The sequence below is a fragment of the Sander lucioperca genome, chromosome 1 (genome assembly GCF_008315115.2).
Source record: "Sander lucioperca isolate FBNREF2018 chromosome 1, SLUC_FBN_1.2, whole genome shotgun sequence".
Lineage (NCBI taxonomy): Eukaryota > Metazoa > Chordata > Actinopteri > Perciformes > Percidae > Sander > Sander lucioperca.
This window is the reverse complement of record NC_050173.1, coordinates 32,524,644-32,627,435: the sequence shown is the minus strand read 5'-3', so window position 1 is coordinate 32,627,435 and position 102,792 is coordinate 32,524,644. Positions and strand designations below refer to the sequence as shown.

Genomic DNA, 102,792 nt, shown 5'->3' with positions numbered 1-102,792 from the left:
AACATGCACTGTTTGTGGTGAGGTAAACATAGTGTGTAGGAAAATATTAAGAGGACCAACTGATCCAAACAAGTCAGAAGGCATGCATAAACATCACATTTTCCTAATAAATATATAAACAAAAAGTTTCATAATTTAAGTCAAATGTAAACATGAAAGTTGTTTTTTTTAAATGTTTAGGTTACCTATAATACCTTTTATTTGTTGCAAACAATAACTAATATGCTGCATGAGTATAAGGAGCTGCTTATCAAAATTAAATTTTGGTTAAAAGAGGTCTCCAACGATTTAGCACTTATAACACCGTCTGACTCACGATGGACAGTTAAAAAAAGGAGGATCAAAATCGATACAGCAGAACCAGAGATATTACACAGCCATCCATACATTCATCTTCCTTGTCCAAATCTGGTGCACACATTACCCACAATGCAAATAGACTGCCAACAGTTCGGTCAGAAAATTGGATGTGTTATGCCCTATGGCAGGGATCTTCAACAGGGGGTCTGTGACTCCTAGGGGGTCCTCAGAGTCAATGCAGGGGGGCCTCCAAATTATTGTTATGCTTTTTAAGTTTTTTTCAAAAATTAAAAAGTCCTAAAATGAATCCAACATATTATTATCAAATATGAATCCCCACTGATGATAGGTTTACTGGCCTATAGGTAAGGATGTCACTAAGGCCATCCCCAGATACAGTATAAGGATTCACAGCGCTACATGTATGTTTAACATTAAAACATGATATATAAAATCATGTTAAAAATGAACTGGCTATTTTAATATCTTAGTATTCTATGCAAAAAAGATATGTATAAAAGGTTTTAAGCGGCCCACATGATATTGTAGGCCCAGTTTAATATGCAACTTCATTTTCTACAATATATGTAGTATGGGGTCCCTGCTCCGTCGTTCTTTCAGTTAAGGGGTCCTCGGCTTGAAAAATGTTGAAGACCCCTGCCATATGGTTATGCCGGTGTCGTGCTAAGCTAGTTAAGGTAGCATCATCACAGAGTTGGTTGGCACAATGTTGACATGCTATAATTACAAAAAATGAAGCAAGAAATAGAAACAGTTTGGTTGAACATTTAATTCAAACAAGAACCAGAAAACATTAACATTTAATAGAATATCTGCCCCTTTTTAAAACCAAACAACATTTAAGCAATTTATCAGTAGGAATGTCTATTTACTTTTGCCACTGACCATTCAAGATAATAATAATTAATAATTAATTAGCCTCTTAAAATACCCAGACTAAATATACAGTAACAGTTACAAGTTAATGAACACGAAAACTATCGTTGGCACAACCAACCCCACTCACATTTGACCCAACTTTGTGATGGAATTAGCTAGCTGCCATCACTCATCCCAGACTTTCAAATATTATATCAAAATATAGCTGATTCCAATGTCTATTAACTAGAACACATTTTCCTTTTAAATGTTTTGTTTATTTAAACATGAAATGTTACCCTCACCAAAAAAGTCAGTGACTTTCAGATGTTTTCAACATAGTAACATTAGATAAGTGCAAGTCAAGAAAGCAAAGATTTACATTTTTGTTTGTGTCTGAAGGACCAGAAAATAGCTGTGTGCCAACCAACCCCGGTCTCCCCTACACACGCACACACAACACTACGTTGATAAACACCAGAAAAGTGTGTTGTTGTACTCATCTGTCTGAACTTTCTTGTGCACCACGAAGTCCTCCTCAGTCTGCTCTAGGTTCAACTTCTGTGCTCGTTTATTCTCAGTGCATTATATAACCAGTCCACTGAGCCTCTCTGGTCCCACTACGCTTCTCAAAGTGTTCAAACATTTTAAGATGAAGGAGGCTCTGCAGGGATTAACAGGCACAAACAGCAGAAAGTCCTCACACACCCTCACTGCTGGAGGATCCACCATGAGCATTTTAGCATTTAGCATGTGTAGGAGCCATTTATATCCACTTTTTTGGTTAGATTAATTTAGTTAATACTTATTTTAGCCACTTGGGGGAGTATTGCATTGGGTGTGGTATGTCACTGTGAATTAGGTATATCTACAGTTGTGGCAATCAGTGAGGGAAAGGTGTGGATGGCGGGGAACACACGGTTCTTACCGCAGCCGAGCGAGTACCCACTCCACCGACAATAAGCCACAGCACTTTAGTAATCACCACTGGGTGAAGTACTATTTTATGTGAAATACCCTTTTTCTACCTTTATAATAAACGGGAACACCACCCAAAGAGAACTAATGTCTGGACCTAAGATCTTTTTGCTACGCGTTGAGAACACCATGCCATTCATACCAAGGCTCACAGGATAGCTTCAACAGCATGTTAGCTACACCCAGCATGCACCTGTTCATCAACATCATGGGTGTGTTTAATTTGGGTCTCTTAGCTGCTTGCTGGGTTGAGCATTAAATTAGTGATTAAGTAAGGTAGATTCTTTTTACCTACTGTATGCCAAGGAATAGGCCTAATGCCAACTTTAACCCATGACGGAATTATTTATCATACTGCATCTTTTCCCCCAGGTCAGCTGCTTTTGGCCCTAGCGACTTAGGACAGTAGGAGTGTATATTTTTTAAAGGGGAACTATGCAGTTTTTTTTTAGCTTAATTTACCTTAACTGAACAGCTTCGGAGTCAATGGAGTGGTTATATGACTTTTTTCGTCTCGCTCCCCCCTAGCACCTGTGAGCTGAAAAACCACCTTTGCAACTTTGGGCCGGTGAGTCGCCAGCCTCAGCGTCAGGAAGTGTCCCGTGATATCAGGTCTCGCACTGCAACGAATTGCTTCACGGCACTGCACACATACGCCCATTCAGGAACCGGCTAACAAGGTAGCGATGGAGTTTTTCACACTATCGTCATGGCTGAGCTGGCAAAAAAGAAGCAGAAAGCTAGGAAAGCATTATTGGAGGAACAGAGAAAGAGGAAACAGCAGACTGACCAAGCAAGGAGTCAGACACAAGTAAACATAAGAGCTGCCAAATATCAATTCTGAAGCTGTAGGGGTAGCTCTATAGAGAAACCTGCGAGCAAAAAGTGAGAAATGGCCAAAACTGCATAGCGCCCCTTTAATTGAAAATACCAGTAGATATGAGACTGAATACAAAGGTGTAAGCTTCTCCTCACAACGCGTACATCCTATGGCGCCATTTTGATGCTAACAAGCACTCACCCCCCGTTAGCATCCCATTGACTGCCATTCATTTTCACGTCACTTTGACAGCGAATTACTTTACATCTGAAGCGTTTAAAGACTTTATTTGTCCATTGTTTATTTCTAAAGAAACACGACAATGTATAAAAGGCTCCATTACCTTGTATCTCACGTTATGGCTCCGTAGCAGACATTTTTATAAAAATAGGCTAACGATTGTGTCATAACCACAGGACTTACTGTCGCATAGTAGAGGAATTACCGTACAGTACAGGAGAAGCTCGCAGGCAGTTTCGACTTACATTAGCTGTTTAAGTTTAATTACTAATGTTAACTAGCATTTTAGTTAGCAGTAATTAGCCTGTGTCCATGTTATCTCCTTACATATACCTACCTGCTCTCCGTCTCTGCAATATTTGGAATGACTAAGATTTCTCTTGGCACAGCTACCAGAAGACTTACAACTTTCAGACACGTTGCTCACGTCACATCTACGTCGTCTCTCTCAGTTGGAGGCTGCGCAGTAACGCTCAGCGCTCACCGGAAAAGTGCTTCTAATAGCCTTCACTGGTCTCCGTCCAGAGCAACGGGATCTGTTGGTCCATTCTGTATACAGTCTATGGCTGAATATCAGCAGAAATGTAGGTGTGTCCTGTTGTTATCACAAAGCCTGTGTTACACAATGCAGCAGGCTCCGCACCAATATGGAAACTGCCCTGTTGGACGACTTTCTCTTGTCCAACAGCACGGCACTTTTTACAAAGCATTGTGTGACTTTTGTGTGTGTGTGTGTGTGTGTGTGTGTGTGTGTGTGTGTGTGTGTGTGTGTGTGTGTTTTGTAGCTGACTAGGCAAAGCTTTCCAAACCCCATTCAGCACAATAGTGCTTACTCACTTTACTTATAAAAAACACATTTTCCCAAAAATACAATTAACAAAAGTTTGACATCAAGCATGACATGCTATTTGGTGTCCAGCTAGCAACCAAAATACAGAGCTTCAGAAAAGCAGGGATTGATTAATGACAAATCAGAAAGGATTCATCTCACATTTGTATTCATGTTATTATTTTATTTATGTTTTGTTCATTAACATTTTCATTTTGGGGATTTTTCAGTAGTAAGTAACAACAACAACATCTTTGAAATCAAAATGTTCCTTTTTATTGAAAACTTGGCCAGGATTCTGTACAGCAGAGAGGGTGTGCAATGCACAGGGGCAAGAAGTCGGGGGGCAGGGGGCTCTAGGGACTCAGTTTCCCATGGTGCATCATACCCTGAGCCGAGAATCAAGTGTGTAAAACAGCAAGAGGTGTTGTGTTCCCTCTTTGGTGTCTCAGAGGACTGTGGAGGGGAATGAAGTGAGGGATTAAAAAAGGGAGAAAAGGGGGGAAAGCAAAGCTCAGCCCATAGGGGAGAAAGAGAAAAGAAGAGACAGGGAGGAATGGAGTGTGGTCCAGCTGGACCTTCCACTGAGGTGTTGTCTCCAATCAGGGACAGATCTAGATCCTCACTCTTCCCCTCACTGTGTTAGATCAAAGACCATTTAAGGTACTGAGGTAAGGCCTCAGACATCTCTCCCCCTTTCCCTCTTCCTCCGCCCCTCTCCCTCACTTCCACTCTTTCTCTTTCTCTCCTTCCCTGAGCCTCACTTGCTGGCCATGGTGTAGCAGCCCTGCTGGTGCCACTGCATGTCGCGGATACGCCTCACGGACTGGAACTGAGGATGGCGGGCGCCATACTCGTTGAAGTGCCTGAAGTCGCCCTTCTCCAGCAGGTACTGGCTGCCACGGTATCCAGGGAACTGGTATCCCACCCAGCTGGAGAAAAAAAGAGGACACATGTCAGTATAGGATGGATTTTAAGTGGATCTCATTTCAGTTCTGTCTTTGAGCTCTATCAGTGACACCTGCAGCCACTGTGTACTCACGTTCCACAGCTGACAATGATGCTGCCCACTCTGTCGGTGAAGCCGTAGGAGAACAGGCTGGGAACGTCATCATCCATGATCTCCATCTTGCGGCCCTTGAACTCTCCCACCTCATACAGGCAGATCTTGTGCTTCTCAGGGTCCTGGAAGAGAGAAAAACAGGGAGATACACTAGTTCAGGGAGCAGTTGAAAGCAAAAGAGAAAAGGAAAACTTGAGAGTATCAAACCAAGCGTGTTTTTGTTTTCTTTTCTTTCTTTTTTTACCATTCTGACGGGCCTGAAGGACAGCAGGTAGTCGTTCCTCTGGCAGTTGCTCCAGGAGTCCCAACGAGGATACTCTCCCTTCTCCAGGATGTACATCTCACCGCAGTAGTTCATCTGCTCATAGCCCACAAAGCTGCAACGGAGACAATATTATGAAGTATCCATGCAAAGACAAGTGTTTTAAATATATATATATGTATAAATATATATATATATTTTAAACTTACGGTCCACACTCAACGCGCAGGGAGCGCACACGGTCCATGCCCATCTCACACACATTCATGCACTCGTTGCTGATCTCGATCATGCGACCCTGGAAGTTCTCCTGGTCGAACACGTACATCTAGAGGGGACAGATGCAACAGATGAGTCAGTACAACAACAGCAAGGGTCTGTGATATGATAAACTGAAAATACAGTATCTCAATGTGAGAGCCACCCACCTTGTAGGCCATCATTCCCATCTCAGACTTCTTGCTCTGAGCAGCCTTTCCGTCGGTCTGAGAAGAAGTCTTGGACTTATCTCCACTGGACATGATTGCTGGGTGGAAAGAGAGAGAAAAAACACTGAGAGAGGATACATTTATATGACAAATCTAACCTGTTTTCACTAGTGTAAAAGTATTGACATTTTAAAAGGTATACAGAATAATCTGTATATTTTGGACTAATCTATGCCTCCTCCTCTGGATTTGTATCTCCACAGGTTTACAGTATGTGCGTGTACCTTACCTGTATGTGTGTGCGATGCCTACGACAAGCCTCACTCAAAGTGTGTGCGGCTCGGAGTGCGCCCCTCCCTTTTATACTCTGGCGCCCATGGGAGAGGGATTATGGAGACAGAAACAAACCTGCTGAGGTCAGAGACGCGAGACAAAAGAAACCCCACATCATCAGAGAGGGACGGACAGAGGGGATGGGCGGAGGCAGAGGAGGAGAACAGACTGAGGACCAGTTACTAACAGAACTAATGAAATACAAGTTGATGTTCCTGACATCAACTTTTAGAGGGTAAATAATGTGTCCTAAATCATAGTAATTTAGTTTCATGTTTCATATTCTTCATTCTCCTGTCAACATACCAATCCACTTATTCAAATTATAAACCAGTACTATAAACCATACTTGGACAGGCTTGATTGCATTCGTGGCTACATGAGTGTGTGGCTTTAAAACTGCATGCACATAAACTGACTAAAGTTAAATGTAATTGAATAGAAATGTTCCAGGCTACAAGATAATGTCAGTGAGTGAAATGCATGTGTGATACATACATCTGAATGAAATTCTTCACTTGAAGGTCTGAGGCTCCCAAACCTTTCATCTGGAAGACCCCCACATATAGGCATAAAACCACAGACCCACGTTTAGGACTGGATTTCTTCAACCAAACATGATCTGAGGTGATTTATTTTGGTATGTTTGATGTAGTTTGTGGGATGTGAATGCAGGGAAACTTTCATCAGGAACTGTTGCATTCAGTGCACAAAAGTGTAATGGGAGTTCCACACATCTGTGTGTACACAGGTGTGTATACCTGCACCCTTGAAGGACCGCACGCAAGATCGTTTGGTGACATGCCATTGTGTGAACAGCCCTAAAATGAAACTTATCGCTCTCTGGCCTTTCTATACATAAATATAGAGCCACCCAGTTATCTCCTTCTGTCCCCCGCGGTGCCTCTCTGCTCCGCCGTTAATCCCCACATTCTCCTCCCCGACCCCGGCCCTTTGTGCCTGGGTACGCGCTGGACTGCTGACCGGGATCCGAACATACCGGAGCGCTTTTGTTTCAGAGTACCAGCAGCACTATGGGATCTGCTGAGCTGGCCCCGCTGGAGCAGGACAACAGCATCCAGCAGCCACGCAGCCAATCAGGGGACGCGCCTCGCTGCTGGCGCTACCGCTGTTCCAAATGGGCGGTGTGCATGGGCCGAATCAGAACCGTGGACGCGCACCAGCAGGCGCGCTCCCCGACCGTTGGTATAAAACTGTAGCGCCAGGTTCTCTCAAAGCTCTACGCGAGGCAGGCCGTAGGCTCGTACCACTATCGAACTCTTCCAATAAAGTGCCAATCTAGGTAAGGATGCATCTCTGCTCTCAACACAGCTCAGGATCAGACAGACAGGTGCACTCCAGCTGCTTCACACAGACACCGAAAACCAAAAGCACTTTCTGAAAAACCTGTACAACACATGTAATTGTTATCAGAATTGTATTTCTGATTTTTTTAAAGCCTAAAAAAAAAGAAGTAAATTAACATTCTTTTGGCCTCCAGATGTTTGAGTTCAGATGAGTTGTAGCTGCCTCTCGGCCAAATGATTTTTGTGGTGTTCCTGTAAGTGGAAATTGAACACCATCATGTTTTACACTAAGAAAAACATGCCAAATAGTGTTTCTAAAGGACATTTCTTCTCCGACACTGTTCCCCCCATATCTTCTTGCTTATTACTCTACCTTAATTCACTTTTTTCTCTGTTCTCATTTGAACCTCAGGAGTAAAGATGTACAGAACTACAAGGTCCCCAATGATGCAGCCGCTGGTCAACTCAGGAATGGGCATGGCTCCTTTCTTCAAGGTAAACACTCTTGAGCACAGATTCAGTGATTCTGCATGATACTGAGAAGTAAAGGAGGATGAACCAAACAACCTTATTGCCAACTAATACTTAGCATCCCCTACTCCTCTCCTTCAGGTGACTGTGTTCGAGCAGGAGCATTTCCAAGGCAAGTGCCTGGAGTTCACCTCTGAGTGCTGCAACATTCAGGATTGCGGACTGGACAACATCCGCTCCATCAGGGTGGAGAGCGGAGCGTAAGTCTCTCAAACTTTTACTCTGGTAAAAACAAGACAACAATGAGACTCGGTATTCTGATTGTACAAAACGGTAATGAAATACACTGATAGGATGAATCAAGGAGAACTATTATCCCCTTTTGTTTCCCCCAATACATCCACCCCAAACAAGCTGAGTCATGTGGGAAGCTTTAAACAATGAGACAATTGAGTTGCTACCTATGCAAAGAGAGCTGCGTGGTTTTGTACTGTAGCTCGTAAGCCTGGTAGAAAAAGAGATGTGTTAATTCTCCACAATCCATTTTGGAAACATTATTTCTTGCGCTCACCATTTTTTGTCTTCAAAATAGCAAAGACGCACACTGTTAGGTTACAGAAACAAACGTCTTCAGATGGACATACAGTAAAGGGATGTTAACAGCTCTTTCTCTCTCTCTGAAAAGCTGGGTGGGTTTTGAGCACCATGACTTCCAGGGACAGCAGTTCATCCTGGAGAGAGGAGAGTACCCCCACTGGGACGCTTACAGTGGTTCCCTCTCCTACCATGTGGAGCGCCTCATGTCTCTGCGCCCCATCTACTGCGCTGTGAGTGCATCCTGTCTCTTAGTCTTCAGGTGACAATCAACAATTACCTCAGGAGTCCAAAATCCAACGGTTTCTTTTATCTCCTGCAGTCCCACCAGAGCAGCCGCATGATGATCTTTGAGAGGGAGAACTTCATGGGCCGCAGTGTGGAGATCTGTGACGACTACCCCTCTCTGCAGGCCATGGGCTGGATGATGCCTGAAGTTGGCTCCATGCACGTGCAGTGCGGCGCGTAAGTTATAGTGAATCGGATTGTGTGAACAGCACTGATAAGATGCATTTTATCAGGACACACTTTTACAAATGCTGCTCCACTTTCCAGGTGATTTACACTGAAACATCCATTTCAAATCCATCTTAGTTTCTGTTCTATGTCAAACTATCACTTGACAAATAAACATGTACATTAATCAGAATCAGAAATACTTTAATAATCCCAGGGGGAAATTATTTTTGTTACCACTCCAGGTATACAAACAACATATACAAACAAACATATATTATCCAGACTTTTAACATATATATTAAAAACAAATATACAGTAATAATATATAAAATATGAAATGTACAGTGTAAATGTGCAATAAAAAAGAGAAATGATTGTCTATGTTGAGATGATTATAGTGCAATAAAAGAGAAGTGAATTGTCTATGTTTGAGATGAGGGACTATAGTTTGTCACTATAGTCCCTCATTAGCTTGTATTATACGCAACAGACATTCCAACTGAAAGCTCCAAGCGTGTACTAAATTCCCACGTTTGTCACAGCAGCTCTTAAAATAGTCCCACTAACTCTCGTTTCCTTCTCCCACAGCTTTGTGTGCTACCAGCACCCTGGCTACAGGGGCCAGCAGTACATCATGGAGTGTGAGAGACACAGTGGAGACTACCAGCACTGGAGGAACTGGGGCTCCCACTGCCAGACCCCCCAGATCCAGTCCATCAGGCGCATCCAGCACTGAGAGAACAACAGGCTGAGACTGAGACAGCAGCTCCCCTCGACCCCACTTCCTTCACCCTAAACCCCCTCCTCTTTCTTTCCTTCTCTCTTCAATCCTTTCCTTCCTCTTGACTTGAGCCGCAACACCACTACTGATTTACAGCCGCAGCCAGAGTGTGATAAAAGACAATATCGCACTGTTAAAGCACAGGGAAACAGACACAAACACATTGCTGACATAACTGACACTCACACAGTGTCTTTTTATTTGGTTTGGAGGTCCCTACACACTCACACACACACCTGCGCTGTACTCCTCACCTGAGCTGGGCGATGACTAGAGCAATTCCTCAGTGAGCTGGATCCAAACAGAGGGGAGATGAAGCTACAACATGGCGTCATGACCAGGTCTCCTCAGTGCAGCTCAGATGTGTTCTGTTGTTGTGTAGGAGGTTGATAACTAATAAACTAATTTTCACTTCATCTAATATTGTTTTATTATATAAAATATGCAGGGTTTAAAAGGTGCCTGTAAACTAAGTTTTTCTCTTCACAGAGAACAGGGGTTGTGGTTGCAATGGGTTTTCATTGTGAAAGTATTCAAAATGGGGGGAAAAGTATCAACATGTCTATAGACACTACTCAATATGTTGCAGGAGTAGATGCATAAGTTTCTATTGATGTCCTGATACTGAAACTAAGTCAAACAAGATTTACATCCGCCTTTCAACTCAGGGGTTAAGTGCTACTTGCAGTCACATGATTATCGGCATTTAAAAGGTTACCTGCCAATCTAAGGTGCTAAATTAGGCAGACAGCATAATGTAAAGGAAGGTGAGGACTAATGGGAAAAGGACAGAATAGGAGGAACATCTGATATTCATCTGAAAGACATGCAGTTTGTTACTGACATGGTTTAGTATGGTGGCTGAGAGAGCTGAACGCAACAACATGCAAACGGACAAAGCACAACAAAATGAAGAAAATATCTTCACCACTCTGACAAAACAAAAATGTTGCAAATAAATAAAATTGAGAAGCATGTTAACATAAAGAAATGTGCTACACAGACAACACAAACACGTCTAATCCAACGCAGCAGACATTTCCTGGGGACACTAAAACTGAAGCCAAATATGAGCTAACAATGCGTATTTTAGTTGGAACACTAGTTGACTGTGTGATTCTAGGATTATTGGACATTTTGACTTAAATACATGTTGTGTTGATATTTTAAATTCTTTGTACATTTTAAAATGAAATCTACACCCTGAAGATGAGCCTCATTTCCAGAGATGTGCATTTGGAGTCACAGAATAGAGATGCTGCAGGAACTAGAGACAAGTTTTTTATTCTAGAAATCTGAGTCCGAGATTCAAAAGTGCCACAGGGAACATTATCAAACATAACCTGAGAGTAAAACAAGGAAGACACAAGTTTTCCTGGAACATTTAAAACAAACTGTGGCAGAACAGAGGCTGACATTATCAATCATATTTACAACTAATACAGTCATAGTCATATTCACAACTAATAAAACACTCTTAATTCCTTTGACGGTACATCAACCTGATTTTCTTTGCAGCGAACCTCTTTCTAAACTGCTTGGTTAGTCTTGTTTTCAACACTTGACAGTTAAAACAAACTTTGCTGAACATATCTGCTTAACAATCACAAAGTATTGAACATAGCAGTAACAACTCTGTAACTCTACATAGTCAATGGCTAAATATCTTTAAAGTGCAAAAAGAATGAACGATTCCAGTCACCTTTAACAGTTTGACAATGGTTAAATCTGTATACTCAACTTAAGAGCTGAAACTGAATAGCTGCATATAAACTGTTACTGATTAAAGTGTGTTTATGCATCATGATGCACATTCAAGATTTAAAAAACAAAAACGTTCCTTTCGTTCAATCCAAACAAATAGCTAACATGTTGCTCACAGCTCTTCTTTTCCTAAACATTGGTAGAATAGGAAAACAAAAATCCTTCACGTGATTGTCAGTGTGTTTGCACATGGAGGTGGACGCAATAAGAACAGAAGACATTTATGATGAAACCACATTTCGTCTTGATCTCTATCTCTCTCCCCGCCATGCAACTCACCAAATGAAACAAATTCAGGAATGTCTTCTGGGAAATGTTGGAAATAACACAAACTAAAGAAGACAGGTAGAAAAGAAAACTGCACGTCACAGAAGCTAATGTAAGAGCACCTCAGTCTGATATTTTCTGTTAACAAGCTCACCTGTACTCATAGTAGACAAGACCGCCGATGAAGCGTAGTCTGTCTTTTCACCAACAACATCAACATCCTCATCCTCATCTACTTCCTCTTCTGAAGACTCTGTCCAGCTGATGATCACCGGATCAGGAGCGGGACTGGCACCGCCAATCACATCAATGTCCTCGTCGTCGTCCTCTTCCCAGCTGCCCGTCGACCCCAGACTGAGCTCTTTGGCTGAATGTGAGGAGGGTGAAACAGAAGGCCTCACTTTGACAAAAGGCGACAGAGTCGGTCCATCCACATCGATGATCTCATCATCGCTGCTCTGCATCTCTTCATCCATCAAACTTCCCACAGTCTCCCTGAGTTTGATTTCTCTCTGCACTGGTTCTTCCTCCCGTTCTCTTTGTAAGCAATCCCCCACGCTGGAAATGTCCCGTAGCTCTCTGATTGCTGGTTCAGAAACAAAGTCTGAAGATTCAGAGCTTGGTGGGCATGTTTCAGAGGTCAGCTGGGCCATTCGCTCAAAGCAAACCCTCTTGGCCACAGTGACTACATCACTTGTCTCCCTCTCTGACTCTGCTCCCCTCTTCTCTCCCCTGCTTGTAGGTGCCTCTGCCTCTTTCTGTGGCTGGACAGTCAATTCTTCTTCATGTCTCTCTTGGTTTCTCTCTAGTTGTTCATCAACGCAACAGGGCTCCACAGGCTGTGGCTGAATTGGCGGTGCTGAACTCTCACCATTCGAAAAACTGAGAATTTGTCCATTTTTCTTTGGCCTGCCTCGCCTTGGTCTTGGTAGGCCTGCTGAGGGTGGCTCCTCAAGAAAGGGCAGGCTGTCCTTTAAAACACATTAACTTCATAATTAATTATACAAAAACAAGACCAGCAATAGCATACAGCAATGCTAGCAGCTCCGCAAGGCTGTACTTATGCACAGTGGTGCTTTAAAGCTAAACGCTAATGTCATTATACTAACATGCTGATTTTTCAGGAGGTATAATGCTTAACATGTTCCCCATCTTAGTCTGTCGAGTTAGCATGCTAACATTTGTTAATTAGCACAAAACACAAAATGCAGTTGCTGGGAATGTCTTAAATATTATAGGTATATGGTCATAAACCAGAGTATTGGACGAAGTTTTGACCTGATGATTGCACTACAGAAAAAGATAAAGGATCTCGACAGTTAGCAGTTAGCAGGCTTCTTGGCCTGGGAGCCGTCTCATCCTGAGATGTCTGTACAAAGTTTGTGCCAATCTATTTTGAGAAATATCTATTTCTCAGAATAAGTGAACACTTTGGCTTGCTGGATGTGTTAGAGGAAAAGTAAGGGTTAGTGTGAATGTCTGTACAAAATTTCTCATGGGAATCCATTCTATAGTTGTTGGCATATTTCAGTCACTGCCATCTTGAGAACCTCGCTGCCAGTGTGGCTTAAAACATGGTGCCTCTTTCTTCAAAGAAAAGATGTTTGGAATACACATTTGCCTAAGGCCTTAGAAGGAAAGGTCAATGCTCACCATGATATGTGCTTCTCTAAACCTACTCCTGATTGGGTACATCTTTGTGCTCCATGAGAATGGCTGAACCATTTTAGACAAGCGGTCACGTGGGTATTTCCGGGATGATGCACCGGTCTTTGTTTTTGCCGGTTTCTGAAAAATATATACGGACAGACAAACCATTTGATACATTTTCTTTCTCATTCTGTGGCTGTCACAATCCAATTACACTCTTCGATTAATATCAGTTATCCGACTTTGACTCGAATGATCGTGACAGCCGACATCAGCAGAAGCATTATTTGAGAGTAGTTAGGAAAGTTTGTCACCTGGACTTCCGGACAGCTGGGTTTCTGCAGGGTAACTTGGGCTGGCAGCGGGCCACTCCTCTCCAGTTTCACCACAGGCATCTGCATTAGCTGCTTGTCTCCTCGGTCATGAATGCTTTTGGTCTTTGCGTCACTTGATGACACTGGTTTCCTCACCCTTTTCCGTCGTTCAGCTGGCGCGCTGACTTTCCCCGGTGATCCCTCGGTATGTTTGGGGGGAGCGGCACTGCAAGCAGAAGCCTTGCGTGGCTGTGAACATCTCCGCAGTGTTTCAGATTCATCGCTCTGTTGCAGTTCAGTTATTTGAGAGTGTCTGGCTGGATGCAGTGTGTGTGTATTCTGTAGATGAGGGGTGTGAGGGGTCTTGGATTTTCTGTGTTTGCGAAGGACAGTGTGAGGCTGGCTAGCCTCTGTGCAGCTTTGACCACACATCTCCACCTCGTCCCTGGCAGTAAAGCTGTCAACGTGCTGCTCAAAGGACTGGAGGAAGTGGTCCAGCATCTTGTTCAGCTCTCCCTCTCCCTGCTGCTGCAAAACGGGCATCTCACTGACTGCAGAGCTGGAGCTGCCAGCTCCTCTTGCTACAGCAACAACATGTGTGGACCCGTGAAAACCTGTATTTGCCTCCAGGAGGCCAGTGGCACAGCCTTGTTGTTTGTTTTGGGCCAAAGTATTGCCACAGGAGCCATAGGCATAACGGCTGCCTCTGGTTGGAAGAGGAGGCTGAGAACGTGGAGCACCGTCGTGGTTGTTTGGTAAAATGTCGAGGCCCATCATCACTTCCTCCAGCAGACGATCAAAGTGTTCGGGATGATCCTCATGAGGTGGAGGAGGGAGGGAGGTGCTGTGGAGGAGGGATGAAGAGGCTGCGGACTGCAGGCCAGGTGACGGAGAAGGCTGTAGGGCGGGGCTGAATGCAGATAAGGTTGGAGCGTTGGAGCATGTAAAGTGAGGGGAAGAAAAGGAAACTGATGTTGTTGGTTTGGCTCTCGCCCTCCGAACCCTGCCAACAGGAAGACCATCCTGTAACCGGGGAGAAAAAGTATCTTAATTACAATACAAAGTGCAGATGTACAAGGAAATAAAAATGTGTCATAGTGCTAAACTGACTTCTGACTGAATCTGAGTCAGTTCACAAATCACTGAGTAGAGTTGCGATCCTCTTTAAACTAAATGATTGGTCAGAACACTGCTGGTACATCTTAATTAACCAATCAGAGCTGGACCCAATATATTTTCTAACCAATAGGTCGGTTGCAGAGGCCACTTTGTAGACATTATATCATATTACTACAAGCTAAAACCGCTGCGTTATGTCTCACCTGGTTAAACTGCTGCGTTGTACTCCTCCTCCCACGCTGCGTGTTACCTCCTCCCTCACTGTACGGCGGCACATCTCCACTCTGGCTGAACTCCCACACTTTGCCGTGCCCTCTTCTCCCCTTGGCTGGCTTCAGAAGCTCTCTGGTCTTCAGGTACAACTTCCTGCCTGCAGCTCCTCCACCCTGACCAGTCATGGAGGCCCTCAACCCCCACCTCTGCAGAAACAACTTCTGCAGCCTGCTCACCCCCACCTCCTGCACATCCACTGTCTGAGTTAACCCTCCTCTTCCCCTCCCTGCTGTTCTTGCTCGTGGTCTCCTGGCTCTTCTTTCACCCGTCCCGGCTCTCCTGGCACCTCCCACCCCTGCTCCCCGCCTACTCCTTGCTCGCCCCCTGCAGGAGCCCTCCTCCTTGTCCGGTTTCAGGAAGTAGCTGATGTATCCTGGGATGTTGCCTTGAAACTGCTCTAACTGCTCATCCTCCCATTCTTCCGCTGCTGCAACATTTCTGGAAGCTCCCCACCAGCTCTGAGAGGCAGCACCACACGAGGTCGCTTGGCTGGTAAAAGGAAGGAGGGGTGGGGGGACAAAGGCATGCGGCACCGCCACAACAGGAACAGATGTGTGTTCAGCTGCTGTGGATTCTTGCATAGAGTCTACGAAAGCAGATAGGGGTTGGTGTGTTTGGTTTTCATCTGGTGGGTAGACGAGGGATATGGGAATGCAGGGAATTTCAGGGGGAACAAGATGGGAGTCCGTCATTCCAAAACTCTGGAGAGCAGCCATATCAATGGTCTCAAAGGAGGCTGCTGGGTGAGAAGGGGGCCCCGTGTTTACGTGCTGCTCCTCTGTCTGAGTCCATGTTTCTTTTTCACCATCTGACAGTGTCTCTTTCCACAGGAAGGTGCTCCCATCATTCACTTCTCTCCTCCACCTGCTCAGTCTCCCGTCATTCTCTTCAGGCATCAGGGGCTCCGTCTGCACTCCTACCTCCGTATGGCAGCCTTCTCCTTCCTCTTTTCTGCTCTTACGATCTCTTTTTGTGACCTCCACAAGCCCGTGGATGCCCAGCTTGGCTGCAGCAGAAATAGCCTCTTGCTTTTCATTCTCCCCCTCTCCTGCCATCTCCCCACAGTACAGCAGTCTGACCATGTGGAGCAAGGTGCAGGCGCCGAGAGCCCGAAACTCCAAGAGACGGCTCTGTCCTGCAGGGGGCGGGGGCGCGGAGGAAAGAGCGGAGGAGATGTGGGGGCTGATAGCTGAGAGAATGCAACTGTGTGCTGGTACTGATATGCCTGGAGGAGAGCAAAGATGTCAGTAATGATAATAGCCCCCACAACTACATGAAACTAGAATAAAGGATAAAGGATGTTTGTTTAATGTGTGTGTAATTTAGCTGTTATTATTTTAGTATTTATACCTTCTGTCTTGAGCAGAGTGTCACAGAACTGGCTGCACTGTTGCTGTTTCTGCAGCTCAGCGATGAGGAGGGCTTCAAACCCCGGTTTTTGGTAGCACCACATCTCCCCATTCACTTCAGAGGAGGAGAAGAGAGAAGAGTGAGGGAGAATTAATAAAGATAATGACAGGTTGCATTTGGTGCAAATATATCTTTTTACACAACTCTGACTGCAAACAATACAACACAGTTGTTTTGCACATGCAGCCCATAAGTACATGGTCAAAAATCTTTTATTAACATTGGCATGAGCAACACATTTTGCTTAGTGCTTCATCAGGCTCATGAAGAGGTACAACAAACCAAGGGCTTCAATAAGAGATTTAATACGATTTCCTACACTAATTTATTCTGGTACCCACAAGTGAGAAAAAGGCTCGACTTCGAACCGATAGTAATCAATACATAGTCCATATATATAATATTTATTTATTTTAAAATTCACTTAGCTTATTTCTGACTCTTGCTCTGTTGTATTGATCAGATTTATTATGACTCAATCTATTCTTTGATAAGCCAGGCTAATATGAGTAGGATCTTGTCTGTGTTTTGCAAATTTTCTTCTTTCGGTTAATGCTGAATTTGTAGAAAAACACTGCAGTATCAGCCCCAATTATTGAAGAGATCTACTTGAACATGGTGTACTCTTATTAGAGTAGAGTATTGGATGTATTAAACTTATATCATACATTGAAGTTGTGTACTTGTATCATTTGTATACAGATTACTTGAGTAAGTACTGTAGCTATATTTTGATAGGCATTGTTTTCTGGCTTTAATACGTATTTTGAAAGAGAACTGTGTAATTAGTTGTATTACATTTTGCACATTTAATCCAACATTGAGTACTTCTTAACGGATATTAACAGCCTTAAATGTCGGTTTATTTCTGAACCCCATTGTTAGAGGAGCATTTTGTTCTTTACAAATGCTATTAAAACTTTCTTTTCTTCGATGATAGTAACGTTAGATTTATAGTTATCTGTAATGGGTTAAATCAAGAACTGGTGCTTTAACGTTAGAAGTGAATTCTAATCTGCACACCTGCAGGTTAGCATCACTGCTGACAGCTAGCAGCCAGCTAGCTGTGCACAACTCAACCAGATTGTAAAGTAGTCATAACAGACCACCTGTTAGTTAACATGGCATGCACATTACACTATTGGTTTTAACTACACTTCTGAGGACAACCTGAGCAGTTTAAACTAAAGTTACTTTCTCCAGGCTGGCTGTAACTGTGTGAACGCGGGCAGCTATCGGACACCTTCACTCACCGTCTCAATGCTCCTTATAAATCCGTTCCCACGTCGAATAAATAACATTAGTTCGTTTTAAAAAATATATATATATATATATCAATGTGAGATTGAGAGACAGTATATCGTTTTGTTTTTCAGTTGTTTTTTCTGTCCGTTTTGGGGAGGTCATCCACGGGTCAGCGTGGCCATCAAACAGCAACGGTGCTCTGTCGTGTGTCGCTACGCCACCAGGGGGCGGGAGTGTCACCACACAGCCGACACAGGTACAGCAACGGACAGTCAAAGAGTACATACACAACATTAAACACAAGATAGTTCACTTCTGCTACTTCCCTTTTCGCTTAAAAAAGATTAGCCTCTAGATTTGTGGCGTTTAACAGTCTATGGTTCAGACCATAGGTGGAGAGTAGCTAAATACATTTACTCAAGTACTGTACTTACAATTTTGAGGTACTTGTACTATTACTTGAGTATTTACATTTTATGCTACTTTATACTTCTACTGCACTGCAATTCAGAGGCAAATGTTGTACTTTTTACTCCACTACATTTATTTGTAAATTTTAGTTACTATGGCTAAGTTCAGACAGCAGGCAAAAGTGGCCCAAATCAGTTTTTTTGGGGGGTCAAGTGACCAGGTCAGACTTCTTCAGAAGTAGTGTGAACACTCAAATCTTGCCCAGATCTGATTTTTTCAAATCAGATTTAGACCAATCCCATATGTGATCCTGAATCAGACCCAGGTCTGATTTTTTTCAATGTGGCCGCAGTGTGAACAACCAAGGCGGATTTGATGCAACTTTTACGCCAATCTACATCGACATTTGTCACAATTATGCGCTGGCGGGAGTTAGCCCTAGACACAGACAGTAAAATTAAAAACGTGACTAGGCCTACAAAATGGAGAACAGTGATGGAGCAGGTCAATGGAGGGAGAGTGAGCTGTTAGACCTAATTAATGTATGGGAAGATACTTCAATCAAAACTAGAAGGATCATACCGTAACCGCTCCGTTTTTGAAAAGACACACAGGCCTCTGTAGTGAATTTGCAGCCATAACCCCGCAAAAGGTCAAAATAGCCAATTTGGCTCTCTTTCTCTTCATTTTTCTCCTCCTCAGCACCTGCTCATTAATGTTATGGCTGCCATTACACAAACATTTTGAAATAAAAGCGAAAATGCTTACTTCCTTCATAACCTCCCTAACTTTAGTGCAACAGCGTGCTGCGGCTGATGTCATTGTTATTGTTCTTTTGCGCAAGCGGGTTCGAAACCGCAAACAGTTCACACTGGAATCTGATATAGGCCACATTTTAAAAGGTAACATGAACAGCAAAACAAAAAAATCGGATGAGCAAAAAAATCTGAATTAAGCATTAAGACTTGCAGTGTGAACATAGCCTGCATGTTACTTTGCATATTTAGATTATTTATACAAAATTTTAATCAACTAATAAATTGTGATATATTGTAAAATTACATGTATATATAAAATTAGCAGCAACATTAAAGTGATGTTCACATACATTGGGCAATTGGGAGTACTTTTGTTTTTAGTACTTTAATATATTTTGATGCTAATACTTGTGTAATGTAATTTTACCCAAGTAAGATTTTGAATGCATGACTTTTACTGCTGTAACAAGCAGAGCATTTATACACTGTAGTACTGCTACTTTTACTTAAGTAAAATATCTGAATACTTCTTCCACCACTACCTAGCTAAAACTACCATCATGAATGTGGTTTGATTTTTGTTAGCGAGGTGTCGATTCAACTTTATGGTCATTTTTACGACTTTAGTTTGTTCTGCTGTTGAATTGTAGTGCAGTGAACTTTGAGATGTTTCTTTAAAATATTAGAAAATGCACCTCTTAATATACCAGCACCACAAACTAGAGCCTCTTTGCTGCTACAGCCTTACTTGGTCTTGTGTGACTTATGGTGGCTATTAGCTAATGTTAGCAAAGTTTTAGTATGTATTTCTGTGTAGCTGGTTTGATGACTTCTCTATTTGTGCTACTGTTACACTACACTTTAATAGTCACCATTAACCCACAGTGGTCATTTGTGGCCACAGTAGCTGCTGTTCAACAAAAGTTATATGCAGTAATCTTGCTTTGATAAACTATCTTTAATCAAAATGGGGGTTAGCATTCACTTAAATAGTTACTAAGAAAAAGAAATGTTGCAAATTTTTCTGTAGAAGACAGCAATACATTTCGGAAAAATGTTAAAGGTTTTTTTTTTTCTGTGGCTGAAGACACGCCATACTGTGACACAAGAAAACATTACCCTGTGTTAGTTGTTACCACCCAACTCTGCCACAGTAAGATCTTCTCGGGGGTAAAAAATTTTAATGACCGACCTTGGATATCCTGTTCCTGTGTAACATGAATAAACAAATTAACAAGGTGTTATTTTTATCCACCCGTTGTCTTGTACACATTCTGAATGTCTACTGCCTGCATCCCTGTTTGATCATTGGTGTAAACATATGATGCTACAGTGTTACAGGCATCTTAACGAGTTTTACGATATGTTACGTGCCTGTCAACTTGTTAGACATGACAAATGATTTCTGGTACATCAGATGAATTCTGTCTTTAGCTTATAGTAGTTTATAGGGGACACAATCCTCCAGTCCTAGCTCTGTGCAAAATAACCTCTGAAGTTCAGCTGAAGCTAATATGAGTCTTCAGCACACTGAATTACTCAAATCAAGTTGGTAACTTACAAAGTTAGTCTTTTCAGTATTCCCCTATCTGTTTGCTTGCCAAGCCATGGTGGAGAGATAGTCACAAAAGTGTGAATTTTGAACTATAAAGACAGTAACTTTGGAAGATTCCCATTCCATTTGTCCACCACAGAATGCTGAAGCATCATATTAGCTTCAGGAAAATAGTGTTTGCTCAAGCCTTGGTCAAGTGTTTTGCTCAAGCCTTGGTGCTTTACTGTACATATCAGGCAGACACTTTCTAAATAAAACATTTAAAAAGTTACTACTGAGACAAACTACGTTAATAATGTGCGGCACTGTGGAATTGAAAAGGTTGTTATAGAATCATGGCCCAATCACAAAGAGAAAAAGACTGGAGCAAACCGTTAGTTTTCGATGATTTGAGAAGCACAGCTGCACATTGCTGGAAGATGTTTTCACCCAGTCTTACATGCTATTTTCCAACCCGTAACATAAGTAGTCCTTGGGTAAAAAGGACAAGTAGGTTAAAGCTGTGGCAGGCACTTTATTTTTCGTGTTGTTGGGCAAAAGTTGCATAATAATCCTTCAGCATATTGTACTTCAAGTGGTCTGAGAGAAAACTAGACTTCTGCACCTTGGCTCCGTTTTCAGGCTAGAAAAAACTCGGGAGACTTTGGTCGATCACAGGTCATTTCAGAGAGAGAAAGCGTTCCAGTTGGCTGTTCTGGGCATGCATTGCCTGTGCGACAAATTGGGGAGAGGGAGAGCTGCAGGAAGAGGTTTCACTCTACTTCAAATTCTGCCGTTTTTGTTTTGCCTTCTACCCAGTGCAGCTTTAACATATACAGCATTCCACATACAGCCAATAATAAATTACTCATAAACATAATCAACGTATCAGTCTGTGTGCTTTAAATAGCACTAAGAGCTGGTGAAATCCCTAGTGAGCGCCATATCCACAGCGAAAAGAAACATTTCCTCCAGTTTTTGTAATCAAACACTTCACATTGTCCCGTTGTCTCTGTGCAGTTCAAAGAGGACTTGCTCGAAGGATGAGGAGGGGACCGGACTAAAAAATTTGGTAGGTGTTGGAGAGTCCTGTTGGCCCGGAGTGGGCCGGGGCCAGCGCTCGTTGAACTTGACAAAGAAGTATGGATCCTTGAAGGGCCCCCCGAAGATGAAGGCCTGCATCAGGTAGACGAGGGCCACGACCAGGAAGCTGATGAGGAAAAAGGGGATAAAGGGCCTGAGGTGGTCCCAGGCCACCCAGACCCCGTAGCCCAGGCAGCTCTGCTTCTTGGTGTGGGAGGTGTGACGGGAGGAATCCGGGAGCTGTGTGCAATTGGGGGACTCGTCATCTGAGTTTGAAGAGGACGGACTAGGGACACCGAGGGAATCCATGAGTTACAATTTAAGACTGAGCAGCTCGTCACTCTTAAACTGATCAGCAAGTACTCACTTTCCTCCACAAATCAGCTTCAGGGATCATGTGGAAGGAAGCAGTAGGCCTCACATTATCTCCCTGTGGTGTGGTTTCCCACAGACCAGGTGCTGTCCCGAAAGTGGACTCTGGCTCGCTGTGACGAATCCGGTGCTAAATTCCTTCCAACAATCATTCCTCTCTGAACATGTGTTATATTCCTTTGGTCTTATCCTCCCGGCAGTTTCTCCCGCATCTTGTGAGTTGGAGTTAAATGTTGCTGCTTCTATTTGAGCTTGAGAGAGAAATTGAGAGGAAATGAAGAACAGCGGGGGAGCCCTAAATAGATATGACACCAAATGACAGGACACAGGGAGGGAGGGAGAATCTGCTGCGTTAGGTGGTCTCAAATTTAAGGAAGGGTGTGTGCATGTGTGCGTCTTACAAGCATTTCACACATTCAGTGACTAACTAAGACATATGCACGCACTTGTCACTCATATGGGTGTAGCAGCTAGAGGACAAAACCATTAATGTTTCTCTGCAGGTTTTTACAGCTCTAATATGACAGCTCTAATATGACAGTGTGGCAGGTGCAGCTATAGGATTTTTATTAACCTACAGACACTTTACACTTCACATCTTAGCAGGGCTGTAGCCAAGGTTTTAGATGCAGTATACTGGGGCCATGAGTCCCCAATGTACCCCCACCTCTCGGCTGTTTTATTATTTGGATTTTTCATATATATATATATATATATATATATATATATTCCTAGATGAAGGTCTAAATGCTGTTTAATGCCTATATCTACACTCCAAGGAATAACAAGGAGAAACTTGATAAGGAAACGTTATACTTTATAGGGCTGAGTAGCAAACCTTAAAGGATAGGATTGCGTTTTTTGGTCTTAAAACAATACTCACATGTACGTCTCGGGAGGTATTTGTCGCTGCAATTGTTCCTTGTCTCCATACTAGATGTAAAGAAATTCCTTCCCTATGTGATTCCAATATAAGTGAACAGGTCCTATGATCCCTCTGCCGCAGCTTAGCATGGGAACATCGTCTGGGGAAATAAAAAGGGTGAATTCTGTACTAAAGCACTGTAAATATCTTTATATATATTCTGAATACCAACCAAAATCTGTGCATTGCATAAAGTATTGAAAAAGTTGAGTAATTAAAGTATTGAATGTTTGATCAAACTAGCGCAGTGCCCATTGAAAATGTGTGAAAATGTGTGTTTGGAACGGACCGATTGCTTGGCCTGTGGTATTGCTGCTTGTAGAATTAATCAAAACCAAATTGTACCCCAAAATGACTTACAGAAGGACCCCAAACCACTTCATATGCAATTCCCCTGTATATCCTACTACTAACTTACTGATTTACCTGACAGAGAACGTTGCAGATTGAGAATGTAATCACATAATATCACAATGAAAATGTGGAGTAACCAGACATTAGCCTCATGGACTCATGGCCGTGCGCTACCCACCCGGCCCGTTATGAGAGCTAATCAGCACATATCTGCGTTAATCAACCACCAGAACCGGACTGCCTGTGTGTGTGTGTGTGTGTGTGTGTGCGCACAGAGAGAGAGTGACAGACAGAGTGAGAGAGAGAGAGAGAGAGAGAGAGAGAGCGAGAGAGAGAGAGAGAGATGGTGTTGTCTCGTGTCGTATGATTGTTAACGAATTTAACACTCAGCAGAGGTGTTAATTTAGGGTGACCAGATTTCTCTGAACTAAAACCAGGACACTTTGCGCGTGACTGTAGTGCTTGTGCACGCACACGCTCTTTAACGTGAACATGTGCCAGCCCAGGTCAGACATAGACACAGACAGATTAGACACAATTTTGCCAACAGCACACGTAGGCCTACTGCTCACAACATAATGGGGTATCTCAGTTAATATTCATGAATTTTCTTGGTATGTAGCCTACATATCTAAGAAATAATATTAAAAGACATTGAGTGAGTTTCGTGTGGGACCAACTTTATTTTTCAGAATTAAAGCATTCTTTTGGAAAATGCACCCACTGAACTTGTGAAAAACTTTGTGAAAAGGTATTTTTCACTGCATGGCACTAAACGAATTATTTGGAACTGCTGCCACAGGCTTGAACTGAAGTTATGGTAACACTTTACAGTAAGGGTACATGAATTATGAATTCATGCATGAATTAATTCATGATTTGTGCATTACTTCATTCCTTTATATCTTATGAATCATCAGGAATTGACATGAGTTCATAGCGTCTCATTCATGACATCATGCATGAATAACACATCAATTAAAGCATTAGGTAAGATGGGTACATCATTATGCACAAGTTGTGTTCAAATCAGAATTTGCGCAGTGATGACCACACTTTTTTGCAGAAAAATAAATAATCATGATCATGCTTAATAATTAATAATGATGTGCCTAATGCTTTAGTTTTGTTGTTCATGTATGAGGTCACGAATTACGTACTATGAACACGTCAATTCCTGATGATTCATGGGATATTAAGGAATGCAGTAACACATAAATCATTAATTACATAATGCATAATAATACATAGGCCTACATCAATTAATTCATGGGTACATGAATTATCATGAATTCATCATGATAATTCATGTACCCTTACTGTAAAGTGTTACCAGTGTTATTCTAACCATCAACACACACACACACACACACACACACACACACACACACACACACACACACACACACACACACACACACACACACAAATGTAATCTCATTTGGTAGAGCAGATAGCTTCCCTGTTGGAAACATTAATTCAGTATACAGTCTTTGTTAGAGGAGTGAATTTGCTCAAGAATCAATTTGTTAGCTGAAAGCCTACTGTGAAATTGCGCACAGGTGTCAGCAAAATTGGCCCGTGTGACGAATAGCGTCTTTAAGGTGGGAATGGTCATACGGTTCCCCTCGTCAGTCCATAAACACATGGCAAACTGACAAACCTATATTTTGAACGGAATCGCCCTGCTTTTGAAATGCACAAACATTTCCACCCAGCGCTCGTCCACTGACTTTCCAGCGGACCAGAAGGGACAGGTTAAAACGAGACCGATAAGAAGAGGCATTGCGACAATGTTTACAAATATACATTGTAACACAACTGGGACAATTTCATAGTGGTTGGTGTAAACCGGGACATTTTAACGTCCCAACAGGCTTTTGTCGGGACTCTGGTCACCCTATGTTAATTTCCATACAGGTTTAGTGGCTTGACAGTTAACGGTGAAGTAGGGGATTTGATTCGCGGGGGTATTTTGGCGACGGTAATGTTATTAGTTAGCAGTATAGGCTACTTAATTAACCCGGGGTGAGTCTGATGAAAAGTGCTGTGTCTGCCCAGTTGAGCGCTGAGATTTTCTTGCATTGCACAGCACTGTGAAGGAACAGTCGCGATGTTCCTTTCAGCTATACGCTTGTGCTCCAGGAAAGTGAAGAAAAGTTAGTTTGGTATATCCAGCAAGTAGCTAACGTTGGAAGCAGGAAAAGAGTCAAAAGCGGTAAAATGTGTCTAAGTCAAAGACTTTGACACATTTTTGTGGGTCTGAGGTGTAGGTTACATTTTAGCTGCTAAAGCTCGGCTGCTTTCTTCGACCCTCTCTGTGTCTGGTCCTGCGCTGTGCAGTGCGAGAGGGGGAGTGGCCAGGAGATAGAGTGGCAAAAGTGCTACTTTTACCGATATATATTTAACAATATCTTTTGCATTTCTAATCCAAACAACGTCAAACTTGGCACCGCACTTACTCGTGCCCGTAGCAAGACTCCTGTCAAGTTTGAAATCCATCGGACTAACGGTTCGAGAGATATGCGCATAACACACACACACACACACACACACACACACACACACACACACACACACACACACACACACACACACACACACACACACACACACACACAGACAGACAGACAAACAGGCAGACAGACAGACAGACAGACGTTCCTGCAATTTATAGATAGATCAACTGAAAAACTAACTTTTCTAAAAAGAAAACATTTGTTCATTGAAGGAAGGTATTTGAGTATTTGAAAGGCATCAATATTGATTTCCAACCCTAACTCATTATTTATCAAATGATATATGTTTCAACTTATTTGTTATTCAAGTGAGATTTGAAAAACAATGTTCTTGATTGACATCCAAATTACAGGTTAAAAATAGGCTAATATAGGTAGAAATGTAAATAGAGATATGAAACCTCATTGCAAGGCAAAAGCCATATTTTCTCACGATTTATTGACATTTTAGACTAAATAATCAATTACTCAGGAAAATCAGCAGAATAATTAATAAAATGTAGTTTAGTCTTCCAGATCAGCCTATAAAATACCTTCCATGTACACGGGTATAATTGCAGAATATATCCCTGGATGCCGAGAAGGCTTTCGACAGGGTGGAATGGCCATATCTATATGATGTACTCCCAAGATTTGGTTTGGGAGAAAATGTCATTAAATGGGTGAAATTACTATACAGTGACCCAAGTGCGGTAGTGCTGACTAACTCTATAGCATCAAAGCCCTTTAGTCTGACCAGGGGAACACATCAAGGATGTCCACTGTCACCCCTCTTATTTGTGTTATCCATAGAGCCGTTGGCACTAACAATCAGATCCCACCCCCTGATTAAAGGAGTCACAATAGGAAGCTATGAACACCGCATTAGCCTCTTTGCGGACGACATCATACTCTTTTTAAAGCACCTGGCCCAATCAGTGCCTATACTTCTCAGTATAGTGGAGTCCTTTGGGAGAATCTCAGGCTATAAGGTGAATAGTAGCAAGTCTAATATACTGTTTCTGAATGACACAGAAAGAAATAATCCAATAGCGGGAACTGAGTTTCAAAACTCTCCCAATGGTTTCAAATATCTGGGAATAAAAGTCAACCCTAGCATAAATGACCTAGTATCAGAGAACTATAATCCAGTCTTAACATCTATAACAGGCTCCCTTAAAAGATGGACTGATCTCCCTATATCATCAATAGGTCGGGTCAATATCATTAAAATGAATGTATTGCCAAAACTCTTATATCTTTTTCAGTCCATTCCCTTAAACCCTCCGCTGACGTTATTTTCTAGATTGAAAGAACTAATAACTAACTTTATTTGGAGTGGTAAACGCGCTAGACTTAGACTCTCCTTACTATATATGCTTTACGATAGAGGTGGACTCCAAGTTCCAAACTTTCTCTGGTATTATTGGGCGGCCCAGACTAGAGCTGCCATGTACTGGTTCTTAGATGATTTTATCACCCCCTGGGTCAGAATAGAGACTGCCACTACATCTTCGTTACCTTTAAATTTGTATTTACACTCTGACACGCTAAAAAAACTGATAAAAGACACCCATAATCCTTTTGTTAAGAATACCATTAAAGTCTGGTACAAAATACAAACATATCTAAATTTAGAGTCTGATAAATCAGGATTTACCCCAATATGGGGTAATCGCAGATTCCAGGCAGAAATGACTCTGGTTTTAGATCCTGGGCAGATCGAGGGATTAGCAAAACTATGGATATGTACAACGACAGTGATGAAATGTATAGCTTTGAGGATTTGCAAAGAATCTACAATATCCCTAGGAATCACTTTTTCAAATATTTGCAACTCAGGAGTTTTATTTTAAAAGAACATAATCAGTCCCCTTGTAGACCCCCTCTGTCTATCCTTGAAAAGGCCATAATGGACAACCTCCATGGTTGGGGCCAGGTGTCCCTCCTATATAAATTGTTTGTGGATAATTCTGAAGAATCCTCAAATAACAAAAGGCTGGAGTGGCTGGCGATCTGAGCAGGGAAATCTCTGAAGCGGACTGGAAGACAGTTTGCCAATCAGCTCAGACGCAGACCATTAACACCAGGTTTAAACTGATACAATTTAAATGGATTATGCGCACTTACATAACTCCTTCCCTTCTGCATCGTTTTAATAAGAATAACCCAGACCTATGTGTTAAGTGTGGCCTAGAAGAGGGTACTCTATTCCATTGTCTGTGGAACTGCCCAAAAGTTAGAGAATTCTGGGAAAAGGTTATACAGACTTTGGCTGACATTACCCTTGTGACGCTACCTCTATGCCCTAAGATTTTCATCCATGGTCTTTTTCCAATTGAAACAAGACTATTTTTTTTATGAGCACTTGATAATCAGTGTATGTTCACTACAGGCTAAACACTGTATTGCTACTTCATGGAAGTGGTAAGAATTATGGTTTAAGAACCTCTCCAACTGCTTAGCCATGGAAAAACTAACATACGCCTACAAGGGCAAAATTCAGATCTTCTACAAACTATGGGGACAATTTACTAAATACCTTGAGAATCTCCAATCCAGAGGTCTACCGAGTAACTGATTCATGCTACTGTATTGATTAAAGTAAAAAGCTTTTTTTTCTTTCTTTCCTCCTCTCTCTTAAGCAAGGTTTTATGTGTGTGTACATGTACATGAATGTAGAACCTGTTATCCTGATAAGAGCTATGTGCATGGTTGGTTGTATATGTGTTGTTATGGTGTAAACTTTGAAAAAACACCAATAAAATAGAATAAAAAAAAAAAAGAATAATTGCAGAATATAAACTCCCCCATGTTGCTAAAACACCCAGGATATAGCCATGACCCTCAGGGTCCAAATGATTAGCTACGGCCCTGCATTTTACACACTAATCTAAATAGTTCTGTGAGTGTGAAAATGTTTTGTTCTTTATCATTTACATTTAATAATTTAACACTCAGTGAAATTGTGTGACTTCGGATGCAACACAGGCAGACACATACTCATTATAAAACCTATAAAGACCCATATCAAACTTTCACACTGTGACATGCACTTACAGCCCTCGTGATCCAGCAGCTGCTTCTCAATCTGTGTGGGATGAATTTCACATGTGTTGCATACTGGAAACACCGAGACACTTTCACGTCCATGTACAACCCTCGTGTGTTCCTTCGACATGCCACGCACGCACGCACGCACGCGCACGGCAGCTATCCTTGTCAGCACGTGTAACCGGAGACAAGTTTGGAAATGAATGAGTTTGTAACGAGTTTAAAGAAGGTTGCGACACAAATTACTTAACAGATAACGAGCCTTTGTAATTAGAGCCTCCAAAAATGGACGTCATTGATGTTAGAGAGTGAATATCTGAACTAGTGGCAAGTTTGTGCGTTTGACGTTTGCCTTAACAAGAGCGAGAGGATGAAATTACCCAGCCGGACAGGCTGCCTCACTTTAATTAGACGCGTTTATCTACCTGATACAGCAGTCCTTCCTCACCTCACCACACAGCCACATCAATCACAAGTTGCCAAAGTTGTCTAAGAAAAGATCTTTATTTATAAAAACAACAGTTTTAACAGTTACATACTTTACTGAAAAAAGCAACTTCTCAGAGCCAAGGCAGGTATGAATGGTACATCATAATTTTACATGGATAGGCAACATTACAAATATACTGTGTGGAGAGTAAAAAAAAAACTAAACAAAGATGATTGGTCTCTTTTGCCTTGAAAACAACTCGGAAGTAAAACTGGGACTAAAAAGTTGAACAAATTGCATAATGCTCTCACCCACCGCTCCCATACATACAAACCCCAAATAAAATTTAAACAAACCTGACACAAAATGGAAAAAAAAAATAAAAAATAAAAAAAAAAAAAAGGTAAAAACAAATGGATCATAGACCAAAATGTGCTTTTATCCACTTCCCAAATTAAATTATACGTCAGTATCTCTCCCCAATTTGTCTGTTAAAAATCGAGTGTCCTCTGAGTAAAGAATTCTCCCATATTTAAGTGTTTTTTGTAAAACGGCACAACAAGAATGTCAGTATGAATGATTATATTGCAAAAAAAAACACAGCAAGTAGTGATTTAAAAAAAAAAGATTTAAATAGGAGATAATTATTCCAAAAGACCCTCCTGAAGTGTTTGTTACTTTCTAAATAAAGAATAAACCGTTAAGTAGGTTTTGTCTATAGTGTAAATGTTTTACAGTTGGGCCAGGAATGGTTTCTGAAACAGAATGTCAATGTTTTAGTGGTTTAGTAGTGTACGATGGTCCCAGCTTCACATTTCAGTGCCAATTTTGTGTGTTTGAAAAATGAAGATGTCAAACACAAAAAGAGGCTTTGTTAGAGGAGTAAACGCACACCAAAAAAACCGACATCATGAGCGGATGAAATATTCATCTTATGGGTCTGGTCTGTGCACACACGCACACAAAAACACTCACTCCAAGGTCCATATTCATTTTACTTACACACACACACACACACACACACACACACACACACACACAGTTATTGTATGACAAATATACACACACCTGCCCTTTTCTTGTCTACACCTGTGCTCTTCCCAACCGAGAGAAAATAACTCTAGACAGGAAAATAACTCCTATATAAACAACATTCTCAATCTACAGGGCGGCAGTCAGTCTGTCAGCCCAAACCTCCCAACAATCCCAGGAAAGGGATGATTTAAATTAATGAGCCAAAACTAATGCAGTCATCCCATTTCCTTTTTATATACAGTATATACCCTACATAGAAGTCTACGTAAAAATTCATCATCAGGATGCAGGTGTTGGCATGACAATTTACCGAAACGTTGACAATAGCGAGGAAACAACAACACCGGAATTAAAAATGATTGTCAACAGGTGATTGCCTTTACAGGAGAATTATAATTTAAAAAACTGAATTTATTTCTGTTGCTACAATTGAATGAATTCGTAAAAAGTAGGTGTGTATGTTCTGTACGTGTGTGCGTTGCATGAAACGTTCTGCCTGCAACACGGCCACTTTCTTTGGATGCCAACCCTCATCTTCAAATCCCATCTGTGTGGCGATAGAGAGAAAAAGAGCGGAGAAGGGGGGAGGTTGGGGGGGTGAGAGGGAGAGAGTCTGTGCATCTGGATCTTCTCTCCTCAGTAGCAGTGGTAGGGCAGGGACGGCCCAGTCTGGGTGATGCACACTATCAGTTTTTCTAGAGGAACAGAGAAAAATACTTTGATTAAAACCAGAGGCAAAATGTGAACACAGAAAATAAAATGCGGGTAATTTACACAATAAAACGTGGAGGCAACACAAAGACTCACTAACTGGTATAGGTATGGCACACTGCACAGTAGTGCTGTCACAATAACCAGATGTTCAATCTAAAATTAAATATAGTTTGAATCCAGTATTGAATTTTACTGTAACCTTTGAAACAATAGCTCAGAAAGCTTATAAACACTGATGGTATAAACGTTATATATGTGTTACTTTATAACATTAGATTTCCCTGAAACACCGCAGTAAATCACACTGACGCGTTATTATGGAACCCACGCAACTTCGAGGCAAGGCCCGCCCTTCAATAGCATTCACACACTACTATTGGCCAGGCGTCCCTGCTTACGCAAGGTAATGTAACCCGATTTGTTCAGGTCATATCCCCTGACCAATCGGCTATCCTACCAATTACTGGTAAGACTACTATCACAGCCTTGCTTGATGAAAACTGTGCAGCACATTGAATTTAAAACGGTTATCCTGTTGCACGTTGAATTAAAATGTGCATTAATATGTCAAAAAAAATTACAGGTCAGCCAGACAACATGTGTACGAGATAACTTCAATACAGAACAAGGAGATGCGACTTTGTTACAATTTTAGAAAAGTCACAAGTAATCACTAATGGATTATTATTTCAGAGTAACTTCTCCAAATTCATTCTTCCAAAAAGTTTATTTTATAGCTTAATACCAAAAGTGATATGAAGTTACTCAATAGCAGGCAATAAAAAAAAAAAAAATCTAATTCATTAAATGGGTTTTTATTCTGGGTCATATGTTGTTGTAATACCCTGCAGAGCCACAGGAGTGCACTGAAACACAATCCTACACCAATGGAAACCGGTGACAAAAGATGGAGCAGCAGCTGAGTACTTGGATCCTGGACACGTGCAAAATTCAGTGGAGTCAAATATTTCACAATGTGGCGGCAATACACACTACCACTCTGGCAGTCTGCCACTATGAAAAGATACAAACATTATTTTGAGAGGACAAATATCACGAGTGTCATGTTAAAAACCCTTTAGCAAAAGTTACAACGCTGTCTTAAGTAATAGTTTTTCTGTGACATTACTTCTAGTCGTTGGCGTTGTGTTGTAGTAATTATGATCTTTTTATACTAAAATTAGCATTGGTATCAAAGTCAAAGTTCTGGTATTGTGACAACGCTACTGCACAAACAACAGTTTTCATTCTGAGGATTTAAATCTTAATTATCAGCCTTGGGGTTATCTTTACATTGGCAGACTGCATGGACCACTATGCACAAGGTGCACCTTGCAGCATACTATACCATCAGGTACAAATGTCACATCGGGCCTCATATAGTTAAATATCAGCACAGCGTTTCAGTACAGCATCATAGGCATAGACCAGGTTTTACTGAGGGTCGAAAGTTATAGGAGACAAAGGAACAGAGCTCACAGAGTCCATGCAGGACGAGAGGTGAGTTGGACATACCATGCTGTTACATGCAGAGGGGGGTAGAGGGGATGGGGAGGGCTAACCATCGTAGGAGTCCAACAGGGGCAAGGAGCCCTTTCTGCCCCCATACACCCCTCGCTGAGAGACAACCAGAGAGAGAGAAGAGGGAGAGGAAGTGAGTGAGAAAAGTGTCAATAATTGTGAAGTTTTAAAGGCTGCCAAAGGAAAAGGTTAAAGTATGCATAGTGGTGCAGGAAATTAGGGGTTAGTGTAGTTAAGTGAGCAATCCAACATGACAGACATGAGAATGTGCGTGAGAAAGATTTAAAATACCGGTAAAGTGTCTGTGGTTTCATCCAGAGTGTGTCTCCTCTCCCTCTGGTCCAGTGTAGAGTAGGCATCTGAGGAAATAAGACAACAAGAATGAGAAATAAATCATACATCTCATCATGATCTTGATGAATTTGTCTTGATAAAAAGCAGCGATGATAAATGTACCAACCAGGGCCGAGGTCATTTAGTGGAATCATGTCCCTCTTTTCCCCTAAGATGAAGCAAAACAGAGTCACAAGTTAAACTAAACTTTCTAAATGTTGGGTTTAAGGCTGCCAAAATGTTTTCAGCCATATATTACGTATTCCACACTGACCTCTGTCTAGCAGTGGCGTGGTGCTGTCTTCATAGGTGCCGTTGGCTCGTGTGTTCGGGCCGTTGGTGGTGCTGAGATTGACCATGAAGTCCGTCTTCTTCCAGCCGTCTTTCTCAAGAGGCTTGCGCAGCTCTTTGTGGGCCCAGACAAGCTGCAGCACTTGGCCGGCCCCCCGCACCTCACGCTCTGAGCGCTTGCTGTAGGATACACAGAGATACATTCACACATTTACCAAAGGGTTTGGTTTTGCTTTATATCTTGGCAAGAGATATTTAACTTTAGGAATGTGTGCCCAACAAATCAATTTATTTCAATCAAGTTTGTTTCTGAGTGACTAGTATCTACCAGAAATGTTCACAAGTCATTTTTTGGAAGTCCAAGTCAAGTCTCAAGTCTTTGAGGGGCAAGTTCAAGTCAAGTCTCAAGTCTCTGGCCATCTGATCTGTCCCTAACACTGTATTGTTAAATCTCATGAATTCAAAGCATGTCCTGTAACTACCATCCATACAGCACGGTATCAAAATCAGTTGTCGGATAACTTAATGGGGTCTACTGCAATGCAATCTGAAGAAACACAAATTAAGAACTGTTTCAATTTCATAACTGTATTTTTCAACATTTTGGTATCTGCACCAAAGCATACATGGTTGTCTGTGTTACTAACTGGCTGTAAAGCCCAACCTCATCATGCATTACATTTTTCAGTGTTCAAAGTTTGAGGGAAACATCTGTATTGAAAGTTAATACACCAACCATGGTGCAAACATGTGAGAACTGATACTTTCCGTATTGCTATTTAACAACAACCTGGTGAAATATTAACCTAAGTCTGTCACATCATATGGATACAACTATAAAGATACAATTTCCCTGTTCCCAGCATTAGCACAACACTTTGCGATGGTTATCTTGTTACCTGTGACGATTTATGCGGAATTGTAATGTCTCTTTCACATTAGCAAGTGACGTGCGTTTTGAGATGCCTGATGAAGTCCAACGTTGTTGATCCGGCATCATTTATCTTGGTGCCACACACCTTGCATGTAGCTGTTTGCTTACTGTTTACGAAGTTATTGAAAGCAAAACTAATGACAAAAGGCACAACTCCGGGAGGACTTGGGTGTCGCCATCGTCAATGCATTTTTTGATATGCGAGTGCGCCGCACTGGGTTGAGTCGCAAGTCAAGTCTGAAGTCACTGTTTGTGCGACTCGAGTCCGAGGGCGACCTCATTTGGTCCGGACTTTCGGAGTTTTCAGTTTGGTCCGAACCAAAATTGCAGGTGAGAAAGGTGCCTCGGACCACGGTCCGGATCAAAAGACCAAATTTTGGTCCGATCAAAAGAGGTGGTCTCGGTCTGGACCAAACTGAACCATGGTTCGGTTCGTTTGCAGTATGAAAACACGTTTTGGATGGTTCGCACTTTCGGACCAATTACAGGAAGCTCTGGCAGGCTATCATCGTTTCATAAGACCGGGGAAGCTCCTTAAGGAATAGCTCAGTGCTTAGTCTGTACGTGAAAGAGACGGTGTCAGCGCTCAGAGCAGATAGCTGTCGGCTATCAGAGCTGAGAATAAATCAGCAGTTTACTTGTTAAGTGGTAGTAAATGTACAGGTTTCAGTTTGTCTCTTAATAAATGCTGCAGCTCCTCAAAACCCTGAGTAAAGTTCCCGTGTCATGCTTCGCCAACATAACAGAACAAAAACAGCCTCCAAAAACTCTGTCGGGAGACGCAGCGCACGTATGTGATGACGACAGGACGTAGTTTTGTCACGTTTAGATCTTTAGTGCGCTTGCATAACTGCAGTGTGAAACCAAAACTTACCGGATCAAATGTATACAATGTAACAAAAACATGAACCTTTGTCAGGACCTTGGTTCAGACTTTCAGGTGTGAAAACGCCCCGAGTCTCAGACTCGAGTCCCCATCTCTGGTATCTACCCATTCAACAGGAGTTGGCTAGCTGGAAAAAATAGACAGTACCCATTTACATGTCAGGGTTTTTTCCTGCATAGAGCAGTTTTTTGCGCCCCCCCCTAAAAGAGGTTTTAGCCAGCGCCAAAGGAAAAATCACCAGTGCCAAAACGTCTTTGACTTCCAGCAGTCAACTCCCCTCTCATCCACAGCTGCTATATTCTACACATGTGGCTGGCGCTGATAGCCAGCTAAGCTGCATTGTTTTGAATGGACCTGAACGCGCCACTATTAAGTTGGCACTATAAATGAATAAAAGATGTTTCCATCATAAATTGGTGCATAAAAGTGTCTCAGAATGCAGGAAATTAAGTGTTAGACGCACATATTTCCTCAGGGAGGACCCCCAGACCCCTCACTTAATGTGTCCCCCCAAAAGCCCATTCTGAGCCAGGAAAAACCCTGCAATTTAGCTATGATTTTCACCTAAAAACTTTAATAACCCTTTATAGACTGAAGTGCTTTGATTAATATTAAATTAATGTATAAGTTTGCTAGGGTGGCTCCATAAAGGTATGGGAATATCTTTATTATAAACTACCAAAGTATTCGTTTTATCTGTTTTACTATCATAAAAAGCATTGTTGTATGTATATGCAACGCTCGGTTTATTTATAGCTATAAATGATAAAAGCACCAGAAAACACACAGACCACATTACTTAATATTATTATATTCTTAGCTCAATTTACAGAACACACTTACCCGTCCTTGTTGATAAGCACCAGCCTCTCAATGCCCTGCGAGGCTCGGAGGGTCTTTGCTGCTTCCACACTGTTGCCTAGCACCTCAGTGAGCGTGCTCAATACAGACACCACAGTCTCCTCTGATAGAGCGCGCCCAGACTGATTCTGGCCTCCAGGCAGGTTGGCCACAAGGTGAGGCACTGCATGCAAACCTGCAGGAGGCACGCAGTCAGGTAAGAAAATGTATCTGGAGTGATACAAATGCAAACATCCAAAATGTCCAACAACCTGCACACACTTGCCATGGTGCTTTGATTATTGCATTTAAAATACATGCAAATATCCAGCACAATACAAGTGTAAGTTATACTCTTTGAGAATAACAGAGTATTTCGTAGCTCTTCTGGAGACCCAATACAACATTCTTACCGAGCAGTTGGCAGTTACGGTTGTCGATGGAGAGGTTCCTCAAGGCTCCGGACATTGCCCGAACCACACGGTCATTGCCATGAGCCAGTAGCTCTGCCATCATGGGAAGACCCTTCTCCAGACGCACAGTGGCCCTGATATACCGACCATACTGAAGAGCAAGCAGATAGAGAGGGAGCAATTTATATCATTTACATTGACAGCAGTATTCCAGTAACTTCACAAAGACAGACAACATGATGGACCTTATCACAACTGACTAATCAGATTAAAATGACTTCAACATACCCCAAGTGTTTATTCAGATTCAGTTTAAGAGACTTCACCTGAAAACATATTTCATAATAATTTTCCCCATTTTTTCAACAGCAGAGATTCAGTTTGTTAAGAAATGGTACTTACAGCCCATCGGCCGGCACACAGGTTCTGGATGGCACCGGCAGCGGCCTCAAGCACCGAGGGATTCTTGCTCTCTCTGAGCAGCGATGTGTAAACACGAACCACCTCTGGTTGGAACAACAGCTCATAACCTGAGGTCGACAGAGGGAGAGAGAGGGGGGGAGAGAGAGAGAGAGAGAGAGAGAGAGAGAGAGAGAGAGAGAGAGAGAGAGAGAGATAGAGATAGAGATAGAGATAGAGATAGGGGTGTTAGTTTCACAAAAAGTTTGACAAACTTCAACATTTGTGCTGGACACACATAAAGCCCTTACCAAAGAATACTTTTACCAGCTAGACCGGGTAGTTAGAACATGTTCAATGTGTGTGATTAGTACACACATTATTTTAGAGGTTTTGGAGAATCAAAGAAAAATCCCAGAAAAGAATCAAACCATTTCCTAGACTGATAAAAAAAACTTAATGCAGATATCTGGTGAAAAAGGGCCTTAGTCCAGAACTAGATCTTATCTCTTATCTTATCTTGTGTTTAGCAGAAGCAAATAAAGCTTGACAGCAGAACAAAAAGTTCTAAATGGGACATGAGAAATTGTACTTTGGCATATAAGGGAGTGAGTATACGCTGGAATGGATGCGTACACAGACAGCTGCGGACACATAGTAGGTCTGTTTATACTATGTGCTTGAAGGACGCGTTCCACACATGCGCAGTAGATCGCTAGTTCACTAAGACCCTACTTGTATACCCTCTGATGACGACATTTACATCATGCAGACAGTATAATTTCGGCATAAGCATGCTACCTTAAAGACTGATCAATGATTCATCTGATCAATGGGAAAAGATACTACATGCATACCTTTGGCAGGTGTTGTCCTCTTTGGAATGTCGACTTGATCTCCACTCCCATCATCTCCATCCTTCTTTCCTGCAGCGAGAAATGTAAAAACAAAAGAGAGAACATTAAAGATTGAGCTGAAGAAATAACACAGATTATGTGAAGCTGGTCGAGATGAGCAGTCAGTTATCCTCATTCCTTAACTCTGGCACATTGTTATGTGAAATGCGACCATGCAACCAGTGGAACAAGCACTGTGAACATGCAATGTAATCTGCGTGACAGCAGGTGATCATGCTCATGAACTGAATGTGAATTCAACATTATCGGGCACTCTTATTGCTCTAGCAAAGTTTTATTCTGCGTTAATAAAATGATTGATGGCAGAGTGGTCAATAGTTTCAAAAGTTCACCAACACCAAGGGGAGAATCTTACCTTTTGAAAACCACTCATCTAAACACAGCAGAGAGAAAGGAGGAAGTGAAGGAGGGATTGGAAGAAAGACGGGGGAGAAAGGTAAGAGGATGGAGGGAGGAGAGAGAAGGGGAAAAAGGAGGGAAACAGTGGTAGAGTGTGAAAAACAGCGACACCAACAAGCTCAAAGCCACTAGCAGCTACCCATCTTTCAACAGCAAATCTCGCAGACATAGTGCAACTTAGCTGTCTGACACTGACCTTTGCCCTTTCGAGAGCCAAAGCAGCCTCCTTTGTTAGCGGTGGCCGACTCCTGGTTGAGGGGTGTGGTCTCTGCATAGCGCTCACTGCCGGGGACTTCACGGTGAACGTGATAGGACAGATTCCTCAGGAGGCAGACACAGTTCTCCACCAACTGCAGGAAGAGAAGATAAGGGAATGATATGATCAAAGATGGAGACAGAGGAAGATAGGTGCTTTGGTTTCATAAGGTAAAATCATCATCTGGCGTAAGTGAACAGGTACCTTGTTATCCACATCTTTGCGGTTGATCTGTGATTGCACAACGTACATGAGTGAATCCACCAATCCTGTGCATTCTCTCAGCTTTCGCCTGGCCTCACTGCGTTCTGAACTCACATTCCTGTTGGACAGAGGGAGATGTTTAAGCACAAAATTGCACGTTTCCTTCTCAAAATAGTCACTCTTTCTCCTTCGGTGACTTTCTGCTTTCAATCGATTGATCCCCTTGTGTACCTAAGGCAGCCAGCAGTGTTGGTCAAGGCGGTCTCCCACTCCAGATGGCGTGGTTTGCAGCTCTCCTCTCCTCCATTGCTCCCTCGCTCCCAGCCGGAGTGAGGAACGACCACCTCGTCAGCTAGGGCGTGCAGCGCGTGGTCCACGATCTCCATCTTTACTGAGTCATGGGATGAGAGGTTCCACAGGGTGCCTGGGACGATATAATACATACTGTTACCATCACTACAATAAGACCCTTAAAATGATCAAATGTAACCAATGAGATCTTTTGTCTCATCCATGTTGGATTGTTTTCTTCTTTTTTGTTCTGTGAATATTTGGACGTGCGTGTTATGTGTAGGTTGTTAAGACCAAACTGATCATGTGTTTGAATGCTAAAGTAATAAGTAAGAACAACTTATAACTAAGTACATATTAAAAAAAAAAACATGAGAGATTATATATATATATAAATATATATATATATATATATATATATATATATATATATATATATATATATATATATATATATATATATATATAAATAAATAAATAAATAATCATATGATGTTGATACCTGTGATAGTGTCAGTGAGGTCCTGGTCGTGGGTTTTTCTCAGTAACCTGACCAGAGCGGGCACTCCATCGCAGTTCTTGATGGCAATCTTGTTTTCTTGGTCTCGCCCATATGAAATGTTCTTCAGTGCTCCACAGGCCGAGTGGTGCACATCCTTGCTGGGGTGGTCCAGCAGTGACACCAAGGATGGGATGCCCTTCAGGCGACGCACCTCCGACTTAACCTAGACACACACGCGCAAAATGATCAACCTCACGTCAAGGATTTGCCAAATGACAATACAAAACGATAAATAAGCATTTGTTAAATACAGCTATTCTGCATTTGAATGCGACTATTGTTTCACCTTATCGTTTTTGAATGTGAGATGCTGGAGGAATGCGGCAGCGTTGGTCTTGACAGGGTCCAGACGGTAGTTCAACATGGCGATGACCTCCGGCAGCTCTGGCTGTCTCCATGAACCAGGAGGAGCCTTCCTCAGTGTGCTGTCCAGTGATGCCATGCTCCCCCTCTCCATCGGCATGGGAACGCCCCAGGTATAAGGATCAACTCCTCCCATGTCGCCGTCCAAAGTATCCTCACAGCTCCTGCATGTCGCAGAAGGAGATAAATAGAGAAACATTTGTTAGGTGTGTCTCTAGAAACCGATTCAATGTTTCATACTGTTCACATACATGGCCTGATTGAAAAAAACAAGTGTGATATGAAGGCACAGCAAAGCTTTTGTGTTTTACCTGAGTCTTCGTCTGTCCATACCCCCGGGGCCGGGCCCTAGGCGTGGCATGGTACCGTAGCCTCCAGGGTGCATGGGTGGAGGCCCCATGCCATAATCATCATATCCTACACTGCGCTGGTCATCCTCCAGGCCGTAGTGGCCATGGCCGTGGCCGTACCGCACCTCCAACGCTGAGCCCAAGGCCCTCATTCCGCGGCTCACCTGGGGCTGTGCTGCATACGGGTCAAGCTGCTGGCGGCTTGGCGCCCGGTAGCCAGAGTCCAGGGTCCTGTAGCCGTCAACTGGCCTGGGGTAATGAAGGTAACGAGGGAAGTGAGATTCTGTGCTGAGTGATCCCCTTTCCGACTGACAGTGATGTAAGATTCATTTCTAACTGAAGTTGTATGAACATATCTGGCTTCACAGTCCTGATCCTGAACAGGATTAAAAGCAGGACTGACTGGTGTGACTGCGGGAATGTGTGTCTACAGCAGGGGTGTCAAACTCAGCTTCCCTAAGGGCCACACTAGAAAATGAGAATCACATCAAGGGCCAGACATAGAGTGTATTGCTTTTACGTCATGGGAAAAGTCAAATATCTTTGACACTATTATTGCATGTGTCATATAGGCTTCTCACTTACAGTTTGGTCGACAAAAATGTCGACGAAAATGCCAAAAATGTCGAAAAAAACGTTGTGAAAAGTGACAAAAAGTAGGTGGGCCAAAATGTATTGTGAACCTAAATGTATATAGGGGCCGGATCAAAATTAGCAAGGGGCCGGATTTGGCCCACGGGCCTTGAGTTTGACAAGTGTGGCTACAGTAACCAACTGTTAAAGTGTTTTCTGTCAACCATCAATTCTGCTCTGGTCAATCTCAGACATAATTAATGATTAGAGCACACAGGTTATTGCATTAACTTTTTTTCCATAAAATAAAAATATAAAAAGGAAGGACATCAAAGTTAAAACACTTAGTCCACAATGTCTGTTAAATCTTTTGAGTAAATATTCTAGTGACTTTTAAAAAGGAACTGAAAGATCAACAACTCTGTTTAGATACTGTTCAAATATACAGTGTAGGTATTTTGTGTTGTGTATGAATAACAGTTGTAAATCCCGGTCTTGTTTTAACAACAATGATCACTAATTAGGGATGTGGCAGCAAAAAATCTGGTTCAAATAGTTCAAACATGGATAGAGCATGTATTCATTACCTTGTAAAACAGAGTTAGCGTGTAAGAGACGTACAAATGGGACACATTTGGTTGATAAAGCATGCTTTTTGTCCACTAATGAAAACCAAAAACTACAGTTAGGCTTGAGGACAACATATTTCAGAATGTAAAAACAACAATCAAAAGAAAGGATTCACAGCACTCCTCCATGCAGGGGCCTCGTACCTGTAGCGCTCGTCCATGTGCGAGCCCCTGCTCAGGCTAGTGTACGCCTCTGATGGTGGGCCTCCCCGGTAGTCATCGTAACCGCCAACAGGGGCATAGTGGTAGTTTCTGGGAACTGTGGCCGTGGGATAATCTGCTGGTCCAGCATGTCTGTAAGGACGGTCCAGTGTGGCGCTGTAGCCGCCCATACCAGACACCGACAAGCCCCCGTCGATGGACATCGAGTCAGAGGGCAGGACTGTGCGTGAGATTGGTTTCTTCATCTGAGGGAGAGCAAGATGGTAGTGATGTATCAAAATGTTTATAGCAAAGGATAATCAAGTGGCGTAATATCCTTGGATGCTTCCATAACACTTAGTTCAGCCACGACAAAAACAATTTATACAATACAATTTATCAACTTGATGAGCCTGACGATATCACGGTGCATGTGTCATAATCACTTACGCCATTGTCTGGTCGTCGGGTTGTTCCGTCGTCAGAAAAGACTGAGTGCACTTCCTGGGAGTCGTCCTCTGGTGTGTAGCTCTCATCCAGAGCGCCGTGTGCAGGGTCCACCATTCTGTACTGTAGTGTAGAAGCACACCACACATTTAGATTATGTTTTTTTAAATCACTGGCACTTACTCCAATGAATACAAGAAAAACAAAATGTACACACACATACCTGTGTGCCGTTTATGTAGGAGTCAGTCAGTTTCAGCCGTTCTATGTCTGCATCCCCTAAACGCCCGTTCTTGGATAAAAGAGAACAATACAACTGTGAAATAGATGTTTTAAAAACATTTTTGCTGGAACAACACATAAAAGTGAGGTTAAAGGAACGTCTCCCAGTAGCCGGTGCGGTCTACTTTCTTACAACCTGCCAGATGATATTACTGCTGCTGAAGCTCATTCACTGCCAAACTCTTCACTATTCACTGTCCCTGCAAGTTTATGGTCTGTGAATCACTGCCAGACATGAGGGAGGACATTCTGGAGTGAAGCCACTCATTCTCACACCCTACTTCCTCCTGCTGTAATCCGTTACATAACCAATGACTGTCACACTGTATAACTTGGACACTTTCTACCTAACCCTGAGTTAACACACTCTGTTTCATGCAATATAACCACCTCAGTTATCAGTATTAGCCTGAAGCTGAATCACATGGGAAACACTGCGTATTTGGGATACTTTGGAAATATTTCCCAGCAACCGTTTTACCACCCACAGTTACTAACAGTTTCAGACTAAGTCAAGAGAAAACAATGCTATGAACCTTATCAACTACCAACTCTCACTTCATATTATGTCCACAAGGAGGCAGGGCTGTTTTTTGTTTTTTTAAAGCAATGGGAAGTGCAAGTGTACTTTTACAACAAGAAGGGCACATTTCCTCTACAGCTGGTCCTTACTTATTACCACCTCATTTACTAACAACTCAGTCATGGTCTTGGAGGCTCAGACTGTGAGGCTGGCAAAGCTTGAGTATCTTCATCAGCATTTATAATTTTAGAAATAAAATATGGGCAGTTAACACAAGGCCAAAAACACAGATTCTTGCTTTCTTAGCCTTCGTCCTCCAGATGCCACACACTAATCAAATAAGTCACTTCCAAGGATTCACAGAGACAAAACATAAGATCTAATCTAGGTCAGCGAGCCCTTAATGAAAGGAAAATATTTAGGAACAGATTTAAAAACTATTCTACTCAGTGTACACAATGCCAAAAGCTGGAAAAGTATGCTTAAATGTCAACCCGTAATTATGGCACTGCCTGACCTTCTGTGTTGATGATAATGGCTCTGCTTTAATTGTTATCCAAGCCTACAGGCAACTAAGCAAAGTGTACCACTCTCTCTGATTGTCAGGTCTTTTGGTAGAGACAACATGAAACAAGAAGGCAACAGTAGGACCTTGTCCAGGCAAATAACTGAAGACAGAAAAAAAGAAAATCAATTGAGAAACTGTATAATCACCTTGCATATCAATGTACTTCATCACATTGACGCGAATACCATGAATAAATAAAACTACATATATTTGACAGACAGAAATCCTGCTCAGTTATTTGCAACATTGTTACAGCTAACTGGGATTAGAGCTTAAATGATTGAATTATCAATTAGTCTATTGACAGTCTGCAACTATTTTGATAATTGATTAAACTTAGTCCAAGTAATATTTGAAGTAAAGGTGCCAAAACCTCACCGGTTCTGACTCAAATGTGAATATAACATAACAAAGAGCAGTGATTTAATTACACCATTTCTTCAAGGAGCTTGCATCATGGATGTTTAACACACAAAAAGATAATTGCATGCATAAGAATTCTTAACAGAAGTAATGAGTAACAGAAGTAATATATTTAAGTGCTTGATAAAAGGATTTAAATGCAAATAAAAAGACAAAATCCTTCATGATGAATAGGAAACTTCACTGGATGGAGGACTATGCGACACATGCACGACTGATGACCGCACTGCATAACACGACATGCTGGAACATGGAAGATGGGGGAAAATAACTGAGATTCCACAGCAGGGGCCGACGAAAGGTGATTACGTGTGTGTCAGTGTGTATCCGGTGAGTGACAGTGAAGGCATGCAGAAAATGTGTGTCGATGACCATCTCAGGCACGTTGAAAGTAGTGGAACTACGGGCAGGAATGAACTGATATGTTTGCAGACACTGGGTCAATGAAGATAGACGTTTAATGACGACTGACACAAATATAGACACACACTGGCCAAGTGCTGGTGGAGAGGAGGCAGGCGGAGGCAGAGAAGGGATGAATGATGGATGGAGAGAGAAAACTTTGAGGATTGGACGGAGAAAATGATGATCCATGGATTGGATGTTTAGTGAAAGAAGGGGGGGAGGGGTGCTGTAAATGCCAACGAGAGACTCTGGATGTTACCTGTGTGTGAGGGAGGGGGCGACCCAGGACCGAGGGGCTGGTGGCAGGGAGGCCCACTCTCCTCCTCTCCTCCTCCAGCGCCCGGGTCAGCTGTTCAAACTGCACCTCCTGCTCCCTGACCGACTCCAGCAGAGCTGCTGCGCTCTCACACTGCTCCATACACACTACACGGCCCCAAGGGGAGACAGGGGGTGGGTGTTACACACATCTATGCAGCCTCATACACACTAAAGCACAGAGAGTGGGTGTCTAACAAAAACATAATGCGGGATTTTCTGGGCTGATATTAAGTAGGAAGTGTTATTTCACCTTCATCTGATTTGTTGGGGACTGAGGCTGCAATCCCTTTTTGGTAATCGGCACCGTTGGGATTGCACAACACATCCTTTGAACTCAATAATGAATATACGGCAGTCGCAACTGTAAAGACATGTATCTGGCTGAAACTCAGACATGAAAACTTTCCCAACTACACTGGGTTCTTTTGTACAACATATATTCCTTTGAAAGCCTGTCAAGTTGTAATGACTCATCCATTCAAGTTTTCCCAGCACAGAGACTTTAATGCCTGTTCAGACTGCCTGCGTCGGCCGTCCGACAGTCTGGCAAACAGGCAGGTATTTCCATTATTTTTGAATGGGGGTAGTGCGTTCAGGCTGCAGCGGGGGTTGCTGCAGGGGCACACTAAAAAAAAAAAAAACGCAGCTGCCGTGCAACGAAAAGTTGAGACAGACTCAACTTTTGGAGTAACACAACCCCACGTCACGCTGCGTTGGCCAACCATGTAACCGATCAGACTTGTCAGTGTGTTTTGAGCTATGGTTTGAGGCGGTGTGATTCCGCTATATTCATAAACTGAAAGTGTCTGCTCCGTAAAGCAGCAAGAGTAGCAGGAGTCACGAACAGAGTAAGGAGAGTTTACTGACAAGTTAACGGCGGAGGATTTAGTGTCAAAGCAAAAATCGCCTATTTGGCAATATTTAATGGGGAACCTGAACCTCCTGTAACCGCCTCGCAGCCTGTGCCCAGCTCTGCATGGGAAGCTCCACCGGAGAGGCCAGAGATCAAAGTAAGCGTTCTGCAGCTATTGAGCGTTATTGACAAACATATTTTCTTGTCAAATGTCCGTTCTAATCAGTAACACCGGTGTTGTCATGAGTGATGGGTGTGGCATCCCTAGTTAACACTGACAAGACTTTTATCACAAGAGGTGGTGTGTTTAACGCATCAGTGCAGGGTGGCGCTATGTGAAAAGAAAATACAGCAGAATAATAAACTACATAATTAGTGCCTTATAAGGCATAATTGACATGGCACAAGATAGTACATTTTAGGTCTGACAGTAGACAATACGAGACAAACGCTGCAGGAGAAGGGTAGTGATGATTATGATTGGGCATCGAGAACCGATTCCTACTTGGAATCGGTTCAAAAATTATGATTCCAGTGGAATCGATTCTTTATTGGAATCGTTTGGAGGATTTGGTTTCAAATCTGATCATGGGTTCCAAATTTAAAATGCGCACGTTTTGGTTTCCGCAGCAGCCAGGCACTTGTTGTGTTGCAGCCTTGGAGCACAGTAAGCGGCGCTCTAGTGTGGCTTCATTTTACATTGAAAAAGCCTGGTAAAACTGCAACCCACCATTGAACTTTCCTCTTATTTGTGAAACAAGCATGTGACCCGCTTCAACGCCACCCCTCAAAGAATCGGAATCGAGAATCGATAAGAACCGGAATCGAAAGGAAGAATCGGAATTGGAATCAGAATTGTTAAAATCCAAACAATGCCCAACCCTAGTGATGATGGAGGGAGGGGAGTCTCAAACCCTGGTTGTTGCACTGATCATTAATACTGCAACACACTGATCATAATATGAAGATGGTTATTTCAACATATTGGTCAATATCATCATCCCCTGCATGCAGATCAAGTTATTGCCACTTAAGGCATATATGGGTCCTCTGGGCTTTTCACCCACTCAGACACCACACCAGAAACTACTTTATTAAATACAAACAGCAGACAAAGAGAGATTTTTGGATAAATCCGTAGCAGTGTGTAGACTTAATGTATTGCCAGAATGCTACAAGCAAACTTCCTTTCAAAAGGAAACACTGCACTCTTGTTCCACCTTTTAGAAGAAAATGGGATGCCTCGTTTGCATTTACATGTTCATTTCATGGATGTACAATTAATGTTTACAAAGTCAAGGGGCAAATGTTTAGGTGGGTTTTTCCACAAGTATAAACAATGAATTTAAAATTAAACCACCAACTTATGGGGATAAAAAATATAAAAAAGATCTACAGTGTACAAAAACTGTCAAACAAAGATAATGAGGCCTGTTTCACATTAAGAGAAGCACCCTTTATACTTTTTAGGAGGAAGCTTAACACCACAGAACACCACATTCAGTCCAAGGAGAGCTGAATACTTGCCTTTACGATTTAAGCACAAAAACACTCTCAAAGCTCATTTAAAAAAAAAAGAAAAACAGAAATACACACCTTCACCTGTGGGCGTGGTTTGGTAGTAGAGGTGAGCTCTAGTTGCTCATGGATAGAAGGTCACCGAACCACCAAGCCCAGAAAACAGGGAGGAATGGACTGCAGGGAGAGAAAGACAGAGAGGTGGAGGGAGCAGAATAATAAAGAAAAAAGATGGAGAAATGTTATAGTAAAGAATGAAGGCACCTGTGTTTGAAAAACAGCAACACAGTGAGAGACAGAGGCATATAGTAGCTCCAGCCTTCAGACACACCCTGTATTTATTCAACATTTGGCCTGCGTACGGCAGCAAGCTGTGGGAAGTAGACGAAGCTGCAGCTCTTTCTAGGCCAGAGAACATCGACCGTCAGCATAAAGAAAAAGAGGGTTTTAGAGATAGTAACATCCTTCAAGAACCATATGTTCTCTTATCAATTCATTTTCTCCTCCTTAAACTTGCCTTTTCTTCCAGCCTTTCCTCTCTAATCTTCATCTTTCAGTCCACTACTCTTGTTTTCTCAATTTAGCTGCCTTTTATCCCTCTCTCTACGTCTCTTTGTTATCTTGTGTGTGTGTGTGTGTGTGTTAACACACACACCTCATTTACTAACAACTCGGTCATGGTCTTGGAGCAAGGCTCAGACTGTGAGGCTGGCAAAGCTTGAGTATCTTCATCAGCATTTATAATTTTAGAAATAAAACATGGGCACAAGGGCAAAAACACAGATTCTTGCTTTCTTAGGCAACTTAACTGCCTTTTATATCCCCCTCTCTCTACATCTCTTTGTTATCTTGGCTGTGCTCTGAGAGAAAGACATTGTTATAGCAGAGCCAAACAAGTGGAGACTCAGATCCTCTTATCCACACACACACACACACACACACACACACACACACACACAACCGGTTGGACAAGGTAGAGGTGGGGTGACCAAATTTCAGTTTCTCATACCTCTCTGTCTGGCCAACATGCTCAGACACTTTTCTGACAATCTAGAATGCCAGTCCATGGCGATTTGGTCAACAAAAACTGACCTGCATTTACATTTCAGGCAGCAGGTGTTTGTGTGCAAGACAGGTAGAGTGTTAACAAGCATAGGTGCAAATGGAGAGATGGTGACAAATGACTCACAGTTTCACCCACTATAGATTGTGCAAACAAATTATTAAGAAAAATACAGAGACACGGTGATATCACATAGACAGACTATTACGACACCCCTTAGCTGGTCAAGTGAAGCCTGGAGAGGCTGTGTCTGTTCCTGTTAAATGAATGACTAACACACACATATATAGGTATATGACTTGCGGCCTATTTAAAAAAAACTGCTTAGGATGTGCCCAGTGTGGGAAAAAAAGGGAGGAAAGTGGGTTGTTCTGATGAGAAAACAAGGAGTGGCTGAAGTTTATTTCACAACATAAAAGGAATTTGTCACAACCAAAACCAGGATTTGCATGGAGGATAAGGCTGACGGGTCAGAAAGACATGATGTCACATAAACACACTCACACTATCCTTTGCTTAGTGTCTGTGGCGCCCCAAAGCTATAACCTCCCACCTGAGCAAATCACACACCGCTGTCTTCTACCACACATGACTATATATGGTCATAGCCAGGACAGGGCTGATATTATCCACTACAGACATACACAGTGCTTTTACATGCACAGCAGTAACCGGGGTTAATAAGTGAATAACCAGGTTATGCCAGTTGTCCCCGTATACATGAGCAGGGAAGAATAACGGGAGTAACTCTACCCCAGGTACAATAGGTGGCGCTCTGCCAACGTACACCTGGTCAGAGAACGGCTTTTTCCTCCGGTTGACCTTTGACAAAATTACAACAACTTGGAAAGCAGGAAGAACATGGACGACTTTTCAGCGCTGTACATTTCGTTAATTCTCTATGCCTTACTTCTCGTTTTCAGTGTTATAACTGTACTAGGGCTGTCCTCGACTAAAGAAATTCTTAGTCGACTAACACTTATATGATTTTGTCGATTAATCGATTAGTTGAAGTAATCGACAGAGCTGTGCTCTTTGAGAGGTGATTAAGACTAGAAAAGCACAATATAAATGTAGTTAATGAACCATCTGTAAAACTGAGTTTCTCCACAATTAATCCTGCAAAAGCACCACTTTAAATCTTGTGTTTACCAGAAATGTGCTCATAAGTTTCTTGGAAATGAGTAATTAAGCATGAATAAGCATAAAAAATGACTCATCAACTAAAGAAATCTTAGTCGACTAAGACCAAAACGACCGATTAGTCGACTAATCGACTAAGAGGTGGCAGCCCTAAACTGTACTGGCCTCGCGGGCCGCCAGCCCTCTAGCGAGCGAGCTAGCTAACTAACTAACCAGCTGACAGGCCGACCACTAACATTAAGTTAGTAAAAATTTAACAACTATATATTTCATCCACACACTTTTGTCACGGCATAGGAAAGCACAGTGCTCTCGCCAGATGAGTGGAACTTTGTTTGACTTATTATCTGTAACATTAACTAGTGTCGCATGAAGACACGTTGGGTGGAATTAGCAAGCTAACGTTAACGTTAGCCAGCGACCACAACGAGCTGCTCGGTCTCTCCACTTCTTTGCCGAGACAGCCAGAGATGGAGTGAAACAGATGGACGGTAGGCTCTTTGCTACCGCTGGAGCGCTGAATGCGGGCAACAATGTCTTGTTGCACCATTGCTACGGGTTCTATCTCCACCCACAGTGCTGACGGATTATTTCCGCGTCAAAAACCACCGCAGCGGATTGGCAGGGGCAGTTATAACCCACTGAGCATGAGCAAAAGCGTAACCTGATCTTAACCCGGGTTATCTAGGTCTGTTTCCTGGGTTATGAGAACTACAATTTTAACCGGGGTTTACATTGCGTTTGAGAAACCAGGGTATTGCCTTAACCGGAATATAATCGTTTTTTTAAACTGCATGTAAATGCAATAAACAAAGGCGAAAGACGGGCAGTGAAAAACACAAAAGGAGAGTGTAAACTGGAGAGAAAGAGTAGGGTAGAGATAAGGAAAGGAGCGCTGAATAAAAGATTATCTTGCATTCCTGGCATTGTCTCCTGCCAATTCAGCACAGCAGCCCACCCACTCAGCCACTGTAGAATGACTTTCAGGATACTGGCTAATAATATTTTAGAGATCTCTTTTTACCTTTTTTACCCAAATTACCCAGAACACAGAGAAAGACAAACTATTTATTTTAATCTGGCATCATCCATTATTTTATGCCACATGATGCAGGCTAAACACGGCCTCGCTCCTCATCTTATCTAAAGAGCAAATAACCATCAACTCGCTACAGGCTATCGTATTTCACTAATAAGCGCAACTGTCATTCATGCCAGATGAATTATAAACTGCGATTGATATTTCTTGGCAACTGTACTTGGGAATGTAATTCTAAGTCTGTCTGTGTGTGTTTTAACCACAGTCAGGAGGAGGGAGTTTGCAGCTGTCAGTCCGGGAGGTTGGTGGAACAATAAGTAGTTTGTGCAACCGAGAGCATGAACGCAAGTGTGAAAGAGTTGGATAGCAAGGAGGATATTATTGGACACATTTGAGTGCATCTGTGTTTGTATATGTCTGGAAGGGGTCGAGTTAATGTCGCTTTTAACCCACTCATGACTTCTGCTCTCCACCGGTCTTCCCCCCTTCACAGCTGTTAGTTTTGGCCTTGAAAGTCAGCGGTGAGTTTCGTTGAACAATGAAAACAATCAGTGCTGTCCCATTGCCATTCCCCTCCCCTTTCCCCTATAACCCACTTCCTGAGAAACAGGATGTTATGGATTCTACATCAGAGATGAGTAAAGGGACAAAGCAGATACTAAGGTCACCAAAAAACATTTTCCTCAAAATAACTGCTTGCACACAAAACCTTGAAAGTCTATGATATACACTTTAATAAGCCACATACTGATGGTTGGAGGAAGGTTTTTTTTGCGGTGAAAATCCCCCATGGTCAATATGTTGATCACACGACCACAAGCCACTTCCCATTTTGCTAATATTGTTCTCCATCTACCCTTTTCTGTTCTGCTTTCATGACCTTTCAGAAGTAATCTTTGTAAACCTGTGTGGCCGAATCATCACATTTTCATATTTTTTGTGATGAGTTATTATATTTTGGTTTGCTCCCATAGTCTAACCGCTAAATCCTGATATTTTACATGTATTTATTTATTTATTTATTTATTAATCATACAATTAATTTTTCTAAGCAAAAATAAGAAATATAATGAAACAAAACAAGCAAGACATCACCTTGGGCTCTGGGAAATTGTGATTTTTCACAATTTTCCAACATTTAATCAAGAATATAATCTGCACAGTAATCAATATTGAAAATAATCCTTAGCTGCAGTCCTAGCAGCAAAGCACAATAGATTTTAAAAGCTTTAAAGGGTGAGTGAACAAGAGCGCACAGAGAAAGGGTTAGGTTATGTACGCTGTCAACAAAAGGTAAAAATCTAAAAAGCACTGTGCTTTGAGGTCAACAACATACACACACCCCTCAAACATCTGACCGTGCCCTGACACACCACGAGTCACATATCTCCATCTGATTCTGCAGCCATCAGTCAGCATGACTCACTCAACCCTGTCAGAAGACATCTGTGATCATATGCACATGTAACCAACAATGCAGCCTTTGTCGACTTAATGAAACTCTGGTTAATACAATAAGCGCCTACACCTGCCATCAGCAGCAAAAAAATCCCACTGAAACAAACCATTCACTGTCAAAAAGCACATATGTTCATGCAGCTTGAGGTAAGGGACACTGCAGTTAGCTGAAAAGTCAGTGTGATGCCACCAGCGCTGGTTTAAACTGAGCCTGGCTTGTAATGGGATTGAAGCTTTAGCCCGCTAATCCACTTACCTCTCAACACATACACACATGATGTTAACATGCACGCACTAAGTAGACACACATACAGGTTAGGTTCTTTTTGGATTAACCTGTACGCTGCAAGAGAGCAGACACAATTACAGCTGGTGTTGGGAGCATGCATCAACAATCAAACAGTTGGAGACAAGTACACAGGAAAGGCTGATACATGGTTGCTCAATCACACATGGTGTTATTAGTGGTGGCACCTGAAGCACATTATAAATCTACAGCCCCTGAGTGATACCTACACACATACTGTATTAACCACAACAGTCCTAAAGCTCACAGGGAAGGCACTTAACTACACTGCAATATTGTACATGTGCCTGCATGAAACCAATGTTTAAAAAAGGGGAAAAGGGTAGTTTATTTGTTCACACACAAGCTGACAGTTATCCCCACCCAGACATTTTCCTTCTACAACAAGTTCACACAGGACCCACCCAACAGGTTCACAAGCGGACAACCTTAAAATCCCAGCCTGAATGACAAGACTACAACTAGAGGACCACCACCCCTTAGACAAACTCAAATACAACAAAACAGGCTCAACGTTTAAATGTGTTGTCAAACAAGTTGCGGGGTTTACAATTACCATGACCTAGCTAGCTACACTGTTCTCTCCGGGGCTCCTTGCCAATGAGAACCGTAGACGTGAGGAAATCTACTTATCTGCTTAAACTAATAAAACTGTCTGCGTCCGACATAGAGAGGCGGTCTACTTTAGTACTGTTAACACCTCTGACCGTCACATTGTCATACTTTTTAGTATTCCCTGTGGAAGTCCAACACCTCTCCTTCTGAAACCGCTAACAGTTAGCATTTCCCTGATCTGGATCCAGCAAAACCAACCACAAACTGTCGTGATTTGATTTGCTAACGTAATAAAGCTAACAATCTAGGGCAAGAACAACGAGCAGATCTGCAGAGTGTTAGGCACTATCAATAAGACGTGGGTATAAAATGACTCTCACGAACAAAGACTCGCGTATTTGAGCATTGTTTCTCGATGCTTGTACTAACGTTACTGCCCAAATAAATGACAATGTTGAAGATCAAATCAGCCCAGTTGGTCGGAATGCTCGCTCAGCAGCACCCGCATGACCTGGTTTGGCTGTCTTGCTACGTTAGCATCACAATAACCCACATAGCCGACAGAGAGAGCAGTGCCAACAGCCAGGCTAGCGTTAGCATCGCAAACAGATTAGCAGCAAGTTAGCGTGCGTTTGGCAAAGAGGCATTTTAAGCTAATTTAGACGGTGTTCTCAGTTGGTAACATGGGGCTCTTTTTAATCAGTTATAACAGTATGCACGGTAGGTAACGGAACCGCGGGTCACGTTATGAACTTTTAACGTTAGCATCGTTAGCTAACATTAGCCTAGGGGAGTCGTGTTGCGATCTGTCGATGATGTGACCACTCCTTGCCAACGCTGCAGTGCACCCACTATATGTGGGGGGGAAACCGCGGCCCCCGCTGTATCAACCATCTGGTAACATTTATTAATTAACTCACCTTGCTCGTTGAAAACCTGTCCCGACCCCTTCCAGACTATTCCGTTTTTAGTGTTTTTTCCCCCTCCTTCCCTGGGTTCTTCTGGGTCAAGCTCGTTAAAGACGAAGCGACATCACAGTTTTCTATCAAAGAGAGGGCGGGATCAACAAGCGGCTTTACCGTAAAGACGGCGCACGTAGAATTCCTCTTCTCATACAGGTGTTTTTCAAGTTTTTTGTTATGGTTTTTAGACAGGCACGGTTATTCAGTAGCCGGACTTGGAAAACAGATAGACACACACACGGACTGACATGAGGAACTCTATGCTCATAAAAGAGGAGTAGGGGGATTTATTCTGCTGCAGTAGAATAAATGGGCTGCCTAAAACCGCCTCTTCTCTCCTCCCATAATTTCCGTCTGTCGCTCCCTCTCCGTCTCCCACATACACACACACACACACACACACACACACACACACTGATGTCATTTCATTGATTGCCCAAGAACAATGGCCTGAGAGGAAGCTGCATTTCTTGCGGAAGTGCAATAGCATTCCACACAAACAAGATAAAACTATTGGCACATAAAAACACTAGTGATCACGTTTCCCGCATGAGCCCGATCAGTAAATAGACTGATGGTCTGCAATCACTTGATTTGTATGAATCATGCGTCACCACTGAACTATTTAGGAATCACTGCATGACCAACTCCTACAAAGCACCACTTAAGTGTTAAACCATGTTTTCACTTCATTTTACAGTAATTATTGTACTTGCAGTCCTCCTATCAGTGTTGTTATTAGTGTGATATATTTCTGACTTTATAGATCTTGGGTGAAACCAAAGCCAAACATGTAGGATCCTGATATACAATAATTAAGTTTGGGCATGGTGGAAAGAGGAACAATGCAAGGAATCCCCCCAGTTTCCTTATGAGTCACAATAATTACTGGGAATACAAACAATGCTGCACTCTAGAGGTGTAAAATGACAGAGGTGTGTTGGTCGTTGAAAACTTTAAAAAAAAATCTATATTTATTCATAATTGCATATCCACATTACAAATCCACACTAAATGTATTATTGCTGTGTCTGAAACTATATGGGGAGTACAAAAAGAGGAAAAGAGAGACAACAGTGGAGGTAGTTTGCTTTTTAAATGAAACACTCACACACACATGAAAGACGGTTAAATGTGTATATCCTTTTTGTCAGGTATGCAGCTCATTAAAACAGTAAGCCGAACATTTTTACTTCCTAATAAGTTAGGTTTATATTGATAAATCCAGGTCTGAAGCTTAGTCAGTGCATCTGGGAATTTTTGCCAATATTGTGATGTGAGAATCTTTCAAGAACACTTTACATTAGCATTCCGGTAACATATTTATTGTACCTAGGGTTCGGCACTGCGGCAATATATACCAAACATATGCGAACCATATAACTGGATTTTGCAGACCAGTTACAAAATGTGATCCCTTTAATACCTTAATTTAGGGCTGTGCAATTAATCAAGTTTTTTTTTCAAATGTTGATGCCAGCTCCCAACGATCACAAAAACAATGTAGTCAAAAAAACAAATTATTTTGCACATAACATTTAGCAAGTACACTCTTATATAGTTTTCCCTGTTGATCTGTTTAACTTTTATTTATTTCAACAAATGCAACATCTTTCCAAAAGGTAATAATGTGAAATAATCGTGATTTTAATATTGACAAAAATAATTATGATTTTTTTTTCCCATACTCGAGCAGCCCTACCTTAATTTGTCAGGCCTTAAATTGCGTTAAAGATAAACAGTTTCTTGAGTATTTACTATATCACAATATTATTGTGATACAACACAATTGATGTTTATCCATAACGCCATCAATAACTGTATATTTATTCTTTATTTCAATGTCACATCCCCATCCCTCTCTGACCTGCAAATGGTTTCCTCCAAGCGTTCATGGTGTCAGATCAGTGACTGAGGGTCGCCTGGGTAGCTCACCTCGTAGAGCAGGCGCCCATGTACAGAGGTTTACTCAACGCAGCGACCATGGGTTCGACTCTACCCTGCGGCCCTTTGCTGCATGCCGTTCCCCCTCTCTCCCCCGTTTCACGTCTTTAGCTGTCCTATATGAATAAAGGCCTAAATAGTGCCCCCAAAAAAAGATAGCGACTGAGAAGGTCTCTATTAATGAGCAAAAGTTACAAATTGAATAATTACTTACCTAGCATTGAGCTACAGTTGTATAATTTGCAGAGATGGTTGCGTCATGGCAATTTTTTTCCCGAATTAAATTAAGGTATTGCATATTTTCCTTAAATGATGAATAAGGCATACATTTGTCTGCTTTTCAGACAGTATAAAAAAGCAAAGATAAATAAAAAGGCATTTTAATTTTGAATGTTGTTTTCAAATTGCGGGGCTTATTTAGAATTAAAAAGAATGTACCACAGTCCATTGATTTTACTGGAATGTTGTCAAGATATACGCTGGTGTACTAGTAGTTTATCAAGTACACTTAAAGCATGACAAGTTCCCTGTGCAGTGCCGAAACTAGAAACACAAAGGACAAGAACATAAGCTACTGGAGAAAACACACATTCCCCGAATACACACTGTGACACAAGTGTCAGTAAAAAGTAACATGCTCAAAAATGTAAAATCTTTACATTAATCTTCAAACTTTGTATCTTTAATGGTCAGAGCACTCCATTAGGGTTGTGTGTGGTCATGTGCCTGCGCAGGTTGCTGGGGTTGTTGAAGCTGGCATTGCACTGATTGCAAGTGTATGGCTTCTCTCCAGAGTGGGTCCTCAGGTGGATCTTCAGGCTGCCGTTCTGCGTGAAGCGTTTCCCACATTGCGTACAAGCGTATGGCTTTTCCCCAGTGTGAATGCGCATGTGGATACTCAGTGTATTCTTGTTGATGAATGACTTACCGCAAAAGGTACAAAGAACGGGTGATTCTCCGGTGTGACTTGCCCTGTGCACAATCAGGTCTTCACGGCTGAGGAAGCGCTCGCCACAGAAGCTGCAGTCCAGAGATTTGTTGACACCCTGAGGGAAGACATTCTGCTGCTGGGCAAACTGGCTGACAAGACTAGGGTGCCCCACTTGACCATCAGCTCCTACTATTTGTGTATTTATTGCAGGATTAAATGCTGTTGAAGCCATTTGGGTGGAATGATTTTGTTCCAGTTGGCTGTTTCTGTTATCCTGCATTCCTCTCATCGGGGCTCTGTCACTGGCCCCAGTGGTGAAATTCTGGAGACTGTCATGAATGACGTTATGGTCAGGAGACAGAGAGCTAAAAGCCTGGAGTTCAGAGACAGTGAAGAAGGTGTCGCTCTCCTCCTGCAGAGGCCCTTCCCCTCGTCCGTGAACACTCACGATTCTCAGCTCCTTATTATCACTAGTCAGGCAGGACTCTAAATTCTGAGTCCCTGTAGAAACATCACCCTGCATACTGGGGTTTCCAAAATCATTCTGACCTAAGAAGACAAACCACAAAAAGACATTAGGAATCAGTGTTTGTGTATGAAACCTTAGACTGTGAATTATTTGCAACAACATTACTGTAATAAGTGGCTTCAACAAAGTCTACATGTGATTGTAAAGTACTGAATGACTGACTGATTTAAATATAATAAGTACAGTGATGTTAACCCAAAACACCCTTCCTCTTGTACTGAATCAGCCAGTGCTGGACCAAAAACAGTTGTGTGTCATGGCTGAATAATGCAGTTCATCATGTTTAAATGCACATGGTGTTGTAATAAATCACCCTGAAAGCCTACTCATTGACATCCGACCTGACATATGCTTCAATATATTGAAGCATGCATTACTTATAAAAATAACAACACCAGGCATGCATTTTGGGATATTTATAAAAAAAAAAAAAAAAACATATTTTAAAGGTTTCAGTGATGATGATCTGTCAAAGTGTGCAGTGTTTGAAATTAAATAAATGTAATTTAAAAAGATAAATGCAATTTAAAAAAAAAAATGTTTCTCGTTTTCCAGTAGAGAGTGTAGAATTTGACCTGAAAATCAAAATGCTTTCAATAAAATTTCTGAGGCATGATACACGTTTTCCTTCAGCTGTGACATACACGTATATATTTAAAAAGTCTATTTTCTGCTAATGTTTTTCCTCAAACATTATTTATGTCAACAAATGTCCTACAAAGGCTAAACCAATAATGACCTTGTACACTAATAACAATACTAAGTATTGTCTGTGTGGCCACTGTCTGACAGCATATACTCTGATATCATATGGCTTTATGTCAACATCAACAAAAACCTATATACTATTGCACCTGTTGTATACCCACCTACAACTGGCCCACATCCTCCGATGTCATCTTCATCTTTGATCAGGATGACATCTGGGATCTCCCCGTCTGCACACTGACAAATAAGAAAACATATGTATAGCAAACCACATTTTTAACAAAACAATAGTTCCTGAAAGTACTTGTACTGTATTTACCTCCACTTGAGTGGCAGTGGTGGAAGTCTTGTTCTCCGATTGTAGAGAAATAGAAGCAGCTTCTCCACCCGTCTTTTGAGCCACTGGTGGCTTAATGACAACTAGAGGGGGGGAAAGAGACCAAAATCCAAAAGCATCAATGTTCTAAACATGCAGCACATTTGAGAATTGGAATCATGCTTTCAGCTGTAAAGTCAAATATTTACAGATTAAGAGCTTTATAATTGGCCACATGGTGGCGCTCTTGATAAGCTCTTTCAATTTGTTGAGCACTTCCCCATGGGGCACCTGCATACCAAGTATTATTTATTTATTTGTAGTATTTGGTATGCCACCTTCCATAGACCTCCCATAGACCAGCCCATCACGGATGGCTTGTATCATGTGGACGCGCCAACAGTTTTGTTGTCATTACTTAGAAATCCTCACGGGGGCGGCAGGAACTACGCACTATAGCTTTAAAGCACGATAAACTAGTTTTAATTACACTTTATAGCCTACCCTTAAAGTGCGGGTATACCCGTTTATGCTCAACGCATTGTTTGTTGCAGTACTCTCCGAAACACCAGAGGGCGTACAGACAAAATAATCTGTGAATGAGCATGAAGTAGTAGAGAAGAAGAAACCGGACGTTAAGGAAAGCAGGATGCCTGGCAGCAAAAAAATGTTTTGCAGGATGGTAGGGGAAGAACCCGCCTTGCTCTCCCTCTGAATGGCTAGTACTCGTTGCCTGCTCTGGTGGGATTGGTTATGTTTAGGCAAGAGGAGTGGGATTGGTTATGGTTAGGGTAAGAATGTCAGGGTTAGCCAATCAGGGATGAGTTCCCTAATGAATAGTCATGAGTCTTCCCCTACCATTCTGCAAAAAAAAAAAAAATTGCTGCCTGGCAACAGTAGTAAACAGATCAATGTTAAAACAGACGTACCGCGAAACATTAACGTCACTGTGTCCACGTTCGGACACCACTCGCTGCTCTTGGCCATATTCTGACACTTCCGACCTGACGCGCTTTCCGGTCTTTTCGCGGTACTTCACGTTTCCGATCATCACCAAAAATGTTAGCAGAACTGATCTATACCCATCTAACAATCTACATATGGATTTTTATATATGTACATGGACATTTACATGTCTAATTAGTACATGAAAGTGACTTTGATGAGGGAAAGAAGTAAGAAAGAAGTAACAACGCTTGGGCAACGATCTTTCCCTCTAAAAAGTTTCTATTTTAGCTTTTATTACATAATTCAGAGTTGTTGAAGCATGTAATTTTATTGTGAAGGACAGAAGTACGATCCGGTAGTTTTGACAGCATTGATGGGACTTAATACCCCTGAAAAACTTCACACAGGACCCACCCAACAAAAGTTTTTTTTCATTTTTTTTATTTATTCAGAATACAGATATACAAACAAGCAAGGCATTTTTACAAATCCACTTCAAAAATAGAGCTTTTGCCTCGGGTCGAGCATACAAACAAAACCTAGAAGCTTATACGTAACGAATCAACATAAAGAAGAAAATAAAATAAGAGAAAATAAATAAAAAGGGCTATCTCAAATTAACTTAAGAATTTCAAGTAAAGAAATCAATTTAAGGGCTTTTTTTTGTCCATAACCCGTTTCAATGACTTACACGCAAGATTTGACTCATTCTTCCAACGGATCAGGGAGGGTTTGGTCTTAAAATATTATCTACATTTATGTATAAAATGTTTTCCTAATAATATTGTTGAGAAAAAAAATCTACCTTCTTATCTTCATCAAAAACACCAAACTTTATAGTCTTCACTGTCACTGTTATCTCACTTTCGCTGGTCTGAAGCCAGCTCTGCAGATCTCTCCAGAAAGATTGCACTGACTCACCCAGAAAAAATACATGTTCTAGATTCTCAATTTCCTTTTCGCAAAAAACACAGTTATTTGTATCAAAATTGAATCTCAGTCTTAAGAATTCGTTTGTTGGGTAGATTTAATTTAAAATTTTAAAGTTGACCTCTTTTACCTTCGGAAGAAGAGGAAATGAGATACAACGTTTCCTTATTTTCTTAACCTCTCCATCTCCAAATTCTTTCAACATATATTTTCTTCTTACTGGGTTAGGGTAATGTTCCTTTAATAGAATATTTCTAATAACTTTGTTGGTACATTTATAGTCACGGAAATCAATTCCTTTGATGCAGACCTGCTTCGGACCAGGAGAAACTTTGGAGTTCCTAATGTCTTCTCTCACCATCGATTTTTAGAGACAGCTATAGCTTTCAACTAGGGATGTACCGATTACCGGTGTAACGGTAAACCACGATAAAAATGTTGACGATAACAATTACCGTTTTCATTTAAAATATCATTATTATCACGGTGGATTACCACACTGTGGAAACCGTGTGTTTAATCCTTCCCAGCTTCATCCGAGTCTCCTGAAGTTGCTATGCAGGCTAGGGTGACCAGACGTCCCGAAAAATTCGGGACAGTCCCGAAATCCAAGCAGTTGTCCCGAATCCCGAATCATGCCCTAATTGTCCCGAAAATTAGAGCAAATGTCTCAAGAGCAGACTCTCGAGTAGGTAGACAGGAGAGTTTATGTCCCTCCAGCCACACAGAAATCTAAACCTGTGTTCAGTAGCCTAGCCTACTCTCAGACCTGACGGGACCCAACCGTTCCTACAGTCGATATCTAAAGCAGGATGCTCTCCCGGCTGCTGCAGTCGAGTAGTCATTGTGTTTGTTTTGTTTGTTTCATGACCCTTGAGTTCGTTTTCGGGTTAACATGACATTTGAGTTTCTGAATAAAAATAATAAATAATTTTGGTTGCTTGGTGCGGAGTTTTGAAATTCATGTTAAGTGCAGGCAGCCATCATAAAGTTACACATGTCATGCAAAGTGAATCAGAAACTGAAATAGGCTACCAAGAGGGCAAACCATGTTGATGTAGCTATGTGCCACGTGATAAGCAGTTTGTTGACATTTTCTTTCTGTACGAGAACCATTAAAGCAACTGTTACAGCACGCTTTATAAAACAACAACAATTGGTTGGAATCTGAATTGAGCAAACGTGGGGTTTTGATGTTACCTGCAGGAGGAGGAGCGGTAGTCTACTTGTTACTCAAGTATTTCTTTTACTTATTACTAGTACTATTTTTTTAAAGTAAATACTCGTTACCTTGGGGTTTAGCCCGTGGTTTGGGTGCACTTCCTCTGATCGGGGAAAAGCGGCTCGCCGGTCGGTTGGTCCTAGTCTGCAGCTTGAGAGAGAAGAGCTCGCTCCTCATCACCTTCATCCTCATCCTCAGGGCTTCGTTCTCCTTCAGGCTCTGGGTTAGATTCAGGCGGAGAGACGCCGAGCTCACCGAGAAAAGCTGACTGATTTCCGCCACCGCCGCTTTCACCAGCTCGTCCATTATGGACAAAAGCTGCGACTCCACATTCAGACTGCCCGGCGGCATGTCTGTGGACATGTTATACTTTTGCTGCCACCGAGAATTATGATGGAAAAAAGAGCGACACAATTCTTGGGTTACTCACAAAAGCGACAACACAATGGCCTTTCCGGTAGTATGTGGCTGGTTACCGTAATCCCTAGAAAGCACCAAGGGGGTAAGCCTCTCTCCACAACGCGTACCTCCTATGGCGCCATTTTGATGCTAACAAGCCATCACCCGCCGTTAGCATTCTGTTGACTGCCATTCATTTTGACGTCACTTTGACAGCGAATAACTTTACATCTGAAGCGTTTAAAGACTTTATTTGTCCATTGTTTATTTCTAAAGAAAAACGACAATATATAAAAGGCTCCATTACCTTGTACCTCACGTTATGGCTCCGTAGCAGACGTTTTTGTAAAAATAGGCTAACGATTGTGTCATAACCACGCGACTTACTGTCGAATAGTAGAGGAATTACCGTACAGTACAGGAGAAGCTCGCAGACAGTTTCGACTTACATTAGCTGTTTAAGTTTAATTACTAATGTTAACTAGCATTTTAGTTAGCAGTGATTAGCCTGTGTCCATGTTATCTCCTTACATATACCTACGCTCTCCGTCTCTGCAAGATTGGGAATGATTGAGACTTCTCCGGGCACAGCTACCAGAAGACTTACAACTTTCAGACAGGTTGCTCACGTCACATTTACGTCGTCTCTCTCAGTTGGAGGCTGCGCAGTAACGCTCAGCGCTCACGGAAAAGTGCTTCTAAAGGCCTTCACTGGTCTCCGTCCAGAGCAACGGGATCTGTTGGTCCATTCTTATATACAGTCTATGGAAAGCACAGAGAAAGCAGGGTGTCTTCTTCTTCTTTTGATTTAATGGCGGGTTGCAACCATTACTTAAGATGCATACCGCCACCTACTGTATCGGAGTAGGCCTATGTAGCTAGCTAACCAGACTACTTGACATCATAAGAATTTAATCCTCAAAACAAAACAAAACAAAAAACACTAAATTCTACTAAATAGTCCTGTCTCCTTCAAACATTCTACCATCGTTTTCTGTTTGTCCTGTACCCCACTACCTGTTGTTCCCAGAATACCCACAAGGTCCCATTCCCTACCTGCTTTACCAATCTCAGGGACAGTGTCAATTCACGTTTTCCTAGTTATTCTGGACGGATTCCAGGAAGGATCACAGATAGATTTTAGAAATGTATTTTGAGGCCACGAAATGATATTGTGTGCGCATGAGATACAATTCGTTCGCACGATTTAATTAACTCGTGGCCATGAGATACAATTAATTCCCACGTTTTAATGAACTCGTAAGCACGTTTTAATTATTGTGGCCACCAGATAAGTGTAGCCTAATAAAAAGAGCCAGCACAATGGACCAGCTTTTTTCCCCAAAGCCAGTGCAAAGCGTCTGCTCTAGCCGCCACCTGCTTAAAGCACTCCTTGGTGATAACTCGGTATGGATAGAGTTTATTTATTAAGTTTTATTTTGACTTAGGGATGAGTTATACATCCCAGTGATCACACATACTTCGCCGCGATGTAGTGACACTGTAATCAAAATGAGTTGGGAAGATGTATAAGGAATGCTATGCTAGAGTTAACTTTGGCCCTAGACTTTAGGGGGCCCTAAGCAGGATTTGGTTTTGTGTATTTTGTGTCTTGTTCGTAAAAAATAAATTCTAGTCCAGGGTGGCCAAAGCTTACAGCACAAGGGCCGGCTCTGCCTTCGGCTATATATTTAAGTCTTTAAGTCTGTCTGTCTTTAAATCTTTAAGTCTTGAATATGTCTTTAATAAGTCTTTGAGTCTTTGATGAGTCTTTAATGAATCTTTGAGTCTTTAAGTATTAAAGTCTGTCTGTCTTTACATCTTTGTCTTTAATATGCCTTTAATAAGTCTTTAATTAGTCTTTAATGAGTCTTTAATTAGTCTTTAATAAGTCTTTAATAAGTCTTTAATACGTTTTTAAAGACTTGTCAGTGAGTGGGGTTTATAGCTGGTTATCTTTTGCTATTAATTAATTAAATTAAATTAAATAATTAATGTCGGGGCAACCTTGTTCTTTATAGACCGCCGTTTCTCTCTTGAACAACATACAACAACAATAGCTTTATTACTAATAAAGAAAAAATATACCTTAATTGGTTCAAACTCTACAATGGATTTAAAAATTTTAATGAAATGGTGTTTACCCATTTTAAATATGTTCATAATCTTTTTTAGGCAAATGTCTCATGTATACAGTAAATCATAACCTTATAAGTTTCTCAATTTCTCACATACAGTAGGCTACTTTCATTATATTACTACTACTTTAGACGTCTCTAGAATGTAATATAATTTGTCTCTCTGGCGAAAAAGACAATCCGTTTCCATCGTGAATACATCACTTATCGCATTGTTGTCGTAATTCATTCCCATTAATCTTGGCTGTTCATCACATATCCCTTCAACACAGAGATTTACAAGTCCATCATATTGTACATATTACACATATTTGTATCTATAAACACACAGCAAATTAAGGAACTGAACATTTATTTCTTTATGTGCTCAAAACAAACATATGCAACAAAAACACAGCATATACACCTTCAAACATGATATCATATTGCCAGTAGTTAATCCAACACCAAACTAAGACTTAGTTCATTTGAGTACCGCAACCATCAACAATCCTTTTGGTCTTTTCAGTCTTTCTATTTGCCGTCAGTACTTTTCTAGGACTCGGCCTGGACTCCCCCATCTCCCTCCATCTCACAGCTGTTTGGTGCATTTTCTTCCTCATCAGCAACCTCTGTAACATCTCCCTGTTTCTCTTCTTGGCTTTCCATCGTCCCGTTCTCAGAAGACTCTCCCCCGTCCTTCTTCGGTGACTCCTCTCCTTTGTCTTTCTCCTCTCCCTCATTACCAGCCTTGTCTTTCTCCTCATTTTCTTTGTCCTTCCTCTCTTTCTCTATTTTGGAGAGGCTGTGGCAGAGGGACTGGACATATGTAAACACACACATGGGGTCCGGATTTTTGCCCATCATGATCATGTCACCCACTTCCAGCAGAGGGCAGCAGTCGGCCAGGGACCTGCCAGGGAGTAAGGTAACGGGGACAGAGGAAAGGAAAGGAAAGAAAAGGCGAGAGCTGAGATGAGACAAAGCAGTGACATAGTAACTACATATACAGAGAGAGAGAGTCCTGACATTCTCACTGTTTGGGTATGGTCATTTTAAATGTGCAAAACAGGAATCAACGGGGCAACATTGTCAATGTAGCGAGTAAAATATTTGGTGAGCAGCAACCTTCTTTGACAAAGACTTTTATCCAGAAAATTGCACTTAAAGCAAAATTCAACATAGCCAATTTGAACTGTCCTCTCTGAGAAATTTGACGTCCTTTCCTCTAGTCAGATACCGGTTTGAGGAAATAAGGTGCAAGGGGTTCAAGTTTTCATTTATTCCATGTGCAAAAAGCACTCTTAAACTTACAATAGCTTAATTTTGGCCCTATGGGGGAAGTGGAAACAAGTTATGAACACATTGTTGTACCATCCCATTTTAAGTTAAAATGGCAAATGTGTCCAACAACATCCAGCTGTTATGAGCAACATTATAATTCATTTGGAGTTGTGTTTTTGGCCATATTTACTCTCCTTTTAGCTCTGTTTTTTCATCTCTACCAACCCCTGGGGGAAATATCTGGCTCTTTAGCTGCTAAATGCTCCACCGTGTTCACCAGCTGCTAACTGTGTCTGTCTGATGTTTGCTGCTAAGCAGGCAGCGTGCAGTGGGTTTTCCATGAAGAAGACACTATGAGAGCAGTGAGAGTGAACCAAAACAGTAAACTTGCAGCCGAACAGCTAAACAATGAGCTGAAACTCACTATAAAGCTCTGTAAAGCCAAGAAGAGCTGCCGATTCAGGTGATAATTCTCTGCATGTTTATCATTACGAGCAACCCCTTTCACGTTGTCACATTGCTTTAACATTGTCATTTCATATAGCTTATTGTTACAAAATTTTGATTATAACTGCTTTAATTCTAATACACTAAAAACTGCTAAAACTGAACTGAAAGATGAAAATAAGGGGAGAGAATCAAATACTCCATACTCTGCAGTCTGGAAGGCCAGAGTGAAGTTTTTCTCCCTTTCATTTGGATTCAGGGAGCTGTAGTCAAAAGCATCAGGAAAGAAACGATGGATCAGAGCACAGAATGCCAGCCCATCACACCAGGATGAGGAGAAGTTCTCTATGTTGACACCCTAAAATGTCAAAGGACATGAAGATAGACACACCAAGGCTTATTTATATTATTTTGTAAGTTCTCTGGTCCCAAATCGAGATGACAAATCTTGAAATTTGGTGATTAAGATTATGTTGAACTCACCTCATAGTTGCGAGTCTTGTTGCGACACCACTGAAGCATCTTCTGTTTGATTGAAGCTCCTGTAGCCACAGCCGTAGATGACTTCTGAATTTTGAAGTTGCGGGATATTGGTGTCCTAAAAAGATGTCACAATATTGCAGATTTTCTAATGAAACCCTGCTGTCACTTATATGAGGTACTGGGTATCGTACAATGACTTACTCTGGTGCACCTTGCTGGAACTTGGCAATTATGTCGTTTTTAGCAGCTGCTCTAATAGAGCGTGCAGAGGGTCTTGGTCGGGAGAGAGAAGAAGAGGGAGGACCACTCTTTCTTTTGGGTTTCCCTTGCTTTTCTGCCTCCTTAAGCTTGCCTTTGTCTTTGGTTTCTACATTCACTTCCTCAACTTGTTTTTTCTTCTCTGCCCCTTTTGCTACTTTTTCATTCTCATCTTTTTCTGCTCCTTTTGCCTTTTCATCTGTTTTACTCTTCTTTTTCTCTTTGATTTTGTCCATCATCTCCTTGCCATCTCTCCCAGTCTCACAACTCTTTACCTCTTCCACCTGCCCACCTTTCTTGTCTTCCTTCCTCTCTCCCTTCTCATCTTTTTCTCCACTTGTCGGTTTAGGATCCTTCATGTCGACATCAGTGGAGGCTTTGTCTTTGTCGTGTCCAGCTTCTTCAGCGTCACCGTCAACATGTTTTAATGGAGGAGTCTGGGGCTTGTCTGTATCTCCAGCACTTTCCTCCCCTTCTCCACCCTGCTCTGGTACTGAAACCGCCTCCCCCTTCTCCCCGACTTCCATTACCCCCTGACCTTCCACTGTCTCCGCTGCTGGAAGCTCTCTCCCTGGGTCTTTACTCTCCTCGAGCTCTGGCTCATCTGTCTGCAGGACAAGCATAAAACAGAGCATCACATCCATCTGATAAAAGTTACAATGCATGTTTGTGGATCTGCACACATTTCTGTAGATATGTGCAATTCACACTTGCACATCTACTTCTAACCTGTACATCTGTTGACAAATATACCTTGACCTTTTCATCTTTTAGAGTGTCTAAATTTGAAATTGACTTGTACATCACATTCAAATGTAATCAAATTGAGCTTGTTCCACGTGACTTACTTTGACGATGTGTGGATATTGGCTTGTAATGTGGAATTATTCCAATTTCCAATATAATCATTCTCCCTTGGCCACAGCTGTTTCCGGTTAAAGTTATTGGCCAAATGGCATATAAAACATTTGTTTATTTATTAGGATGATGTATCTCACATCTGCTTATAAACTTTTTTTTTAACATTTGTCTTATCAGACCAAGTGGAGCTCTACATCACCTGTTCACTCACAATGTGTCACATGCAAATTATTCAAAATGACCCTGACTGGGGCGGCTGTGGCCCAGGTGGTAGAGTCCACCAATTGGAAGGTCGTTGGTTCTATTCCTGGCCCTGCAGTACCATGTCAAAGTGTCCTTGGGGCAAGACACATAATCCCGATTGCTCCTGATGCTGCCCCAACGGTGTGTAAATATATGTGAATGTTAATCTGATGAGCAGCCTCGGCCACCTGCGTATAAATGTGCCTGTGTGTGTACAATGTAAAAGCACTTTCAGTAGTTGTTAAGACTAGAAAAGCGCTATATAAATACAGTCCATTTACTAAGCCATGGCAGAGGTACATTCTGTAGCTCACCAAGAGTGGTGTGCAAACAACTACAGAAAGTTTTCACTGAAGCATGTTTGAGATATGTACTATTCCCACACAGTGCTGACAATAAATGATCTAAAACGTTAAGTATCAATGTCAATTAAAGGACATACATGAGTGCATTCGGTTGTTATCCTGTTCCAGTTTCACTGCAGACATACATTTAGGTTTCTGTTTAATTGAATTCTAAAATAAAAAGAAGATTTTTAATAAATCTGGTGACAATCATGTTTGAATTATTAAGACCATCACATCTTTTTGAAAGGTAACCTTATGTAGGCTAAAATTAGTGTCCACACTTTACTATAAGGATAATGTGGTCCTCAAGCCAAAGAGCATAATGTAATCTGAGACCTGAAGCTCTACTCTGGGACTTGTTGAGTATTTCACTTATTTCAATACAGCTGAGAGGTTGAACTCTCCGACTGGAACATTTGCCTTTTGTAGTTTCTTAATCCCAACTGAACCGAAATTCAGGTCAACTTAATGCCAATGAGAACTTTTAAAACACAACTAATCCACAACTAATCAACAAGCAAAATCTCCTTGGCTCTCAAAAAAAGAAAAGAAAATGTGTTAGCAGTTGAGGGTCATACAATCTTTTTTGAAACTTCACTCAAATCTTCAGTGATTTCAGATCTCATCTAAACAAAATGTGGCATACAGATTTTTCATTTTCGAAATCAATGTGATCATATTTGAAATACTGTATATCTGGTGACATGTCACTGCAGGAAGAGTCACACCAGGTCAGGCCTTGCACCAGTGACTCAGCAGAGGGAATAGGAAACTCTATGTGTGTGTTTGTGTGCACATGTGCATTATACTTTGCATAACTTGTGTGTGTCTCTGTGTGTCCTAGCTGCTGTCCTAACACAACACCTGCCATGGTCACAAATACACTCACTGCCTATTCCTGGTACGGACCGTAAAAACAATTTCAAACTTTCACGCTGCAATTTAATATAACATGCAAAAAAAGACAGCACAGACCTGGTTGCTGTTGTTGTTGTTGGTGTCAGTCTGGCTGGTCGTCTCTGTAGACCCAGATGTCATCTGGTTGGGTGATTCTCCATCCATGATGTCCAGAAATGTCTGTTTATCCACTGGATCGCAGGTCAAATCAGACTTTCTTTTCAACTAATGCCCCAGGACTCTAAAATGATCACTTCTATCTTTCCTAGAAAGTTTTAATTCAGTCAGAAGTGAATCCTCTTTACAGGAAGCCTGCTCTACTCTGCTTTGCTTCCCTGTCTCCCTTTTTTCTCCCAGTCTCTGTCAGCACTGCCCCTGTGTTCGGGATGTGTGTGTGTTGGTTTGTGGATATCCGCCTTCACCCCCTTCACCAGACACCCCCACCTTCTGCTTTGTGAGGATGCTTATGCTTCTTTATCTGACCTTTTGAACAACATGGGCTCCCGAAATAGAGTCACAGTGACATAGGCGCAGTCCAACGGGCCAGACAGCTGCGTCTGCTGTGGAAACCATGGCTGTACACACACATATACTCCACACATTGGTGCATGCATGCAGTCCATTGAACATGCTCACAGACTCACAATCTGCCACTTTCTTTTCACTCTTAATATAAAATGTTGATTTGGATATATACAACTATTTGCTTTATTGCCTATGTTAGATGAGCACATTGATACCACTCTCATGTACGGTAACAGGGGGAAACAACTAGCTTAAGTAAGAAGTTACTTGGACTTAAGTAAGTCCAAGTAACAAAATCCCCCTACCTCTGAAGTTCCATAATTGATTGAAGTTATATTTAGCTAGTTTGTTGAATCTGTTACAAAAATTTGCCAGAGTATTTTTGGCCAGCCCATAACTCCACATTTTTGTTTTCCGAAAACAAACGAGATATAAAGTGTTAATTAGTGAGCTTTAGAGCTGCTGATTGGCACATGTTATCTTTAAACCAGTCTAGCTGTTTCCCATTTCTAGTCTTTATGCTAAGCTAAGCTAACTGTCTCTCGGCTGTAGCTTCATATTTAAAGCAACACTAAAGCACTTTTCCGACTTCGGTCCCCGTATAGGTTGGAAGCGGAATTGTCCATTACATTACATTATGCAAGTTTGCCAGATCGGGTAGCGGATCTGTAGTTCGAATGAGACATACGACAGTCGTAATGCCCAAAATGTGATTGACCAATTTGAAGGAACTTTTACATTAAATCTGAATGAGATTTCCAATGAACACCCATCTCCCTCTGTCCGCCTTGCTTTCAGTGGAGCTTTAATAGGCCTACTGTAAATCGGCTTCAGGTTAGTCAGTCAATATACAGCAACTTTACACACTCTCAAACTCCAGGTGATATTACACATATTAATCTGTTCTCCAATTTGACACTCCTATCCACCAGTCTAGCTTTTAGACAAATGGTTTTCTTCCCTATTTCTTTTTGTCCTCCCACTTGCAAATTATATCATAAAATGTTCAAATGGCATATACATAAGTTCATACATGCAGTTAAACCAGACTACTTTTTGACTTGGCAACCTGGCGGAACAGTGTATCTACTCATTCAACACAAAACAGATGGTTTTAAAAATAAATGTCTATCTTTATTCCCACTCTGTCTGTCATTATCTTCTCTTACCCCCCACATCCTTCATATCCTCCTCCTCCCTTCTCCCTAAGTGTTGTGGGCTATAAATATGTCAACGCCTTCTTGTGTACTGTCCTACTCCCTCCTGATCATGGCCTAATCACTAAAGCACAACTATGCATCTGTTGCTCTTTGTACATTTGGAAAACAAGAGGACTTGATACTATTACATAGGGAAAACAAAGAGAGAGAGATTTCCATGTAGGCGCTTATTAAGAAAATTGTAATGGATGACGAAACAATGAGTGTGTTGTTTTGTTACTGTGTGTGTGTGTGTGTGTGTGTGTGTGTGTGTGTCCATGGGTTGAGTCAAATGATAATGTTAAACCTGCTGTGTGATTAGCCTACCACTTGTTTATGTTTTGCTGTTCAGGGATCACCTCAAATTATTGTCTTTAAGTGCCTTATGCAAGTCATATTCTCCTCAATTATCTGAGTGTGTGTGTGTGTGTGTGTGTGTGTGTGTGTGTGTGTGTCGCTTTATAATGTGTTGAGGTGAACCACTCTTCCTGTTGTCTTCAACTTCTTGGGCTAGATGCATAAAAGTGGCAGCATCTGGTATGAGGTAATTGTTTTTCAATTTCTCAAACAAAGATAAAAAAAAAAAATACATCAGCTCAATTTGTTGTCAATGCTTTTTTATGAATCATTAATATTGGTCGACCAATATGGTTTTTCAATGGCCAATGCCGATGCTTAGAGAACAGGGCGGCCGATGGCCAATATGTAATGCCTATATCATGTTATTTTGTTCTTTACATCTGATAAACTACCTCACCAATTTAATAATAACAAATGAGACACACATTGCTAAACTTAAATGAACATTTATTTACACTGCTATTGTCGTTTAGTCTGTCTTTAGTTGTAGGCTAGATTTAAAAAAAGCGGTAAATATCGTTTTCAAAACATTCTGTTGTCGCGTTGACTGCCCCTAAAAGGCTTCAAAGTTACACTTGCTTACCTTCCCACAAATCAGATAAATGTTTTACTCGTCGGGAGTAGGAATGGGGGCTGGGGGCCCAAGAACAACTGTTCAACCCTGACAGGATTTGAACAGAAAACCTTCAGTCACATTAGCGTAATACTGTTATACATATATATAATAACTAAAAAGTACAATACTTTCCTCTGAAATGAAGTAGACTAAAAGTCTGAAGTGGCATAAAATAGAAGTCAAGTATATGAAATCTGTACTTAAGGCTACTGTACTTGAGTAGATGCACTTAGTTACTTTTATTCATCATTACATTTCATTATCAATCATGTTTTAATGTATTAGAAGCAAAACTAACACCTGGCACTTCCATTATGCAATGTTATTAATTGGTCACACGGTGGCGCCAACACACTAGACAGCCGAAATCTGTTCACATACTGAATTCAATAATGTTTCTTTACATAACTCTATAAATTAGTTATTTAATGTTGTTTTTACATGTCTATTGCTTATCAAACTTAGAGAATGGTGGCACAGCTGCAGCCTATTAATTAATATAGATCCACTCTCAAGACAGTTTATGAGATAGGCTAATTGATAGGTGCACCACAAAGTTGATTGAATTTAGTTAGATATAACTTTAATTCATTGTAAGACCCTTACTTACAGGTTATTACAGTACTGTATGTGCGATACAGTTCAGTGTGAGCAGTAACAGCCCACAGCATGACCATTGAGCTGTGCAGACACTGCACCACGTAGCAGTGACACTATTATCTGTTGCACAGAGTGTGAGTGTTTGTGCATTGATTTTGGGAGCGTGCCTACCCACAGCCCTATGTTCCCACAGCCCTATGTTCCCACAGCCCTATGTTCCCACATTTCTAAGATTTTTTTTTTCACAGAAAATTAGGCCCTATGTTCCCACAGCCCTATGTTACCACATTTCTATGATTGTTTTCCACAATTAGGCCCTATGTTCCCACATTTCCATAAATTTGTATCAGATTGTATCCCCATAACCCTAACCCTAACACTAACCCTAAAAAATGTGGGAGGATAGGGCTTAAATTGAAGGGAAATGTAGGAACACAAGACCTAATTTTGAAAATGTCCTAGAAACGTGGGAACATAGGGCTATGGGAACACAGGGCCTAATTTTAAGAGAAATCTTAGAAATGTGGGAACATAGGGTTGTTGGAACATAGGGCCTAATTTTCAGTGACCCTGAATAGTCAACTATTCTCAACTTTTTTTTTATCACTCCCTAAATCAGAAAATACTGTCAACAGCCATAATAAATCTATCTGTGCCGAGTTTTTAGGAGTAATATATTACATAAATCAGGCTATGAATGATATATGAACAAACCCCTTCTGTAAAAACCTTTAGAATGTAGATAGGGTTAAAACTGCAAAGTTTTGTTTTTAAGTGCTACTGAAGTGAAGATGTTTGGCTCAAAGTATGAGAAAAATCTAATTTAGAGAAAACAGCCTGTAGGAGAAATTGCAGGCGCAAATATACAAAGTGTAGGAAAATTAACACCAAATGTGTATTTTTGATGTTTTTTTTTCCACTAGTCTAAAAAAAGACATAATGCAGAAGCAAAATAATCAAAATTGAAATAAAGTTTTTGCCTGCAGTATCTCCCCAAGCTGAAAATCAGCACTTTAACTTTACAGACAGTTCCAGGTAAAACCCAATGTACTAAAGTACAGAATGTCACTGCCCTACTATGCTGTGCATGGTTCACACACTATTTGTAAATGTATTTTTCTGGGGTTGAAATGGGTTTCGCTTGAACTTTTAAAACATTGGTTGTCATCCCAGGTGCGTGTTTAACCCTGTCAGATTGATTTCTTCATAGTCTGCTGGTGGGGTTTGCATGTTCTCCTTGTGGTATAGTGTGGGGTTTCTCCCACAGGCCAAATGCAGGTTAGGTTAATCCTTCAATTTGACTCTAAATTGCCCATAGGTGTGAATGTCAGCGTGCCATGTGACTGCCCAATCTCAGCTGGGATCGGCTCCAGCAACCTTGTAAACTTAAATCCATTATCTGTACACTTATCTAGGGTAAGTGGTTACAGATAATGTACACTTAGCTAGGATAAGTGGTTACAGATAATGTGTGGATAGTATTAGATCAAATGCTTAGGACTGTGTCTTAAAAGTCACTTTTTTACAAAGAAGAAGTAGTGAGTAAGAGACGGAGGAAGAGAATCTTGTGATTTGTCTCTATTTTGGCAACATTTTCTAAAGAAAAAAAACGTGACGAGAGATGATGACATCTGACCATTCGCTGTCCTTGAACTTGCTGATGTTTACACTTTCTCACACACACACACACACACACACACACACACACACACACACCCCTAGACCTATATGTAATATCTCTGTACTCCATCTCTCCTGCTTTATTACTTGACCTTGAGGCCCTGTCTTGAAGAGCATTCTTGTGTGAAACTCTTGCTGACAAACACAATATAAACTTTAGAGTTAATTACAGTAAGGAGCCTTAGAGGTGCTGTAATGGGGGCTTTTACTGGTTATGAAAATTAGTCACCGATATGGGGTGTCTAGTCAGGACACGGAAGGCAGGGATATTCTTTGAAGGTTTTAATATATACTTTGAAATACAGATGCACAGACACTATTTCTTAATAGTGTAGGTGTGGTTCTAAAGGAAACAGAAATAAACATCAATGTTAACTAACATAAACACAATTGAGGCTAATGACTCCCTAGTTACTTAAATATACAGTGCTAAACATGTCCTGAAACGGAAACTACAATAAGAATGCCATAAAAGCTATACAATGGAGATAAAGGCTGTCACTTACTGTAAACTCAATAATAAATTGCTTATATTAACTTATCTATATAATATAATATAATTGTAACTTACTTGTGGTAACTGACGCACACGAACATCACCTGAAACTTAACTTATAAACTGAGGCCCTGTTTACACGATGACGCTCGCGGGTGAAAATGAAAAAATATTTTATCGGATGTGCCTTTCGTACATGCTCTGTCCATGCTCACAGCACTTGAGCCTTTTGCACAGCCGCCCCATAATTTACAGTGTGAATTATCTCCCGGAAAGGCTCAACTATCCCCAGAAGCTGTCGTCGAGGCATCCTCTGGGATGGCAGGCAACTCAATGAGCTTGGCCACTGGTCTGGTGTAGGTCCTCTCGTCCACCTGCACCTCAGCAGTCCTCACTTTACCATCGACACTCCTAATGGTCTTCGTGACTCGTCCCATGGGCCACAGTGTATGTGGTAACCTTTGGTCGATTACCATCACCACCGTACCAACAGTGAGGTTCTCTGTGTCCTTCACCCATTTCTGTCTTGACTGCAGGAAAGATAAGTAGTTCCGTATGAAATGGGTCCAGAACTGGTCAGCTAACACCACCACCTTTCCGACTGAGAATCTCAGATTCAGGGTACACCACTTGAGGAAGCGAAGAGTCCGGCCGCCCCATGTGGAGGTAGTTGGGAGTTACGGGATCCACATCGGCTACATCTGTCAACATTTAGCCCAGTGGCTTGGAGTTGAGGATTCTCTCTACCTCAATCAAAACTGTCTTCAAGACTTCTTCAGTAACTGTCTGTGCTCCCAGGGTAACGTAGAATGCAGCCTTAATGGATCTTACCTCCCGCTACCAGGCTCCACCAAAGTGAGGTGCATTTGGTGGGTTGAACTGGAAACGGATCTGGTGCTTGGCCATCTTGGTCTGCAGCTCTTTGCACATGGCCTCAAAACTTGCTTTGAGCTCGTGCTCCCTTCCGCGGAAGTTGGTCCCACATTCGGAGAGAAGCTCGAAGGGAGTTCCCCGTCTAGCCACGAACCTTCATAGTGACATAAGGAACGAGTCGGTATCCATGTTGGACAGCACATCTAGGTGGATGCACCTGGTAGTCATACACTTGAAAACTATTCCCCATCTCTTTTCCGTACCCCGACCTCGCTTGACCTGGAATGGGCCAAAGCAATCCACTCCTGTTGAATAAAATGGAGGCCTCAGGAGGCGGAGACGACAAGGGGGAAGATCTGCCATTTTAGGAATAGCAGGCTTTGCTCTCCATTTCTGGCACTCCGGGCAGGATCTGCTCTGCAAAGACCCTCTCCGATCCAGAATGGAGTAACTTGTTGTCATACTGTCGTATGATAAGTTTGGTAATATGGTGCTTAGGTTCTAGCACAATTGGGTGCACAACATCTTCTTCCAGACTAGTAGAACGGCGCAACCTACCACCTACTCGGATGAGGCCCCTAGAGACGTCGTACTCTGGAGCAAGTGACAAGAGCCGACTGCTGGATGGAAGTGCTTTCCCTGCTTGTAGGCACTTGATTTCGTCTGGAAAGCTATCATATTGCGCTCTCTGAAGGATTCGGAGTTCTGCCTCTGCGTAGTCATCTGCACTGAGGGCGCTTGACTGGGAGGCCACCCCGTGCAGTGACCTACTTGTTGCCTCAAGGAGATCTTCGAAGGTAGAGTGGTCTTCAGCGGCTGGGATCTCTGGAGCAGTAATGGCTGACATAATGCCACAGAATGCAGACCTCTTCATCTCTGTCTCATCTGGGACCTCCACGAAAGAAGAAGACCTCTCACGTGGTAGCTGAAGGAAGGCAGGACTTTGACTAAATTGGTTTGGCTTGCCTAGGTTGGATAGTGTCATCCCTCTGGTGATAGCATCTGCGGGGTTATTCTATGTGTCCACATACCTCCATGGCTGGTGATCCGTCAGCTCCTGGATCTCAGATACACGAGTCCCTACAAACACCTTGTATCTGCAGGACTCTGACTGTATCCAGGTAATTACTGTGGTGGAGTCAGACCACAGCACTGTGTCACTCAACTAAAGGGTGAGCTCTCTCTGGATCATCTGGGCAAGCTGAGCTCCGGTAAGGGCAGCACAGAGCTCAAGGCGTGGCATTGACTGTTGTTTCTTCGGTGCCACTCTTTAGCGTGCCAGCACGAAGGCTACATGGACTTGGCCATGAGGATCCTCACTATGAACTGACCCATAGGCAGACTCTGATACATCACAGAAGACGTGAAGCTCGAGGGTGATGGCACTTACATCAATCATCCGGTGGGACGTAACTCCAGGAGAGACTGACTGTTGGGAGCTGAGGGAGCTCTTCTTCCTATGTAGTCCAGGATTGCAGGAGGTTGACCGGTAGGTTTGGGTCGTCCCAGTCGCGGTCTTTGGCCCACAGTCTCTGGACCAGAACTTTGGCCCTTGTGGTGAAGGGCAGGATATGATCTAGGGGATCATACTGGCTTGCTAGTATCTTATAGATATTTCGCATGGTCGTCTGGCTTGGGGCAACCGGGCGATGCCTGTAATGGAGAGTGTCCTCCATGAAGTGCCAACTGAGGCCTAGCGTCATCTCTTGAGCTTCACCATGTGTCTGAGAAACCCATCTTTCGCTGCTGTCAGACTTGGCCTCCTTAGGCAGGTTGTGAATCACCTCTGGCTGGTTACTGGCCCACTGGCGGATATCGAAGCCACCTGCAGCTAGAAGGGTTCTAAGCTTCGTCACAAGGTTACTGGCTTCTACTTCGGTGGGTAGACTCTGCAGGCAGTTATCGACGTAGAAACACTGTTCTATACTGTGGCGGACTTTTTCACCTAGTTGACTCATTGACGTGTTTCCGGAGAGCAAAGATTACACAGCAGGGACTACACATCGTCCCGAAAGGCAGGACCTCCCACTGGTACACTGATGGTTGTTCGTCCGTCTTTAGGTCCCTCCAAAGGAACCTCAGCAAGGGCTTGTCTCTGTCCAGCAGGCGGACCTGGTGAAACATCCCTTTAATGTCTCCACTTACTGCGACTTGATGCTCTCTGAAGCGCAGGAGGACACCAAGGAGTAAGGGTCCCAAGGCTGGGCCAGGAAGGTAATGTTGGGCCTTCTGTATTGGGGGGTGCATGCTGATACCCGGTGGAGGGATAATGGGTCAGCATGGCTGGGTTCCCTTGATAGAGGAGTTGGGGTACATAAGCAGGCTGGGGCGCTGTCTGGTGCAAGGGTAGAGGCACGGATAAAGGCTGGGGGGCTGTCTGGTGCATGGGTAGAGGCATCATCTGATCTGGAGCTGGATTTACATGTAGCAATCTGGGAGGAGCCACATGTGAGAGATAGAGATGAGGCTCAGGTGGCACCAGATGTGGGTTTCCTAACCAAGGCTCCCTACCTTTCTCGTGTTGGTTACCGGGTGCGGCTGCGTTGGGCTTAAAATTACCTGATATGGGGTAGGACAAGAGTGAGCTATGTGATGAGGCATATCTTAGTAAGCCTACTGGCTGCTGTAGACCCTGGGGTGGCCCATTGGGATGGCTGGGCTGAAGATGAGCGGCTGTATCATGTTCAGTCTCCTGTCTGATAGCCTGAATGCCATAGCGTGGATCGAGCATGTGCTGAGGGGGTTGAGTGACTTGGCTGAGAGGCGGAGGAAGTGTCAGTTGTTCTAGCTGGTGGGTTAGTTCTGCAGCTACGCTTGGGTGATCCTCAGTTCTGTGGGGGTGAGGAGCACGGACTGGGGAAGGCTGTGGTTCACCTCCTCTGTCTGGGTAGAGTTGGCGTACTGGGGTCTGATGCCGTGATGACCTCCTTGACCCCTGAGCTGAGGGCCAGGGGAAATGGTGCTGCAGGACAAGCTCCAAAAGCTCTGTTTGTTTCTTGGCTGTTTCACTCTGTTGCTGCACTGTCTCCAAAGCCTGAACAATGGCTTCATTTGCATTCTGCATTGGTGGAATTGAGGATGTGCTTCTAGCAGGACTGAGTAGCTCTCTCTCCTCTTCGTGCCTGTGCATCTGCGCTAAGCTATGTTGGCCGACTAAATAATCCTCCAGATATTGGGGGCGTTGCACTTGGTGTTTGGGGCACACAGGTGACACTGGGAGGCTGATTCCTTCTTTACTGGTTGCCATATCGACTCTAATCCGGCTCGAAGGACCATAAATTGTAATGGGGGCTCTTACTGGTTATGAAAATTAGTCACCGATATGGGGTGTCTAGTCAGGACATGGAAGGCAGGGATATTCTTTGAAGGTTTTAATATATACTTTGAAATACAGATGCACAGGCACTATTTCTTAACAGTGTAGGTGTGGTTCTAAAGGAAACAGAAATAAACATAAATGTTAACTAACATAAACACAATTGAGGCTAATGACTCCCTAGTTACTTAAATATACAGTGCTAAACATGTCCTGAAAATGGAAACCACAATAAGAATGCCATAAAAGCTATACAATGGAGATAAAGGCTGTCACTTACTGTAAACTCGATAATAAATTGCTTATATTAACTTATCTATATAATATAATATAATTGTAACTTACTTGTGGTCACTGATGCACATGAACACCACCTGAAACTTAACTTATAAACTGAAATTCAACTGACAGCCGTTCTCTGCAAGCCAGGGCATGTCTTAACATGTTGGAAAAAGGGGGCGTGGCATGAGTGAACACATGCTATGTCCATGCTCACAGCACTTGAGCCTTTTGCACAGGTGCTGGTAGGTGGATTTGTCATCTTGGACAGAGCCTATAAACTGTTTCTCCTTGTTTATGCTAAGATAAGCTAAGCTAAACTATCCTAACCATCAGCTGGCTCCAACTACATCTTTATAGTACAGACATAAGTGTTGTCAACCCTCTCATCTAACTCTCCGCCATAAAGCAAATAAGTGTATTCCCTAAAATGTCTAACTACAAGCTGATATTGTGCTTTAGTATTCCATATTCCCAAAAATTGGGCCTGCAGAGGAAACCTGTACACACTGCGCAGAGATGGGTGATTACATTACGTAATTACATACACAGGTAACTCACATCCACTATTAAAGTCACAGTATCTATACAGCTCCACCATATTCAGATGAAAGGAGCTGAGATGAATAAACCATACTGAGCATTTCACAAAACAATCTCCACTCAAGGGCCACTTACTGCTTATTCTGGAGCCGTTTATTTTGCACTGCTTATTCTTTCAAACATGTCGCACCATGTTGCACCATTACCGCTTGATCAAGGAACTGTGGATCATCAAACTTTCCATCAGTCTAAACACTTTTCAGACACGCAAAAGCCAGCCATGTTGGTTTGAAAGTTGAGCTTGATGGGGCATGTGTGGTTTAATGTAAGAATATGTTAACCAGTGCAAGAGCATGGCTGTATGTGTTTGTTTTGTATAGTTTTAAGACGGTAATGGAAGTAAATAATGCCAGCATTATCCTTTAAACTATAGTGAGTCTGCAGTGTGATTAGATAGAAGTCATGAGAAGTCAAGCCCTTTGCTGATCTTTTTTGGAGTTTGTATCTCCAGGCTCTATTTACACATACAGTACAAACACAGAGACATGTAGGGAGTTGGTGCCTGTGGTAACATTAGGCCATTGATTTTAGGAAGTGGGTACAATCTTGTTTGCGTGTCACTCTGTGCGTGTGTGCGTAAAAATATCTGTGTCTTGTGATCAGGTTTTGAAACTGGTAAAACATACATTTGGTCTCATGAGTGATATTTATCATAAGACTTCCAACAGGGATTTACATCTCTGCCCTCAAGCAACCAGCGCGACCCCTCCCTCAACCTGCTTGATCCCACTGAAAGAAAAACAGCATCAAAGTAAATGAGCCTTCAACATTGTGCAGAGTATCTGGGCTTAATAATGAACATCATGTAACAATTTGTGCACTCGTTACTCATGTGTGATAGCAACAGTGACATAGCAACAATCCACTGAACAGTTACAACACCTATCAGACTAAATGACTTGACCCCTTTTGTCATAGCGTCACTGTGGTCATTTTTAATTTGGCTTTATCAATCAAAGCAAAGGAAATTATATAAAATCAACCATTATATCTTATCATCCAACAGCATGATAATCAATAACAGTCTAGTAGATAATAGTAAAATAACAGTCTTAGTGGAGTCTACCTCAGTGGTCTTTCATGGACTGTAGCTTGATAACATAGCAGAACTTCTGATATTGAGCTTGTGTCTTTTCTGATTTGTTCTGTTGATGCTGTTCCTGTTGTTTGTTGTTCATGGTGGCAGTAACTCTTTTTAAACCAGTCTGCTGGGGAAATTTTGCAGAATAATGTCTCAAAAATGTTATAAAAATTTGTGTAAAGACACTAAAAGATAACTACTGCTAAAAAAAACATATAGTGTCTTTAGAATTAACAAACCAATCATAGGGTGGGGTCACCCTGGACACCATCTTGACCTGCTAGATAGACACTTCAGGTCCATAAATTCATGGACAAACAGACTCAGACTCAAAAACACCTTCTACTCCAGAGAACTAAACACAGCCAAACACTGACACCAACTACAATACTTGTGCAATATCTCAGCTATTTTCACTGTTTTTATAGGTCACAGCAAATGCAATTTATTTTTATTTATAACATATATTTTAATCTTTTCTCTATTTTGAATTACTGTTAGGTATGTGTGAATGCGCCATCAGGATGCTTCTTAATTTTGTTATACAATGTTGTACAATGACAATAAAATTATTCTATTCTCTGATGCTCTGTACACATAGTAGAGAGTGTTTTCTGCAGCCACAAGCACCACACAGGGAGGGATTTTCTCTACTGCACAGCAGAGAGGTTGATTGAGAAAGAAAAAAAAAATATTGGGGAGGGACGGAACTGGTAAGGAAGAGGAAGGAAGAGCTGGCTTATATAAAGAAAGAGAGCAGAGAGGTATGGTCTGTGAGAACATTCGGGGACACCCACAGAAGGCTGAACTGTGAGTACTAGAGAGTAGTAAGCTGGACAATAATACAACTTAACAACTGCACATTTTTTGTTGCTTCACAGGAGGTTACTTTGTTAAAAGGTCATGTTTGCACATTTTAACCCTTGTGTGGTGTTCATATTTTTGTTACACAGCCAATGTTCCTGGGTCTGGTGGACCCACCACATTATTAGGCTTTTAAATTAATACAGCCATAACAATTTATGTAAAAATACTTAATAGATGTTTACTTTAGCTAAATTACCAATGGTATATACATCATTTATGGTTCATATTTGCCATTTACCCCTGTGATATAACATTTATGATCATATGATCATTTTCGTTTTTTGTGAGAAAATAAGGAAATTCAATTATAAAAAAGGTAAAAAACAACAAGATTTTGATCATTATTGGTGCTTATTTCTTAGAACTTAATCAGAACAGGTGAAAGTGCTTGAAATGTAAAAATTTTGTAACTTTGTGTGGAAATAGCAGGTGCAGAAAGACAACATAGTTTCATAGCACCTACATTTAAATACACTCGGGTCCAGTAGACCCGAACACCTCATGTGTAATAGTGGTGTACTATGTGCAGTCATTGAAAATAAGTTATTTTTTATGTTCTTCACAGAAAATGAGCCAAGGCCAATGAGTTTGAGTTAGAATAAATAATAAATAGCATACTTTTTCTTTTAGCAAACATTGAAAATGGGTGCCACAGACCCGAACACCACACAAGGGTTAATTGATTCCTTTTGTTGTTAAAATGGGAGTATTATGACCTGTTGGTGTCCTAACAAAGGTAAGTTTTTTCTGTTAGCCAACATCTAGATTTATGCAGAAGTCCATTTTGGAAGACAGCCTGAACTGAAGCAGCAAGTATTTTAGATTTTGTGTCATGGAGGTCCAGTTCTTGTGTATGTGCGTGTATGTATGTCCATGCAGGTGATAATATAGCTTTTGGGAATCGTCTGCCTGTGTGTGTGTGTGTGTGTGTGTGTGTGTGTGTGTGTGTGTGTGTGTGTGTGTGTGTGTGTGTGTGTGTGTGTGTGTGTAAGGGACCATGGCGGGTCTTGGGAAGAGATTGACGGTGCTACGTTGCCTCACCTTTGCTACGGGTCTGGTGGAGTGTCTGTGTTTTGCTGGAGCCGTGTTCGGATGGGCTTCACTTGTTTTTATCCTGAAGACGGACGGCTACTTCAGTTCTCTGTGCGTCAACACCACAACTGTCAATACAACGCAGGTCTTAGGTCAGTTTGATATCCTCACCTCCACTTCTTTAAATTCTAAGCTCCTGGATTTCTGAAATTAATTACATCTCTTTATGCAGGCCTCTCTGATCATCACTGTTACCTGTTTAACCACATGTTTCCTAACCCTGGTGCTCCCTCTTTTTCTGTGTTTTGTGTCTACAGATTGCAGTGGACAGGATGAACAGTTGTCACTTGTTTTCACCATTGCCTCCTTTATGAACAATTTCCTGACGCTGCCTAATGGTTTCCTGTTTGACCGGTTTGGTACGACAGTGGCTCGGCTTTTTGGAACGTGAGTCAAACAACATCTTAATTACTTTTAGAGTAAAACGTCAATGAATTTAAAACATTTCCTATGTAATTTTTTTTTGTCAAAACAGTGACTCTGTAGGGGACTAAAAGGCCACAAGCCGGGAAGTTAAAGGGATAGTTTGGATTTTTTAAAGTGGGGTTGTGTGAGGTAAGCTACTTCGATAGTCAGTGGATGGCGGTCGGCAGGTCCCCGGAGAAGCAGGCAGGAGTACGGACATGAAAGCTAAGCAATGTAGCCTACCGCTGTGGACAGGGGCAGCAGCAAAAACGTATTTTAGCACCTAAACAAAGGCCCACCTTAAAAAATCTATATCAGTTTAAGTTTACGCTATATTTAGAATATTTTCTCTGCTATACCTTGCTGCCAGACAGCCCTTTCCAACAGGAAACTGAAGCCGTTATAGCCATCTATGCTCTCTTTAAAGCTTCGGGTAGTTTGTTTATCGTGTTGTATTGTTTATTTTGTTTATTGTTGTTTATCGGTTAGATTGTGTGACTTTGGTGAATACAAACTAACCCTTTAAAACACCAAGGTGAAACTATTCTATATATAGTGTACACTTAAATTGATATAGATTTTTTTTAGGTGGACTTTTTTTAAGGAGGCTATAAAATATTTTGCTGTGGCCCCATCCACAGCATTACTTTGCTTAGCTTCTGTGTCTGTACTCCTGCCTGCATCTCCAAACTGGGGACGTGCCGACCGCTATCTACTGTAGGTAATAAACTGACTATGGATAAGTACCTTATACAACCACACTTGTGAACTATCCCTTTAACTTCCTGGCTAGTGGCCTTTTAGTCCCCTACAGCACTGTTTTGATGAGAAATCGCTTAAAAAAAAATTAGCTATCGCTTTAAAAGGAATGAAATGACAATCATTGTTTAGTAAAGACAAACAATAAGAGGTTGTTCATAATTATTAATCAACAATTGCAAGGTGCAATAGGGAATACTTTCTCCTATTGGTTGTACAGTAGGCCTGTGTGTAATAATAAGAGATGTAATGGTTTAATCCAACAACAGTTTGACTGGATTACCTTTAGCAAAAATTCAATGCATCATCTTATTCTACATCATCAAATATCACATTCTGCCCATGATTTGAATTGATTTAAGGTATATTTGACTAATTTTGTTGCTTAAACAACAATATACTACTTCAAAGAGTGCTTTTTATTTTTTTTATCTTTGTGTATCAACGCTGTGCAAACAGTAGACAGGCATTTTAATGAAAAAGCACTTAAATGTCATATTCATTTATTTTTAATCCGTTCATACTTTTGTATGTGTTTATACACTTCTTGTTCTAAAATATGAAGCTGAATTTGTAACCCGTGCATCCATCCATGAGCTAAAACATAAATAAACAAGAAAGCTTGTTTACGATCGATTTAGCATCGGGAGTTATATGATGCAGACTCTGCCTGTGGTGGCTAAGCTAATGCTACAGAAGTCTGTCTGCAGTCTGTCTCTGCTATTTACGTCTGAGCGATTCCCTTATCTGTTTGTTACAGACAGACAGCTGTTTTTCTCACATGGAGATAGAGAGAGCGTCAGTCACAGAGAGGGGAAAGGAAAGATCTTGTTTGTATTTATGTGAAATGTTGATATGCATTTGGATATAGTACAAGCTCCTGTGAAGTAAAAGGGACATGTAGGACAGCTAGAAGCAAGAAGGCAGCTCCCTCGGGGGATCTTATGTAAAATAGCATCAGCAACAGACACATGAATAGAGCTGCAGTGTACATACCAGAGCCTGACACTTAGCAATGCAGAATGTAAAGAAAGTGTTTTATGAGAAACGGAGCAGTTAAGAAAACAAAGCAATAAAGGGCAGTGCAGCTGGAAAGAGGAAACGAATGATTAAGAAATAGAAAGGTCAAGACTTTTAATCACCAAAGGATGAAGAATGTCAGAAAGAAATGTTTTTAGTGCAGATGCTCAGACGCTGTGATGAAAAAGCCCTACCACCCCAGATATATCTAAATCCACAATAACAAACGAGGGTAGATCTTTGCCAGAAAAGGAAATTAAAGTCAGCCAAAAGCAAACAGCAGCAGAGTAACCTGTGTGTGAACGTCTGTTTAGTGAGACTTTTAAGAAATTTGAGTCTCAAACATGACTCATGCTCTCATGCATGTTGACTGTGAAGCTCCTACTAAGCCAATAAAATGGCATGATAATGCTGGAGTTTGTTTTCCCCAACAGATTTCTTTACACTTTGGGTACTTTGATGGTGGCCTTCTCGACTGCAGGTGAAAAAACATTTCTCCGTCTCTTTGTCGTGTGCTCTCTCAGTCTCAGGAACCTCATAAAAAGAAGAAGTAAAATGTTACAACTGCGGATGCTCATTTTCCCCATTCATTTCTTTTCCCACCAGCTTTGTCCAACCTGTTGTTCCCAGCTCTCTCCTTTCTGGCAGTGGGCGGCATCCTGTTTCTAATGACCAACATGCAGGTACTGAAGCAGTAGTTCCGAATAAAAAGATGATTGTCAGTTTTTAAACTTAATTCATCTTTCATTTGTCAATTATTTAATTGATTACTATATAAAATGTTGTGAGAACTGACAGAATATCAGAATATCTCAGGGTCCAAGGTGACATACTGAAATTGCTTTTTTTTAATCCAACCCAGAGTCTGAAACCCCAAAATAATCAATTTATCATGATACAAAACAGAGAAAAGCAGCAATCTTTAAACCGCACTGGGGAATTGAACCAAAATGGTTGTTGATTCATTTTGATAGACTAGTCGATTAATTCTTTTAGCTCTAATTCACATTTTTATTTTTCAGAATCATTGGATGGTTAATATTTGTTCTAATTTGTAATTGGAACATTGCTGCAAGGTCAATCATGTCCTATTAGGCGGTCCATTTTTTTTTTTAAATTTTACCTCCTGTAAAAAACAAAGTCTGTAGGCTTCTGTCTCAATTTAAAGTGTAATGATATATTTTCTTTAAGCTATTTCTGAATGCCTGCATGTTTGCTCTGTCACGGAGAAAGACACATCATCAAGAACTAACTAACAGAGGTTTGATGTTCGACAGTAGATCTTAGTGTCACTAGTGCACTTTTGTTGGCTGCAGGGCTTTTCTCAGACTGAGCTAATGATTTTGTGGGGAAAAAAACACAAAGCCCTCTCGGGGAAATGGTCGTAAACCACACCCTAATAGGCATTTCAACTAAGTTTGATAATCATCAATATCCTATGTTCAGCCTGACAAGATTATTAGCAACCTTATTAAAAAGAGATAAGTCAACAAATGTATCTTGTAATGAAAGAATGTACAGAGCTAATGCAGAAAGTTTCAACAGTTAAGCTTCAAGACAGCCTCCCGGTGTGTTTATTTAAAACGGTGCATACTTGTTGCTGAGAACACTGGCTTTGTGAGGAATAAAACACCAAGGTGTGTTATGTGTGTTTATTTTAATCATAAGAAAATATGGAGAAGAGAGAATCAGAAAAGTTAGGTAACAAAGGAAGGTAAGAAGTCATGTTGACCTGTAAGTGTTACAGTCAATGCGCTCGTTAGTAAAGGACTTTCAGAGAAAGTGTCAGGGAGTATAGTTTCCTGCAAAGTAGACTGCACAGTATTCAGCCATGTTGAGTAAGAGTCCAAACCGTAGGGAGCAAAAATACTCAGTTCAAAGGGAACTGTGAACTGGTTGGGGAAGAACTAACAAACAGACCAGGAAGTAGGGAGTACTGTTTATGAACACTGTGGAATGAAACAACTTCTGTATCATTCTTGAATTTCTCTCCTAAAGGTAGGAAACCTTTTTGGCTCACATCGCTCCACCATCATCACTCTCTATAACGGGGCCTTCGATTCTTCCTCAGCACTCTTCCTTGTCATCAAGGTGAAAAACATTCACAAACTGCTCTCATGTGTGAAACATATTTATTCCATATCATATTGTGACGATGAGCTCCACCCTATCTTATCTTCTCCTGCAGCTGTTACATGAGGCTGGCATCTCTCTCCGCTCCTCCTTCCTCTTCCTGTCCGCCTGCAGCTTTATTCACCTGCTCAGGACTTTCTTCCTGCTGCCCAGAGTCCACATACCCTACACCCTGCCTGATCACTACACATACGGGTACAAATCCCCAAGATACATCAACACCTCACATATGCTTCAGGGATACATCAAGTGAAAATAGGGCTCATTATTTCCTAATTTTCTGAATTTAGTTTGATGCACATATTAGAAAAATGATATATAAACAATAACGCAAAGACACAAGTAATAATTTGGTTTTAAAAATGCTACAGACTTGGCTTACTTGAGCTGAAGCTTGACGTCTACAGTTCACAGTCCAAATCAGTGTGCTCTTACAGCAGAGTGAGAGAGCATAAACACTTAGCTTTTCCTCATCCAACAAAACTGGTTCATGATCAATACATTCAGCTGCAAATGCTGAAAGGCAAACAAACAACAAATGGATTAAAGTGTCTTGCAAAACCACAAATTATTATTATTTTTATAATTATTTTCACATCATAGTGCCACATTCCTTGAAAAAAATCCTTCATATCCTGTTATGCGATTATAGCTGGTTATGACTTGAAAACCTCATTTGAAAAAGTAAATAACTCCCACAATGCTATCAGTCTGTGTCTGACCCACTGTGACTTTTGACCTTTGTCAGGGTAACCTGTGGTAAATCAAATAGTCTGAGCTCAGAGCAGACAACAGCCAAGGCTAACACACAGATGACAGAGGAAACGCCCTTCACCAAGGAACTTGTGAAACAAGGTTTGTTGACTCTACAGTGGCACAGATAATGACATAGTAAGACATAACAGAAGAAAGTAATCATACATCCTATTTCTCTTCATCTTTGTTTCTTCCTCGTCTTCATCTATCTCTGTGGCCTCTCCTCATCTATCTCAGAGAAGAGTTTCCGTGAGTGTGTGATGTCCAGGTTCTTTGTGTGGCACCTGCTTTGGTTGTCGGTGATGCAGCTCAGACATTACCTCTTTATCGGCACCCTCAACCCCATGCTGCAGCGGCTGACGGCGGGAGAGCCTTCGCTGGGTAAACACACACAAACACTACATCATGTCTTAGCAAAGATGGACGTTTGTGCAAACCTTCCTCATTAGGTCCATGAAGTTACCTGAATAGTAACCGGTTAGCCTGTGCTTTAACTAAGAGGTTGTGACTAAAGTAATATAAGCAAGAAGCTGCTCAGATAGAAAGTACTGTTATCTTCTATTCTGGTAGACTTGTTGAACTCTTTGTTGGAGTCTCATGTCTGTAACCATTATGTCCTTGCCTGTGTGTCCCTGCAGTGAGCCAGTACACCAATGCCTTTGCCATAACGCAGCTGTGTGGCGTGCTGTGTGCTCCCTGGAACGGTCTCATCATGGACAGACACAAGGGCAAACCTCGGGCTGCAGGTGACATACTAATACTACTAAGGACTAGTAATGAACCCAACAGGCCACACCCATGGCAGACCTATTGTCAGTGTGTCCCGGGTGTGCTCTCAGGGGCCCAGCATGTCAATGGGCTCTTGCATGTCTAAAGGGACAATAAATGTTAATTGAAAATAGTCCCATTACTAACTCTAAGGAATAAATAGAAGTCCAATTGCCATGACCACCAACCTCATGTTCCTTTTAACAATTATACAAAACAAAATTACATAAGAGAAAAACTTAATTATTTCTAAGATTTGCTTTTTCATCATAATTTTTGTTATTTTTTAAGGTGTGTGTTTTCATTTGTGTGTGTTTGTAGGAGAGAGTGAACAGGAAGCAGACCTGCGGGCCTCTGGGCTTTCTCTCTTCCTGACGGCGTTGCAGTGTCTACTGTTCTCAGTTTGTGCTTCCACCCCGTACCTGCCGCTTCAGTACCTCACCTTCATCCTGCAGGTGCTCAACCGCTCCTTCCTCTACGGGGGCAACGCAGCCTTCATCAGTGTGGCGTGAGTATCAAACACACACACAAATACAAACATGCACAAACAATTTTATGGACAACACTTAAGTATCCTATATTTATTCGTATCTGCTTATAACAACATTATAATGTTATATTTTATAAACATATGTTAAAGTGTTTAGGGTGGGTTAAAGTGAAGTGTTACCCTTTAACTTTAAGCAGTCAGAAAGTATTTAATGCTTAAGAAATGTGGGATTTCTTCTTTTCTACGCTCTGTCTTTTTCACCACTTCCTTCTCTTTGCCATTTCATCATTGTGTATGTGTGTGTGTGTGTGTGTGTGTGTGTGTGTGTGTGTGTGTGTGTGTGTGTGTAGTTTTCCATCATGCCATTTTGGGAAGCTGTATGGTCTGGTCATGGCTCTGTCTGCAGTGTTTTCTCTGCTGCAGTATGCCTGCTTTGCTGTGGTGAATGGCCCTCTGGATGGAGACCCTTTATATGTGAGTACACAACATATAGCTGAATCAACTGTAAATCTTACTCTGGTCCTTCTCCTTCCCCTATGACCATCTTTATCTATGAACACTCCTCTCACTGCTTGCTCCTCCCTCCTTTCACGTGTGTGCAGGTAAATATCGCTCTGACGCTGCTCAGCCTGCTCGCCTTCATCCATCCCCTCTCTGTCTTCCTGCACTGTCGAAGTCTCGCCTCCCAGCGAGCCATCAATGCCTCCTCCTTAAGTCGGTCAAATGAGAACCACACTTGAAAAAATGTTCTTACAATCACAGAGGCACTGCTATCTCTTTAGATTGATTGATTAATGGTGCTCTTATGGCTGTGTTGTGTTGCCCCGTGTATCAAGTATTCGTATTGCAGTGAAGAGTGGTTTCAGGTACAGTCGGCACATTCGCCACACTCTCGAATCAAGTTTAAATTGAATGTATCTATAATAATTAGGAGGTTCTAGTTTGCAGCCTGCTGCAGTTGACAGGTTGCATAACACTTTACCTCTTGTGAGATTTCCAGGATACATCATTTTATTTTCACTTAGACATAGATCTTTTTACACTCTTCTACAATGTTAGAGTGTCAGCTGATGGTGCTTTTTGGAAACCCAGCTTTAGCAACAAGCTAATAAGCTTTGTCTGTTTTTACAGTTAAAATTCCTTGTGCTAGCTGCTTTCCATGACTGTGACATATCTTTATGTTTCTTGTTTTACGAATCTTATGATTTAACATATGTATTCTTGTATTATTTTATCCATGGTTGGATTCAAAGTGCCAAAAGATAAACTTTATTATAAAAGCTGAAAATGTTACAGATAATATTTATATTAGTGTTGACCTCTTCAGGTTATCTCATATATTTCTTTTTTAAATCAGTATAGGACCAACAGTGTGTGGTAGGAAAAGGATACATGTAGTAACAGAGTAAGGGACGATTGGGAATCACAAATGTCAGTGTCTGTGTTCTTTTAATTAGATCTTTCAGTGATGTGCACAGAACAAAACGATAACTCAGGCAAACCCTCTGTTTGGACAAATGTCCTGTTAACTGACCTCTGCACAGATCGCTTTACCATGTGAGTTCATTCAGGTACATCAAATAGAGCAGGGGACACAGCTCTGCCATCTGCTGGCCACTCAGGTACTGATATAACTACTCGGCCAAACATTAACCAACAGTTCAATGATCTCCTTTTATGTTTTGGTTGTATCTAACATATTAAGTCTCAGCTCTTGTGTCTGTGTAGTTCAGGAGAAGAATTTAGTGTCATGAAAGATTAAAAAAAAGGGAAATGTGTCATTTTTCTTTTACCAGTAAGTTTACGTTTTAGCTTGGTTATGTGTATTTTGGTTGAAATGTAACTTTGAATATGCAAACTCCTTGTCTTGCTGCAACAAATTAAATGTATCTTGTGATATGAACTTTGGAAGTGTAATAAAGAGAATTGTAACTTTTTAATCATTCATTTTGCCCAAATGTTTCAGTTTTCAGCTATTGTGAGAAATATGATGCACTTGCAAGCAACTGCCTATTTCAGATGGTGTAGAAAAATGCCATTTTAATCCAGTAATAGGACATTTAAAAAAGACTATAAATGAAACATAAATGGAACTGTATGTTGTACACCTTGACATACAAATATCCAATTATATTAAAATTAAAATGAAAGTGATATTGAACTGGATATTTGATTGGACCCTGAATTCCCTGTTTTTTTGTTTGTTTTTTTCTCCCAGTGTTTAGTTTGCTGAGTCCATACTTTCAGTTGATTAAGTTCATCGATTTTGTCCATCATAAGTCGACAATGTTCAGCAATGCAATGTTGAATCGTTGGAGAACTCTTTAAAAAAAGATCTGATTCTATAAACACACCTTGAACACACCTTGATTCTATAAATGAAGTTTAAACTAATCAGAATTCACAGCAGCCTCAGAGGACAGTCTGTTGTCTCCAGTTATACTCTTGGCAGTCTGGGTAGGAGTTGCCATGATGTTCCTGATAGTGGTGGAGAGGCTTCACATGGGGCAGAATCATCTCTGGCAGGGTTTAAACCTGAAATAACAGGCACACAGCAACCCCCACAACAGCCTCTCTCAAGTTCCCTGTACACCTGCTGTGTGACAACGCAGTGAGCCCAGAAAAAAGACTGTTGCATTATGTGTGTGTGTGTGTGTGTGTGTGTGTGTGTGTGTGTGTGTGTGTGTGTGCGTGTGCGTGCGCGTGTGCGTGTGTATGTATGTGTGTGTGTGTGTGTGTGTGTGTGTGTGTGTGTGTGTGTGTGTGTGCGTGTGTGTGCAGGCAACTTGTGTATGGTGACAGGTTTCCCCCTTGCATCTGCGTCACATATGATGATCAAAACCTCAGTATCTTGGCAATTTAAAAATAAAGACTTGCATAAACAAATATATGACATAAATGGGAGCGAAGGTGGGAGGAGTGGAGGATACAAACAAGCAGGCTTGTTAATGAGGGCATTTGTTGTGTGATGTTTTGCTTTCTTTAATCTGACTAAATCTGTCGGAGGGACTGAGGATGTCTTTATGACACATAGATTTGATAGGCTTACTTAAAATGTGCCAACTAACTCATGTCGGTTCTCTTTGATTGGAGCAACAGCAGAAAAACTGTAATGGCCTCACTCTATCAACCTTAATGTGCTGTTTTCCATCTGCTATGGGAAGCTGGTGGGGAAACAAATTATGTCTGAGTTTTTGGTTGCAACTCAAAACAAAGCACACTAAACAAGACTAACTGTAATTTCTTACAAAACAGAGACAAACGACAAAACAATGCAATGAATAATGAATTACACTATATGGACAAAAGTGTGTGGACACTTTTTTTTTTATTTTTTAATAAAATTTTATTTTTGGGGCTTTTTCCTTTATTTGATAGTGACAGTGGATAGGAAAAATGGGAGAGAGATGGGGGATGACACGCAGCAAAGGGATGGAGGACAGACTTGAACCCGGACCGCTGCAAAGGACTCAGCCTACATGGGGCACACGCTCTTACTGGGTGAGCTAGAGGTCGCCCCATAAGTTTGATCTAGGACGGTTTTTCATGGTTTGTTTAAGTGGTGAAAAGTAAATTTACTCAAGTGCTGTACAGTAAAGTTTTTATATATTTGTACTTCATATGTGTTCCAGTTTTATGCTGTACACTTTTACTTCACAACATTTCACAGGGAAATATCGTTTCTCAGATAGAAAGGGACATCCTTTTCACATCACAATTTTACAGACAATTGGTATTCTATTGCTGTATCACGACTAAAACCATGGTATTTTCACGCCATGTCTCTGTGTAACGTTACACTCGCTACCTCACTACAGATGATAGGCCATGCTTGGAACATAAAACTTTTCCATAACCGGTGGGCAAACATGCTGGCACGTCCCAGTTACATAGTAAATGCTGTAAACATATTCTTTGTAAATCTTTAGAATCATTCACCGAAAAAAACAGGCAGGCGTGCCTTGTTGCACGATTAAAATTTTTGTCAAAACTTGTCATTTCCAGCGTATAGCTTGCTAGCTCGGAGGTTGTTGTTGTTGTTTCCAGTAGCGAAGGGATTTTGAAAACGGTGATACACAAATTGAAGAAGGGGAGTGGCAAAGCATGACATCCGGCACAGAGCCACATTCTGGATGTCAGGCTTTATCCTTCCTGGCAATGTATTTTCTTTGTGCCACATTATAAAATACCCAAAAGTAGTTAGATAAGCACCACCTGGACCAACTAGTAAATACTGTTTACACATGAAAGCATCAGTAATAATAAGCCAATAACGTAAGGCATTATAATCTAACACTCACAGGGGGTATTTTCTGCACAATGAGTAGTTTTACTTTTGATACTTTAAGATTATTTTTCTACTATTACTTATGTATTTTTACTTATTACTGCAGGACTTTTACTTGTAATGGATTACTACCATGTGGTATTGGCTACTTTTACTTTAGTAAAGGATCAGAATACTTCCACTGCTTTCAGTTAAGGTAAATCATAATGCAACAGCATATAATGTAATTTTAACCTACAGGCCTTTTTCACAAGAGACCTTTTGACATGGCACAGTAGGAAAATCGCAGCTGTTAATGATTTTTTTAAAAATGAATTCCATTTAGCTGCTTCAGTGTCAGGGTCCTGCTATTGCGTGCTGGGTCACTGTGACCCTGCCATGGCTTACTGGGACACTTGAACAGAACAGATCCATCTTTAATGTTATCAGCAACACCTGTGCTTGTCATATGGATGTAATGTTTTGGTGTCGTCATACTTTTGGACATACAGTTTATCTCACTTTTTCTAACCCTTAAAGTGCTCATATTATGCTCATTTTCAGGTTCATCATTGTATTTAGAGGTTGTACCAGAATAACTTTATGTGGTTTAATTTTCAGAAAACACCATATTTTTGTTGTACTGCACATTGCTGCAGCTCCTCTTTTCACCCTGTGTGTTGAGCTCTCTGTTTTAGCTACAGAGTGAGGCATCTCACTTCTGTACCATCTTTGTTGGGAGTCAAACATGCGCAGTAAGTACTGCTAGCTTGTTAGTTGCAGAGTATGAGGGAGTGCCTTGCTAGCAGCTAGGCAGGCATTATAACGTGTTACAAAGTGACGCACGTTTGTCACGGAAGTAAAGGCTGGACTACAATAGAGCTGTTTGGAGCAGTTTGTGAACAGTGTTTTCTGTTGGAGATGGTAAGCCCCTTTGGGGTGGACTTTGGGCTTTTTCACTTTGTAAACCTATAATGTGCACAAAAAAGATATATAACACAATAAAGGAAAGGGGAAAAGCCAAAAAGCACAATATGAGCACTTTAATGTGGCTGCCTGTCATCATGCAGCGCACGCACAGACACAACACACTCACAATCTAGGATTGATCTCACTTTGCCTCCGTGTTAGTAAAACCAAATTTAAATAGGATTTCAGGTATATGATTTAAGCTTTTAACTGTTGCAGGATGAAAAACGACATCAACATGGATCTACTTTACTGAAAATAATTTCTAAATTAATTTATCAAGAAGAAACTGGTCTAACACCCACATTACATTTAAATACATGTTTGAGGCCTTTAACGACCTGAACGGGCGTATATTGAAATTTGTTGCAAATATGAACTTTGCACACAGTCTTCTCTTCTGACACTGCAACTAAATATCAAATGATTCATTATCTTGTTAACAAAGTCTTGTCAAACCTTTGCTGCTCCAAATGACACCCACATGTTGTCTGATTCATACTACTTCTACACATATGAGCTTCACACACCATTTAATAGCTTGGATTTGAAGAATGGAAACTTTTTTAAACTACCTGATGCTTTGATTCTAAGACTACCACCACAGACTGTTTCACCATGGAGACACATTTCAGGTGAAATAAAAGTGTCACATGAAAATATCTCAATTGGGGGATTCCAGCTTCTAGGGTTTTCTTGCCCCTCGACCATGATGTACCCAGTGTGCAGAAAAACACTCTGTCCACACAGAAGGTCTTTAGCATTGTGTGTGTGTGTGTGTGTGTGTGTGTGTGTGTGTGTGTGTGTATGTGTGTGTGTGTGTGTGTGTGTGTGTGTGTGTGTGAGAGAGTGAGAGAGAGAGAGAGAGAGAGAGAGAGAGAGTGAGTGAGGGTTATGGACGGAGTCAGCAAGACCTTTTTTCAGGATCAGGACAGATCATTGAACATGCTGTGTTTACACCAGTTCGAATGCCAGTGAGCCTGTGATTCACTTTGACACAGCAGGGTACTGAGAAGATCCAATAATAATAATAATAAACTTCATTTATATAGCACAATTCATGCATAAAATGCAACACAAAATGCTTAACATAAAAACAGATAATCATAACATTGATGATAAGACAATAAAAACATCAAATTTAAAGAAAAGATAAAACAACCATCAACTAAAAACACTTCAGGAGAAAGCAATGGTAAAAAGATGTGTGTTTGTGTATGTATGTGTGTGTGTGTGTGTGTGTGTGTGTGTGTGTGTGTGTGTGTGTGTGTGTGTGTGTGTGTGTGTGTGTGTTTGTGTGTGTGTGTGTGTGTGTGTGTGTGTGTGTGTGTGTGTGTGTGTGTGTGTGTGTGTGTGTGTGTGTGTGTGTAGCCTATGCATTTTTTCTGCTTATGTATTTGAATGGGTCATTTTAGCATCACACAAACACACACACACACACACACACACACACACACACACACACACACACACTCCCACAGCCTCCCTGAAGATGGAGTCTGGTTGGTGAGTTGGCTGCCTCCCCCAGTTGCCTTGGGGCCAAGAACAGTGTGAATACATTACGTTCACCCACCCACCCACACACACGCGCGCGACCTTCTGTGTCCCACAGACCCCCGTAGAGGCCACTAATGCCTGGATGGTGAGCTGCCTCCCCTAATCACTATACACCGCAGCCAAGAAATGGTGTGACTCCAGACGCGCAACTTATGATCTGCGCTGCTCACAGCCTTGAGTTGCAGATGACCTTCCATGGAGCAGCTCTTGGTGAGTGTGTATTCACTTGGGAACAGATGATGATCATCATGGTGGACCTGGCTGGCCTTGACCCGTGTCACGAAGGGAGGACTCAGTTGTGAGTAAACCACGGCCCACCCTGCCCTGGCACTGTTTATTTCACATGGAGTCAGAAGACCTCCATGTCCCGTCCCACGTCCCGTCCACATGCAGCACTCAACCGAGTTGACAGCATCCTCTATCACACATCATCCATCCATCTGCCCATTACAGCATTTACAGTAAATCATGAATTGCTTTAATACATGTAAAATATTTATTGATGACAAACTTACCTGGATGTATCATGACTATGTAGCCTAATGTCATCTCTGCTCCTCACACAAACGCCATTAGTTCATATGCTACGTTGAATCATTTAGCTCCACTGCTGGGATTCCCTTTCATGTTCATCTGTTGTGATGAATTGTAGGCGGCTCTCGGCTTCTTTCCAGAACTGGCCTACACTAAATGAGACAGATGATTTTTTGGCTTTAATGCCAAATGAGTTTTTACACCTCCTGTCCTCCTCCAACCCCCTTGTGAGCGCATGTGAACCACACAAACAAACTCTTAATGACCAGTTATTTTGTAAATATACGTACTTTATCCCAGAATTTCATAGTTTGTTGTCACCAAAAACCTCCATCCCACTTCTTCATGGCTAATCAGTCAACCTCCTCCCACACTGAGCTTTGTTTTAAATGATGAAAAGAAGAGTTTCTTAATCAAACTACTAAAAGTACATTCAGGATTCATCGCTATAAAAAATGGCAAAATTAGTAGCTAGGCTATTTGCTCACATTTATCATACATTCTAACATTTCGTATGTAATAATAGCCTATAGCCACTGGGTTTTATGGTGCCTTTAATTACCTAATCATGACGAACAGTCTAATAATCAATAACAATCGTAGGCCTACTGTTGACAGTGATGCGTTACTTTTTTAACACCACAGTGAAGACAGTGACAAAACCTATCACTGCCTTTCTTGTCGCTTCCTCCGGTGGCCCTCACCCCTCCTCCCGGGCTGACGTAGAGAGGATCCTCCGCTGCCCACGACTGTGGGCGACGACTCAGCCGCGGGTATAAACAGCTTCGCGGGACTCCAGCTCGTCACTGCTTGAAGCCGCAGCAACTCGTTCACCAGAGCTGAACCTCAGCAGAGATAGCAGCAAGCAGGCACTTCCACGCCGCGCAGGCTAACTCGCTTTCGGCTTTGGTTCGAGATGGAGAGTCGTAGGACCATGAGGCGCTCCAGCGCCCGCAACTTCAAGGGTGAGTTGCTTTCCATCGTGCACTGCACCTGCAGTTTGAATGCACCGAGAGGTTTCTGACTTTGGAAATGCATTTGTGTGATTTAATTGGATTATTGCAGTTTGTCACTCAATGTGCACTTCTTAAGATTTTAACAAATGACTTGAGGCGCAATACAATTGTACACTTCTAAGAGCACAGTCATATTGTTATGTTAGTATCAGCTGATAAAACTGTAAAATCTGAATATAGCCTATAGACGTGATGATGCTTTTACGCATTTTGCATGTATTTACGTCATTTTGCATGTATTTTAAATTGTTTACCAAGACGCACACATTGTTCAACACCCATGTAAATTGAAAGCATGTTGAATTGTTGGTGAAATTAAGAAGCATACAGAGGAAGTCAAAATGCGCGCTTTTGGGGTTAATTTAACGCAGAGATTTGGTAGTAGTAGCCTATAGTCTCTCGAGGAAATGTAGGCTATGTGTGAATTTGTGTGATATCGTGATATATAGGAAAAGTCATTGACAACACCTGATCAAAGTTAGTTTATTTGTTTTGGCTCTACTATAAAGTTTACCAAACCGCACCAATCTCTCCATATATATATATATATATATTTTTTTTTTTTTTTTTTAACGCATGGAGGGATCCAGATAACTTACTATTTATGCACTTTTTTCCTTATCTCATGTCGACGAGTAGGCTATAAGACATAAGAAGACTGTAGAAAAGTGTCTTATTTCACTTAAGAGCCCCATCTACAGTTTTCCCTCATTGTCCAGCGCAACTATAGTGTAACTTGTTAAGAGGTCGAGAGGTGAGCCGCTGGAAAATCTTACGCACAACTGATGAATAGGACCTTCATCATTATTTCATGCATACTTTTACCGCGGTGGTCACTTTTGTGCGCCGTTATCCGAGCTGTGCCAAGAAGCTGTTGCAATATTGATAAGAACCAAAACTGATCCGGGTCTGGTTGCCGGTTTTATGCATGCCCTTTGCACGGTAAACCACTGAACGGAAACATTCTTTCAAGAGCCTGAGAACTAAGAGTCCAGGTTAATTAAATGCAGTGAATCACGTGTGATACACGTTTGTTGTCTCTTAAAGGTCTTTATAGTAGATTTGTGGTGATTTCCTGTTTTAAACAGCTGAAATCCAGAGGTGTCACAACAGCTTTGGAGACCTAAAGTGATCCGGTGGATATGAATGGGTCAATGATTTCTGTATGTAATCTGGTGAATTATGTATGAACCACAACGTTCTGGGAACCACCAACAAGTCACGGGTGAGAGCACAGCAGTGCTAAAAGGAATCACTGACAACAGCGACAGGTTTGACAGACAGCAAAGAAAGACTGGTGCCAGAACTGAAATCAACCTTTCTTTCTTTGTCTGCCTGTCTCCCCAGGACCATCTACTGGAACAATGGCCATTTGCTGCTAACCTGACCTTCAATTGTGTTCTTTATCTTCTCATGGGAATAAACCCCCTTTGTCTCTCTGTCTCTCTGCAGGTGGTTTGTGTCTTTGGCTGATTCTGTGGCTGGTGGTGGTGAAGCCAAGCGGGGTGTCTGCATGCCCGAGGTTGTGTGTGTGTTACCCCACGCCCATGACGGTCAGCTGCCAGTCCCAGAACCTTACCATAGTGCCGGCCGGTGTGCCATATGACTCTCAACGTGTTTTCCTGCAGAACAACCGCATCACAGAGCTGCGTGCAGACTCTTTTGGCTTTGAGACACAGGTAAAAATGGCAGTGTGTGCATCTGTTGAAATTCCAAGCAACTAGCAAAATCTGCAGAAATTCTTAACAGTCTTTTATTTCAACTCTCTCGTCCAATTATTTGGTTCTTCACTCTGTAGGTGCTTTGGCTATATGGCAACAACATAACATGGGTCGAGGCCGGGGCCTTCAGTAACCTCAGGGTACTGGAAGAGCTGGATCTGGGCGATAACCCGTTACAGCGCCTGGAAGGTGGAGCCTTCAGGGGCTTGGAGAGGCTGCAGAGCCTGCACATGCATCGTTGCAAGCTGGCCACTCTCCCCCATGACCTCTTCCACAAGCTGTACAGCCTGCAGTTCCTCTACCTGCAGGTAAAACCAGCACACACAAATACCTAAAACACACACATGCAAAGATACATATTTGACAGTCATGCATGATGCTTGCAGAAGCACACATTTGTGTTAGTGATTTATGGAAACATCAGTTGCCAACATGCAAGCTGAACACCCACACACATAGAGACACTGTGCATGTTGGAAGATTGTTTTAAGTAGGTTCAATGAGTCACAAAAATGCAAACTGAGAAAAAAACAACAACAAAAAAAACAAATATATATATATATATATAGGAAAATATTAAAACACTAACCAAAGAAACACATCTCAGCAGCTAAAATGATTCTATTATAACTATTCAACAATGGAAAAACAACATTTCTGTTACCATCATATTATTAATCAAGCCCAACAGAGTTCTCTCAGATTGATTGCAGCGGATGCACAATACATACACAATATATATAATACACAGAAGGAAGTGTATGCCCACACGTTTGCTTCCAACCGCAGTTCTAGCTGCAAGTCATATGAAACAAAATTATTAAACATAACTATAGGAACAAGGGTAGAATAAAAGAAGATCAAGACATACTCACCTCTTTAAGGAAACCTATAGCAAAATGACTGAAAATAACCCGAAGCAACATGTTACGCAGACGTCAGGCTACAAGAGAGGGAAAGCTTTAATTTATATCAGAAGTTCTACCGAGCACTCTCTTTTATTAAAAATAAGCATTGGGAATCACTCATAAAAAATACTCAACTAAACTCTAAGCTTTATTTAGATAGTACTAAAAACCCAGCACGGTAGAACCAAATAGCTTTGAAGCTCAAAGAGAAAAAAATATTGTATCATTTATTGATTTTTTTCATTCATTTCAGTGCTCTATGGAAATTAGCCTGGAGAGGTTTTGTGAGATCTCAGATGTTGGAGTGTCCTTGAATATTAAGATCTGTCACACTCAGACAATATGCCCCTGACAAGAAAAAAATCTTGTCGGTAGAGGTCACTTCTGACCTCTGTAAAGATACTTAAAGGCTACTTTCAAATAGGACGTCCCCCAAGTGTACACATATGGTAACTTGAGAGGAAGTGAGGGATTTCTTTCCTCCTATCACAGCTGATAGTAATAACTGACATATTTTGCCAACTACAACAACCCAACAGTCTTAATTTTCCCATGTGCTTTTACACAGCACTAAATTCTTCTTCTTGTATTTTGACTTTGCTCCAGGAGAATCAGCTCCACTTTTTGCAGGATGACCTGTTCTCAGACCTGGTCAACCTCACTCATCTCTTCCTGCATGGAAACCGCATCCGTGCCCTCTCTGAGAATGTGTTCAGAGGCCTGGTCAACCTGGACCGCCTCCTTCTCCATGACAACCGCGTCAGGCAGGTCAACCGTCGGGCTTTCCGTGACCTGGGCCGCCTGACCATCCTTTACCTGTTCAACAACTCCCTGGCCGAGCTGCCAGGCCAGGCCATGAAAGACACCCAAGGCATCCAGTTCCTCCGCCTCAATGGTAACCCCTGGTCCTGCGGCTGTGAGGCTCGTCCCCTCTGGGAGTGGTTCCGCAAGGCCCGCATCTCCTCCTCTGAGCTCATGTGCACCTCCCCATCCCAACGTCGCGGCCAAGACCTCAGATTCCTCCGGGAGATGGACTTCGCCCTCTGCCCTCTGCCTGACCCTGGCTCTCTGGCGGGATCCACCACGACCACCTTCAGCACTAAGACCCGCTGGTGGTTCTCCAAGCACAAGCCTGTATCTTCATCCAAGGCCTCATACCAGAAAAGCACAGAGGAAGTGAAGGCCTTCCCCTTCCCTGCCGGAAAGCCTCAGTACCTCCCCAAAAACCCCTCTGAAACCTTCTCCTCAAAATATGAACTGTCGGAGGATGAGGTAGCGCTCCCCAAGCTAGACCAAGAAGAATACTGGACCAACTACGGCAATGAAGACGCCTCCATCCGCTGCTTAGAGCTGGAGTGCCCCCCAGGCTATGACACAGCCTTCCCCTCGTCCTCCTCCTTACACAGCACCCCATCCCTCCTCCACCTCCTCTCCCTCTCCATAGTCACATTATCCCTCCATTTCCTTTTTGGCTGAACTCTGCTCTCCTTCACTCCCTTTCCCCCTCTGATTTCTCTTTCCAACCCTAACAAATACCTGGATCTTGATTCCTTTCAGTTACCTCCTCGACTTGCAGGAGGTGCTACACTGACACAGGAGACAGGTGAGGCAGCAGGGAGCTGTTTTAAAGAGCAGAGAACAGTTAAGTTGATGTAGAGCAGGACAAGAATCCAATGCTGAAGTAGCTGCTGCTTATAGTACAGGCATTAAAATCGGAGATCAGATCATGGAAACTGACTCTGATAGTGACGGTACAAAGGCAGAAATCTACAACATCATGATGAAATGATAGAGACACAACACACAGCTGTTGGTGTCTCCAGGTGGTTTTTGATATCACAGCTATAAACAACGCAGGCGTTGTGACTCGTCAACAGCTATTTTCTATAGTGCTTACCATCATCCGCTCACAGCTAACATATTGTTCCTCACTAATTTCTTTCTTTCATCATGAATAAAAGTGGTGATTGATTATTATTATCAAGAGGTGGATTAACACAGAAACTCAGTCTTGAGAGTAAAGAATTACAGTGAGAAGTAAAAAGAAAATCAATACAATGTAAGCAGAGTGAGCTATAGATGTTCATCTAAAGGCAGAAAAGGATGAGAGGATCAGAACTGCAGCCAAGAGCAGCTCTACTCTCTCCTTCAGATTCAAAATCTTGTGTGATCCCAGCGATGCCAGCAAACAACCATCACCACCCACACTTGTACATACCACTAATCAACACTGTACATACACACATCCTAAACTGCTTTGTATTTTAGACTATAGCTGGATTTTTACTTTTTATTTGCTACCATTTAGTAAACTACAGTTTGTGGCGATAGAAGAGATACTTAGATTGTAAATGTTATGTTATGTTTTTAAGTTTTGTCTCCTCCTCTCTCAGTCAACTTGACATTTCTGAAAAGGGAAGGCTTGTGCTCGAGATTCTAATGTTGTTGTTTTTTGGTGTGTGATTCAGTTTTTGTGTGTGTGAGTGGGATTGGACTGTTTTAGACTAATAACCAAAGTCTTGAGAATAAAATAATTACTTTTACAGTCGAAGTAGACAACCCGTTTGATTATGTCTCTTCCTAAAATGAGTGCCTCTGTGTATGTGTCTGTTTTTCCTTTAAAAACATGGCCTTTGTCTTTCTGTCTGTCTGTTTGTCTGGATGTTCAAATTGATACAGAACAAGGTAAAACCAACACCAGGGCTAAATCCTACACAGCCCTTTGTGTTGTTTGAAGCCTCAGGTCTCTATCCTGCTGGCTCCTGTTACACTTTGACCTGCAATTGGTCTCTGTCAGTGTGACTGGGTACATATATATGAGGATGTGTGTATATCCTTTTAGCTCGGATTGAAAGTTTAAAAAGTCCTTTATGCACAGATAAACTTACTAGGACCCATAACTGTTTAAAAACTGTAGTCTCAGTCTCAGTCTATTTTTTACTATTTTCTGAACACTGGGTAAATCCAAGGATTTATGTGATTTCAGTGATATCTGTATTGGATGGTACTACAGACCATAAACAGACCACGAGGACAATCAAGCTCTAATACATAAAATCATCTGTCCCATATTAAAGCTGTACTTTATAAGAGAACCTTTCTGACTCAACTGTGTGATTTGGATAATGGGATGGGTATTTATTGAGCAATCTGTTAAACACAATGCCAATTCAACCTGATTGTGATCCACATTATTCATGGGGGTCGTAAGTTCCTTGTCAACCCTAAATGTTAGTAAGTCCATACCATGGCTGTGAGTTCCTGCGTAGAACATGAAGGATAATTTAATGCTGTTAGATTCTGTATTTTTCAATAGATAAACGTGTTAGGAAAGTGTTTTGCTTCATTAAAAAATAAAGAAACAATCAAACAAACAGAAGTGTGTGGGGTTTTCCTTGTGTTTCACTGTCATCTTTGTTTACTAAGGATGCCACAAAGGAATTCAAGAATGTGCAAAATTTAGTGAGCTGGCACATAAGCACAAACACAATGTATACAGATAATAACAATGATAACTTAATGATGAAAGCATTGCAACAATTCATTCACATAGTCTTGAATCAATAGCCTGCTGAATAGAACCTTTACACTATAGTTTATTCAACCAGGAGAGACTCCGTTGCAGATATGCAAATATTTATTAATAAGATATAACCAAGTAAGTACAAACATAATTATTTGGAGATTAGACTCCATTGTAAAGGGGTATCTATAAATCTAATGTTTAGGAAAACCAAACACATCCCCCAATGGAATCTAGACACTGGTGGTGGTGAGAAAAATCCGTAAACGTAAAAACGAGCTGTCAGCCAGGAGAAGACCGAGAACACCGTCGAAAATGCCTGGAGGTAGAAGGGGAGGAGGCGGGTCACACTCTCGCAGGAGAGAGAACAGATTTAAAACATGGTAGTCATGCTG

At 41.7% G+C, this 102,792-nt stretch overlaps 8 protein-coding genes and 1 long non-coding RNA gene across 21 annotated transcripts; 3 read left to right on the top strand and 6 right to left on the bottom strand.

Annotated features, from left to right (window-relative positions):
• Positions 1–4,299: 4,299 nt before the first annotated feature.
• crybb1l1 (crystallin, beta B1, like 1) lies at positions 4,300–6,289 on the bottom strand. Its single transcript, XM_031303131.2, has 6 exons — positions 6,089–6,289; positions 5,800–5,897; positions 5,581–5,699; positions 5,354–5,486; positions 5,089–5,231; positions 4,300–4,978 (listed from the first exon to the last, which is right to left on the bottom strand). The coding sequence occupies exons 2-6, from the start codon at positions 5,890–5,892 to the stop codon at positions 4,807–4,809; spliced, it is 660 nt and encodes a 219-aa protein (XP_031158991.1). The 5' UTR covers positions 5,893–5,897; positions 6,089–6,289; the 3' UTR covers positions 4,300–4,806.
• An 897-nt stretch (positions 6,290–7,186) lies between these two features.
• On the top strand, positions 7,187–10,160 carry LOC116052426 (beta-crystallin A1-like). The gene is made up of 6 exons (XM_031303132.2): positions 7,187–7,435; positions 7,852–7,934; positions 8,052–8,170; positions 8,596–8,737; positions 8,827–8,969; positions 9,552–10,160. The coding sequence occupies exons 2-6, from the start codon at positions 7,860–7,862 to the stop codon at positions 9,697–9,699; spliced, it is 627 nt and encodes a 208-aa protein (XP_031158992.1). The 5' UTR covers positions 7,187–7,435; positions 7,852–7,859; the 3' UTR covers positions 9,700–10,160.
• On the bottom strand, positions 8,101–29,100 carry LOC116052423. Of its 3 annotated transcripts, XM_031303122.2 has the most exons (7): positions 28,782–29,100; positions 16,482–16,595; positions 15,062–16,356; positions 13,740–14,762; positions 13,429–13,563; positions 11,930–12,746; positions 8,101–8,192 (listed from the first exon to the last, which is right to left on the bottom strand). In XM_031303122.2, the coding sequence occupies exons 1-7, from the start codon at positions 28,900–28,902 to the stop codon at positions 8,188–8,190; spliced, it is 3,510 nt and encodes a 1,169-aa protein (XP_031158982.1). In that variant the 5' UTR covers positions 28,903–29,100; the 3' UTR covers positions 8,101–8,187. The 3 variants fall into 3 exon arrangements, with proteins under 3 accessions (XP_031158982.1, XP_031158981.1, XP_031158984.1); XM_031303121.2 differs by lacking the exon at positions 8,101–8,192 and having other exon boundaries at positions 11,013–12,746; XM_031303124.2 differs by lacking the exons at positions 8,101–8,192; positions 28,782–29,100 and adding an exon at positions 17,795–18,032 and having other exon boundaries at positions 11,013–12,746.
• Positions 29,101–29,260: 160 nt separating this feature from the next.
• LOC116052424 (catenin delta-1) lies at positions 29,261–53,384 on the bottom strand. Of its 7 annotated transcripts, none has more exons than XM_036002530.1 (22): positions 53,079–53,383; positions 46,672–46,770; positions 44,164–44,327; positions 41,927–41,995; positions 41,707–41,826; positions 41,260–41,522; positions 39,875–40,162; positions 39,487–39,727; positions 39,141–39,363; positions 38,579–38,771; positions 38,348–38,465; positions 38,084–38,237; positions 37,844–37,861; positions 37,429–37,497; positions 36,575–36,702; positions 36,173–36,323; positions 35,763–35,955; positions 33,083–33,279; positions 32,936–32,977; positions 32,767–32,834; positions 32,517–32,571; positions 29,261–30,935 (listed from the first exon to the last, which is right to left on the bottom strand). In XM_036002530.1, exons 3-22 carry the CDS (start codon positions 44,320–44,322, stop codon positions 30,877–30,879), a joined length of 2,808 nt encoding a protein of 935 aa, XP_035858423.1. In that variant the 5' UTR covers positions 44,323–44,327; positions 46,672–46,770; positions 53,079–53,383; the 3' UTR covers positions 29,261–30,876. The 7 variants fall into 7 exon arrangements, with proteins under 7 accessions (XP_035858423.1, XP_035858428.1, XP_035858429.1 ...); XM_031303125.2 differs by having other exon boundaries at positions 29,264–30,935; positions 32,470–32,571; positions 53,079–53,381; XM_036002535.1 differs by lacking the exon at positions 46,672–46,770 and having other exon boundaries at positions 53,079–53,384.
• Positions 53,385–54,802: 1,418 nt separating this feature from the next.
• On the bottom strand, positions 54,803–61,140 carry LOC116052422 (zinc finger protein 354B-like). The gene is made up of 4 exons (XM_031303120.2): positions 60,717–61,140; positions 57,552–57,652; positions 57,394–57,469; positions 54,803–56,544 (listed from the first exon to the last, which is right to left on the bottom strand). Exons 1-4 carry the CDS (start codon positions 61,009–61,011, stop codon positions 55,754–55,756), a joined length of 1,263 nt encoding a protein of 420 aa, XP_031158980.1. The 5' UTR covers positions 61,012–61,140; the 3' UTR covers positions 54,803–55,753.
• Positions 61,141–63,177: 2,037 nt separating this feature from the next.
• On the bottom strand, positions 63,178–68,529 carry smtnl1 (smoothelin-like 1). Its single transcript, XM_031303118.2, has 5 exons — positions 68,063–68,529; positions 65,580–66,244; positions 65,379–65,493; positions 65,102–65,253; positions 63,178–64,077 (listed from the first exon to the last, which is right to left on the bottom strand). The coding sequence occupies exons 1-5, from the start codon at positions 68,147–68,149 to the stop codon at positions 63,720–63,722; spliced, it is 1,377 nt and encodes a 458-aa protein (XP_031158978.1). The 5' UTR covers positions 68,150–68,529; the 3' UTR covers positions 63,178–63,719.
• A 9,160-nt stretch (positions 68,530–77,689) lies between these two features.
• LOC118495336 lies at positions 77,690–78,133 on the bottom strand. The gene is made up of 2 exons (XR_004897714.1): positions 77,995–78,133; positions 77,690–77,765 (listed from the first exon to the last, which is right to left on the bottom strand). It is a non-coding gene; the product is annotated as an uncharacterized LOC118495336 (long non-coding RNA).
• Positions 78,134–80,296: 2,163 nt separating this feature from the next.
• Positions 80,297–90,068, top strand: slc43a3b (solute carrier family 43 member 3b). 5 transcript variants are annotated; one of them, XM_031303111.2, is made up of 14 exons: positions 80,297–80,528; positions 81,155–81,215; positions 81,472–81,663; positions 81,829–81,958; positions 84,190–84,236; positions 84,362–84,438; positions 85,754–85,846; positions 85,944–86,083; positions 86,637–86,743; positions 86,882–87,025; positions 87,283–87,390; positions 87,734–87,920; positions 88,253–88,376; positions 88,505–90,068. In XM_031303111.2, exons 2-14 carry the CDS (start codon positions 81,191–81,193, stop codon positions 88,640–88,642), a joined length of 1,512 nt encoding a protein of 503 aa, XP_031158971.1. In that variant the 5' UTR covers positions 80,297–80,528; positions 81,155–81,190; the 3' UTR covers positions 88,643–90,068. The 5 variants fall into 5 exon arrangements, with proteins under 5 accessions (XP_031158971.1, XP_031158977.1, XP_031158976.1 ...); XM_031303113.2 differs by lacking the exon at positions 81,155–81,215 and adding an exon at positions 81,318–81,389 and having other exon boundaries at positions 80,387–80,436; positions 81,448–81,663; XM_031303112.1 differs by lacking the exon at positions 80,297–80,528 and adding an exon at positions 81,318–81,389 and having other exon boundaries at positions 81,448–81,663.
• Positions 90,069–95,883: 5,815 nt separating this feature from the next.
• On the top strand, positions 95,884–101,242 carry rtn4rl2b (reticulon 4 receptor-like 2b). Its single transcript, XM_031303496.2, has 4 exons — positions 95,884–96,194; positions 97,698–97,924; positions 98,044–98,274; positions 99,481–101,242. The coding sequence occupies exons 1-4, from the start codon at positions 96,146–96,148 to the stop codon at positions 100,348–100,350; spliced, it is 1,377 nt and encodes a 458-aa protein (XP_031159356.1). The 5' UTR covers positions 95,884–96,145; the 3' UTR covers positions 100,351–101,242.
• Positions 101,243–102,792: the final 1,550 nt, after the last annotated feature.

Bases quoted from the DNA above. Each gene is read 5' to 3' on its own strand.
- LOC116052424 (XM_036002535.1), bottom strand. From the start codon at position 44,322: ATGGAGCAGTGTGAGAGCGCAGCAGCTCTGCTGGAGTCGGTCAGGGAG. The intron at 41,827-41,926 runs GTATGTGTGTGT...TCTACACTACAG, and splicing joins CCTACATAAACGGCACACAG to TACAGAATGGTGGACCCTGC. The intron at 32,978-33,082 runs GTCAGTGTGGAA...GCTTCATCTTAG, and splicing joins CACGCCACTGCTAGACAGAG to GGGAAAAGAGGGACATGATT.
- LOC116052426 (XM_031303132.2), top strand. From the start codon at position 7,860: ATGTACAGAACTACAAGGTCCCCAATGATGCAGCCGCTGGTCAACTCA. The intron at 7,935-8,051 runs GTAAACACTCTT...CCTCTCCTTCAG, and splicing joins GCATGGCTCCTTTCTTCAAG to GTGACTGTGTTCGAGCAGGA. The intron at 8,738-8,826 runs GTGAGTGCATCC...TATCTCCTGCAG, and splicing joins TGCGCCCCATCTACTGCGCT to TCCCACCAGAGCAGCCGCAT.
- crybb1l1 (XM_031303131.2), bottom strand. From the start codon at position 5,892: ATGTCCAGTGGAGATAAGTCCAAGACTTCTTCTCAGACCGACGGAAAG. The intron at 5,700-5,799 runs GTGGGTGGCTCT...TGTCCCCTCTAG, and splicing joins TGGGAATGATGGCCTACAAG to ATGTACGTGTTCGACCAGGA. The intron at 5,232-5,353 runs GTAAAAAAAGAA...TCTCTCTTCCAG, and splicing joins CCTTCAGGCCCGTCAGAATG to GACCCTGAGAAGCACAAGAT.
- rtn4rl2b (XM_031303496.2), top strand. From the start codon at position 96,146: ATGGAGAGTCGTAGGACCATGAGGCGCTCCAGCGCCCGCAACTTCAAG. The intron at 97,925-98,043 runs GTAAAAATGGCA...TTCACTCTGTAG, and splicing joins CTTTTGGCTTTGAGACACAG to GTGCTTTGGCTATATGGCAA. The intron at 98,275-99,480 runs GTAAAACCAGCA...ACTTTGCTCCAG, and splicing joins TGCAGTTCCTCTACCTGCAG to GAGAATCAGCTCCACTTTTT.
- smtnl1 (XM_031303118.2), bottom strand. From the start codon at position 68,149: ATGGATGGAGAATCACCCAACCAGATGACATCTGGGTCTACAGAGACG. The intron at 65,494-65,579 runs GTAAGTCATTGT...ACATCTTTTTAG, and splicing joins TTCCAGCAAGGTGCACCAGA to GACACCAATATCCCGCAACT. The intron at 64,078-65,101 runs GTATGGAGTATT...ACTCCCTGGCAG, and splicing joins CTGGCCTTCCAGACTGCAGA to GTCCCTGGCCGACTGCTGCC.
- slc43a3b (XM_031303111.2), top strand. From the start codon at position 81,191: ATGACCTGTTGGTGTCCTAACAAAG. The intron at 86,084-86,636 runs GTACAAATCCCC...GACCTTTGTCAG, and splicing joins CCTGATCACTACACATACGG to GGTAACCTGTGGTAAATCAA. The intron at 86,744-86,881 runs GTTTGTTGACTC...CATCTATCTCAG, and splicing joins CAAGGAACTTGTGAAACAAG to AGAAGAGTTTCCGTGAGTGT.
- LOC116052422 (XM_031303120.2), bottom strand. From the start codon at position 61,011: ATGTCCACAGACATGCCGCCGGGCAGTCTGAATGTGGAGTCGCAGCTT. The intron at 57,653-60,716 runs GTAACGAGTATT...CCCCCCCTCTAG, and splicing joins ACCACGGGCTAAACCCCAAG to TTGTCATTAAGCCACCAGTG. The intron at 57,470-57,551 runs GTAAATACAGTA...CTTATTTGTCAG, and splicing joins CCACTGCCACTCAAGTGGAG to TGTGCAGACGGGGAGATCCC.
- LOC116052423 (XM_031303121.2), bottom strand. From the start codon at position 28,902: ATGTCGAAGGAACACACGAGGGTTGTACATGGACGTGAAAGTGTCTCG. The intron at 16,357-16,481 runs GTATAAATACTA...GCTCTCCTCCAG, and splicing joins CACTCTGCTCAAGACAGAAG to GCATATCAGTACCAGCACAC. The intron at 14,763-15,061 runs GTGAGACATAAC...CCCCGGTTACAG, and splicing joins CAACGCAGCAGTTTAACCAG to GATGGTCTTCCTGTTGGCAG.